At 45.0% G+C, this 122,840-nt stretch overlaps 2 protein-coding genes across 12 annotated transcripts; one reads left to right on the plus strand and one right to left on the minus strand.

Moving 5' to 3' along the window:
* The first annotated feature begins 292 nt into the window (after nt 1-292).
* On the plus strand, nt 293-39,380 carry HABP2 (hyaluronan binding protein 2). Of its 4 annotated transcripts, none has more exons than XM_028826876.2 (13): nt 293-482; nt 17,297-17,333; nt 24,132-24,248; nt 25,730-25,837; nt 26,998-27,114; nt 27,883-28,002; nt 28,496-28,667; nt 30,454-30,551; nt 31,729-31,984; nt 33,063-33,205; nt 33,968-34,102; nt 35,603-35,748; nt 38,009-39,380. In XM_028826876.2, the coding sequence occupies exons 2-13, from the start codon at nt 17,306-17,308 to the stop codon at nt 38,171-38,173; spliced, it is 1,605 nt and encodes a 534-aa protein (XP_028682709.1). In that variant the 5' UTR covers nt 293-482; nt 17,297-17,305; the 3' UTR covers nt 38,174-39,380. The 4 variants fall into 4 exon arrangements, with proteins under 4 accessions (XP_028682709.1, XP_077803667.1, XP_001090138.2 ...); XM_001090138.5 differs by lacking the exon at nt 293-482 and adding an exon at nt 2,871-3,050; XM_077947541.1 differs by lacking the exon at nt 26,998-27,114 and having other exon boundaries at nt 307-482.
* NRAP (nebulin related anchoring protein) lies at nt 38,604-115,409 on the minus strand. 8 transcript variants are annotated; one of them, XM_015148212.3, is made up of 42 exons: nt 115,048-115,409; nt 114,590-114,684; nt 113,915-114,002; nt 108,728-108,832; nt 105,300-105,404; nt 104,213-104,317; nt 103,082-103,186; nt 101,711-101,818; nt 101,311-101,415; nt 97,591-97,695; nt 96,483-96,599; nt 93,291-93,395; nt 91,719-91,826; nt 90,522-90,626; nt 84,428-84,526; nt 83,400-83,504; nt 81,943-82,050; nt 81,595-81,696; nt 79,715-79,912; nt 79,032-79,136; nt 76,133-76,231; nt 74,908-75,012; nt 73,617-73,724; nt 71,955-72,266; nt 70,697-70,801; nt 67,529-67,627; nt 65,786-65,890; nt 64,908-65,015; nt 64,254-64,367; nt 62,308-62,505; nt 60,537-60,641; nt 58,259-58,357; nt 55,962-56,066; nt 55,546-55,653; nt 54,389-54,700; nt 48,065-48,169; nt 47,183-47,281; nt 45,404-45,508; nt 41,970-42,077; nt 40,359-40,670; nt 39,447-39,578; nt 38,604-38,861 (listed from the first exon to the last, which is right to left on the minus strand). In XM_015148212.3, the coding sequence occupies exons 1-42, from the start codon at nt 115,117-115,119 to the stop codon at nt 38,754-38,756; spliced, it is 5,196 nt and encodes a 1,731-aa protein (XP_015003698.3). In that variant the 5' UTR covers nt 115,120-115,409; the 3' UTR covers nt 38,604-38,753. The 8 variants fall into 8 exon arrangements, with proteins under 8 accessions (XP_015003698.3, XP_015003697.3, XP_015003700.3 ...); XM_015148211.3 differs by having other exon boundaries at nt 97,591-97,698; XM_015148214.3 differs by lacking the exon at nt 93,291-93,395 and having other exon boundaries at nt 97,591-97,698.
* Nucleotides 115,410-122,840: the final 7,431 nt, after the last annotated feature.

Genomic DNA, 122,840 nt, shown 5'->3' on the forward strand with positions numbered 1-122,840 from the left:
AAAAAGATTAAGTATATTTTAGAGAATTCTCTCCTTTAAGACCAAGTGTAGAAATTTATTTAATTTCACTTTGTCATGATAACAAAACTTTAGGGAAATAAGAGACAATATGTGGAAGGCCTGCAGTTTATTACAAAAAGAGCAAAATTGTTCCCTTTTGTTTGAAAATAAAGAGAAGATTACATGTCAGGGAAATTAATCTGATTACAAAGATGAACAGCAAACTCACCAGGTCACTTCCTGTTGACACAGGAAGAAAAGCTTCTGGCTTGTTTTCTGGGAATCTCTCCACAAAGTCAGAAGGTCAGTAATTCACACAAGGCAGTGGAGGGGAAGAGAGACGCCTGAGTCTCCTGAGTGATTTCGTGGTTTGGCTTGCCTGAACATTTCCGTTTTTGTTTTTTACCATCTGTACAAACACTGTGAAGACTCCAGCAAAGTCCTCATGTGTGCTGCCTCCTTGGCCCTTGCTCCGGGATCAGGTAACCACCAACAAAATCCTCAGCACTGCACAGATACCCTGTTTAACCACCATGTCACCGTGGCCACCATGTCATCATAGCCACCTCCCATCCTCCCGCCCATGAGGATTTCTATTCCATCACCTTGCTTCACTCTTTTTTGTAGAAATCACTAACGAAAATTGACTGTTTACTTTTTCACTCTCTGCCCATCTCCTCCTCAACCAGTTCACACACCTGCCTCCTTCTCCCCACATCACCAATGCCTGGCTCACAGCACAGCCTCTGTAAGTATTTGATGAATATTAATGGAGTGTTCATGAATAAGTTGACGTGTGCTTAAAATTTCACAAATGCTTTTAGTTTTTCACATCCAGTTTTTCCTTTCACATTGAGTTGGCTATGCTATCTAAGGCATCCTGGTGATAACTTGTCCAACTGTCACGTGAATAAAGTGGTTATTCATTTGTTCATTCCAGCCAACATAAATTTATTGAGTGCCTATCCAGTGCTGGGCACCTATGCCAAGGATTCAGTGGTGATCGAAACAGAGGGCCTGCTCTTCCTGAGGGCCTGCTGTCCTGAGTTTTCAGTCTAATAGCTAAATAAGGAACATAGGAAACAATAGGGACAATGGGGAACAAATATTAATGAAATAGCAATACGGCTGTGACATTACGACCTCGATAAATGCTGTAATGAAGAAATGCATGCAGGGCTTCTGAGGAAGTAATGTTTGGGCTAAAAGATGGAAGATGCATTAACTAGGAGAGTTAACGAAATTAACTTGCTCAAGAGTGAGCAGCGTTCTAGTTAACAGATGTATGGTTGTCATAAGGATTAGGGGAAGGACAGAGTAAGGCTAGAGAAGAACTTTCTAGGAAAAGGGACTACAGCCAGGCGTGGTGGCTCACGCCTGTAATACTAGCACTTTGGGAGCCGGAGGCGGATGGATCACCTGAGGTCAGGAGTTTGAGACCAGCCTGGCCAAGATGGTGAAATCCCATTTCTACTAAAAATACAAAAATCAGCCAGGCGTGGTGGCAGGCACCTGTAGTCCCAGCTACTCAGGAGGCTGAGACAGGAGAATCACTTGAACCTGGGAGGCGGAGGTTGCAGTGAGCCAAGATCATGCCACTGCACTCCAGCCTGGATGACAGAGTGAGACTCTGTCTCAAAATAATAATAATAATAATAAGAAGAAGAAGAAGAAGAAGAAGAAGAAGAAGAAGAAGAAGAAGAAGAAGAAGAAAAAGAAAAAGGGACTACTAACATGGGCATGTATTATGGTGATCAGGTGGATGGGGATGGTGCAGGGGATGGGGTGGGGGGAGTTGATGGCTGCCTAAAATAGAATGGATAAAAGAAAATAAGTTATTTAGGAGGTAAAATGGCAGGACCAGGACTTGGCCAGTCCTTCAAGGCTCGTCTGGTGACTGGGGCATTCTTCCGGGCTCGGACCTGTGAGGCCCTCCCAGGCTGGCAACTTGGCTTTCAGAAGTAGATGCAACCACTGACGCAGTCCTCGTGCCAAACAGGGATAGCAAATGGGGGAAGGACTGGGCAGGGGGCACGGGTGAGCATGTCCTCCGCTGGCAGCGGCATTTCAAAATCTGGATTTATGACTCAGGTCCGGAGGATTCCTGGAACCCAGGCATAGATTACTGTGGGCAGTCAGTTGTTTACAGGAGATCAAGATCATGCCTATTAAGGAGATCAATTGTGTCCACAAGAACCCACACTTAATAGGTAATTGCTGCTTAATAGAACTCTACCTGCAACCAGCATAACTAAATAAGGAACATAGGAAACAATTGTCCCGAAATATGAACACCATGTTTTTTTTCCTCCCCTTGATCAAAGAAAGACTCCAACGAAAGGGGAAAAATAATTAAAAAGTAAAAGCCTTATGTAATGAGGTTTAAAAGAAAACTTTTGAAGGCAACAAGCAACTGTGGGCAACACTTCAAAGGGCCCAGAATCAATGTTTGTCAATAGCAGTTTTGCATCCTTTAATTTATCTCTCACGAATATAAAGTGTGATGTTATTAGGAACCCATCCATGCCTTAATTCTGTTTGCGATTTGATGAACCAGAAGTCTATTAACATTCTGTACAAATCGGCACTGGCAGAGGCCTGTGGCACAGGCTTCACCTGATCTTTTATCCTGAGGCTGGGATGCTAGTTACACTGTCAGGCTTTCTGCACGGAACACCCAGCAGCTGCCGTGTGCACCGTGGAGCCGGGGGCTCTTTATGTCAGCTACTTTCTTTGGAGAGTTTCTCCCCAGAAGAGAAACCACCTCATGACTCAGCCCAGCCCCAAAGTTGCCATTTGTTTAATCAAGATAGTTGGTTTGCAAAACATTAAACATTAAACAGTATTTGATGCCTAGTTAATAATTTGCATCCTCTTCATTTGTTCCTGAATCCTTGGAGACTGACATTTTTCCCCCCTAAAGGCATAGACAACAAAAGAAATTTTATTGAGAGCAAAACACAAGTCCTTAAACTACAAAGATGTTTGCCAGGACGTCTGATCTCCATGTTCTGCTGTTAATGGCTCTGGTGGGAAAGACAGCCTGTGGGGTAAGTGTTCTTTTCTAATAACTGTAGTTGAGAGACTCTGAAGTTTACCAGGAGGACCAAGCTAGGCTGGGAGTGATGAGAAACTTCAGAGTGAAAGGCTGGAGTTGCCAAGTTGGAGATGTTCTAACTACAAGAATCAGTGCAGGTCTGTGGCTTGGTTTCTTTTGAACAGCCACTCCCATGGGAACATGTGTCTGACTTGAGCCACCTTGGAGCAGAGACTTGATGAACGCATTCCAGCAAAGGAGACTGGGGCAAGAAAATGTGCCCCAGGGCATGTGCTGTAACCTGTCGTGGATCTCATAGACCCCTTTGAGAAGCATGGAAAGCTATAAACTCTCTCCCCAGGAAAATATACCTATCTATCGGTGTTGACACACACAGTTTTCCAGCAACTTGGGGCTGACTCTAGGGTAAAAACCAATGCACTATGGCCTTAGAGGGGAAGCCTGGTGACTGCAAACGATCCTGGAAATGGGTCTGCATAAATCGTTTGGATTTGGGGAGAAGCTTTGTGTTTAGTACTTTGTCTCCTTTTTCCCATGACAGCAGCGGATGAGGCAGAGAGGGTGAGCAGGGGCCCAAGGGAGGTTGCAGTGAGCAGGGAAGGGAAGTCCCATCAGAGAGTGTTGAATGGAGGACTCAGGACCTTACGGAGCAGATGACTTGTCAAGATGTTAGTTCCTTCTGCGTGCCGTGGTCCAAGAGTGTCAGATGGATCTCTGCGAGCATGTGAAAGAGGGCCTTGCACAGAAATAGAGTCTCCTGGGCGTTCTGTGCTGGTTGGAGTCTGAGGCATGAATGTAGGCTTTGGGGCCAGGGTTTGAATCTCAGCTTTGCCACATTCTAGCTGTGGAATGTTGGGCAAGGAACATAATCTGTCTGAGCCTCAGTGTTGTCTTCTGCAGATCAAGTGCTAACCTCTCATAGATTTGGGGAGGGCTGCAATTAAACAAGGTCATGTATGTGGCTTGCAAATAAATGTGAGCTCTACTCCCTTAAAATGTCAAGAATGAACACAACTTCTCTATAAAAATCAGGGAGTGCTCCGCCTTATTGGGGAGGGGTGCTAGAAAGCGGGCAGAGGATAAGAACTGAAATAACAGTCATAACCTCTCTGTCTGATTTAGTACCTTTGCATTTTGTTCCCCATTTCACTCCGCAGAGCATTTCCTGAAGGAAGCAGATTAAGTTACAGGTTTTCTGATTAGCATGTTTTTAAAACAATAGCTTCTCCTTTCTTTTCCGTCAACTGTGCTCAGACACCTATCTTAGCTCTGCATTAAGTTGCCAAGTGACTCACTTCTGAAAGGGTTTTCTTTTCAAATCATGACTTGTGTGTGTGTGGTGGCTGCAATTACAAATTGTTGTCAAGCCCCTACATCATTTGATGGCTTGTTGGGTGTCTGAGGCCGAGACACAGCAGAAATGCCACAGGTCTAGAGAAAGGAAGGAGAAATCATTGGAGGCCCACACGGGGCCCAGAGAACATACCAGTCGGAAAGAATTAGATCCTAAACTTTGCAGGCAAGGAGAAACATTGACACAGTCTGTTTGAAGTTCACAAAAGGATAATGGTCCCGAAAAATCCCTTTTTTGCAAACCCTAGTGAATTTTTAGGGTTAGCGATGAAATTATAAGTCAATAATGGATAAAAGAGAAAATATGAGAGTTAGCCTTCAGGCAATGAGCTTAGTCAATTCCAAAGAGAGGATTCGGGGCTTTGGAATGCTTTCTTACCCCAGATGTGTGCCAGACAGGTGGTCGGGAAGGCGGCTTGTGTTCCACAGGCCGGCACACAGACATCGGGGGAGAGTGGCCAAGTCGTTCAGATGCTTTGGAGAGTTTGGGGCATCATGAGGGGTAAAGAAGCCACATAGCCAGCTGGGCTGGGTGGCCTCTCCAGCCCCACACAGCTAAAAGTCATAACTAACTGCTACCGTTTAATGAGGAGTCCTGAGTACTAGCCCTGAACTTTCCATGAATTAGTTCATCTCTGGAAGGACCCCAAGAAATAATTCCTACTATGCTCCCATTTTACAGAAACGAAGCTGGAAAACTGGGCCAGTCCCAAGTCGTATAGCTGATGAGTGGCAGAGCTGAGCTCTAGATTATAGACTGGTTTCCACGTAGACAGTCTCCTGTCTGGGGCCCTGGGTGAGGATGAGATTTCATTGGCTCGTACAGCTTCAGGGGCATGGCTTTTCCTGTAGGGAAAGGAGGCTCTTAGACCAGGCACATGTTTGCTGGGTGAAGCGCAATGGACTCCACGTGTCTCTGAAATTCCAAAGAAAGGCAGCTGCAAGATCTGTGGTCACTATTCATTGGAAAGATGCCCAGGTACTCTCCCGTGAATTCAGATCATGTAGCAAATGAGGACTGTTCTTTGGAATCATCTGTCGTGGAGATTTTTATTCTGATATCCACTAGCCCAAGAGATACGGGTCAAAAATCATTGCTGTGAACTCCAGGGCATCATTCATTGTGCCTTCCTGTTCTAGTCGAGATTTGGTTTTTCTAACCTATCATTTTTGAGCACCTGTCCAGCACAGCCTCATATCATTATCCCTGTCTTATGGATAAGATACAAACCCAGAGATGTTAAACTAACTTTCCGGCCAGGATTGGGGCCAGAACTGTCTGACTCCACGTTCATCACAGGAGGCCTGCTAAACTGTAAATAAGACAAGGACTGTCTTAGAACTCTCTTCTTGCTAGGATTCTTCGAGTGATTTGGGGCCCAGCTGGGCTCAGCCATAATGGAATTTGACCTCTCCAAGCCCAGAAACCAGAGGACAATGCTTGTCAAGCTTGCCTGCTTACTCAGCCCATCCCTAGAAAGGAGGAAAGACAAAGCCTTCTCTCCCCTGCAAAGGAGGTGCTTTCAATTAAAACAATGTTTACATTTCCGGGCTTTTGAAACCCTAGAACTCTAGGATCTTCCCAGGTATAGAGCCACAGAAAAGTCTGCCTAGGTCAGAAGTTGCAAATTGGCAGCTTGAAATACACTTTGCTCACAGCTCAAGCTTAATTTGGTGGGTAGAAGATTGGCTCAAAGAGAATTTTAGTTTTATTTTCATTGCTTGGCCACATTTGAAAATCGGAACACAGAACATTTCCCATAAAGACACAGATTCCCAGCTTTTCTTGAAAATCAGACATTTGAGTAGCACTGGGTTCCCATTCTTGGCTGGCACCATGGAGAGGGCTAGCCACTGCTGCTGTTATTAGAAGTTTGAGGCCAGGCGTGCTAGTTCATGCCTGAATCCCAGCACTTTGGGAGGCCAAGGTGGGAGGATTGCTTGAGGCCAGGAGTTTGAGACTAGCAACATAGCAAGACCCTGTCTCTACCAAAAAAAAAAATTTTTTTAATTAAGTAGGTGTGGTGGTATATGTCTGTAGCCTCAGCTACTTGGGAGGCTGAGGCAGAAGCATCACTTGAGCCCAGGAGGTGGAGACTGCAATGAGGAGAGAAGGTGCCATTGCATCCTCTCTCAGAAAGAAAGAAAGGAAGGAAAGAAGGAAGGAAGGAAGGAAGGAAGGAAGGAAGGAAGGAAGGAAGGAAGGAAGGAAGCTGAGTTTCCCAGAGACTGGTTTTTGCTATGTTCCACAGGCTGGTATCGAACTCCTGACCTTAAATGATCCTCTTGCCTTGGCCTCTCAAAGTGCTGAGATGACAGGTGTGAGACATCATGCCTGGCCCCCATACTATCTAGAAGCCTTTCTCTTGACCAGTGTGCATTGTCTGCCTGGTTCTGCCTTAGTGCACTTCTCTGGCTATTGCTCAGAAATGCTGTGGATATTGACTTATCGAAGCCAGTGTGAGATGGGCAAGTGACCAGGCTCAGCATCTGATTAATTCAAGCATCCACACCTGCATGGGCTCCAGGACCAAACAAGGCCTTGGACAGGAAGATGGGAGCTACTCTTTTCAAAGCCTCCAGAATGCCGGTCTCTTTCGGGCCTAGTAGAGACTGAAGAGGCATTCCTCCCTCTTACTGCCATCTACACAGTCTTAGAGAAAGGGGAGGGACTGAATTTCACTGCAAATGCTCATAGATTTTTTTTTTAACTGATCGGAAGCGCAAGTCCAACTCATTACCTTTAGCAGTGTACACTGGTATTTAGGGAAATCAGGTCGCGGGAAATCACACGCGTATATAGGCACAGGTATATTTATATTTTAAATTCATTAGAGTTTCCTAAATGCAAGAGCAATTCTGCTGTCACAGAGAAACAGCATGGCAGAATATTCGGCAGCCGGGATTTTAAATAAAACATGCTTTTTCTTCATAATTAATATAACAAGGTTTCCTGGCTTAAGACTTGGCAACGATCCCAGGAAAAATGGTGGGGGGAGGGGGTTGGTGCGCCATGCCTGTGACCCGCAAACAAGTTCCAGGAAAAGTTGACGCTGAGTAAGTTCTCCTTAGTCGGCCCTTCCTGCAGGGGTGCACTCTGAGGAAACAAAACGAACTCACTGACAACAGTGGCTAATAATAATCGCAGTAAGAGTAATCACAATAATTAATAGTAGCAGCAACCATTTATGAAGTCTTTACCTATACCAGATGAGGCATGCTTTATGTTTATTATCTCATTTAAGCTTCCCCCAAACCCTATGAGGCAGAGACCAATGTCATTCTCATTTCATAGACAAGAAACTAAGCACAGAGCAGTTAAATCGTCTACCCAAGATGGCACCTCTGGGAGGTTACAGTTCTGGGATTCAAGGTCTGTCCAACTCCAAGTTCTTTGCTCATAAGCACTGTGGTTGAGATCATCATGCCTGGCACCACCCAAAGACAGACAAGACCGTTCCGTGTGGTATCAAAGGTGTCAAAATGGGCAGCAGCCTGAGACTCCAGCTTCCAGAAGGAGACAAAGTCACTCCCACCTGGACGGTCCCTCAGTAGCCCCGAAGCTTTGCTTTCCAACATCACAAGGATCGAGTCTTGCCAGCTAGCAAACCAGTTCATTCAGTGTTTTCAAAACTTCAGTCATGAATGAAGCCATCTTCAGAAATTCTGCCAACGCCCAAATTAGTTTCTTAATACTTTTGTTAAAGACTCACCTTTTCTCTAAATTGATTTAGTTCTAAAGGAAATTGTCATTACTACAAAGAAAACGAAGTGATGTCGTTGAATTCTAGCTGGCTGCTGGTGACATGCTAAAGCTCTGAGCCTGAAGCAGCTTTCTCCTCCTTAGAGGAAAGATCAGCAGGAGGCAGAGGATAGAGACCCAGCAGTCCTTCCCCCTGGTGGGATTGGAAGGACAGTCAACCTGAGAAAAGAAAGACTTTCTCACGCTGTTTCTGTTTTATTCTAATGCTGTTATTTCACGTCCTGGCTAGGCACCACCTCAATCAACTCAGATACCCCCAGTGGCTCACATCTGATGCCTTGAAAAGTGCAGGAGTGAGCACAGCTTCAGCAGAGGTGGCGCTGATGCCCAGCGGGGGAGTTACCTTCCTGAAGCTCTGGGCTATTTGCTGGGGCTGATTGACCAAAAAGGGCAATGTGGGGGCTTGTGCTTATATAAGGCAGGCCCCACCATCAGCTGAGCTTCGGTTTTGTCCACTTGCTTGTCTTAATTTTTTTTTTTTTTTGAGATAAAGTCTCACTCTGTTGCTCAGGCTGGAGTGCAATGGTGCGATCTTGGCTCAATGCAACCTCTGCCTCCCATGTTAAAGCAATTCTCCTGACTCAGCCTCCCAAGTAGCTGGGATTACAGGCACCCTCCACCACGCCCAGCTAATTTTTGTATTCTTGGTAGACACAGGGTTTCACCATCCTGGCCAGGCTGGTCTCAAACTCCTGACCTCAAGTGATCCACCTGCCCTGGCCTCCCAAAGTGCTGGAATTACAGGCGTGAGCCACTGCACCTGGCCTTTGCTTGCCTTTTAAAAAGTCTTCCAAGAGCATTATCAGATGCAGAATTTTTACCCAGGCTCCTTGTCTTGGATGGCCTCACTCCCTAACCTTCAAAGCTCCCCTCCACCACCATCTGTTTGCCCCAAGTCCCTGGGATGAGCCGTTTGTACAGGTATTTCTCACCAAGTCTCACCTGCAGAGTAATCATTGCAAATGCCATTCTCCTCCTGAGCAGCCAAAGCTCCTTGAATAAAACACTGGAATTGGGAGAGGGAAGTCTTACTTTTATAATTGGGGAAACTGAGGCACAGAGAAACTCAACAACTTGCACAGGAGCAGAGATAGGCCCTGAGTCCCCTCAGACAGAAGCTTCACATCCAAGAGAGCTTGGTATAACCAAAATGTGGCCAAGGGCAGAGTCGCCTGGGCACTGGTGGAACACGGGTGTTGTGTTCCCGGCCCACCTCAGACCCATGGACACACAACCTCTGCAGGTGGGCCCCAGGGATCTGTATTTTTATCAAGCTGCCCAGACAATTCTTACGCACATTGAGGTTTAAGAACCAATGTCTTTAAAATGGAAATTCCCCGGATGTACAAATGGGTCTCTTCTCTTTCTGCCCCTTACCCCTGTCTCATCTCTGCCTGCCACTGTCACAGGAAGCTGCAGCTCAGCCCTTAGCTGGGCAGGGTCTGACTGGCCAGCTCTGGGCTTTAGAGCAGGGAAGCTGCACAGAGTCCCTCTGAGCTAGGCACAGGTGACCGGTGTCGGAGCTAGGAGACCCGAGCTTGAGTCCCTCCCCTGCCCCAATGCATCCTTGTCCTTGTCCATGGTGAAGCCACTTCACCATGCTGGGCCTCAGCTTCCTCCTCTGCAGATGAAGGGTCTAAGCCAGTTCCTCTCTACAGTGGCTCCTGGCTCATCACTGTGGTCTGGTGAACAGCTTCACCCAGGTATCCAGGAAGGAAACCATCCACAGGCACTGCTGGCCAGCGCCTTCTCCTTCGGCTTCCACATTTCCCCGTGAGAGTCTTTGCCCCCTTGCCCTGAGCTTCAAGTGAAAGCAAAGCTGCCGTGAACCTGCCAGTCTTGAGACGGCATTGAACAACGTGTGCAAAAGCAAGAAGGGCAAGATTCCTGTGCCTACGAAGGGACGGAGTGGCACCACTTCACACCTATTAGGATGGCTCACTTCATACCTGTTAGGATGGCTATCATTTTCAAGAATGGGGAATAACAAGTGTGGGTGACAATGTGGAGAAATTGGAACTCTTACTGGTAGGTATGTAAAATGGTGTGGCCACTGTGGAAAACAGTATGGCGGTCCCCGACAAAGTTAAACGTAGAACTACTCTAGGACCCAGCAATTCCACATCTAAGCACATATCTAAAAGAACTGAAAGCAGAGACGAACAGAAAGCTGTACACCAATGTTCATAGCAGCATTATTCACAATAGCCAAAAGGTGTAAATGACCCATGTCCATCAAGAGATGAATGCATAAACAACATGTGTTTAGATAGATGGAGACAATGGAATACTATTTAGCTGTAAAAAGGAAGGAAAGTTTGATACATGCTACCTAGAAGACCTTGGAAACATGACGCACAGTGAAATAAAGGCAGTCCCAGAACGACAAATATTGTAGGATACCGCTTCCATGAGATACTTAGAATTGCCAAATGCGCAGACAGAAAATAGGCTAGAGATTAGCAGGGCTGAGGGAGAAGAAGGAGGCATTTCTGTTCAACGAGTACAGTCTATGTTGGGGATGATGAAAAAGTTTGGGGATTAGAGCGTGGTGATGGGTACACAGCATTGTGAATGTAATTAGTATCACTGAATGGTACACTTAAAAATGGTCAAAACGATAAACATGATGTTCTTTATATGTTACCGCAATTTTCAAATAAAAGGACTGAGTGGCTTGGCACAACTGCTCATCTTGGTGTCTTCTAGGATAAAGTTGGTTAGACAGAAAGTCAGGAAGGGGCAGAGAGAGAAGGAGCCCGTGTCTGTGAATCCTACTGATTTATAGTGTAATCTTCTTGGAGGTGGGGAGTGTATACATCTAGTCTATTTTGTCCTATCTTTAATCCAGTGATGATTTCAACTCAGGCTGAAATGACGTCACTTATCTTTGTAGCAGGAGCCAGAGAAGAACAACATGAGGCAGGACTTGGCATGGGCACTGGTGGCCTCTGCCCTCTGCCACCTCCACTACTCGCTCTGGCCTTGAGCTCTTTGCCCAGCAGGGGGACTGGCCCTGCTGAACTATGCACACTTGTCCCTGTCCACCTTCCAGTCCAGCGGTTGCAAGCCTTAACCATGGCCATAGTGTCTCTAGTCTGTCCTCCCCAGCTGCCTTTGGGAGTAACGCAGTCCCTCCCTGGTGGTTGGCAACATGTGGAGTACCACCAGGCATAGGGTAGAACATGCAAGGAGGAAGGGATGGTGTGATTAGAGTCCCAGCCTTTTACCCAGCAAGCAGAAGATTTCTCTGCTCTTAGTTCATTCTGCGCTGAGCCTCTTTCCCTGAAAGACAAATCTGGCCCCATCTCCCCCGTCACTGCCTCCTAATCCCTCTGAGAACATTTTCTACCAATGAATTCCTGGAACGCATCAACTTAGACTTTTAGGCTTTCTGTTTTGTCTTCCAGAAGTTTTGGAATTCTGGAAGGCAGAGGAAGAATCTTAGTTGAAATAATCACTGGATTAAAGATAGGACAAAATAGATTATATGTATGTGCACCCCACAACCAAGGAGATTACACTATAAATCAGTAAGACTCAGAGACATGGGATCCTTCTCTCCCTGCCTTCCTCACTAACCAACCTTAACCTGGGAGGACACCAGACTTTGAGACTCTGGTGGTTTAGGCATTTTAACATTGCTAAGGGCCTGCTCTTAACCTTGAGGTCAGTGTCCTAAGTCAGGGATCCATTGAGAAATCCCAAGTGTGGAGTAGAAGAAACGGTAGTTGGATCTAGAATGGTCTTTCTAAATATACTACAAAGCAGCTACTTTACCATGTGTGGAAGCAGCAGCGTCCACCCTCTAAGAGAAGATGGCTCAGCTGGGACCATGTGCTATTTTGGCCCTGTTGAAACTAGGAATGGATGTGGTGGGAGAAGTGAGCAGTGGCTTACATGCCTTTTGATCTGGGTGGAGATGTTTGTTAAGATGTATTTACCGCAGTAGGAGGCTGGTTGAGGCTCAATCTGACTTTTGTACTTTCTCCAGCTGTCACTCAGGCTGAGTAGGCCCTCTCTGTGGCCTGCCAGGCCTAGGCCAGATTAGACAAGCTTGCTTTTTTTTTTTTTTAAGACAGTCTCACTCTGTCACCCAGGCTGAAGTGCAGTGGCACAATCTCAGCTCACTGCAACCTCCACTTCCCAGGTTCAAGTGATTCTTGTGCCTTAGCCACACGAGTAGCTGGGATTACAGGCGCCTGCCACCGTGCCTGGCTAATTTTTGTATTTTTAGTAGAGATGGGTTTTTGCCATGTTGGCCAAACTGGTCTCTAACTCCTGGCCTCAAGTGATCTGCCCACCTCGGCCTCCCAAAATGTTGGGATTACAGGCATGAGCCACCGCGCCCAGCCCACAGATAGGTCTTTTTATAAAGTGTTCCAAGAACAGTGCCCCTGATTTTGAACCTAGCTCAACACCTGCCTCTCTTAAGGTTAACGAGCTTTTCTGTTTCTTTCTCCTCCAACCTCGCTTTATTACTGTGTACACGTGGCAGCTTCCTGGTCCCTCACGGCAATGGTGACTAAGAGCAAGGACTCTGATGTGAGACCGACGCTCTCCTGTCCTGGCTCCAGCATTTTCTAGTTAAGTTATTGTAGACAACTTAATATCTGAAAACATCAGTTTTCTCACCTCTAAAATGGACCTAATCATAACACCTAAATTATGAAGTATTGTGTGCAACAAACAAGACAAAATGCACGCAAAATATTTAGCACAGCTGATGGCACATTGTCAGCTCTAAAGGAATGTGAACTGACATCACAGTTTTCTGCTTCTTAGTTATCTCTTCCTCCTACTCTTGCATCGATCTTTCTCTTTGGATGTGCAAGTCCCAGGAGTAAGGGTTCTTCTTTCCTTGTCTCTGGGGTAAGAGTTAAGGGAATGATGGAATGAAAGGAGGCAAATACTGTGTCCACCCTTCCCACCTGCCATCATCCAGGTTAGTTTCAGGGATCCGGATACAGGCATAAGTAATCCACTATCAGCCGGGACTTTCCCATATGGTCCCCAAATATCCAGCCCGTGCTGGGGCTACCCGTTTCCACATTGCGCCACGGCCCCTCTCTGTGGGTGGACACTGTGGGTCACAAAATGAGTGACTTGCTTCAGATTCCCGAGACCCCCTGACAGGCAGCCCAAGCCGCACATCAGCTTCAGGCTCCCTGAGAGCCCAGCCCAGGAAGTCTCGGCTTTCTTTTTGTTTGGTTTCCCTCCGAGCGCCAGCTCCTAGGAAGGACACGTCTGCCACCTGCTGGCTGTAGGTAGCATGGCACCCGGCTGTTCCTCAGGCTCCAGCTGGAGCCAGGATGTGCAACGCTGGCCCAGGTGCAGATCCTGGAGGGCCCTTCCATGCTGGACCTTGAGGAAGGATGTCCCTCAAAGTCTTCTGCCCACTTCTTAGGGCATGGCCCATCCTATGCAGTTCAAAGAGAAGAATTTGTAGGGAATCTCCTCAGGACTGGGTGGAGACAGGTCTAGACAGACAGGCCCTGCCCTGAGAAAGGCACAGCAGGGAGAAAGGACCAGGACTAAGGCCCAGATGACTGGAGGTGATGAGGGTGAGATTGAAGGAGGGGTAACCTTTGTCCTTGAGGTCTTAGTGTATTAGTCCATTCTCATGCTGCTAATAAAGACATACCCGAGACTGGGTAATTTATAAAGAAAAAGAGGTTTAATAGACTCACAGTTCCACATGGCTGGGGAGGCCTCACAATCATGGCAGAAGGTAAAAGACACGTCTTACATGGTGGCAGGCAAGACAGTGTGTGCAGGGGAACTGCCCTGTATAAAACCATCAGATCTCATAAGACTTAATTACTATCATGAGAACAGCATGGGAAAAACATGCCCCCATGATTCAATTACCTCCCACGTGGTCCCTCCCATGACACATGGGGATTATGGGAGCTACGGTTCAAGATAAGATTTGGGTGGAGACACAGCCAAACCATATTAGGGTCCCCTCATGGCACCTCTTTGGCACTCACCCCCCAGAGACACCCATCTCTGCCAATCCTTGTTCAAGCACCCTAGGTCCAGGAGCACCCCTAAGGCCTGAGCTGCCCTTCCTCTGCCAGGCCTCCCCAGTACCAACCCCCACCCTCAGCCCCAAAACAGAACACCTGTCCCATCTCACTGCCTGCAGAAACAGGGTGTGGGGGAGGTGGTTAGCCAGGAAGTCATTGGACAGAGGCACAGTCCCAGATAACAAATGGCCTCTCTTCCTTTTTTTGCATTCCTTTCCCCTCACCAACATGTTATTTTGTAATTTTTCAAACCTACAGGAAAGTGGGAAGAATCATGCAATGAATATTCTTCATCCAGATAGATGCCACAATTGTTAAAATGTCATTATAGTTGCTGTGTCTCTCATTCTCCTGTGTGTGTATATAGTTGTTTTCTTTGTCTGTTTGTTTGCTGAATCATTTGCAAGTAAATTGCAGATATCACTCTAAATACTTCACCAAGCGTCTCTCTTTTTTTTTTTTTTTTTTTTTTTTCAGACAGAGTCTCTCTCTGTCACCCAGGCTGGAGTGCAGTGGCACAATCTCAGCTCACTGCAAGCTCCGCCTCCCAGGTTCACGCCATTCTCCTGCCTCAGCTTCCCAAGTAGCTGGGACTACAGGCTCCCACCACCACGCCCGGCTAATTTTTTGTATTTTTAGTGGAGACGGGGTTTTACTGTTAGCCAGGATGGTCTTGATCTCCTGACCTCGTGATCTGCCCACCTCAGCCTCCCAATGTGCTGGGATTACAGGCATGAGCCACCACACCTGGCCACCGTCTCTTAAGAATAAGTACATTTTCCTACAGAACTGCAATGCCATTGTTTACTCTCAAGAAAGTCAACATTGACACAATAATACTGTCTAATATGTCTATATTAAAATTTCCCATTTGTTTCAGTGTCTTGGTCCATTTTGTGTTGCTACGAAGGAATACCTGAGCCTGGGTGACGTATTTTTTTTAAAAAGAGGTTTATTTGGCTTGGATTTCTGAGGGCTGGAAAGTCCAGGATTGGGCAGCTGCTTTTGGAAAGGGCCTCAAGCTGCCTCCACTCATGGCAGAAGGGAAAGGGGAGCCAGTGTGCAGAGATCACATGGCAAGAGGGGAAGCAAGAGGGAGAGGTGGAGGTGCCAGGCTCTTTTTAACAACCAGCTCGCCTAGGAACTAATAGAGTGAAATCTTGCTTACCCTGAGGGAGAACACTAATCCATTCGTAATGGATCCACCCCTATGACCCAACATTGAGGCCCCACCTCCAACACTGGGGATCAAATTTCAGCATGAGGTTTGGAGAGGACAAATATCCAAGTCAGCACAAACCACAGCACTCAATGTCCTTTTTGCCATTGTTTTTAAATCCGGGATCCAATTAAGAGTCACACACTGCATTTCGTTGCCATGTCCTTTACTAAAAATACAGTCTTCCCATCTTTTTTTGTCTTTTATGGTGTTGGCATTTTGCTGGAGGCTAGGCTAGGAGTTTTGTAGAATGTCCTGCAATTTGAACCTCACAATTTGGATCTGTCATGTTCCTCATGAATAAATTCAGGGTAAGCATTTTTGCCAAGAATACTATCTGTTGATATTGTACATCCTCAGTACATCGTATTCGGATGCATTATTCTTTTTATTTTTCTTTCCTAATTTATCATCCACCTACTTCCCAAAATCATGTAACGAAGACTACAGTAAAACAGAAAATTAGAAATTCTGCAGAGGGTAGAAGCAGCGAATATACCAAACTGCCTAGCTTGATGTATCTCATTGATCTCAGCTTTCTGGCAGCCAAGACCCAAAGGGAAAGCTGTCTGGTGGTAGAACTCTCATTTCTTTAAATCAGGGTTCAGCAAACTTTGTTTGTGAAGTGTCAGATAATAAATATTTGGGGTCGTACTTTCTCTCTACAAAAGCAGCCATAAACAAACAGGCATGGTTGTTTTCCAGTAAAACTTTATTTACAAAAACACAACTGCTAGACTTGGTCCAAGAGCCCTTTTTTGCTGACCCCTGATGAAAGTGGAAGAGCGTCCTCCAGGTATTAAATGAGTAAAACTTTCTTTTCCGGGCTGAGTACTGTGTATTAAAGGAGCTCTTTATATCATTATTTATTTATTCAGCAAATCTTTTTGAGGAATGCCACGTGCCAAGCTCTATGCTAGGTATGGGGTAATACATCAACGACAAAACAGATAAAATCCCTGCCTTTCTGGAGGACAGAGTCTGATGTGAGAGACAGGTGACATGAAAATAAATAAATGTAAAGCTATGCACTGCAATAAGGATCATGGAGGGAATGAACAAGTGCAGTGGCAGAACAATGGGGACAGGGAAATGTCATATTGATGGGATATTTCAGGCAAGATGACGTTTAAACTGAGACCTAGCCAAGGTCATGGAGGAGGGCTTCCAGGCAGCAACAATTGCCAAGGCCCTGAGGTGGGAGGAGTTTAGCTTGTGCCATTTTGAAGCCAGGTGTGGCTGAAGCTTAGTAAGGGGCAATGGGAGGGAGGGGTATGGGAGGAGGTTTGTAGATCATGGCAGGTGTTTGCATTCTATTCTAAGAAAAATGGGAAGCCACTGGAGAGTTTTAAGCATCTGTTCATCCCCAAATCCCCAGGAACTGTCACCTGAAGAAATCACCTAGATTTCAGCACGAATTCCAAATCCTACCACAGCTACGTGACCTCCAAGTCCAAAGTTTCTCATCTGTAAACAAGGCTGGTGCAAGCCTCTTCATAGCGCTGTTATAAGGATGAAATGCAGCAATGCGTATCAGGCAGGGAGTAGATGAAACTCACTGCAACTGACGAGCACGCCAGTACCTGGGCAGCCGTGTTCCAAAGCAAGGACAGGGGCAGACAAGCAACACGACCCCCTGCTGTGGAGAAGGACAATGCTTCAGTGCTCAGCGTGCATAGGTGGTGGTGGGGGGGGGCATGTATCTTCAAACAGACCCCATCCCCCTCCCTTCAACCTCCATCCCAGCCACAACCATCAGAAAGCACACAGTGCACCTGCACCCCGTACGGTCTCCCCTGGCTGACACCTGAGGATCACGCCCGGCCGAGCCCCGTCTCAACGCTGATCTGCTGTGTTGTTTTGTTTTTCAGTTCTCCCTGATGTCTTTATTGGAAAGCCTGGACCCAGGTGAGTGCGCTGATCTCCTGGGGGCTTCCCACCAATCCCAGGCTGGTTCTGGGCTGGAGAAAAAGAGGCCTAAGTATGGAAGTGTTGGAGGGACCCCAGGGTTCAACTGGTTCCAGGGTGTCACAGGCACCTTTGAGAACTTGCCCTCAAAATGTGTGCACCCATAATGCTTCACACAATTTTGAATTTCCTGTGGACACCACTGAGCACCAGCTCAAAGTCCCAAGGGAAATACTGCCTACGTAGTTAAAACCCTTGATTTTATAAAGAAACTGAGGCCCAGAGAGGGGACGCAACTTACTCCTGGCCACACAGCGAATTGGAGGCTAAAATGAGGTGAAAGGCCAAGGCAAAGCAAGGGTGAGATGGAACAATGCCTGGCTCCAGGCAGGCCAGCCCTGTGCCACACCCATCCGCTCCACCTCTTTCTGTGGAAGGACGGCCTCCAGGCTGACCTGGCCTGGTGATACCGTCTCACCAGCACCTCTGCCATTGTCCCCTCTGCCCAAATGGTTTGCTTCCTCAGGCTGAACGCGTCTACCACCCCGGCGGGTCCTGTATCTTCACACAGGCTCTCTGTCTCACAGACTCGCTCTCCTATCGTCTCCCTTTCCTGTGTCCTCAGCCTTGTGCCCACAGCGTGCACAGGCTAGGCAGGGCCACCCCTTCCACATCATCCACTCCTGGTCCTTTGGCTCTGGGTTCGAGTGTGCCTTTGCAGCGCTGAGCCCCGGGGGAGAAAATTCTGCTCACCACTCCATCTGGCCAGAGGCCAACATCCCCACTGGTAGAGATACAGGCTGGTCACCCACGGAGCGCCGTAGCCAGGCAGACAACACACAGAGGCTGTGGCCACAGCTGAACCTTGAATCAAGGATTTATTTGGCACAAAGATAGCAGTAACTGGGCCAAATTCAGTTTGACAGTCAATATTCTCCAGCAGCAAACCCCTGGATGGGCAGAAAGATAAGGCCAGGTCTTGGTTCTGTCCCAGGTGCTCAGCGGATATTTGTGGAGTTGAGGAGAAATGTATATGGGTATGGCGTGTGGGGTTTTGAGAAAATCTGTGTCTTTCCCCAACACAAAGGCTATTCAATGACACATAGTTCAGTTCCTCCGAAGGCACGTATTTCAGAGAGTTATCCCCTAGCTGACGGCCACACCACCACCCACGCAAGGAGTCCAGGGAGGAGCTGAGACCAAGGGGCTGGAAGGGTGGCCTCTTCCCCAGCCTTGAGCACAAACTGCCCAGGCACCACGGAAGGGGATCCTTGGGTCTGATTTTCAGGGATACTGGGCTGTAGAAGCTATGGGGTGACACAGTGGAAGAGAAAGAAGTGCAGAAGACTCAAAGGCCCCTGACTTTACTGCCAGCTGCCAGAAGGTTGTAAGATACATCTTCAGTGAGTTCATGACACCCTGGAATTGTGCAGTGAACAACTCGAACAACTGTAAGCAGTGGCCCTACTGAACAGAGACCACGGAAAGGGAGTGGAGTTAGCCTATGTGCCCATAGATTTATAGCTTTAATCAAACAGACTGGGAGCCACAGGGTCAGATTTGATCTGCCAACAGGAAGAACTTTCTCACCATCAGAGTTGTCCAGAAATCTGAATGGACCATTGGTTTCTCAGGAGGTAATGAGTTTCCCATCACTGGAGACTTTTAAAGCACAGGCTGAAAAACCACTTATAGGGAGTGAAGAGTATTGAATTTAGCTCTCAAGAGACTGGGCCCTGCAAGAACTCTGCCAACAGCTTCAGACAGTTTGGTGTATGAATGAACGGACCCCGAAGCAGACTGCTCCTGGGATCCAGAGTCCATCTCGAGGTGTCATAGCCTCCGAGGAATGGGCTGAGATGTAGATGTTGGGCCTTTTTGCAAAGAGGAGATTCAGGTTAAAAACATCCCTGTTCAGTATCTGACTTAACCTTTCAAAAGGGTTGTGCTTTGATGGTATTTGTCAGCTCCCTGCTGCCTCTAGACAATAGTGTGGCGAAGGAGACTCCATGCTCGTGCCCATGGACAAGCTGCTTCTTTGGTTGGTCTCGCTGGAGACAGCGCACGGTGAGGGCCTTGCTGGAGCAGAAGGTGCCCAGTCCACAGTCCCCAATGGGTGGTGGAGGAGGTAGCCAGCAAACAGCACAACTGCCCATCTCCCCAAAGCAGGTGCCACGACAGCCAGCAGGCCTGTGGAAATGCCTCTTCAAAGCTGGCTTGGCTCTGCCCAGCAATGCAGGCTGAGCCCATCCATCAGCTGTCCTACTGCCTGCCAGCGAGAGTCTCTGCTGGGCCTGCCCCGCCAGCCAGATTGGAAGCGTCAAATGCAGGCCGACAGGGCTGGGGTTTGGAGGAGGCCCTCAGAGGAGCCGTCTGTGCCACAGTGATGGATGACGCCAACAGGGGCGACATTCCGGAGAGTTTGATTCCGTTCCACACATCTGGCAAGCTCCTTAACCAGAGCAGCTGCAAAACCCCCATCGCAGGAACTCTGAGCATTTTCTGAGAGACCCTGAACGTGGACAGAGTTAATCCTGGTCAAGGGACCCGGAACATGAGCTTAAGAAGGTTTCCCAATGCATGTTACTTCCTGAAAGCTAAAACCCATGGAGTTTCATGAAACCCAAACCTATAAGAGGTTCCAGGATCATAAAAAGGCAAATAAGACTTGGAGTTAGGTAGACCTGGGTTATGATGTCATCTCCTTGGGCCTTCATTTTTCCTTATCTGCAAAATAGGACCTATGCCATAGGGTTGCTTTAGGGTGAAGTAAGATTGTGGGCAACCACATTTATTTAGTTTAGTGTCTGATACTTAGAAAATACTCAGTACATTATAACCTATTATTAGGATAATTTGGCTTAACTCAGGATACTCTCATGATCCTTCATGATAATTTCTAGAAACAGACTCTGAAAACTAGACAAACCCACAAGAATTTCTTTTTATTCTTGATAGAAAATGCTCGAACACCTGCCCCTTTCTTTCCCAAAGCTCTTCCCTTTTCTGTAGCCTAGAGAAACTTACAAATAATCTATGTTTAAACCTGAACTGTTTTTCTACAATCTACCATGTATGTCAGGCTGCTGTGCCTCTCTCCCCGGGAAAATATGTGGACGAGTTTCTAGATTTCTACAGAGTTCATCAGGTATTTTCTTTGCCAAGTACATTTGACCCATTTCTCACACAGTTTCTTACTGAAATTCCCTATTTGCTCTGCTTTAAGCAGGCACCATCTTTATGGCCAGTAAAGCTGCATGCAGGCCAATCAGAAGGCAGAAAGGCTTGACCACTAAGGGAAAAATAAATCTGTCAATCACATACATTAACTACAGGTAGGGCTTTGTGCTGGGCACTCTGGGGCTAAAAGAGGAATGGAAATGGCCCTTCCTCTTAAGAAACTCTCTAGTTGGAGGAAACAAATAAGATAGACCAAATACCCAAGATAGAGGTGCCATCTGAGATCCAGCTATGACACTTAAAACTCTCCAGCCAACTGGGCCACAGAGGAATGCTCTTGTATCTAAAATTCTCAGCCCATTAGCAATCTAATATCAATCAAGTCCTGTGTGTCAGTTTGTTATTATTGCATAATACACTACCCCAGACTTAGTAGCTTAAACCACTGACCATGTATTTAGGTCACAATTCTTTGGGTTGACAATCTTGGCTGGGTTCAGCTGGGCAGTTCTTCTGGGCTGCGTCAGGCTCAGTTGATCCTGACTGGGCTTGCTCATGTGTCTGCAGAAGCTGGCAGATTGGCTGGCATCTTATCTTGCTGAATATTGACTGGGCTTTCTTATGTGTCTGAGGCCTCAGCTAGGACCACTAGGCCAGCTGTTGTCCACGTGTTCTCATACGCTCTTGCAGAATAGGCCGAACTGTTCACATGGCAGTCACATGGGTCCAGGATCCGGAGAGAGAGAGAGAGTCAAGAGAGAGCAAGACTTCTTGGGGCCCAGGCTCTGAGCTGGCACACCATCCTTCCATCACACATGCTATTGGCCAAAGCATGTCCTAAGGCCAACCCAGAACCAAGGGCAGGGAAACTGACTCAATCTCTTGGTGGGAGAAACTGAAAAGTCACATTGCAAAGGGTATGGGTACAGGGAGGGGTGGATAATCAAGGGCTATTTTTGTCGTCAGATTGGCTCATACCAAGGCAGAGTTTCACTGTGGAACTTGAGGGCACCAGGCCTAGACTTGGTCACTTCTAGCTCCCTCACCTCTTCACTGCTCTTTAATCTCCTTCCTTAGCTGGCTTTCATCCCCTACCCAACCTTGACTGGAGGCTTCCTTGAGGACAAGGCCACATCCTACTCTTATTTGTATAACTCTCCACCATTCCCAATGCCATCCTGCACCTGGCATAACACTTGGTCCATTGTAGGTTCACAAGACAAGTTACTTATGCAGACAATAGGATTAAGTGCCAACATAATGGGAAAGACAAAATAAGGTTTAAGCCTGGAAGTGGAGAAACCCTCCCAGATGATGCTCTGATAAAGCACCTTCAAATCACATGGCAGCCCATCCCAAATGGAAAGGATCTTGGTGACTTTCCTTGCATATCCACTGGCTAGTTGGCTTCTTCCACCCTGGCTATCTGGGGCCACTGAGCTCTGCTGGCTCTATCCATCTCCACTGAGGCCCACTAGAGAATAGGAAGCCTTTCTTAGCAGGAATATGATTCAAAGCCTATGTATTTTATTTCTTCTTTGGCTTCACTGAGAGGTGAGCAGACCTTGTTAATAGGTCTGGATTCAAGTCAAAATCCTCTAACAGACATTTCATTCATCCCTCGTCACCTGGAAAAGTCACACCATACCATCTACATTAGAATCTTCCCCCATTTCTAAATATCTGCAAAAGAAGTAATTCTTAATGGCCTTGTCAAGATTAGCCGATCTGACTGCCAACCTGTGGGAGAGATGGGAGAAATTACAGAAGCAACCTAAAGGACACTTATCTATAAACGCCTGTTGGAAAAACAAAAATAAACTCTCCAAAGAAAAAGAAATAACTAAGCAATGCAATCATCTCATTACCAAACCCCATTGTCTCTCCTAAATGTCAGTTTGAAATCTTTCATGTCAAACTCAGAAAAACATTTTTTTTTCTCACTTTCTCCCTCTCTTTCTCTGCTTTATCACGCTAGATGGAGGAAAACTTTATTTGCTCCAGGAAGACAATGGCCTTATCTTCAACCTGGATCCTCAGCCCTAAAAAGGTGGCCTCCCCTGGGAGCATTTTCATAGTGGGGAAAAGCAGTTCAGGAGAAATAATGAGCAAGCCAAGGGAGTCTTGACTTGACACTGTGATAAATGAGGTGAAACTTTGGCAAGAAACCAGTGTTGGCGTATTCAAAAAAGAAATAAAAAGCTAGTTCCATTTTAATGGGAAATATAAAACAGCCATTGTGCAAAAGTCGATTTTTCAAAAGCCAGAGAGATAAAGACTCTAACAGAATGACTGAGAGACGAGTAAGATAATGTGGTTGATAATCAGGCTTAGGTAAAGTGCCATCCTCCAAGCCATCAGCTGGCTCCGTAGGAGTGCCTTTTCAAGTCAGCTATCTGCATCTGCTCCCGCCTCATTATCATATGCATCTCTGGACAGCTTCCTTGCAGCTTCAACTTGCCGACTTGCCATACTCCCGCCGGCTGGAGAGAGCAAAGTCAACCTGACTTTCTTCAAATCCCAAACTTCCACGGACCTACCAGCCACAGAGCTACCAGGATCTCCCCACAAGGCCCCAGAGAGCAAAGAGCTTGCGTCCAGCTAACCTTACACATACCTGTTTTTTCCCCAATGACCAGTCTAGTGTAAGGTTTACAACCATAGGCAAGATCCATAAACTTTTACAAGGTTATCCGTGGGAAATTCCTAATGGGCAGGCTGGATACTCAATGGGGATGGTGGGACACATTTTCCCAAGGGTAAGTGTGGGAGTATCCGAGGCCATGTAAGGCACCAGTTGAAACAGTTGAGTGCTGCAGTTGAACTAGTGAGATTTAGGGGTTACATGGAGACAAACTGCCATAGTTCATATCCTGCCCTTTAGTAGCTATGTGACCTTGGCCGAGTTACTCAATCTCTGTCAGCCTCAGGTTTCTCAACTCAGAGTGAACAGTACACCTCCTAGATTTTTATGAAAATGAAGTTAGATGGTGCATGTGAAGTGCTTAGCACAGGGCATGGTACATAGTAAAGGCTCAATAAATGTTATCTGTTAAAATGACTCTGTAGATACTGCTTGGGAGTAGTTTGATGCCATGATCAAAAGGAAAATGATGAGTTTTCTTTGATTTCATTCAACTTGGTGACAAATGAAGTCCCATCAAGAAATATTATTCACAGGATAAGCCAACCAGGCACTCAAGTATAGTGTAATCTGACCCCGGGCAGACCCCATGTAAGACCCTGTAGATGTGCTAGGTCCCAGTCCTCTTCCTGCTGTTCAAAGATGAGAAAACCAAGACTCGATAATACAGTTGGCTTATCCAAGGTCAAGGGAGTAGAAAGCTGGGACTTGGCTTCTTCTCTTCACTTCCAATCAGGTGCTCATGACCCTGCTAAATGTCAACACCACCTTGCCTGGTCATAACATCCCCCAAGTGAAAAGATGCAAAGCCTGAGCCCTCCTTTCCACTCCCCTCACTGTGCAGAACTGGAGAGACACATGATTCCTCCTGCAGGACTTTGAATTCTTTGGGGAAAAGGTGTCCAACTAAATAAAATGCTGACCTATTTAAGTAGAATGATTAGGATTTCTTCTGTCCTGTTACCACCGTGCAGACTGGACCCCTGACCAGTATGACTACAGCTACGAGGATTATAATCCGGAAGAGAATACCAGTAGCACACTTACCCACCCTGAGAATCCTGACTGGTACTACACTGAGGACCAAGCCGGTAGGTACCAAATCTCTTTCAGGGACTCTCCTGGGAGAAGGACAGAGGGGAGTGTACATGGAACCACATGCAAGAGCCTCTCTCTCCTCCTCTCTGACCAGCATTGTAAAATAGCTATGGAAGAAATTATGTGGACTGGCTTTTTTTCTGTTAGATTCATATGCTGTGAGGACTGGGGAGGTTCTTAGAGACCATCTCCCCTACCCTCAAATGGCAGATGAGGTAAGTGAGGCTAAGAGAGGAGCTGACTTGGCCAAGGTCATGCAGCAAGTTAATGCAGCATTGTCCGGGTTTCCTGATGCTGTGAATAGCAGCTGTGTTCAAAATCATTCCCATAGCTTAGATTACAGGTCAGACCCTAAGGATGCAGGAAGTCCATGTCAGCCTTGAGCACCAGACTATAGCATGTACACATTCAGCTTTGGGACTTTCCTTCCCTCCTGCCTTTGCCAGGACTTTTCCTTCCCCTTCAACTTTTTCTTTCTCCCTTCACTCTTTAGAAGCTTTCCACAGTTGTTAGATTGTGTGTGTGTGTGCATGTGTGTGTGTATTCACACACACGTGCTCCTACCACACTTGTTTTTATTTTCGTGGCTTCTTAACCCCAGCAATGGGACAGAAAAGAAAATAAGAAGCTGGGTCCAAGCAATGCCATGTGACTAAACGAGGAGAAGGAATGGAAAGCACTTAGCAGCTGGAATAAAAGCTGTGTAACTGTGCAAAGTGGCCTGGAAGGCAGGGCCAAGATACAGGGCATGGGGGAACATCAGAAGGGACCATCAAAACAAGAGCAGGGCCCAGGGATCCTAGTTCCTGAACCAAAGAACAATGTGTGTGAACAGAAGGATAAAGAATTCCCCAAGGGAAGATCCATTCAGACAACCATGAAAGCCACAGGCACAGATGAAATATGACAAAATCTAACTGAACAAGTAGTTGAAGAAAGATGAAGGCCACTGGGTCATTTCCTCCTCGCCGCCAATTCTTCTGTCACCCTCTTGCCTTTGGTCTTCTCTCCTGATGTTCAGAAAGCTTGCGTTTCATTAGGGGTGGGTTTTCTTTCCCCACTCCTGACCTCCACCCCTGGGCACTGGAAGTAGGGGAGGTCTTCAGGCTTGTGAAATACCTTCAGCATCAGAGACAGACCCTGTGGCACTCCCAGCAAGACTGGGAGGAGAAAAACACTGATGAGGGAAAAGGGGAGTTTCTCAATGAGAAAGGCCCCGTCCAAAGCCAGGCCGAGGGGAGACAGTCGTGGTTCCTTCTCGCCTCTCTTCTCACTAACCTGAATCCCTTTCTCTGGTCAGGTGACTGCAATTTTCCTTGCTGTTTAAGGACAATGTATGTTTTCCTGCTTTCCCCAGTTTCTGGTTTGGTAGTTACTCTCTCATTTGGGGCAGGAGACTGAAATTAGATGAAAAAGTGGGGGGCTTCTCACCTGCCATTCCTTACCGGCATTGCCTTCTTGTCATGTGTCTTAGATCCGTGCCAGCCCAACCCCTGTGAACACGGTGGGGACTGCCTCGTTCACGGGAGGACCTTCACCTGCAGCTGCCTGGCCCCTTTCTCTGGGAATAAGTGTCAGAAAGGTGGGTGCATCATCACTAGATCCACTCTTTCCTCTGAGTTAAACAAGAAGTGGTCCTTTCTGTGTGAGAAATCACTGTGTGATGCCATGGAAAAGATTATAACTGCAAATACTGTATCATGCATAGTGGATTCCTCTGCAGGGTCCCAGGTGGCCTCTCACTGGATCCTCACCCCTGCACTGTGAGATGGAACTAGTACATCCATTCTCCAGATGGGAAGATTGAGGGTGAGAAGGGATAAGAGCTGGACTCTAACCAAGATGTATTCCAAACTCAGGACTTCGTGCTTAGAGTGTTTCGTCTAACTGCAGCAGAGCACTGTTGTCCTCAAATGGGAGAGCAGGGAGGATCTCAGGGCACATGAGACCCAACCCAGTCAGAGAAAGGGAACCCAGAGAGTGAGGGCATTTGATCAAGGTCACACAGCTAGCTAAGTGTAGAGCAGAAATTAGAGCCCTCGTGCCTGACTTCTGGACCATGCTCTTTCATTCTGCCATCCTCACTGTATCTGCTGTTAGTGAACTCTTGTGGGCATAACATGAGGCCGTGGAATAAAGCTTCAAGAATAGGACTCCTAGGGGCTAATTGTACCCCTAGAGAAAATCTGGATTCAGGCTGCTCTAGCAACCATCTTACTTGGTGGAGGGCAAAGGGGGTCTTAGGTGTACATATGGCTTTGTGGTTGACTTCTTCCCTTGGTGCCCTCTTCACTTATTCTTTTCATTTTCAATCCTGCAATTTCTTCAATAAATTTTTCAGGATGGTTGAGAATATCGAGTATAAACACAGTGTCTGGGCTTACTCAACTTCTCAGAAAAGTAACAAAACTGTAAAAGGACTCTGAAGTTAGCTAGAAAATGGAGAGACTAAAATTGCAGCTCTGTTTGTTGAAGGTGTAACAATTATCAAAGTTTTTATTAAGATAGAAAAATTAAGACTATGGGCACGGGAAACAACGTGGGAGACAATCCGCCATGACCCCAAAATTAGACAGAAGCCTTGTCCTGGCGTACCCTAGTGTTTCAGGACCACGGACAAGGCTACAAACCCTGTCAGTCACCCCACCCCAAACATCGTATTGTACATGTATCCCTCTAAGGAAAATGTGCCCCAAAGAGTGTCTTATGTTTTGCCCCCACTTCTCTATGGATCTCCTACAGTGCAAAACACATGCAAGGACAACCCATGTGGCCGGGGCCAATGTCTCATTACCCAGAGTCCTCCCTACTACCGCTGTGTCTGCAAACACCCTTACACAGGCCCCAGCTGCTCCCAAGGTAAGTGGTGGAGGCCCCTTCGACGCTAGGCTCTCTGTGCCCTATTTTTTACCTGCACCCTTCTGCAAGGAAGGCCAGATGCACCTCATGTTTTTGTGGCAGGCATCCGAGATGGTCCTTTTCCCTAGGATTTCTAAAGATTAATTATTCCTGGATTGACTCAATTCAGTGGGAGTTGACTGGTCTGTGTCCCTTCCCATCCAAAAAGAATCATCTTGAAACTCACTTCTTCCAGGAAGTAGACCCTGATCTATTCCTGAGGGGGACCAAGTAGGGGAATGAATACATATCGAGTCCCTGCTATGAGGCAGGCATTGTCTCAGGAAACATACGCTCTCTTTTGCATTCTCCAAAAACACCTCAAGGAAGGGTTTTACAGATGAAGAGCCTGAAATGTAGACAGGTGAACTCATTTGCTCATGGCCACTTGGGTATCAGCAGGCAGAGCTCTACCTAGCTCTACCTAGCTCAGACGGGGCCCAGCACTGCTCCAACCATGCTTCTTCGTTTTCTTACTGAGTAACCCATCTACTTAAGTTCACTTAGTCTTGGCCTCCAGCCATATTGCTTCATCCACGTTAGCTCATGTTCTTAAGGCTTCTGTGTACATTTACTAGAGTATCAGTGGATCTGTCTTTCCCCTCTGGTGACCCACCTTTCGTGAAAGGATGGACACCAGTAGAATGCCACCAATGTCTCCTTGTCATCTCAGACGTGGGCTGCAACTCCTTCTGAAGAGCGTTCCTGGCCCCATTCCTTTGTTCACAGTGGTTCCTGTGTGCAGGCCAAACCCCTGCCAGAATAGTGGTACCTGCTCCCGGCATAAGCGGAGATCCAAGTTCACCTGTGCCTGTCCTGACCAGTTCAAGGGGAAATTCTGTGAAATAGGTATGGGTCTCTGCCACCACCTCATCAGGGCCACAAGTGAGGCCTCTGGAACCCTTTTCTCTCTGGGTTTTGTTGCCAGAATGTGGTTCAAATCAAGTTTCCCAAACTCTACTATTGCCTCAGCCTTCTCGCCTAAGGGGATAGGGTGTGTCTGGCTTCTTGTAAAGAAACTAATAAACTGGGGCATAGTGTGGGCAAGTCAAACCACCTGGGCATCCCTAGGCCTTAGCCCACCTTCCATCAGTTCTTGTGTGAGCCAGAATTAAAGAACTAAGCTCCCACACCCTACAACCACTATATTTCATATTTTAAGCAGGATTAGATGTGGGACATTCAACACTTTTTTTTTTTTTTTCTGGAATTTGTGGTGAAATCCCAGGGCGATAAATATGCAGGTCCAGTTCTCTCACCACTTGACATACCCACCAAGCCCTTTTTGGGAGCAGCACGCCAGTGGCTGTTGGTTCTCACATTGCTACCTGCTCTCTCGGAGGTTCTGATGACTGCTATGTTGGCGATGGCTACTCTTACCGAGGGAAAATGAATAGGACAGTCAACCAGCATGCATGCCTTTACTGGAATTCCCACCTCCTCTTGCAGGAGAATTACAACATGTTTATGGAGGATGCTGAAACCCATGGGATTGGGGAGCACAATTTCTGCAGGTAAGTTACCTTATTCATGCTCAGTTGATTTTGGTCACTTATTTTAAAACAGATCACTGAAACTCATCAGCCTCCTTTCTAGGAAGATTTTCTTACTCAGGATAGACGATGTTATGCTGCCATAGTAAACAACTGCCAAATCTCCCTGGCTCAAATACATCAAAGTCTATTTCCGGGTCGGTCACTGTGGTTCATGCCTGTAATCATAGCACAGGCATATGATTTGGAGGCTGAGGCAGGCAGATTGCTTGAGCCCAAGAGTTCGAGACCAGCCTGGACAAAATGGCAAAGCTCCGTCTCTACCAAAAAAAAAAAAAAAAAAAAAATAGCTGAATGTGGTGGTCAGCACCTGCAGCCCCAGCTAATCAGGAGGCTGACATGGGAGGATCATCTGAACCCAGGAGGTTGAGGCTGCAGTGAACCACAGCACTCCAGCCTGGGTGACAAAGTGAGACCCTGTCTCAAAAAAAAAAAAAAAAAGAAAAGAAAAGAAAAAAGTCTATTTCTTACTAATGTTCCAAGTATCATGTGGGTTGGTAGTGGTGATGGTAGGGGATTCAGCTCCACAGGGTTACTCAAATACTCCGGATTGGCAAGAAGAGACTGGGTTTTTCACTACTTCAGCCTAGAAGGGACACATCCTCTCCCCACACATACTTTGTTGGTCAGAAATAATCACATGAGCCCACATAACTTCCAGACAGAGACGGAGAAGAGCAAGTGGAATGTCTGTCGAAGGTGATGGTCTCTAACCCAGAGATGTTCAGGCTTTCCCATGTGAGGGTAATGCCACCACTCTCCCTGGTGGTGATCTAGTTTCCTTCTTCCTTTTCTGCTGCCTCCAGGCCGCTCCATTGTCCTCCTGCCACTACCCTTTGTCTAGCCAAGGCCAATGAGTCAGATGAGTTACAGATTAAGGGGAGGAGGTCTTTGTGTGGTTTTGAACTGGCTTCATAAATAAGGATTTTTTTTTCTTTTTTCTTTACTTTTCTTTTTTTTCTTTTGTCACCCAGGCTAGAGTGTAGTGGCACCATCTCAGCTCACTGCAACCTTTGCCTCCCAGGTTCAAGCGATTCTCCAGCCTCAGCCTCCCAAGCAGCTGGGATTACAGGCACACACCACCAGACCTGGCTAATTTTTGTATTTTTAGTAGAGATGGGGTTCACCATCTTGGCCAGCCTGGTCTTGAACTCCTGACCTCATGATCCACCTGCCTTGGCCTCCCAAAGTGCTAGGATTACAAGCATGAGCCACCGCACTTGGCCATGAAGTTTTTTTTTTGTTTTTGTTTTTTCACAAAACACTAGTACCTTCCACTTTATCTCACCTTGAGCTGTTCCCTTTGTGTAGCTGTCTTTGGGGGTGGCGGGGAGGGGGATCTCTTGGCAGCCTTTCTCAGAGGATTCCCATACACAGAATTCAAAGGCTCAGGCAGAGGAACCCAACTCTCACCATGTTTATGTGATGATTTTACTCTCCTGACGTGGAAAGGTCTTCAACAGGGATCTCATTTCTTTTCCTACGAATAATTTGATACGTCCTGTGGATCTGGCATGAGACTTGGGACTGCTTCCTCGTCCTTGAGATTTTCCTCTGGAAGTCAAGGTTTTGCCAAAAAACTATAAACACCCTTCTGTGCTAAGGTTTTATAACCTGTTGGAGGAATCAAAGAAATGTGGTCCCGGGGGAGCACAAAAGCCTGGCACCTTCTTATGCAAAGGTTCTTTAATAAGATCCAGTGGGTTCACCAAGCCTTGACTCTGAGTTGTTTTGTTTTGTATTTTAGAAACCCAGACGCGGACGAAAAGCCCTGGTGCTTTATCAGAGTTAGCAATGACAAGGTGAAATGGGAATACTGTGATGTCTCAGCCTGCGCAGCCCAAGGTAAAGGTCATGGCTGTTCAGACGCCCACGGGGTGGGGGGATGGAGATTTGTAGGGAGATGTCCCGGGCACCTGGTCCCTCCCTCACCCCATTCTTCCTCCACACTTGCTTTACCAATTCACAGCCCACTGCCAGCCCAACTGCCCAACCGTCTGCACCCACCAGGATGCCAAGCAGGTCTGGATACCTTTGTGGGTTCAGGTCAGGTAGTCCAACCCTAAACTCATGGTTTCTGACTCCAAATCAGTGCCCTCAACAGATATTTACCCATCTCTTGCTGTTTGCCAGCCACTGTGCTGGGCCCTGGGTGTACAATGGTGATCAAACTGGCTGGGCCCCCATAGCCTCTCAGGATACAAAGCATCCAAATTCCAGCCTCACAGTCTTCCTGGCCATCTGCCCTGGCCCCGCTCTGTGCCCACATCTGGAACAATGTGCCCTTTCACCCTGACCAGTGGGATTCCCTCCCTGAGCAGTTTCACATATGCGCCTCTGATCTTATGGTCGCTTCTGTCTATAACGCTCCATCCCATATCTGTTCTTGTGCATATACAACTATTCTTTGAGAACCAACTCAAATATCCCCTTCTCCAGGAAGTCCTCCTTGATTTCTCAAGTAAAATGTTATCTCTGCCTCCTTACAAATCCCAAGGAACTGAACGAGGCACCACCTATACAACATTTACTTCTCTCTCCTTTTGTATCACAGTCATCTGTGCAAATGTTTTATCTCACCTATTCTAGTTCATCTGAATACCCTCCCCTCTACCCTGAAAAAGCCTCCACAATTGTAATTGTGCACTAATAATGAAAGGCACAGTGATCATGCACACTTATAATTGTGGGGCCTTTGTCAATGTAAATACCCAGTGATGGATTTGTATATTTACATAAACATAATGTATGTGTGTACATGTCAATCTTAGGAGTCACATACTTTGAAATGGAAGAAAAAAATCTGCATTGTTAATTCTACAGACTTGCTTTATGTTGCGCAATGTATTCTACAAATATCAACTGTGCACCTACTGTATGCCCACCCTGTGTGCACCGGTGCAGTCTCTCAGCTCTGGACCCCTGCTCAGCTGCTGGGCTCAGAGTCATACCTCTGCCTGAGCCCTGCTGAGGAACTGGAGGGAGGCTGAATGGCACAATTTGTCTTTCTTGTGTCCCACAGACATTGCCTACCCAGAGGAAATCCCCACTGAGCCATCAACCAAGCTTCTGGGGTTTGACTCCTGCGGAAAGACTGAGATAGCAGAGAGGAAGATCAAGAGAATCTATGGAGGCTTTAAGAGCACGGCGGGCAAGCACCCATGGCAGGCGTCCCTCCAGTCCTCGCTGCCTCTGACCGTGTCCATGCCCCAGGGCCACTTCTGTGGAGGGGCGCTGATCCACCCCTGCTGGGTGCTCACTGCTGCCCACTGCACCGAGTAGGTGCTGGCTGGGACAGGGACCAGGGTGGCTTGAGTGCCTGGGGGTGCTCTTCCCTTCCCCTCTGAGCAGCGTCTTGGTAGCTCTGGCAGGATTAGGGGTTCTGATCTGTTCAAGGGCAAAAGAATGGCTCCTGAAAGCCAGAGGGAAAATAGCTACCATATCTGGAATGTTTACCGTGGGCACAGCATTTATTAAATGACATTTAATCCTCAAAGCTGTCTGCTGGAGGACAAGCTGAGGAAGGTCAGGGATTTTTATCTGTTTTATTAATTGTGGGATCTCCAGTGTCTTGAGTGTGCCTTCGTACATAGCAAGTGCTGAGGAAATATTTGTGGAGGAAAAGATTGTTATTCCCTTTTTGTAAGTGAGGATCTTGAACCTTGGGATTCTGCCTTTACCTTGCCTAAAGTCGTATGGAAGGTTAAGTGGACAAGTAAGATGGAAATCCCATTCTATCTACTTCTTTGACTTCTTTTGTCCTGCCCTGAACAGAGGAAAGCATGCTCCTCTGTCTGATGCCATCACCAATGACCCTTCTGAGTCAGGTGTCTTCATCCATGCCTCTTGTGTGCCTTAGAGAGGCAAGTAACTTCTGGGGAGCTGAAGAGTCACCCCCTTCTGAGCTCCCTATGCTCATGGTCAGGGCTGGTCCAACAAAGCCTGGGTTTTGGAAGTGGTCACGAAGGTCTTCCAGTTCACCTTGTAGTAAATGATTTCTCTGAGCTTCTAGGAGGTGCTCCCCAAGAGAGGTCAAGCAGGCAGACATTAGCACCTGCCAATGGATTTTAGAAGACTGGTTCAAGATGGCAATGGCTGTTTCTCTGGAAGGCCTAGGGACAATGGGAGGTCTCCCATGAGAAGTGAGTAAAAGTTATAGCTTACATTTGGAGCTTGCTTGTGTTAATAAAAGCACTTCCCTTACATAATCTTATTTGGATCCCACCACAGCAGAGTCCTGTGAGTGAGACAAGGGTTACAGATGAGGAGGCTGAGTCTGCAGAAGGTCAGATTTGCCAAAGGCCACACAGCTGAGCAGAAGCAGAGCCTTCCTGACCATCTCATTTTCCCTTGCAGCATAAAAACCAGACATCTAAAGGTAGTGCTAGGGGACCAGGACCTGAAGAAAGAAGAATTTCACGAGCAGAGCTTTAGGGTGGAGAAGATATTCAAGTACACCCACTACAATGAAAGAGACGAGATTCCCCACAATGATATTGGCAAGTTCCTCTTTCATGGCTCTCCTGAGGGTCTTGTCCTGGGTGGATTTCTCTATGAACGGAAAGCTGAAGTTTGGTTCTAGTAGGTGCTCTTGATTGTTTTTGGTCCCTGTGGACCCTGTGAAGTCGGGAACGTGTTCCAGAGCTTTTTAGTTTTTGAGGGTATGTGTAAATGTGGATAATGCGCATATGCTCTTAAACTGAGGGCAAGCTATACTAGGAACATTGTGCTATGGAATGGGCTTGGCCTGGAATCCCAGCTTCCCAACTTTCTCACCAGGAGCCAGCTCACCTCCCTGAGCCCTCTTTTCTTTTCTATGAAATGGAAACACTGATGCGCAATCAGGTGACACAATGTGCATGCAGGCATGCCTGGTCCCTAGCCCCTGGCAGGTGCTCCAGTGCAAATGCAATGACATTCCTAGCTACTGGCTGCTCAGTTCTGTACCCCGTTTCCCTTATCGTGAGGATCCCCCCCACCTCTCTCTCCTTCCTCAGTAGCCTTTTTGTCCCTCTAACGGCGTGTTTCTTAAAAAAAAATGGATTAAACGTGATTTCAAAGTCAATTATTATTTCTTGACGTGACTCTCGCCCTGAAGCGCTACTCCTTCCCAGGTGGAAGTTCAAAATATGAAATGACCGTGGAAGAAGCTTGTCAGGCATGGCAGGGTGGTTGGGGCTTTGCTGTGGCCACCTTGAAGCTGGTGCTTCTTTGACAAAGAGGTGACATCACACCCATTTTCTACCTCTCTCTCCACCTAGCATTGCTCAAGTTAAAGCCGGTGGATGGTCACTGTGCTCTGGAATCCAAATACGTGAAGACCGTGTGCTTGCCTGATGGGTCCTTTCCCTCTGGGAGTGAGTGCCACATCTCTGGCTGGGGTGTTACAGAAACAGGTGAGTTGGCCATGCACTCTCCCATGACTTAGGTGAACTACATCAACCAGAGAAGAAAGGCCCAACTCAACTGCCCTTTTGAAGTTGAAATGAGTGTCATATTCAAGATGCATCAACCAAAGAAAGCATCTGCCTCATTGATCAAGATCTGGTTAAATTCCTCCACCTGCAGGGAGCCTTCCCTGATTTTCTCTGATCTCCATATCTGTCCCTGGCCCCTACCCCTAACTACTTGGATTTTACCAAGCATTGACCCTGCATCTATGGAGACCTTTCTCCCTCCCTAGGTAGATTGGAAAGAGGAAAGAGCATGGATTTTTGAGTCAGACAGACTAGCATTCAGTTCTTGACTTTGTCATTTGAACAACTGAGTTTTAGTTTCTTAATAATCATACTTACATCCTAGGTTTGCAAGCATGATCACAGGGGATGACAGAATTCTAAAGAGACATTCATTAAGTCAGCCCCTGGAAGATGGGGGTCAGGCCCCATCCATCTCTGTCTGTCTCACAGTACTTTGGTTGGGGTTCTCCACACAGTAGACATTCTATAAAATTGTGTTAAATCCAGCTGTTGATTTGTCTTTAGGATCTGGTCTCATTTTAAAAAGTAACCAAGGATTACTTTCCTCATAGTACTGGCAAGATTATACCCTCTACTAAAAAAAAAAATCAGAAGAGTATTTCATGTCTTTCCTGAATACTCCAAATATATTACTCTTCCTTCCCAAATCTTGTCCTTAATAATGAATAGCGAGAATTACTTTAAATAAGTCTGCAGAAATTCCACACATCTGAGCACGGTGAAATGTAATATACAACTTTGAGTCTTTTGAGAAAGATGTCTGGCTAATTGGATTTAGGGTCAGCCAGTAAACTCATTTTACAGCCATTTTCATTGTAGTCCATCTGCACTTGTCAACCTCTATTCTGCTCAATATGGTCTGGTCAGCATGGTGATGTCTCAGATGGGAATCTTTTGGAGGCTTAGGTTAGAATTATTTTGCTTTTCATGAACAGGCCTCTAAGATTTTATGTTCAAAGCCAATGAAATGTTTTGATTTATTTCATTTTCTTTACAGGGGAAAATGCCTGCTCTAGGAAGCAGGTAGCCTACTGCACAGGGCACTTCATCCATCCATCCATCCATCCATCCATCCATCCATCCATCCACTAAGAACTGTGCCAGTCCTTTGGTTAGGCCTTGGGGATTTTAAAATGGTTAGGACAGCATCTATTTCCTCCTGAACCTCATGGCCTAGTTGGGGAAAGAGAGGAGGGAATATACTATCTGGTCCATCTGTCATGACCAGCACAGGATTGTAGGTCTGCACTGGCATGTTGAAGGCTAAAGATGAGGCTTTTCTGCTCATCTCCTGGAACAATTCTTCCTTTCTGAGCTGAGAGTTGGTGGGCTTCTCCATGACAGTGTGGTTTCTGCTGGGGTTGGTGCCACCCTGGTCCCCACAGTAGTACTCTTTTCTCTGCTCCTTCCCCACAGGAAAAGGGTCCCGCCAGCTCCTGGATGCCAAAGTCAAGCTGATCTCCAACACTTTGTGCAACTCCCGGCAACTCTATGATCACATGATTGATGACAGTATGATCTGTGCGGGAAACCTTCAGAAACCTGGGCAAGACACCTGCCAGGTCAGAGACTCCAAGTGGTGCTTGTAGAAGGAGAGACTGGCAGGATGTTTCACTAGGCGGAGGCTCCTTAGAGCCCTGGGCTGGGAGCTGGGTTCAGAGGTTCACCTGTGGTAAAGCTAAGACACAGATGAGCTGTGTCTGCCCCCTGGTCCCCTGGTACATCCTCATCCACATCAACTCAGGATGACTCAGCATAATGACCACAGAGGTCACGTTGCCTGCATTGTCTAATTTAACTCTCACAACACAGCGGTGAAGGTGATATCATGATCACCATTTTACAGATGCTTACAGAAGTTATCTTGGCCTGTAGCAATTGGGTGGCCAGTGGCAGGGCTGGGATTTGAACAATACAGTCTGCAGGACATCAAAGGGGTTTGTGGCCTCAGTGTTGGGCAGCATTTCTGAGAATCCCAGTAAACAGGGAACTGTCCAGAAGATCAGTGGCTAGAAGGAGAAAGAAGAAGGCCTAAAGCTAGAGATTTTACAGTACTATTAACTCATCATGAGGACTCATGTGTGTGTCTGTGTGTGTGTGTGTGTGTGTGTGTGTTAGCCCTAGAAAACAAAGTATATCTGTAGCCTAGGGCCTTTTGGAACCCCAAGTTGCTGAGGCTTGTGACTCAAAGACACTGTTGCAGAAGGAGAAGGTGGTAGCTCCATCAACCAATGCTAAAGTGACTTTGGGCCCTGCCCCAAGTCAAAGCCCATTCCTGATAGTACCTTTCTCTTTAGGGATCACATCACACAGGGTCCTTTCTAGAATCCCAGGAACAGCTCCATTTAGAATTTTCTGACTGTTGTCCCCATAAACCTTCTAAGTGTCCTGAAAAACAGCATGCCAACATTCAAATCCCAACTCCTTGAGGGAGCCTCCCTGTACAAAGGAACCCACAATGATTTGTTGGCCTTGAACTCACTTTGGGATGGGACATCTAGGTTCCTCTCTCCAGAGTTTGTGGCTCTCCTGTGACTCTCTGTCTCTTCCCAATGAGCCAAGAATGTTCACATACTCAGAGGAGGGGCAGATGGGTGCAATTTGCCCTAAACTCCTTCCCAGAAGATAGTTAAGAAAAGAGCTCACTCAGGCTGGGCGTGGTGGCTCAAGCTGTAATCCCAGCACTTTGGGAGGCTGAGGCGGGCAGATCACCTGAGGTCAGGAGTTCAAGATCAGCCTAGCCAACATGGTGAACCCCGTCTCTACTGAAAGAAAATACAAAAATTAGGTGAATATGGTGGCACATGCCTGTAGTCCCAGTTACTGGGGCTGAGACAGAAGAATCACTTGGACCCAGGAAACGGAGGTTGCAGTGAGTCAAGAGGGTGCCACTGCACTCCAGCCTGGGCGACAAAACGAGACCCTGTCTCAAAAAAACAAAAACAAACAAAAAACCCTCGTTCAATTCCCTAGCTAATTGAAGGACTTCACTTACAGGCTTTGGAAACAAATAGTTGTGGATTTGAAACCTGTTTCTGTCTCTTACTTTATGACTTTTATCAGTGATGAAAGCAATTCTTCAATCTCGCATGCCTAAGCTATAAAATGGAACAAATCTATCCATAAGATCACAAGGTTGTGGCTAAGTTTAAAAGAGAGAATTCATTTTTTAAAAAACCTGTCAGTTGTAGTGCCTAAGCAGTATTGTTTTCGAGAGCTATCATCTTCAATGTCTTCTTCTCCTCACCATCATCATCCTCGCCACCTTCCATGAGGGTTTAATATGAACCAGGCACTGTTCTATATACTTTACAAATAATTAATCTTCACAAGAACCCTGGGGGATGGGGATCTATTGCTATCTATGGTTTACAGTGTGAGAAACTGAGGCCCAAGGTCACATGCCTGGCAGGTGGTAGGGCCTGGCTTGAAACCCAGGAGATCTAACCCCATAGACCATGCTGAGCACCTAGGCCATGCTGCCTTGGAGTCCCCATCCTCCTCCCCTGTGTGTGCTGAGGGCCCCCAAGAACTCAGTCATAACATCTGCATCACTAAGAGTCGGGAAGTGCAGCCCTGCAGCTCCTCTGTCAAGCCCGCGTGGACTCAGGGATGGAGGGCACTGTTATCTTCTCTTCTCTCCCTTAGAGTCTTGTATCATGTGAGATGTGGCAAGAGCCTTGTCACCGCTTTCCCGAGAAGCCCACGGAGGCTGGCAAGGGACTCCACCCCATCCCTTCCTGACACCCCCTGGAGAGAGGTGGGGGCGTCTCCAAATGTCTCTGATTCACGAGGATGAGCTTATGCCTCTGTTTCCCTTAGGGTGACTCTGGAGGCCCCCTGACTTGTGAGAAGGATGGCACCTACTACGTCTATGGGATAGTGAGCTGGGGCCTGGAGTGTGGGACGAGGCCAGGGGTCTACACCCAAGTTACCAAATTCCTGAATTGGATCAAAGCCACCATCAAAAGTGAAAGTGGCTTCTAAGGTACTGTCTTCTGGACCTCAGAGCCCACTCTCCTTGGCACCCTGACACCAGGAGGCCTCATGGCCAACAACGGGCACCCCCAGAACCTCCAGGGGACCACGCAGTGGACTGTCCCTACTCTAAGCAGAGACAGCTGCCACCCAGCCTGGGCCTTCCCAGACCAACATTTGCACAATATCACCAGGCTTCTGATGGAATCAACACAACATAGTATGTTTGCTTTCCTCAACCAACTGTGCCTTCTAGAAAATCAGTGCTCACAGAGACTGCCTCCACCACAGGCATCTGCAAGTGCAGACTCCAGAATGCCCAGCATCAACGGGAACCACCGTCACATCTTTATTCCTCAGCCCAGACACTCGTGGTACTCAACAGAATCAGCCATCCACGTCTAGGTATCAGAGAGGACCACAAATACGACATTCTCCATTTGCTTTCAGAGTTATTATTTTAATAAAGGCAGATCTGGGATGGGCTGGTGGGCCATTTTTCCAGCTCGCCGAAATCGAAGCCATCTGAAGCATGTCTCTGGTGAGCAAACTTCCTCTCTGGCTTCTCAAGAATCGGGGTGGACACAGCTCACAAAAGCAGGGCCTTCTTCCTCTTGACGTGCAGAATCTCAGTGGCATCTGGGTTCACCTCCCCACTCTGATGATCTCCAGCCTCCACTGCTTCTGCCCTCCGATGCTGACATCAAACATACCCCAAGTTAAAATGAAGCTCTCCCGCCCCCACCCCCGGCCCCGGTTCCCACAGGGCATGCTAAGAAGCCCCGGGAGCATTTAACAGGCTCACCCTCCCCTTCCTTTTCCCCTCTTCTACCCTCCCCGAGAAAAAGGGCCCTCAAGGCAAGAATGAGAAAGAAGCAAAGCCAATCTCTCATTTAGACCTGGCGTCTTTCTTCTGAACAAAGTAGGGTTCAAAATGCAGACTGTCGTATCCAGCGAGTCCCTGACCCTTTCTGCGAATGTAACGAGCAAGCAGTCAGCACAGCCTGGGCTGCCCTGGCCCGGGATTGATGTAGCCCTGGTAGGTTTGCCTCTGCAGAACTAATGGCTGTGACTTCAGAGAAAGCCCTGCAGGAAGTTTAACCTTCGTGTCATCTGCCTGGTCATCTCAGACCCATGAAATTAGGCGCCTTGTTTGAGCTGCATTTCACACTTCTTTAGAGCTAGCTGACCTTTGGCCAAAAATAAACTTTGAAAAGAGACAATGAGTGTGTCTTTCCCCATGGCCTTGCAAGCCAGGGTGGCTGTGCAGCTTGATACTCACGTAAGCTCCCTGGAGACCCAGGCCCCTTGCGTTGGCCAGTTCCGCGGCCCGCCGAGCCATTTCCACTTTGTAGGAGCCAGGAGGGGTCCAGCCAACACCTCTGGTCAGGTTCAAGTCTGATTTATACTTGACCTTGAGGGTAAGAGGGAAGCAAGAGGAATATGTCAGCAGGGTTTGGAGTGGTTTGACCATTAAGTAAAGAAGATTAAAAAGGCAGTCACAATGAGACTATGTTGTCTGTCATCAGTAAAGCCAGAACAAGGGGAAAAATTTTATCATAAGCAGCATCTCCCTGGCACAGGGGCCCCAATGCGCTGTGAGTCCAGCCGGCATGTTGCTGTCTCTTGCATCTTCCCATTCAAGTGACAAAAGTTGCAATTGGGAGTGGGTGGGGCAGTGACACCTGCTCCACATACTCTGTGGCCTTAGGGAGGCCACTTCCCTTCTCTGGGCTTCAGTTTCTTCCCAGGGAAAGTGCAAAGGCTGGGTTAATAGCTACTAAGATCCCTTGGAAACAGTTCAGCATAGCCATCAAGAGCTTGGGCCCTCACAGCACACAAAAAGCGGTTGATATCCTAGGTCTGCCACTTATTTGTTATGGGATCTTGAGTAAGTCACTGAACCTCTCTGAGCCTCAGGTTCCTCATCTGTAAAATGAGGCAGTCCTGGGGTTGGCATGAGTGCCAATGGCACGAGGCTTGGAAAGCATTTGACACAGAGCCTGACCCACAGGAGACGCTCAAGAAGTGGTAGTTACTGTTGTTATTCTTTCTGGCACTAAAGCGTTAAGTGTCTTGGATTCTCTCTCAGCCCAGCCCCCCCAAAAGCTAACATGGAACGTGGCATTATGGCCATCTCTTAGGAAGAGGCACCAGAGGAAGGGCCTCAGGGGAGTGGGTGGAGGTGGCTCACATCACTCTGCAGCTGGTGGGCCTTCTGAGCATGCCTGAGGCCCAGCTGCTCCGGGTCGCAGGTGGGCTGGGGCAGGGGCTGCCTGTAGTGCACGGCGCTGGCCAGCTGCTGGCTCCTCTTGGCCTGAAGGAGGCCGGGCTGGTCTGTGCGGCTGTGAAACTGGGACCGACTCTTGGCAAAGTCCTTCTTGTACTCATTGTCACTCTGGAGCCTGCCAACGTTGAGGAAATGCTTCATCCTTGGGTCATCGTCGATGCTGCGATACCCGATCTGCAGGCCTCGGTCCCGCAGGAAAGCCTCTTTGTACCGGAACTGCAAGTCAGAGGAGCAGAGGCAGGTCATGGGTGCCTACCTCCCCCAGGGCCAGCCTCACATATGGGGCCATCCCAGGGGATTCTCAGCAGGGGGCTCAAGAGTAGGTTAAAGGCACAGGCTTTGGATCCAGGTAGACCTATCTGTGTGGCCATGGGCCAGTTACTGAGTTTCTCCGTGAGCCTCAGTTTCCTCATCTGATAAAATTGGAGAATGATCTCCACCCCGTAGGACGCTGAGAGGATTCAATCAGACAGGGGCTGAGCTTCATGTCTGGCATGAGCTCTGGCCCACTGAGTGGTGGCTACTGGTATTGTCACTGTTATCATTGATACTCCAACAGGAAGAGAACTGTGCCCATTCTCACATAGGCCACTCTGCCTTTGATTCTTTCCAGCTTTCAGGGACCTAGTCCAGTGCTCCTCAAACCATCTACAGTGAAGGCTCAGTCCCAATTTGATTTGCTTTTTACATTTCCAATGCATTAAAGACCCATGTATGGTCCTATTGCATGTGGCTAGTATGTAGTAATACCACTTGTATTTGGTAACACCCAACCTGGCCTTCACCCTGTTCAGTGAGATGAGTCCAGTGATCACACGCTTGGATGCTACAATGTCCTAATTGCTAAAAAAAAATTCAAAAATCACATGCTCTTAATTTCTGTACTTATCAAATTGTGGATCAGCAGGAAACTGTTCCCAAGTGAGACTCCGTCTAGCACTGTGGACACTTGTCTAGTCAATGGTGCCCTCTCTTTCAGAATACCTGCTATGTTCCTGACACCATATATGATTTTGTTTTCATTCCTACATTAATCCAGGAGACAAGATCCCTATTTCATAGATGTAGAAAATTAAGTTCAGAGAATTTGAGCAACTTGCCCAAGACAAACAGCCAATTCCTAAGTGACAGAGCCAGGATTTGAACTTGTCCATCTAGGGCAAAAGCCCTATCTCGTTCTATTCTGCCACGGAGCTTCAGCTAAAAGAAGTCCTTTTATTGCAAATCAACAACCCAAGCACATATTCATGGACCTCTTGGTACTCATCCATCATCTTTTAAGAGTGCCTCTCTAAAAAGAGAGAGAATGGGAATACAGCCCTCCTCGACCACAATTTCTCCCTAAGATGCTAGAAAGTAAAGCCCGTTTTTTTTTTCTTTCATTTAAAATACAGTACGTGTTCAGTTTTGGTGCAGAGATAATCTTGACAGGTCGTGGTGGTTTGCCTTTCAACAGAACTGGGAAAACCAGAGAAAAACCCATCAGTGACTATGGGAGGGAACATGGGGTCTTACATCACTGGCGATCTCCCTGGATGCCCGGGCAGTCTGGAAGGGGATGGCATCCAGCCTGAAGTCGTAACTGCCAGCCCGGGTCTGCTCCCAGGAGTTTCTGTAGACTTTCTAGATGGAAAAACAAAAGCATGAGTAAGCAGGCAGTCACTCCACTGTCTTCCATGTTGCTGGTACTCAGCAGGAATGGTTCCTAACCTTTGTTGGTTCCCAGGACGGCAGAACCTATAAGCCCATGTCCACCTTGGGGACTCCCTAGCACTGGGATTGGTGAGGTTGGCCGTAAAAGACTTCAGCTCTAAGTCCCCAACCCGCCCATTAGGCCCTGCTCTTGTGAGGCTTGTGATCTTCGAGTATGGCTCATTTGCAACATCCCCTTGGTATCAGAAACCCCCAACCCACTCCTTCCTGTCTTTGCATTCACTTTCCGTGCTTCAGGTTTGCAGCTTCTTGAATTCTGGAAGCTGAATTCAAGCTTCCAGAATCCAGTTTCTTCCCACATGCTGAAAGTGCTGTTCCTTGGGCCTTGGCACTCATGTGTTCGTTAGCTCCACTGACATCCGGAGGGGCCTCAGCCTGGCTTTGATGCCATGCCCTGCACCATCACTATGAGGCATGCTGCATCTCATATACACCCCTGGTGCCTGCACGAAGGGAAGAGCCTTCACCTGAATTAAATTTATTGTCAAGAACCTGACCGAGCACCTGACCCATGTGTTTCATATCTTCCTCTTTCATTTTTTCCCTTTTCAAGTTGTTCTCACACGCCCTCTGGGAGTCTGTAATCATATCCTCTTAGTCCTCAGGTAGACCCACATCACCGATAGAGGCATCAAAATCTTCTGTGCCTTCATGTAGCTAATATTTTTTTTTTTCAAGATAAGGGAATGGCTCTATAAAAGGAGGCATCTGGAGATCCCAGTGGAAGGCTGTTCTTTATTCAGCCACAGAGAAGGGAGACAGCAGGAGAGGCGCATCACCAACAGATGACAAAGTGACAGCCCCAGACCGTGTCGGTTGCTCACACGTTCCACGAGCTACAGCAGGTCAGGGGGCCCTTAAGAACCGTCCTTTTGTCTCCTGGAAATGGAGGTCAAGGCTGGTGCTCTGTTCTACGGGAGATTGGGGGGATTAAGCAAAGGAGGAGTGGCAGATGAAAAGCAAAGTGGCCCACCCCATCCCACAACTGGGCCTGGAACTAGAGAGGACCACAAAGTGCTTGGGCCAAGCATGGCGGATCTCATCATTTCTCTGTACTGCAGATCACACCACCTTCACCTCCATCCTCGCCTCTGACTTCCACACTCGATGCCGTAAACTCTGAGCCAAATGTCTACTGTGTTCTAGGCCCTGGAAATGCAGAACCGTTCACTCCTGGGATAATCACCTAACTGAGGAATCACAGAGCCAAAATGATTAGATTTATTGGGTCACCACTGAGTTTAGCAGTTAGGACTGAAAGACATGTAGGAATGTTCAGATGATGACAGACTGATGATCCTCTGTAGCATTCTGCTTTCTGTTTGGGTGGCCCCACAAAGGTTAGAGTAGCAAATAGAGTCAAACCCCGATCACTCTCTCCAAGGGGCACACCATGCCTTCCTAATAAGAACTCCCACACCAGATCTGGGCTGGTTATTGACAGTAAACTTGATGCAACATCAAACTCCAATGTCACCCCACTTTGGTGTCCAATGCACCCCAGCTTCTGAGTCTCTGTAACTCAGGGTCAACTAGAAAGCATGGCCCAGATCGGGGGTCTCCCGAGTGTGTGGGCCCCCTTTCTCTGGGTGACTTCTCCCTGTGTACTATTTGCTTGGTTGTGATCACTTCCTCCCTGAGTTTTTTATTCTGTTGAGGTTTTTGCCTTGCCACTGGGAGTCTTTAGATTCCGTAGGCGCTTTGATTTGGAACCCTGGGCGTTCCTCTTCTTTATCACAGTGGGCACAGTTTTGTCCTCATCCTCACACATTAGAGTCATTTGATTTTTAGTTATTTCGGCTGCCTTACACATCTCAATGGCTTTCTTTGCCCAGGAAGGTCACTTTCCCTCCACATCTTCCTCACAGAGCACTTGATCCAATTGTGCGTATTCTACACGCCCCCGAAGAAGTGCTCTTTCAAAAGAGGTTCATGAGTTATCCATATCCGCATACCCTGGTGGCTAATTTCAGCTCCAGGACGCTGCAGACCGGCGTCCCTTGTGAGAGGGAAGATGCTTCTATCACCAGCCTGGGGTGACTCTCCTCCTGAAGCCGGGCCCCAAATGCACTGGCAGCTTTATCCCACTTTCTACAGCCATGGGTCTCCAATAGTTCCTCAAATGGAGGCCTTGCCTTCCCCCATCCTTGAAGCATTAATGAGATGGATGTTTTGTGCAGGCTCTGCTGAGGGGGAGGTCCTGCTTCCCCAGATGGAGGTCAGCCCACCAGAGCTGCTGTTCTAAAATTATCCCTTGCACATCCTTCAAAAGCATCAAATGGTCATAATAACTCATATTTACAAAGCACCATCGCATTCACTGCATGGGATCCCACAGGGCTTTACAAACGCAACAAACTAATACACACGCTAACTAGAAGGCGCCTCTCGCCAACCCCTGCGAGGCAGCCACCTCTGGGGTGAACGGTAGCAGCTGTTGATCTGCACGGAGCCCCAGGACACAATGGCCAGGCCAGAGAGGGAAGAATGGCCGGACTCTGGGAGGCCCCACGCTGCCCCAGGCCAACACACTCAGCCTGTGTTATTCTGATCTGACAGTGTCTTTTGATTCTGCCGTCTCTCTACCTGTTATCCAAGGATCACAGCTTTGCTGGCCAAGCGGCCGCCTATTCTATTACAACCAGGGGCTTCCAACCCCTGCTAACAACAAGCCCGGGTTTAGGAAACAGTAGCTTGGTTATGCACGCAAAGGGCACATGTCCAAGGGAAACGAGAGCGTTGGAGGCCACAGTCCCATGCACAAAGGAGCGAGCTGCATTCGGATGGGATGGGCTACCATTGCAGCATCTTTCCAAACTGCGGAGTGAGACAGAGCCACTCCATCTCCAGTGACACTACTCTGAATGGCTACAGAGAGGGGTCCAGGAAACAGAAAGAGCAGGTGTCTACACCCGCTAGGACCAGGGGACCACTCCCCTCATGGTTACCCAGCACATCACCGTGGTCTTTGGAGCCATGCCCAAGTCAGAATTTTAGAGCTGGAAAGAACCTCAGTTTAGCTCAGCCCCATTACCATTTTTCAGATTAAAAAAAAAATATATGAAGACCACTGAGGAAAATGACTGAAAGTCATAGAACAGTTTCTCAGTTCAGTGTCCTTTCTGTTCCAAGTCCTCCCTCCTAGAACTTTATAAAAAACAAAAATAAAATCCACATTGGGTACAGATCATTTTACAAAAGTAGGCACACACTCCATGAACCACCAGTTCACTTACATCACTCAGATGCAGCGCATTGAGGCGGGCTCGGGTGAAATCGGGGTGGTCGGGGATCAGGGTGTATCTGTGCAGGGATTCTGCATCTCCGGATCTATACATGCGCTGTGAATAAGATGGGCTCATGGTAAATGGAGAACTGTGTGGGCTGAAACCACAGGGGAAAAGCAACTGACTCCCTTTCCTGCCCCCTCCACCTGAGTGCCCACCGCATAGAACAGAACCCAGTCCTGTCCGTGGACAGTGTCCCTCCAGAACCCACAATTTGATGGAGGATGCCTTTACAGCCAGGGTCAGATGGGGCAGCTGGTTTTAAATAGACTGTTAAAAATATTCATCAAGATCTGCTCCAAATGGGCCACAAACCAACACCATGGTTGGCCATACCTGGGTGTTTTACACAATAGAAGATATGCAGATACTTCAGAGAATCTTTGCAATTGAGCATTGCACATGCTTTTTACTAGTAACAAGATACAGCCTCGGCCGGGCGCGGTGGCTCACACCTATAATCCCAGCACTTTGGGAGGCTGAGGCGGGTGGATCATGAGGTCAGGAGTTCAAGATCAGCATGTTCAACATGGTGAAACCCCGTCTCTACTGAAAACTACAAAAATTAGCCGAGAGTGGTGGCAGGTGCCTGTGGTTCCGGCTATGCGGGAGGCTGAGGCAGAAGAATCGCTTGAACCTGAGAAGTAGAGGTTGCAGTGAGCCACAATCGTGTCACTGCATCTCAGCCTGGGTGACAGGGCGAGACTCTGTCTCAAAAAAAAAAAAAAGATACAGCCTCAATGCCTTTGTTGTTTAACATTAATGGTAATAATTATAATATGCATAGTTAGTAAGTTCTCTTTGTTATAAAACATCTTAATATATGTTCAAGAAATTAGTATTTTCATAGCCCACCTGGATCACAGGAAGGCACAATTTTAAAACTCCAAGATTTATCTGGTTTTTATTTTTAAAGCAGTGATTTAAGAATTACAAACAATTTCAGGAAGTGTTTGAGTCTTATGTATTTTTAAAGGTGAAACTGTAATATTCTGATCAATTCCCAAATTTAACTCAGGCTTTACAAATATGAACCGGTCACTACAGCAGTCGGGCTGTCTGTGAAATAGAGCAGCTCTGTCACTTTGCATGTAGAACTGAATCCCTTAACAATTTCAGGGGAAAAACATTAACCTCCTATTCCTTGACATAAAGACAGGAATGAGGAAATAGGGCTAAATTATACAGAGAGTAAAAGCAGAAAGAAGCTTTAAATACAGCTGTTCCTTTTTTTTTTTTTTTCCTAACTGGGTTATATTAATCTTTTAATTCCACCGCCATCTATCAACAAGCAACATGTATCTGATCGAGTGTTTGGCAAGGGATCATCACTAATACTTGGCATTATTATCATTGTGATTACAAATCAAACCACGACAAGGAGCACTTATCGAGAACTTACTGTGTTCCATGTACTTGCTAAAAGCTTTCTGTGCCTTTATTTAATCCTCATTTAATTCATTTAATCTTATAAAATGGTTGCTATTATTATCCTCCCCGCAACCCCAACCTCCTTTAAATAAAGGAAACAAGGTTAGAAGGGATTCAGTAACTGGCCCAAGAACATCCAGGTAATAGAAAGGTTTGCACGCCCATCTATTCAGATCATCCAGGTAGTAGAAAGGAAGTGTGCACCCCCATCTGTCCAGAGCCTGTGTTCTTAGACCCGGACCACTGAGCAGCAGTGCTACACTGCATGCCCGGGATGAATGACAAGAAGGGACCTACCTCATTGCAGTGTATATAGCTGTTCTTGGCATGAACCAGGTCTGGGGAGTCAACCACTGTGGTGAACTTGATACTGTCTGGTTTTTTACGGTACTTGGTCTATAAGAGAAAGACAAAGATTCTCATGAAACACAGTCAAACATCATGCATTTTTCAGGATGCAGCTTCACTCCACCTTCTCAGTACCTAACATGCCAATCATATTGTTGGAAAACAAGCCTCTTTTCTTGGTAGGTACCTAACAATCAAAAGTATAAAAAGATTCAGCTGCCTCTGTGTAAGGAACATTTTACAGATATTTACTCTCTTGAAGAGAGAGGCCACAAAATCCTATGGCTCCCTACAATAAAGGAATTCAGTAAAGGGCAGTATTCAGCATCAATGTGGCCCTGCTTGGACCCTGTCCAAATACATTCTGTTATTCAGAAACTGAAGAAGGCAGTGTCACCTTCGAGGGAATTCCAGGGCAGGGATCCCCAGGCTGTTAGCATGGTAAGGAGTTCAGTTAATGTAACTATTCCTGGGCAAATTTTAACACTATCAGAAATCAGAAAACCTCTGAACACTGAGTCAACTCAGTAGATGGGTGGCAAATTCCTCCTCCTCTCAATACAAAGAATGGGCCAGTTTAGATGACAATTGTACGTAATGTATTTATTGAGAACTTTCTAATACATCATGCCTTCAGTTCCTCAGCAGTGAATTCATTTGGAGGGAAACCTCATTCTGTCTTGGGATTTGGTTGCACATGGTCCTCCAAAAATACTGGGAGTCCAGTGGCCATGAGGCCCTTTAGGATCTCCACTCCATGAACAGATTCCTTCTTCAAAAGGAAATGCTAGCTTGCCCTTGTCACTTGTGGTGGGGAGAGGTTGATGGTACCTCGCTGATGAGTTCTCCAGCCTTCTTTGCACTCTCTATCTGTGGGGATCTCAGCGCCAGCCACCCTATGCCCTTCATGCCGACCAGGTCTGACTTGTAGCGCAACTGCAGGGAGAAAATCGTGGGCTTTATCAGGAGAGTGCCTAAGACTACCACAGCATTTCAAGAAGATCCTTGATTTGTAATAACATTTGTAATAATGCTTCATCACAACATTTCAACATCTTCACTGGGAGTACATTCTGCATGTTGTCAAGTCAAACCGTTTGAATTTGTACATTCTGCCAGGAATTAATTAATGCATCACATACGAGATACAAGAAGGTCCCACCAGTGAACTGGCAGGATTTAAAGCAGAGAGTAACCACCTATGTGGACGATCGCATAAAGAAAGAGCTGAGATATATAGATATATGCTCATATCTAAGCACTAGCTGGGATTATTTTGTTTCATTCTGCCAGTGAGGCCATTACCTGCCTGCCTAAATAGAAACATTCTGCACACTGTTCAGGCTTTGAACTCTGGGTTCAACCTCCTATGACTGGGAGCAAATCACTTTAACCAAAATGTGACTCAGTTTCTCTCTGTGATACTCAAAGTTCATAACAACCCCTCTGTTCTCATAAAAACACCTGCTAGTACTCAGGGCTAAGAGCCACTCTTTAAGTTAGATTTTTGTTCTTGTGATAATGGTAGTGGAGGGGGAAAGAAGTCAATTATAGCAGGACTTTAAAAACGGAAACAAACTTACATGCCACAAGCTAATAGTGAGTACATCATTTTAACCTCTTCATGCCTCAGTTTACCACCTCCTCCTACTGTTACTCATTATGATTTGTTTATATTCCAAAAATGGGCTAAGCCTTATTTTCTTTCCTCATTTTAAGAGCTCGGAAGGTTAGGCTACAGATTCGGTCCTGGGAGGAAATAATAAATGGTGCTTTAAGACAGTGGGTCTGATTGGTAACCTTCCCAAATGTTGAATCTCATTACTATTCCTTGATCTGCCCCACCATTGCCTACGAGACAGTCGCCTGAATGCTTCTCTTCTTCTCTTCTCTTTATGGAAATTAGGCATTTTTTAAAGGTGGAAAAAGCCTCTCTAAGAAAATCTAAAATTTGGATCTAAACGAAGTTGATGACGTTTCTCTAATTTAGACATAAGCTCTGCTGTAACGCAAAATATCACTCCAGAAATCAGCCTCTCGGCCTTTTTAGTTCTCTTTCATTTCAGGATTCACAGCGTTCCTCACAGCTGGCCTCAAAGAGGGTCCGTTTCTGATCTACTGTCTGCTGGTTAATGCCCCTGTGCAAATTCGACTGTGCCTTCCAACTGGTGAAGGGAGACATCACTCAGGCTCAGGAGCAGGTTTCGAAACCCCATGTCAGTAAGATTGCTTTTTATACCACGATCTTTCAGTCTACACCGGCAAAGCTTTTGCCTTGCACTCTGATAAAGAACAGAGAAAATTGGATAAATTTCTAAGTTGGAGAGAATAATCCTACAGGGCCTCTTCACAGCCGGGCCTTGCTCCTTTCATAAACGAGATGAAGTGGGGAGCGCTCTTTCAACTTGCCTTTTGTTGAGCTGAACAGTACGATCCCAGGTAAGTCAGAAAGCAAGATGCAGGTTCCCCAAAGATCTGACTGTGCCTCCAACTCGCTTATAAATGGATTGTCTATTGATATCTCAGCTCCCAGCCCAGCTTTGACTATTCACGCAGATCCTAAAAACAACACACCTGCCCCAGACTTCATGATAAAAGAGGGGGCAAGGGGAGGGGAGTCAAGAAGAATCTGCTACCCAAAGATGGTTTCGAAGAAGGATTATAAGATAATGAGGGACCTTTCAAAGCTGCACAGCTGAATCTGGCTTCCCCAAATGGCAGCCTCACTTTTTTCCCCTCTTACATGTTAAGGTCTAGAAGCCTTCTTCTGATTCACACATGGGGTTACCCGGCACCCCCATTTTGGAGCACTGTGTTGCAAATGCTCAAGCTGTAGCTTTTAGTCCCCGAGTTCTAATGCAGAAGGAATGATGTAAACCACCACACCTGGCTAATTTTTTTTATTTTCTATTTTTGTAGAGATGGAGTCTCCTTATGTTGCCCAAGCTGTTCTATAACTCCTGGACTCAAGCAATCTTCCTGTCTCAGCTTCCCAAGTGTGGGATTATAGGTGTGAACCACCATGCCCAGCCTAAGGAACAGTTATTCTCATTCACAGAAACATTTTGGTTGTCAAATGATTCTTCAGACTCTCAGCAGAGCCACCAGCTGCTGTACTGTGGGTAAGTCACACCAGTAGTGGTTAAGAGGACAGACACAGAGCACCTGGGTTCAGAATCCAGCCATCTGGGGAAGCCAAAGAGACTGAACCAGGAGTTAAGAGGCAAGAGCTGGAAGCTTCACTGTGCCTTGTCCTAGCTGTACAGTCTTGAGGAAGTCATTTTCCTACCAGCTGTGGCCTTGGGTAAGCTACTTAGATTATTGGTGCCTTATTGCCACGTCCCGTAAAGAGAGGAGTCATACTGGTACCCACCTAGATATTAAATGAGATAGTTTACACAAAATGCTTACGCCAATGTCTAGCCCAGGGTAAGCGTTACATACATTTTAGTTATTGCTGTTGTTGTTATTTCTGAGGGAGAAACTGAGTCCCGAGAGCTTAAGGAGTCTACCTTAGGTCACACAGCTGTAAGCAGAGAGGTTGGGACTGTCTCCGTGACATTTCGAGCACGTGCCTTTCCGGACTCCCAGCAGCCTGGTCTGAGACCATGAAGGGAGCAGGCAACAGCAGACTTGAGAAGCACGGAAGAGGTGATGGAATCAGCACCTGCCTATGATGCACCTTGCCTGGACCAGGCATGCATCTCAGGTGAATTTCTGAGTCAAGCAAGACTGGGCCGGGCTGGTCCAAACTGGGCAAGACACGGGAATGAACCACAGCCATGAGGAGCTCAGCATCTCTGGGTCCCGTCTGGCCCTACCCAAAGCTTTCTTTCTGACCTGGGGAGGGCAAGGTCAGGAGAAGCAGTTGAAGGCTGGGGCTGCTCCCTTGAGAGAACACCTATTTAGCACTTGTTCCCTTTTCTGTGTAATAGAACCACGTGAAACTGGAGTTTTGATAATGGCTGCAATCAAGCTGAAGCCTCAGAACCAGCTGAACATTTCCGGGACTCCTGTTCACAGCTTCTTCGAACCCAGACTCCCTCATTAACCAATTTGCAGCTTAAAAACAACGCGTACAGCATAATATGGTCATTTAAAATTTAAGCAGTAACATCTTAGCATTAAAAAATGTAATACGTACCCTGCCTTTAAAATGTCAGCATAAGATGGTCAACTACAATTTCATGGGAGGGATTCTCCTTTTTAGATTATGCTCTCTCTACTTTCTTTTTTCAGTGTGAAAATGTCCTTTCTTTTCAGAAATAACAGTGATATAAATGGTAGCTTAAGGTAGCGTTTGTTTTTTTCCTTCTTCCTCAGTTAGTAAAATAAAATTTGACATTATGTGGATCTCACCATTTAAAAGCCATTTTTCCCATGAATCCCAAAGTCTAAGATCATGGATCAAATCAAACCTCTTTGCTTTTCTTTTACTTTCTTTTTTTCTTTCTTTTTATTTTTTTGAGACAGGGTCTCTGGTTTTCTGTCACCCAGGCTGAAGTGCAGTAGCACGATCATGGCTCACCACAACCTCTGCCTCCTGGGCTCAAGTCATCCTCCCACTTCAGCCTCCCAAGTAGCTGGGACTACAGGTGTGCACCACCACACCCAGCTAATTTTTTGTAGAGACAGGGTTTCATCACGTTGCCCAGGCTGGTCTCGAACTTCTGAACTCAAGCAATTCACTTGCCCTGGCCTCCCAAAGTGCTGGAATTACAAGTGTGAGCCACCACACCCAGCCCCTCTTTGCTTTTCTGATGGAGAGATGGAGGCCTAGAAAGGGCAGTGACTGCTCATGGACACACAGTGACAGCTGGACTTCCCACACACATCCTCTGACTTCCAGCTCTACCTCTCATACCTCTCCCAGGTGGCCTCCTTACCTTCCTTGGGGGCCTGTTCTGTCCCAGAAGGCTTCTGTTCTCTCAAGAAATAGGCCATTGACAAGAGGGTCCCTTGTTGGGCACCAGAGAGTCATGCTATGAGCTGTTTTGGGGGCCCTCAGGATTGCTTAGGAAATGGAAGAACTTTGTAAGTGGAACTTGGGCTGGCACTTTAGTAACTAAATCCCCCATGTGGGACCCAGATGAATGCACCCTACTCTACACTCTGCTTGATGGCGAATGACATGATATTTCAGTTCCAGCAAACTGTGATTAATAATGCAATGATAATTAAATTCATGAAATCATTACTGCAATTAATAATAATTGATTATGTGTTTAGAATACCCCACTTATTGCTATCTACAATTAATCTAGCAGTAGTCATTGCCCTGAAGGCAACCAGAATTGAGGGGCTTAGCGTAAGGAACGTATTCAAACAGCTAATACTTATTCTAATGCTTCCATGGATCAGGTGTCATCCTAATTGTTTCATATAGACCAGTTCTCCACTGAGAACCAGATTCTCAATGGGGGATAACTTCTTCTCTCAGGGACATTTGTTTGGCAAGATTTAGAGGCATTTGTTGTCACACCGGGGGGGTGGGGTGATATGGGCGCCTAGAGGATAAAGACCACGGATGTTACTGAATATCCTGAAATGCACAGGTCAGGCCCCTAAAACAAACAATTAACCTGCAAAAACGTCAAAGGTGCAGACGTTGAGAAACCCCGACACAGATGGCTGGTTATGTTCTAAAATGAGAGCACATTCTTCCTAGGGATGCTGTGGGCCTAGAGAGAGGATGTGAGGCGCAGTGCCTGCCACACTGCAACGCAGTCCCATTGTCATTATTGTCATGTCCCATGCCATCGTTACCATGTCTGTGGCTTGGAGAAGGCATGAACTTGTCCAAGGTCACCCAGCCAGTAGTGGGGGAGCTATGGTTGGAATCTCAGAAGTCTGACTCCAGAATCTTGCACCATGATGTGGGAGGGGCCAGCACTCTCTACCAGCCCGCCTGGTGCCCCTGCTCAGGTAGCCTCAGGGTCTATGCCCGTGCTGTGAGGACATGACTCTCTGCTCTGAGCTCCCCGCAAGAGAGCACGATGGTTAAGAATGGGTTCTGGAGCCCACTCTCCCTCGGCACTTCCCACATGACCTCATCCCTAAAACAGGAGTAGCAGCTGTCCCCACGTCAGACTGCTTTTGCAAGTTTAAAAGCAAAGGCTAGCAGTCAGTGAGAGTCGGCAGTGGTTACAGTCTTACCATACCATCCTTGCTCCGCAGAGCCCAGCCCTGCTCAGACCCTGTGACTCCATCCCCACTCACTTGGCTTCAAACAGGCCAAGGCTGCTCCTTCACTTCAGCCTCAAACAGGCCAAGGCTGCTCCTACTCAAGTCCTTGGCCTTTGAACTTGCTATTCAGTTTGCCCGGAGTTCCCTATCCCCTTCTATCTTTTCCTTAAGGCTTTTGCTCAAATATCAGCTTTTCAATGAGAGCTACCCTAATGTCCTATTTTAAATGGCACACGCGTACGCGTGTGCACACACAAACACACACACTTATGCCTCCTGCCCCACTTCCCTGCTCTGTATGTCTCCATAGCATGTATAACCATTGACATATTACATATTTCATGCATTTACCATGGCCTATCTCCCTCTAGCATAACAGGAGTTTCATGAGCACAGGAATTTTTTGACTCTTTTGCTAACTGCTGCACTCTTAGGGCTTAGAATGGTGGCTAGTATACAGAATGTGCTCAATAAAGGTTTTTTTTTTTTTTTCTGAGATGAAGTCTTGCTCTGTCACCCAGGCTGAGGTGCAGTGGCACGATCTCGGCTCACAGCAACCTCTGCCTCCTGGGTTCAAGTGATTCTCCTGCCTCAGCCTCCCAAGTAGCTGGGACTACAGGCTCATGCCACCATGCCTGGCTAATTTTTGTATTTTTAATAGAGATGGGGTTTCACCATGTTGGTCAGGCTAGTCTCGAACTCCTGACCTCATGATCCACCTGGCTCGGCCTCCCAAAGTGTTGGGATTACAGGCATGAGCCACCGTGCCTAGCCCTCCATAAAGAGTTGTTGAATGAGTCAACAAATGATTCCAACCTAAATGACATAGACCCAGCAAATCGTCGTTTGGGGAAGGCAGACAGGGGCAGGAGAGCCCAAAAGACTAAGGAAGAAGCAGAGATTGACACCCAGGTTTGGTGAAAGGAGAAAGGCCAGGGGCTGGTTTGCATTTCACAAGGCCACCCCTACCTCACTCTGCAAGGCGTGGGCTTTCTTGGCCCAGGCCATCTTCAGGTCCTCAGGCAGTGCTGTGAACTCGTGACACTGTGTCCTGTAGTCGTGGTTGCTGGCCAGAGCCTGGGCCTTCCTGGCGTGGACCAGGTGCACCATGTCCATGGGCAGATGGAACTGGGCTTGGCTGCTGGTTGCCCCCCTCCTGTACTGAAGCTCGCTCTGCAGCTGGCCCATGCGCCGGCAGTGCTGGATTCGGGGGTCGTCACTTACACTCTGGGGCCCTATGAGTTTCCCTCGCTCCTTCACAAAGTCATGTCTGTAGAGAAACTGCAAGAAAGGGCCGGCCGGTCAAATTCTATCTGTGCATTTTTATTGCAGACTCTAGAAAAATCACTTGTTCTTACACTAGGAGGTGATGATTATAAGAAAAACCACAGTGGGGTTGGCCTGAGAGCGTGCCTTCCTCCCTGGGGGATGGACAATTAAAACATCGCTCCATTCTTCCTATCTAATTAAAATCAGATCCTCAGAACCAAAGGAAGGGCTTCACTCCCCTTACATGTCCTATGGCCAAAAGGAATTTATCAAAAAGGGTGAAAGAGAAACTTGTGCTTTATCCATTTGCACTTGGCAAAACATTAAACCCAAAAGACAGGATCCATTTATTTGAAGTCCACATTTTTCTATGATTTGTTTGTGGGAAAGAGAAAGTCACCTTCATGTCCCAAAGCTATGGATGTTATCAACAGAGTGGCTGAAACACAGCCATCAAATCCTAACACCAATGCGTGAAACTACAGAGAGCCAAGAGGGAGACGTGTTCCGGCTGTACTGCAATTTCTATCAAGAGTTCTCGTTCTGAATCTGGGTGGAGTTAGAAGACAGGCAGTTCGTGCATTACAAGGGGATCGTAGCCTAGATGTTGCAATTAGAAATAAATCATCATATCCTTCCTGCTAGAGACCTTTGCCTGAATTTAGCTTCTGATTAACAGAGCCTTTCTTTTCCCCCTCAGTCAAAGAATCTCATTCATAACTAATATATTCTGCAGGTGACATCCTGTCTCGCATGGTTATAGATTTGCTTTAATTCAGGAAAATCAGCTGTAGACATTGTTTTACACGAAGTTAACAGAAATTAGGTAGGATGGAAGGTCATATCATTCAACTCACATCACTGGCTATATCTCCAGAGGCCCGGGCAGCCTGGAAGGGGAGCGCTTCTATTGTCAGCTTGTAGCCTTGAGCACGAAGATTATGCCAAGACTCTTTGTATTTTGCCTAAAGTGGGAACACGTATAAATCTTTTTTAAAAAATTACATGAATCAACGAGCAGAGGCCACTCCTTTCATTTATAGCATGGTGTTCTAGAATCGATTTCTGTTTTGTGCAGCAAATCTCATTAGTACACACCCTGGGTACACTCACGAACTCACATTTGTGAGAAGGTATATTTAACAAGGGCATCTAAGCTACACATTTTAAAAAGCTTCTGTGAAGGCCAGAAAGGTCAGTGTTGGGTCACTTTACTGATGCAGACATACATGGCTTTGGAGCATGCTTGAACTTAAGCAACAAAACGACTTACGTCACTCAGGTTGGCTGCATTCGTTTTTGCTCGGATGAACTCGGGCAGACCCAGGGTCATTGTATACTGGTGTCTTGCATCCTCTCCAGCTGCTTTATATAGGCGCTGGGCAAAAATAATAATAATAATAATAATAATAATAATAATAATAATAATAATGATGCAAGAGATAAGTGCTGTGCATTTCTGCAGTGCTGGAAGTCCCTCAATGGCAGTTGAGGAAACACGATAGCAAAGAAACATTCATTGTGTCATGGATACATCTCCAGTCTTGGGGAAGATGTTTATTTCAATAAAGACAATCTTTCATGAGTCAAGTCGAGTGATGTAAAAGGAATATGTAAGGAATGGCATGTGCTTTGCTGAATAATAGGCCAATGAAAGAAAAATAAATTTAAGAATACTCCCGAGGTTCTTTATATTGTAGACTTTGTCCTTGAGGACACAACATAAAGGTCATACAAAGACCTGGGGAATTTAGGAGAAGGGAGGTGGAAGGGACGTCTCCAAACCCTTGCCTATACCCTTTACTAAAGCCCCAGGATCCTTTCCGCTGGTGAATCACACCAATGCTGCCCTGGATGGCCTCATCTTGTACAAAAACATCCATTCTTGTGATTAGAAATGGGTCTGTGAGCCGGGCACGGTGTCTGATGCCTATAATCTCAGTACTTTGGGTGGCTGAGGCTGGTGGATCACGAGGTCAGGAGTTCAAGACCAGCCTGGCCAACATGGTGAAACCTCGTCTCTACTAAAAATACAAAACTTAGGGCCGGGCGCAGTGGCTCACACCTGTAATCCCAGCACTTTGGGAGGCCGAGGTGGACGGATCACCTGAGTTCGGGAGTTTGAGACCAGCCTGACCAAGATGGAGAAACCCCATCTGTACTAAAATAGAAAATTAGCCTGGTGTGGTGGCAGGCATCTGTAATCCCAGCTGCTTGGGAGTCTGAGGCAGGAGAATTGCTTGAACCCAAGAGGCAGAGGTTGCAGTGAGCAGAGATCGCGCCACTGCACTCCAACCTGGGTGACAGAGCGAGACTCTGTCTCAAACAAACAAACAAACAAACAAACAAAAATTAGCCAGGCATGGTGGCAGAAGCCTGTAATCCCAGCTACTCAGGAGGCTGAGGCAGGAAAATCGCTTGAACCCGGAAGGCAGAGGTTGCAGCAAGCCGAGATACCACCACTGCACTCCATCCTGGGTGAAAGAGCGAAACTCCGTCTCAAAAAAAAAAAAAAAAAAAAAAAAAGAAAGAAAGAAAGAAAGAAAGAAAGAAAAGAAAAGAAAAAGAAAAAGAAAAAGAAAAAGAGAAAAAGAAATCAGTCTATGGTTGCTGAGTTCGCTAAGGCCAGAGGCCAGGAGAGAAGGCATTGTTATCCCACAGCACAAAGCTCATAAAGTAGGCAGAAAAGATTAAAAAGGAATTTAAAAGTGATACTACCACTCTAAAAGATCATGAATTCCATCCCTTATCCCAAGCTGCCATTTCTTACTTTTCAGTTGGAATAAGTAGGAACTAATAGTGTAAATAACCAAATCTCAGCTGACTTCTAGAAGTTAGAGTCAGAAGGAGAATCTTAAAAACTAAAGATACAGTCAGAAGGAGAATCCTAAAACCTAAAGGTGGTTCAAAATGTAATTCTCTGCCAAGCTCACCTATTTTGAACCTGTAAGAGAGCCACTATGAATAAGTAGAATCAATGAGGCTGGAATGATCATTTTACGGAATGAGATTCCCTCCTTTGCACCTACCCTCTGCTGGATACATGAAAGTGTAAATTGGGTAAATGGTGAGTGAGAAGAGGAGAAGGTAGAGAATTGAGAAGCCTGACAAACATCTTACAATATAACTGTCCTTGGATAACCACAAATCCTCCCACATCAGATTGACAATGTAAAATTGGTTAACCAATATTTGCCTAGACAGAACAAATGAATTATAGACCAGTACTTCTCAGACCTTCATGTGCCAAAGAATCATCTTATGATCCTGTCAAATGACCATTTGGAGTCAGTAGATCTGAGGTTGTGCCTTGCCAGTATGCTCCCAGGGAATGCTAATGTAGCTGGTCTGGGATTGCACTTGGAAAGTGAGACTACAGACGATCCCAGATTCCCAACTGGGCTTTCATTTCCTCTGGAAAATGTTTAGGCTCCATATAATGACATTCTTTTCTTTCCAAACCTCCACATAAACACCCATGCTCTTTCTCACCCCATACACATTCACATGTGTTTTTAACAATCTAGCAATTTTTTAAAAGACCATTCCAAAGCCATCGGGAGATTTTACCTCATTCGTTATCTGGTTGCTGAACTTCGCATGAAGGAGGTTGGGAGTGTCTGTCACAGCTGTGTACTTGAATGAGTGGGGATGCTGCCGATATTTACTCTGAATTCACACATAAGAAGGGAAGAAGACAACTCCGTAAGGGATACAAACCAGAAGCAGAACCAGTTCTTTAAGCATTAGCCATAAAGCCTCATTTTGCAAAGGTTGCAAGTCTATCACTCCAGAATCAGGTTGTCACCTGCCTTTGTGACCGCAAAACTCACTGGGATGAGGAAGCAGGGGGAGGACAGGATGGACTAAATCAGACCCTTCTAAATGGGAAAGGGAGATTTAGTTCTTTGCCATGAATGTGAACTTGACTATTTAAATTTGTGGTTTGTTCCAGATCTTTGCTGGACAGAGACCCAGTGCTCCTCCGCCTTGATGGCATACCACAAACTGCAGCTTAAAAAAAAACAGACATGCTGGGTGTAGTGGCTCATGCCTGTAATCCCAGCACTTTAGGAGGCCAAGGTGGTGGGATCCCCTAAGGTCAGGAGTTCGAGACCGTCCTGGCCAACATGGCGAAACCCTGTCTCTACTAAAAAATACAAAAGTTAGCTGGGCATGGTGGTGCACATCTGTAATTCCAGTTACTTGGGAGGCTGAGGCATGAGAATTACTTGAACCTGGGAGGCGGAGGTTCAGGAGGCGGAGGTTTCAGTGGGCTGAGATCGCACCATTGTACTCCAGCCTGGGTGATAGAGTAAGATTGTCTTTAAATAAACAAACAAACAAACAAACAAATAAATAAATAAATAAACTAACTAACTAAAAAATAAATAAAAATAAATAAAATTTAAAAATAGGTGTGCCTACACCCCACCCTGAGAGACTGGGATTCAGTAAATTAGTCAGTGGGGCCCAGGTCTCCGCATTTCTTAAGGTTTTTTGGTTCTGATGCACCATGGGGTACAGAGACCACTTGCTTTAGAGATTTCACTGGAAAAGCAAAGCATGAGGTTAAATCTAAACTTCCCTAGTAGGCAAAATATAAGCTTATCTGAGTACTCAGGCTGACTGCCGAACACCTTTTACTTCCAGTACTGTCCATTATCCCCTCTTGTCCCTGCATCTACCATGAATAAAAGTCCAGTCACCCTCCCAGGGGTGAGCAAGATTCCCCAGGAAATCAGAAAGCTTAGAATTCTAAGACTTCTGTATTTTTAACAAGAAATTATCACCATTTCAAGCTTGTACATATACAGCTGCCAGAAAAGCACAGTGCTTAGATTAGTGCTAATCCTCACAAAAATTAAAAGAGAGGGGTCTGAGTATACCCATTAGACTAATTAAGAAGTGGAGGCTCAGAGAGGGGTAGGTCACTGGCTTGAGGTCACACAGCAAATCAGTGCTGGCCTGGAATGTCAATCTCTCTCTGTTGGTCTTCAAAGCCTGCTTTGTTTGCACTGTACCACAGGGCCACTCTTCAAAGGGACACAGGGAAAGAATATCTCATGGGCCAGTGAATAATCCTTGTATGTTAATAGAGGAACCGACTCCATATCCTCAAAGCTGTCTTAAACGGCATGCAGTCTGAAGGGAGAATCCAGTAAGAAAAAAAGAAAAAAAGGCCAGCCCAGGGGTTAGGCAGTGAGTCACTGCTGCTAAAAGTTTAACATCCAACTGGCTTTAGTGGTAAGAAACAAACTGATTGGCTGGACGCAGTGGCTTACGCCTGTAATCCCCAAACTTTGGGAGGCCACAATGGGCGGATCACTTGAGGTCAGGAGTTCGAGACCAGCCTGGCTAACATGGTGAAACCCCATCTCTACTAAAAATATAAAAATTAGCCAGGCATGGTGGCACTCACCCAGGAGGCTGAGGCAGGAGAATCGCTTGAACCCAGGAGATGGAGGTTGCAGTGAGCTGAGATCATGCCACTGTACTCCAGCCTGGGTGACAGAGCGAGACTCCATCTCAAAGAAAGAAAGAAAGAAAGAGAGAGAGAGAGAGAGAGAGAGAGAGAGAGAGAGAGAGAGAGAAGGAAGGAAGGGAAGGAAGGAAGGAAGGAAGGAAGGAAGGAAGGAAGGAAGGAAGGAAGGAAGGAAGGAAGGAAGGAAGGAGAGAGAGAGAGAAAGAAAGAAAGAGACAAAGAAAGAAAGAAAGAAAGAAAGAAAGAAAGAAAGAAAGAAAGAAAGAAAGAAAGAAAGAAAAGAAAAGAAAAGAAAGAAACTAACTGATTGTCCCCTGCTGTGGAAATATGCCCTGGACACTCAACACCAGCATCCACAGTTACCTCACTGATGAGTTCCGATGCTTTCTTCCTCCCTTCAATCTCTAACGTGCCTGGAATGACACAGGCAACGCCTCGCATAAAGTTCAGGTCCGACCGGTACAAATTCTAGAAGGAGTAATAAATACAAAGAATCAGAAAAGCCAAGCTCTCTGAACAAGGAAGCAAAGCAAAACCAGAGGTCTCAGGACACAGCATCTGACAGCGTCATAATTAGAACTCAAGGTTGAACCCGTCCCTCCGGATATATTAAACTCAGCCAACACACAAACGCTTCTTGGTAAATGCTCACTAGCGGGGAAGCAATGTAGGTCAGAAGAAAATAATTCTGCTGTCACTTGTCTCAGTGTAGCTGTTCCAGGGAAGCAAGACAGATTTTTATTTTAATGTGGGCTATCAAAAAATAAACACTGAAGCGGATTGTGGTTAGAAAGTCAGTTGTCTTGGGGCAAATGTGGAAATGGTCTAACAGGTCTTCTAAAACAAAATCCAGCAGCAGCGGATGGCATTAATTAATCATGGGTTAAGAAAGAACTAATAAATAAATCCAAAAGAATCTGGCAAAGGCCTGCCTGAGTTCCTGTGGGTGGGGGCCAGTGTGTGTACCTGAGTGATTTGGGCTGACAGTTTAAAGAGTCCCCAGATTCACTCCCCTTCAGCCAGTGAGGTGCCCCCTGGGCGTGCTGCCTTCCAATCGCTATCACAACCAGAGGCTGGGCAAGCGAGGGCTCCGCTCAAGTGACAAACGGGCCCCCGAGATAAGCGTGGCAGCTCCCTCGTTCCTACAGCTGCTCTCAGTTTCCTGACAGTTTATGTCATTCAGTAAATGCTGTACACAGGCATAAAATCCAAACAGACGACAGACACCCAGATCTGAGTGCCGCTCAGATCGCAGGCACTGCCAAACCAGGAAAGAGATTTGATGCGGAGTTTTCCTTTCCTAAGCAGGCCCATTACCTGCAAATTTCATAGCATGGAAACCTAGCAAACTGGGGAATAAGTAGAGAACAGGATGTGGATGCCGGTTGGGGAGAACATTCTGGCTCTCCTTGGGAGTGAGGAAGTCTCCAATGCCTCCTGACCCTCCTGGGCCTGTCTGCTTCAGAAATTGGGCATCAGGAGTGAGAAATGCATGTCAGAGGAGTACAAAGACTCCTCAAAGGCCCCCAGGGAGGGTCTCCAGGGCCCTGATTTCCCTCTCCTCTCCCTGAAGTGCATCAGTCCTGACAGGTTCTGAGTAGCCTCTCCCAACAGATCTTAGCCCTCCTCAGAAGGTGGGTGGCACAGGAATGCATGAAGCACCAAGAGGAATCCTTCCTGCAACTTGAGGCCAGAGGCAATATCATTGGCAAGTCTTAAACATGCACAACCATGAACCTGGAGGGCATCTTTGTCATTCGAACCTCAAGTTCAAATCCCAGCACTCCCTTTCTCACTATAGCTGTGTGATCTTGGGCAAGATATTTAACTTCTCTGCATTTCACTGTAATTTCTCTGTAAAATAAGGATAAACTAATGATATGGGCTGACTGTGAGATAATCCATAAAACAATGCTTAGAGTGCAGCAAAAAATAATAAAGGGTGGTTATGATTAGATTTGCGTAACTGTGCTTAAGGGCTGTGCAGGAACTCTCAGACTGGGTTTCAAAATACGACTTGGGTTTAGGATTTCTCATTTCTAGAGATTTCACTGAGCCAACAGGAGCTTGGAGGTCACTGCCTTGAGGGCCTGAGAGAAGAAGGGCCCCCGAGAAAGAGGCCAGGTCTCCTTACCTCGCTCTGCAATTTGTGAGCTTTCTTGGCACAGCTCAGCCTCAGGTCTTCTGCCAAGGAAGTGTACTGGGGCAGTGGATGTTTGTAGTCCTGGTCGCTGGCCAGGGTCTGAGCCTTCTTGGCATGCACCAGGGCAGCCATGTCCAACGGCAGATGGAACTGCGCCTTTGAGTGTTCAAAGCCTTTCTTGTAATTCACCTAGAGGGGTAGACAGAGCAACAGCGGCTATTTCAAAGCCACTATTTGCAACGGGACCATCAGGGGGGGCAACTGCAATGCAATTGTCCGGAGGTAAGCCCAGGGGAAGTTCTTGGCAGGGACAGTGCTCCTTTCTTGCAGAGACTGGCCTAATAAGCAGGACTTGTCTCTAGGCCCTGACACTTACTACCCCCAGCTCCTGGAGGTCATTGATCTGGATGAAGACAGCCCACGGTTCCCTCATTTGGGGAACATACAAAAGTTCAAGTAACAGTAAATAATGTCAGTGATTCCCTTGCTCAAATTTTAGATCTTTCTATTTTTCAGAGGCAAGAAGATGCATCGCTCCCTGCCCACCATATTTTCTCCCATCATCCACTCAAGTTCAGGCATGAGGGATTCTCCTCTCACACTAGCTAAGGAAGAGCTTCTTCAAAGCATTCAGTGATTTTCCTCATCAACGTGGGAGCCGGGAACAGTGGGGAGATGCTTGGAGAGTCAGTCCTTAGGGATAGGCGTTCCCAAAAACCCAACACACATTCTGGGAGAGGGAGGGGACCCATTCCAAACCATAGGTTCCACTATAGTCCTTGGAGGAGCTGTGTTTAAAGGTCTGGGAAACTCACTCTGGAAATAATCAGATGCAGAATCACCATCTCTTCCTCATCCTCCTTTTTCCTTCCATTGTCTTTCATTGCTCTGGCCACCCCTCCCTGACCTGCTAACCCCACTTCCATTCATTCTGTCCTCACCCCTAGCATAATGCCAAGGACAATTCATATCCAACCTCATATTCTTAGGTCAGCAACTCAGGATGGAAAGGAAAAAAAAGTTATGAATGGGGAAACTGAGGCAGAATACAAAATGGCAGAGAACATGTGAAGTTGTGGAAAGACCATGAGAGGTAGAGCTGGCTCCACGGCTTGGCTCTGCCCCTATCTAGCTGACCTTGGACAAGAGACTGAATCACTCAGAGTTTCTACTTCCCTATGAGAAAATAAGGAAGAATAACAAGATGGAGTTCCTAGAGATAGTCTGACAGTTAACTGAGACACTGTATATAAAAGCACTTAGCCCTCTGTAACATGCTGGATACAGATTTCATCACCAATGTTAGCCAACTCACATATGTGCAAGGAGACAGCGCCTACCACACATTTGCCAGTCTCCAGAGGGTCATAACCCACAATGACAGGGTCATTGCAAACTCAGACGCCTACAGGGGACAGGTCGGTAGCATAAAGGAGTAAAGCAGGAAGTGAAGAGGAGGGTGGCTGCCTGGCCTACTGCACGGATCCCTTCTAAATGGAGCTGTTGGTCAGGAAGCCACTTCAACCAACTGTAGCCTTAAGGAATCCAGGTCCAGCTTCTGGCCGGAGGCCTAACACTTTTATATAAAATTTTCCATTTTTTAAAATTTGCAATTAATCCACTCTGCAGACCAAATGAAACACCTCTGGAGGCCAAACCCAGCCCAGGGTCAAATCCAGACGAGTGGCCAGTGACCACTGGTCAAAATCATAGAATGCCCAGCCCAGAAGGGAACTAAGGGGTCAACCAGTCCGGCACCTCATTTTTACAGAGGAGGAAGCTGTAGCCTGGAGGGACAAGTGATCTAACAATGTCACATAGCAAGTTAGTAACAGAACCAATACCCACATCCAGAAGGACAAATGAGGTTAGGTTGCTGTGCAGTGAGCACTGTCAGGTGGGGGGCCCACAGCCCTGATGCCTCTCCCCCCACTTACATCACTCTGCAGTGAGGTCGCATACACTGAATGTGCAAGGCTGATATCATCTTCCAAGCTCCGGGAACCAAGCATCTGTCCTTTCATTTTCTCAAATGCCTCTTTGTATTTGTACTAAAGGGAAAGAGAGCGGGAGAGAGGAACAGCTCAGGGATAAGGGACACAGAATGGAAGAGGTGGGCAATGGGTGAAATGTTTTGTTCTTTTGACAGTGACTGGGTGAGTTAAAAGAAAATGCGCGGGAGTCGTCAAAAGGGCTATTCTTTCATATGCAAGACTCCCAATGACTAAAGGGCTCGGCTGTGAAATGGCAGGACGCATTAGCACGTGGGCGGCCCCGCGCTGGAGGAAGGTGGGTGCATTGTTAGCCATCTCTTCACGTGGACTCTCTTTATGAACACCTTGGTGAAGGGTGCATTTCATCTGCCCAGGGTCTATGTTTACAGTCCAGCATTTGGCTTTGTATCCCAGGCTGGGGAATTTTTTGTTGCAAGATATGTTCTTTCTCATTGGTCATTCCCTGATTGCCCTGACACAGTCAGTTCAGGGAGGACAGGGAATTATCTACAGGCAAAAGAAGGCAAGGGTTAAGGGCAAAAGGAGTGAAAACCGGTTAGTGTTGAACATTGTCACAGGAATGGGGTGAATGCTTACATCACTTATGATTTCACCAGAAGCCTTTGCTGCTTGGAATGGAAGGGCATCCAACCTCAGTTTATAGCCACCCTCTCGAAGTTTGCTCCAGGATTCCTTATAACGCGTCTGTCGGGAAGATGTGCACAGGGAAATACCTTTAAGCGACCTGGTGGTTTCCTAAACTCTGCCTTACCAAACTGGGAATCTGGTTGGTGGTGGTGGGTCCCCTCCCTCCCTGGCCAGTTGGAATTAGAGATCATGGTGGCTTAGCTAAACCCACATGAGTTGGATCCTGCCTTGTGCCCACCATTGGAGGTGGGCAGGGGATGCAGTTGAGCGGGGACAGGTTGAGGCATAGAGGGGAGGGGAAGCAAAGGCTTTAGAGTCAAACAGACACAGATTTTTCTAAGCAGCAATTTGATTGGAAGAAGGAGGCACGAGATTGCATATGCATAGTGCTTTATGTCAGATAAAGAAAAGTCAGACGTCTCTATCAAAGAACAGAAATGGTGGGCAGGGGAGCTGACAGATTTTGGAGAGGAGGAGTTAAGCCCCAGGTCTTCCCTTGGTATAGCCACTGTATATACTCAGCTATATTCTGATGTTCCCACTTTCCAGCTCCTCCAAACCAATGCTCTTTGAACTAGGCAGAGAATTTTCCCAGATCATTCTTTCAAATGAGCGGGACTCTTCTGCAGGACCAGCTATGTAGTGTGCAGGGCCCAATGCAGATGAAAATGTGGAGTCCCTTGTTCAAAAATGTCACATATTTCAAGGTGGTGATGGCAGAACATGAAACTAGCTCAGGGGCTTCTGAGCACAGGGCATTGTGTGCCTGCCCATGACTAGCCCTGCTCTCCTGTCATTAAAACGCGTGCCTCTTGGGTCAGACTCACCTCACTGATATTCATGGCATTCAGCTTGGCCAGCAGGACTTCAGGGAGGTCAGCAGTTGGCGTGTAATGATGCTTTATGTTTTCTCCTTGTTCCCTGTATAATCTCTGTGGATGGAGGGAGGTTTTGCATGAAACCTAGAGCCCATTCCACGCAGCCACAAGCCAGGTGACGCTCCAAGAGACCAAGCTGCAGTAGCTGCCACCTCCTCATAAAGACACGATCTCGGGCACCCTGCCTCCACCCAGATTTTACAGTTAGCATGGTGGCATGCGTGTCATTTCCAAGCTCTGCTTCCTAGCTCAGAACATGACAAGCTGAAGCATTCCCCTCAGTGAATGCCCCACTCACAGTAAACTGCTAAGATGGGTGTCAAATGAGAAAACGAGGTTTACTTAACACCTAGTAATAATTTGGTGATTAACTATCAGCTATGAGAGGGCATCAAGATACAGAAGGTGAGAAAGAAGATGGCTCTTGTACAGGTGAGGTTTTCTCCTCCCTATCTCAATCCTCCTCCGATCCTCCATCTCAAATATTCTTCCCCTAAGACATGACTCCTGGGTGGGTCTGGGACTCCGTTCTCCCAGAGCTCTGACCCAAGCTTCGGATGTCCTGGTAGTTAATAATGACACACGCAGTTGGCATCGGCCACCAGAGAAAGTTTCCAAACAGGGCTTTTCCATCCCAAATCTTATCAGATGTGTCCAAGTTTCTACGTATCACAGCAGTGCCCCCTAGAGTTGGCTAGGGTAAGGAAGAAACAGGTATTGTTTTTCTTCATACAGAAGTTCTTGTTTGACCATCTGTGTTTCTCAGAAATCAGTTTGATTCTGATGGGCTGATTATGAAGAAGTTATAAATTCCTAAATCCATAAGCTTGTAAATCATCCCATCCCAGATTCTGACAGGCACTCAGGCTGTTTCAGAATGCCTGTCAAATAAAGCGGAGCCAGAATCATTTGCTCAATTGGGAAACAAGGAAGAGAATTTTGAAACCTATACCCTCAAGGTTTGTAAATTTTCCTCATGGAAAGTTGAATGGTTTAAAGGTATTTAAAAGCCAGATTTTCCCTGCACAAAGATCCATGGGTTTCTCTTAGTAGAATCAGCCAAACAGGGTTAATCTACATCATAAAGTGATTTTTTTCAGGACTTCATCGTTCACTTTAGTCTCCAGCCGACCCTGCAACCCTGCACCCCAGCCAACCTTTCCCACAGAGGGAAAAGGGTCAAATCTTGGTTTCACATCCTAAAGGAGTATGGGGAAATGGCTTGAAAGTTAGTCTAATGTATATAAATCAGACCCAAATCATGTTCAAAGTCTCTGGGAAATTCATAGAGCAACAATTGCTGGCCTTGGGTCCTAAAGAGCTCTAAGCACAGCGTCAGGATTCCAATTACCAAGAATTTCACCCAGTTCTGAAAACAACACTTTCAGAGCAAAGGAGAAGGGAAAACGGCCTCACCACGAATAAATTGGTGAGACATGCAAATGGGAAGGAGGGCGAGCATCTTGGGGCAGTGGGGTGGTGGAGCCCCACTTGGCATTCTAAGTGCAGTAACACCCCCATTTGCATCCTAATGAGGAAGCACCCCCACTAAGGGAGCCTCTGCAAAGGACAGGGAGCGCCTTCATCCTTAGGACAACAGAAGGAGAAAACCCAAGAACCCCTCCGCTTCAATCGCAGTGTTGAAAGAAGAGCCCACTCTTAGAGTCATAATGTATATACATTATCACTTACATCCACTGCTTGGGTATAACTAATTCTGGCCTGGACCATCTCCGGAGTGTCTTTAATACTGGTAAACTTCAAAGCATCTGGATGCTGACGGTACTTCTTCTGTTGAGCAGAAAAAGATCAAAGCTGTGAATTTTGTGCTGCTCTTTCATGCCATTTGAAAGAGAAAATCATAGGTTGCTTGAGATTAGAGTGAATTTGTGAACATAATTATTATTCTGCTTCCTCCATCTTTATATCCTAGGTGCCTTCAGGTTAATATTTGTTTCAATTTAAGAATAACCTCATGTCAATTAACATTAAAGTATTTCTACCTGGTGCAAAGAAAACATCTCCAAATTAGATTATACTAGTAAAAGACTGTAGGATACACACTTAGAAAAGGATTCTTTTTATAGGCTTCAAATACTTTGTCGCAGTTGTTTACATATCTTAGTTTGGGTCTTCTAAGCAAGAAAGAGCATTCAGAGCTACATTTATCCATTTAAGCTTTCTATTTTCCTTCCACAAAAAAACACCGGCAGACATTATCGCAGTCAAAACCCTCACATTTAGCAGCCCCCAAGTGTATGCCGTCCAGTCACGTTAGAGCCTAGTTCAGTTAACATAGGAAATAATTCTTCAAAATATTACAGTAACAAGAAAAAGGATGCCATTATTGAAAAGAGTCGTCACATAGTTTGAAGGACACTGAAGCAAAAAAACAAAAAAAAAAAAATCACAAAAATGCTGGCAAAGACCTAGATACCCAATTTTGAAGTATTCTGAAAATCTGTTTAAATTAATTTCTTTTTTAAAAATCAAAGTACTTTTCTAGGAGACTGAAACCATTATGACTTTAATGAGATCACAGAGTTTATGCTTTCCAAAACAGAATAATTGTCTTAAACACACTCTCCTTTATCTGGTTGGATTTTTGTATATTGGGTTGTCTTAAGACGACACAGATCAATAGACAGCTAAATCGAGCTCACCACCTGTTTCTGTAAATAAAGTTTTATTGGAACATGGTCACGCTTATTCACTTACATGTTGCCTACGGCCATTTTCCAGCTAGTTGTGACAGAGGCCATATGACCTACAAAGCCAAAACTGTTTACTATCTGGTCCTTCACAGAAAAGGCTTTCTGACCTCTGCTTTGGAGCGTAGGTGTGCGTGAGAATTTGTGGCTCTTTCAACAGTGCCAGGCATTCTCTCTGGAAGTTAAGGAGGTGGCCCAGGCTGGACGCAGTGGCTCATGCCTGTAATCCCAGCACTTTAGGAGGCTGAGGAGGGTGAATCACCTGAAATCAGGAGTTCAAGACCAGCCTGGGCAACATGGTGAAACCCCGTCTCTACTAAAAATATAAGAATTAGCTGGGTGTGGTGGTGGGCGCCTGTAATCTCAGCTACTCAAGAGGCTGAGGCAGGAGAATCGCTTGAACCCGGGAGGCGGAGGCTGCAGTGAGCCAAGGTCGCTCCACTGCACTCCAGCTTGGTTAACAGAACAAGACTCGTCTCAAAAAAAAAAAAAAAAGAAGAAGAAGAACAAGGTGGCCCAATTCGACACTAACTTGTAAATGTGACAGCCTGACATGAGATGGGGGGGAAAGTTGCTGAAAGATATCTTGCTTTACTTATTAAAGTTTGAGGACTAGCATGCGATAAGCCCATCAAAGAGGATAAGCAAATTTGTTGAGAAAGTATGCACAATGAGGTGACTAACTAACAGCTGTGGGATACATGGTCCCCTGAAGATCCCTTGGCTGCCAGATTTGGACACATGAAGGAAATCATCTTGAAGTCTAAATTATGCAAATATGGTCTTTAGTCTTCATTTCCTTTTGTGAGTGAGCCCAATATTGAGAGTTTGGGATCATGAATCTTCAAACCTAAATGTTTATTCCTACAAGTTCTTCACATTCATCCTCCCAGAGGGCCTCTCCTGAACTAGAATGAACAAATTAGAGCAGTGCTATTCCCATGGAGTTCCCAGGGTCTTCTGAGCCTTGAGTGTTGACCAAGGTCCCTAAAAATCAGGCCAATCAACATAAGGCCACTTTTTGAAGTCAACTCTACAGTGTGCCAGGTAGTGAGAATGACGTTCCATGGGAAAATACTAATGCTGGACGGGTGTGTTTGAAAAACCAACAAGGGTGTCTTTCTATTTTAACTATAGGTTCAGAAAGAAAGCTTTCTCCTCAAAAAAAAAAAAAAAAAAAAAATTCCAGGAGGCTCATTGCCAAAGCTAACATCCTGTGGGACTATGGCCATTATGGTCCCCTTCCCTCCCAGAAAAGTCTAGAAAGACCAGGTTACTCTGAAGACAACTAGGCAAATGCTCACTTGTCTTCTGATCAAGTCTCCCCACAAGCAAACATAAAGAGCATGGGTGTGAATGGTCTGATGGTGTCCAGCCTCCTGGGAGCTTCGTCCTGTGCCGCTCCAACAGGGACAATTCTGCTCCCTGGGGGGCATTCCGCAATATCTTGATCCATTTTTGGTTGCCACAGAGGGCACTACTGGCATCCTTGTAGGACGTCCTGCTAAACATCTTGCAGGGCACAGGATAACCCCACAACAAAGAAAAATCAAAATGTCAATAGCGCCGAGGTTGAAAAACTCAGAAAGAGCTGCTCAATGACACCATCATGAAATATGAAGAAACAACTTTTTGCAAGCAGTGATGCTGTAGGTTCCAGTCAAGGTGGCTATAAGTAGGCAGAACTGAGTAAACTGAAGTGAGACCCTCCCTCTAGAAAGAACCATGTCACATGGTGACCACCACGTGAATATTCAAAAACTGTTGACTCTGTGGCAGAAAGGGAGAGGAAGAAAATGTGCCTAAAGTCACCGAAGGGCTTTTTGGGTGCAATAAATGTATCTTTTCATCATCTCTCCTGTGTTGCTTCATTAAAAAGGTAAGTTGGTGGGTAGCAATTGAGCTCTGTTTGATTGTCATTATTATTCATAATATCATTTGTCACCCACTTTGTTTTTGCCAGGGCCCCTACTGGTGTGTGTTTCGTATGTGGTTTCCCTCTAATTACCAGCCCTAGTCTGGGTTTTGAGGTCTTTCATGTGGCTTTGCCTTTTTCTTTGCCTTTTGAGTGGAAATTATTTTAATTTTATACAGAGACGCCACACGCCTAATGCAGCCAGGCCCGTTACAGGCTGTCAGGAAATCTCACCTCACTAATGAGTTCTCCTGCCTTCTTCGCCTGCTCCACATTTAATGACCCGGTGGCGACCCAGCCCGTGCCTTTCATCCACTTCACATCTGCCCTGTATTGGTTCTGACAAAGGAGAAAGAAAGAAAAAAAAAAAAAGCAGGCCATTGTTGGTGCACAGACATTTAAAGGGCTATTAGTGGCTCCCGACACAGCCTTGGTGCCAGCTGAGTCAAATTAGATGCCACTTTTGTCTTACGCATTTCTGCACAGTCACAGGTAGGGCTCCCAAAAGTCAATTAATTTCCCCTTTAATTGGAGGCATCCCTTGGGACAGTGGCTTTAGGCCCCACCCAACACTACTGGGGGTGGCGCAGGAGGGGCAAAACCAACCTTGCCCCTCATTACGGAAGAGTCTACTCGGAAAGAAGCACGTCCTCATTGTCTGCATTACCAGTTTTCTTGTTTAAAATGACACACGGGGGACAAGAAAATGAGAATTCACAACAGAACCCAGGTGGGCGCTATTTGAGGGAATTTCACAAGACAGCGGAGGCTTCCCACAGTGCCAATTCCTTCCTGGCCACCTCGGTGGGAGGGCAGGGTGTATTTCTTCTCATTTCTTTAGTTTCCATTGAATGAGTAGTTTTAATGGAAAGTCATTTAAATGGACACTTCCCTAAAACTAGCATATCATCATCTATCATGAAACAGCTCTACCAGGAAGGGTGTGTCTACACACACACACACACACACTTCCTGTGTAATAGTCTGACTGCAGCTGACCTGCCTTCTCAGTTCACCCCCATTCTTGTGCAAGAGTCACCTGAAGACAGAAAGCAGAACTGGGAGGCGAGGATCAGGAGGAGGGGGAAAGGGTTATTGAAGATTAGCGACCTACCCATTCCAAAAATGGGAACTACCAAAGTCGGGGTGAGTTATCAGCGACGCTCTCCCCTAGCAGGCCACTGCTAGGAGTGACACAAAGATACTTCCCCCCGGCAATAAAAAGAAACCTGGAAAACATATGTAGGCCAGAATTCCAAGAAGGAAAAAGTAACTCTATGATTTCTTCTGTTTGTTAGTACAGAATCTAAAATCAGCCTAGTTTGAATAAAAGTTAAACCACTAACAAAGTAAAGTGTTGCCACTTAGGGATCCAGAAACAGGTGTCCCATAGCATAAATAGTTGCGTTGAATGGCTTAGGGAAACACTTGCACTAGCACACACACAACACACACATACACACACATGTGCACACACTCACACAGAGCTTACATCACTCTGTAAGCCATAAGCCTTCTTGGCCCATTCCACCTTCATGTCTGTGGGCAAAGCCGTGAAGTGATGTGCCGCCGTCTTGTAGCCTATGTCTGTGGCTAAATGCTGAGCTTTGCGGGCATGCACAAGGTGGACCATGTCCAGGGAGACGTGGCATTGGGATTTGGTGTCCTCGAATCCCTTCTTGTACTCCAGTTCACTCTGCAGCTTGGACATTTGCAGTGAGTGGCTCATTTGCGAATCTCCCTGTACACCTTTTGCCCCAATGAGCTTCCCTCTGGATCTCTCATAATCCTCCTTGTACTTCACCTAAATAGGAACAGAGCAGGGATACGTTAGACTCTCCTAAAGGAATTGTTAGGCTTCAGACTCCATGTATGAGAGCTAAGACAAAGCCATTGGACAGAATCCTATTTGAACTAGAGTCAAATGAAAGTTTGCCTTTTTTGAACATCTGATATATTTTCTTTCATCAGTGAAAGAAAATATTATTACCCATTATTTCCCTGTTCACCTCAGCTGCCAGAAAGCTCAGAGTTATAAATAAAAGTAGCCATGAAATGAAAACCATACAGAATAGCCAAACTACAATTGCTGCTAATGAAAGGAACTCAAATTAAAAGATAACTGGAGTACATATATATTTGGGGAAGTATGAGCGAGGGGCAAAAAGGAGCACATGGTTTGAAAAACAACACTAGGTCGAGAGTGACAAGGACCCGAAGCAAGAATAAATATGAAAAAGTTGTGAAAACTGTCAGAAGGCACCAGTGTGGGGCATGATTTTCAACATTATCATTGCTTCAGTCAGTGGTAGATTCATGTTCTACTCTCAGCTCTGGCAACAACAACAGTATCAATATCTGCCACCCCTTATCGAACCCATGGTAGAACCAAGCACGGGACGAGGCTGTGTAACTGAAGTGCATCCACAGACCAGTGCTGATCTGTAAAACGTTACCGACTAAGAAGAAGATAAAGGGCTTATGTCAGAATGTAAGCCAACCACATCACCAAGCCAGTTGTTTTTGGTTTAGCTGATCTTTTTTGGAAGCAAGACTTTCTCGATGAAGGAAGCAGAGTTTGACTTAAATCCTGGCTCAAGCTCCTTTTCTCACATCCGACTCCTAACAGATTGCATTAGTCTATACAATACTTCATGTACATCAATTCATTCCATTTCCTTGTCATTATTTTGCAATTACCAATTTACCAGCAAGTTAACTGAGATTTTTAAAGCTTAAACAACCTTCCTGAAGTAACAATGCTAATGGATGACAGAGGTGGGATTTTATACAAGGTCTATCTGACACCAGAGCCCTGTATTAACCATTAACAGACCACAATGTGCTTAGAAAGTCATGGAATGTCTCTGGGCATCAATTTATCTGTAAAGTGAGAAATCTGGATTCTTACTCCTGCTACTACTACAAATAGTAAGTCATCACTTACTGAAAATCAATGTGTGGCAAGCAGTTATTAAATAGACAGGCACGGATGTGATTATCTCATTGCAAGGTTAGGGCTATTATCTCCATTTTATAGATAAGAATCCTGAGGTTCAGAGAGATTAAGAACCTGCCCAGACACTCAGAGAATCTCCCAGGTATAAAAACACAGGATTCTGCAGTCTCTTTTACAAGTTGGGGACAGACTCACCTCACTAGCCAGGTCCCTCTTGGCTTTCGCTGCCAGGAAGGTCAAGGAGTCAAGACGTAGCTCAAACCCTTTTGCCTTCTGGTTTTCCCAGCTGCTCTTGTACAGTTTCTAAGGGGATTTAGGAGAGAAGGTGAGGGGGTTTTCATGTGAAAGGGTTCTCATGTGAGAACATTTCTCTAGACTCTAATGACCATTCTAGGAAAGCAATATTGATTATTACATTCTTCTCTGAGAGTCACAGAAATCATGTCATCTGAATACAGCCAGGCCTTCTTCCTGCCTTAAGGCCTCTTAACACATAGGGCTTCAATTAAAAAAAAGCAGAAATTAAACTCCAGAAGCCTTAACAAATACTAGGAGTTTTCGTGGAAGTCTTAAAAACATGCCAAAGGTAGGATAGCATAGCACAACACAGTGACGTTTCTGAGAAGTCTATTCTCCATCTCCGTCCATGCACCCCACCCGGTCAGCAGCAGCTCCAGCTGCACCTCTTTCTCTTTCCTCCCACCTTCCCCCAGCCTCTAGTCCACCTGGGTCTTTTCCTTGCACCTCCCGTTCTCTCTCCTGCTCTTATCTCCAAATTTCAAGATCTTTCTTCTGGAAGGCTCCTTTCCCTTTCTGCATGTGAATCAATTTAACCTCTGCTTCTCCTCCCAATTCTCCTCCCCATCTATTTCTCAGATGAGGAACCCAAAGACCTGGGAGCTAAGCAGGGACAGCGAAGAAAACACCTTCCCCAGAAGATACAGACAGGAGGAAAGTTGGAACTATGGATACTTTCATGACTAACAGCTACCACTGTGCACTTGCCTCTGAGTGCTTGATGTGTAGAGACTCACTAAAACCTCATGACAACCCGATGGGACTAATGTTGGCATCACTTTACCAATGGGACACCTGAGAACGAAGAATTTGCCCAAGGTCACACACCTAGTAAGTGGCAACCAAGGATCAAACCCAGACCATTTGGAGCAAATGTCTGAGCTCTTACTCCCCTCTACCACGATTATGCTGTTTCAACTCTGGCACCTAGAATAACCCCTACATCCAACCCCAGGATACATTCAGTGGCTGGAGTCCTCCACTAGCCCATTCCTGTGAAAGTTGTCCTCCTCTCCCCCTAAAACACTGATCAGGAGCCAGATCTGCTGGGTGAGCTGTTTTTACAACAAACAGATGTATGTAACCTCAGTTGACGCAGACACTATGCCATGGCTGGTGGGCTTGGTTTACCAGGTGGCTATACACAAAGGAGAGCAGAGTTCATGCTGCCCACTCCCTCTCTCTGTACCTCGCTGAGATTTGCAGCATTGGCTCGGGCCCGCAGGAAGAGGGGCTCGTCTTTGCTGATGGTATACTGATGGACAGACTGCTCATTTCCTGCCTTGTAGGCCACCTGTTGAGAGAGAGCACTGAGTCAGGAACAGGTGGCAGGGGCGAGGTGGGCAGGGTGGCATCCCTCATGGTGTCTCTGTCTGGTTGGCACTTCTCTGACTTGCACAGAAAGTCCATTACAAAACCCACCAGATCAGACTCTGAGTGACAGAATACAGTCAAGGAGAGATGATGAGAGAAGGAGAAGCAGTAGGGAGGAGCTGGGAGAAAAATGTGGCAGGGAGCCAACCTGAAAACCCCTCCAAGGTTTCTCTTTTCACACCTTAACTTTGGGATGGTATCAACCTCCGCAAATGTTGGTATTTACACTATCTGTGGCCCTAAAAATACCCCACCACGGGGTTCAGAGTAGTACAGACTCCCCAGGTGGGAAAAATAAGAAGCATACTCTGCCTCCTTCCCCTCCATAATCAACCTTAATCCATTCATGGGTACTGACACCAGGAAAGTGAGCATGCGTGGACATCTCCTCCATGGCAAACTTATCATTCTTCTTTTTCTCTCCTTGCTTCCCCTCCAGCCCCAACTTGAGTTTCCAAACAGTGGCTTTCTGCTGACTCTGAGTTATGCTGATAGTATCCTTTCTGGCAAGTATATCTCACCTGGACCTTTAGGAAGGAACGCTAGGAAGGTCCCAGACAGACTGTGGCAACTATGGTCCTGCTTGGTGTAGAGAACTAATCTGTAAATAATGTGTGTGGTGCTTCTTTGTTCTGGCCCCATAAATAAGCTTATGTGGGTGTGACCTGCTCACACCCCAAACACAAATGTTGTCCTCCTCCAAGATAATTCTCTCCAGGCTCCAGAATTAGAGAGTCTTTGACGAGAGATAGGAGACAGAAGAAAAAGGGAACTAGAGAATACTGGAAGCTGAAAAGGAATAAAGTCAGCCCTGCATCTATCCCTTATAAAATCGGGGGAGATGGTGGTGGATGAAGCAAGGGCCCTGGTGTCCAGTTCCAGAAACGGCCTGGAAGCCTGGGGAAAGCTGGGTCCAGCCTATTTAAAGGGAAGGCTCTTTGGTTTCTGGATCATGCCTGGGCAGCACTTGCTGTTGTCCCTGAAGGATCCCAGGCCCATGACACAGCAGCTTGGTGGAGAAAGGGCAGCCCAGGACTCACCCCACTCTGTAGCTCCTGGCTCTTCTTGGCGTGCTCCATCTGGGAGCTGTTGGTCACGCTGGTGAACTTCAGCTCATCGACCCTCTGCCGGTAGTTTTTCTGTTTCCAAAGGAAAGGGACCCCACAGTATTAGGACTGGGTTACCCCTACCGCCCTACACATGCGCACGCACACACACACACACACACACACACACACACACACACACATACTTTCTGTGGTCCAAGCATTCCCTTGGGAGGAATGTTCTAGTTGATCCTGCAGCTTGAACAGAACCACACAGCCCTGAGATCACCTGATCCACTGAACTTGTTTTAGTTGCTATTACTGAATGGGAAATGTAATTTTCCTCTTCAGTAACCCTGTATTTCACCGTGTGCCCTGGGGAGGTATACATTTTATAAATATAGACCTGACATAGGAGGGTGAGGTGGAGGAAACTTGGACTTTACAATGATGAAGACTGAGGTTCAAATCTTGCCTGTTCATCCTTCCAGCTTCATCACCTCTGGTACATCACTCAATCCAACCTAAGCCACCCTTGCCTGGAGTGTACAATGAGGACAACAGTAGAAGCTACTTCAGTCTAGTGTGGAGCAGAGGCTTCAACACCATGTTTTACGTGTGAGTCAGGTCCCTGGGACAGTGTCAGGACATAGACATTGCCATGGTGTTATCATGATTGTCCAGGAAGCAGAAGCTTTAAGGAAGGAGACACAGAGCCACAGACAGAAGCCTGTGGTCAGGTGGAATTCGCCTTCACAGTTTCTGATTTTCCAGATCATTGAGGTCTTGTCCTCGTAGTGTCCCCATCTCACAGCCACAAATTAATTGGTAAATTTTCAATGTGCTAATTCTGTCCCCCCTCAGGGACTTCTTGTCTTTCCTGAAGATTAGCTCCTCTGGCTTTTCCATTGAAACTGCCAAAGTTGCTGGGAAAGGTGGCCAGTGAGGACAGCGTGTGGAAGCAAAAGCTTCACATGGCAGGGAGATCAGAGATGAGCTCACAGCCTGGTTCTGGCAAAATTCCCCATGCCATCAGCAGGAGGGTTATAGCAACCACCGGAACCCAACATAGTGACTGGAACACTGGAAACTCCAACTTTTCTGCCTTTAGGGGAAAAAAGTTCTAGAGAAAACATTCCAAAGAGACTTCTAATTTTCCTCCCTAGTTCCACTGTGTTGAATGGGAAAACTCCTTCACCACATAACTGAAGGGAGTCATATTGCTCTGCCATTGTTGGAAATTCCTGGTCATCCCAGACTATGCATTGGTCAAATCACAAGTACTTCCTGAGCAGCCAAGAATCTACTCCGTACAGAGCACAGAGGAACATAAAAAGGGTGAAGGAGATGATATCCTCCTGGCCTTGGAGGAGCTTAAGAATTAGCAGGTAATACAGGAAGTGAGATAGAAACTGACATTCCTGAATCTCAAGGACCAACTGGCTACATTCTCTCCCCTCTGCTGCACCCCTGTCCAAGATAGATGGGGCTCTGGTTGCTCCACCTGAACTTTAGTTAGTCTCCAACAAGCTAGGTAATGAAAGCCCTAAAGGGCTATGCTTTTCTCTCTACCTCATTCTACATTCTAAGCCTAAATATGTCTATCTCAGAGGAGGGTGAGTACAGTGGGAATATAAGAGTACATTACAAGATATGCTTTTGAGATGCAATACTGTCTCATGGTCAAGAGCGAGGGCACCAGATCAAACACCCTGGGGACAGATCCCAGCTCTTCTACTTACTAAAAGTATAACTTCAATCCCGCTTTCTTCATCTGTAAAATGGGAATATTAATAGGATAATCATACCATCTAATCACATAGGACTGTGGTGACCTATACGTTAACAGTACGTATATAATACACCCAAAGTGGCGATTCAATAATGATTATCAGTCCATAAATGGCAGGTATTATTATCACCATTATTATCATTTGCAAGAGATATGCCGACTCAGCCTTCTTGGCCCTGAAACAAGAATCCCCTTTGAAGATTCCAAACAAAGTTCCTGAAATAGTGACACTTCCAAATGAAATGTCCTTCAGAAGTCCTCCTCTGCCTGATGCCAGAGCCAGCTTTCTATGGCATAAAGAGAGGCAAGGGCTTAGAGCTGCAGGCACCTGGGAGCGTATCTGATCCAACCTCTTCATTTTTATTTTATTTTGTTTTGTTTTATTTTTTGAGATGGAGTCTCGATCTGTCACCCAGGCTGGAGTGCAGTGGCACAATCTCAGTTCACTGCAACCTCTGCCTCCCAGGTTCAAGCAATTCTCTTGCCTCAGCCTCCTGAGTAACTGGGATTACAGGCACATGCCACCACACCTGGCTAATTTTTTTTGTGTCTTTAGTAGAGACGAGGTTTCACCGTGTTAGCCAGGATGGTCTCCATCTCCTCACCTCGTGATCTGCCCACCTCGGCCTCCTACATTGCTGGGATTACAGGCCAACCTCTTCATTTTTATATGAGGGAAAGAGGATCAGGAAGGTTAAATGACTTGCCTGAAATCTGCAGTGAATTTAAGGCACAGGCATAATGAGAACGTTATCCTCCAAATACTGGACTCTCTGATTCAAAAGGAATCACACGCTGCTCACTTAAGAAATGCTGTTTTCCCAGGTGCTGTATATTACACCTTTCTAAACAAAATTATTCTTTGGATGCAACTGCTACTCAAAGTAAATAGGTAGGCTTCTTTAATGACACCATCTCAGGAAGTTTAAGGCTGTGGAAAGTTAGCTGAGAATGCACTACAGGTGTGAAATGAAGTACTCCCACTTTGAATCACACCCAGAATAAATCTGGGGGTAGAGAAGGGGAATTAGAGGCAAAGATCACCCTGCGTGAGTCAGGGGCTGAGGACTACTGGAGGCCAGAGGCCCAAGTGCAGGTTACCTCGCTAACCAGCTGTCCGGCCTTCTTGGCTTGTTCCAAGTTGAGACTCCCCTCTGTCAGCCACCCAACTCCCTTCATCCATGCCAGGTCGGCCTTGTACTGCAGCTACAAGAGAAAAACCACAAAGCTCTCATTGGGCACATGGATAGAGACAGGACAGAGTTGATGGGAGACTTAGGAAGATCTTGATCCTGCATTTGCCTTCCTGGAAGAACTGCTCCCTGATCCTTTATGATCAGGCAGGTCTCCACTTGGGAGATACAGCCACTGGGCTCACTTTGTAACGAGAGTAGCATGCTCTACCTTAGTGCTGAGACACCGCAACCTTAGCAAAAAGAGTGTTTCTCATATTTGTTGACCAACGGCCTTTCTTTGCCAACCTGCTAAATTTCCAGGATTTATTTATCATTTTCAACATTTTCTTCTCCTTGACTGGTCCCCATCACCAATACATCTTGACTTAAGAATTAGCTGTGAGCCCTGATCCTCCACCCTCCAGTCTCCATTGTGTCAACTATATCTCTACTTCCCCATCTGTCCTTTCTGGCCCCAGTACATTTCCTGCAGTTCTTCCTAGTCTTCCAAGTTTTATGTAAGAGACTCATGCACAGGTTTGGAATCACTCTGAAAGCATGTCCAACTGCAAGAGATGCATGAAGAGAACTGGCAATGTGCAGACTCACCTCGCTCTGGAGCCCATAGGCCTTCTTGGCCCACTGAGTCTTCATATCTTCGGGCAGCACAGTGTATTCATGCAGTTTCTTCCTGTAGTCCAGGTCACTGGCAAGAGCTTGGGCCTTCTTAGCATGTCTGATGTTTACCATATCCATGGGCAGGTGAAACCGGGTCTTACTCTCTTCAAAGCCTTTCTTATACTCAACCTTGAATGTACCAAAACAAGGACTGTTTTGTTAGTTGAAGCTTGCCCTTTGCAGGAGTGATATGAAAATGCAGGAAAGATTTCCAGGCTTTTGGGAGCAGGAGAATCGGCACCCTTCTGTCAGAAAGGCGTGACCCAAGTCTTGGCTCTGAAAGGCAGCACCATGAGGGAGCTGAGGTTCCACACTACTTTGTTTTTGGGAGGACTGTCTCTTGCCAATGCTAAACCTTTTTACCCGGCTGCTCCAGGAGAAAACTCTATTCCCAATTCTCATAGATGCTTTAAGAGAAAGAATAAAGAAGCTTGGGCTGCAGAGCCAGACAAGCCTGAGTTCAAACCTGATCTGCCCTCTAACAGAAGGTGACCTCTGGAAAGTTATGTCACCTCTCTAACGAGTCTAAGGACTCGTTTCCCTCTGGGAGACTGTTGTGATAAGTAAATGAATAATAGCTGAAAGATGCTTAGTACAGGGACTGTCACATAGCAAACACTTGATAAATGTCAGCATGCCAATAACAACGGTGGTTTGGTGGTGACGATGATGGTGGTGATAGCGATGGTGGTGATGGTAGTGATGATGGTGATGATGGCAGCAATGATGGTGATTGATCATTGTGACGATGACAATGGTGATGGTGAAGGTGATGGAGATAGTGGTGATGATGGTGGTGATGATGGGGAAAGACAGTGTGCTATAGTAGGAGGAGTGTGGTGCCACGTAATAACAGTTCTAGGGTCTAATTCACTACCCCTCTACCACTACTGCTGACTACCATATGGCTTTGGGAAAGATACAACCTTTTTGACCCCCAGTTGCTCCAACTGCACATATGAAACATCAATGTATTCTGTCTAAACTGAAGCCAAATTCTCAATGCCTCTTTATGCTTCATGACTATGCACTTCATTTGGCTTGTTCTGTAGACACGTCCAAAATGGCAACCCAGATGCCAACTCTCTTCTATTCAAGCTGTGGCTCTTTAATGACTCATTGGATAATTACATCCAACTGTACCATCACAGCAGTGTAAGTTGGCCTCACAGCTTGGAGCAGGCAATCTTTTGTGTCTTTTTCCCTATTCAGCATCAGCAGGGAAGACTTGATTAGAAACCAGGTCTGTCTCTTCTGGCAGAATTCTCCTTCCCCAAAGCCTTTTGGTAAGTGACATTTACCAAGGTTTCTTTCCAGCCATTACAGTTGTTTACAAGCATCGTCATTCTGATTGGCTGCAGCCTGGGAGTCCCTGGCTCGCTAAATATTTGAATACCATATATGTTGTAACCACAGGACCAGGACAGTGCCACAACAAGCAGGATGCTTTGCTCCATTAGGGAGAAACTTATTATGTGCTGTTCATTCTTATAGCCCCAGGGTCTCACACAGTGTCTTGCCCATAGTAGTCACTTGGCAAACATTTGTGACATGAATAAATGCAACTGAACACCTTTGTACCTTGATCAGCAGATGCTGTCACCCTTAGGGCCACGCTCCTCAATCATTTAAAGAAAAGAATATGCTTTGGCAAAATAAATAAACCAAACTTCTTACACAAGCCAGGAAAGAAAAGAGTTGCAGGTAGAAGTCAATAAAAAGGTAACAGTCCCAGGTGAAGTAGGCCCAGGAAAAACTTTTAAAATAACACAACTGTAAGTGAGGGGTTGGGGGTTAGAAAAAGAGTTTACCTCACTGCTCATCTTAGCAATCTGCAGGGAGTGTAGAAGCCTAGAGTCGGCTGTACCCGTGGCTTTGCCTTTTGTCTTTTCATATTCTTCTTTATATTTAATCTTGAGAGAAAGAAGAAGGTCTACTGTGAGTGAGAGAGAAGCTTTGCCGTCTATGGGGCTCTGGTTTTAACAAGTGCAAGGGGAACAATTCTGAAAAAACACCTCCCAATCTTTCACAAATCCAGAAAAAGATTAAAGTATTGAGATGTTTACAATGTTAAGAGTCATTATTTTTTTCGGCAGGACCACTGACATTTTATTGGAACCATTTCTTATGCATTCTTGAATTAATGAGAGGAAACCTACATTGCTAGCAAGCTCCCCAGAGGCTTTGGCGGCCAGCAGAGACATGGCATCCAGCTTCATCTCAAATCCTTTCCCCTTTGTCTTCTCCCAGCCTTCTTTATACTTAACCTGACAAACAAAACCACAAGTGAATAGGAGTTGCTACCCATATTCCTGCCAAACGTCAAAGATATTTTTTTAAAGCAAAGTTGATTTTTTCCTCTATTTACAGACCAGAGTCTCGGCTGTTGTTATCAAAATGATAACAGTAACTATTAACACAGTTAGTTGATTCCTTCGTTGTAGAGCTGTGCAGGCCAGTGATAATGGAACAGGACAAAGAAAAGACCCATGTATTGCTCCTTGCTCTGTTGTTTTCTGATCATGTGACCTTGGCCAATGACCTCTTAGGGCCTCAGTCTCCTATTTGCAAAGAGAGTATCACAGTCTCTTTCTCAGGATTGCTGTGAGAATAAATTGGATAGAGAATATGTAAAGAGATCTTAAACTGGTGAAGTGTAACATAAATGTGGGGTGTTGACACTGCCCTGGCAATAACAACTACTGTTTATTGGCCTTTTCCTAAATGATTTCTACTCATTAACCGCAAATCTTCACATTAGGCCTGTGAGGCTCAGTGAGATTAAAGAGCTCACCTATGGTTACATAATTTTTAAAAATGGCAGTGCCAACATCTGAACCTAGGTCTCTCCGACACCAAAGCCCATGCCACTAACTGTGCCCCTACAATACCTGCTGGGACTTACGATAATTCCACATATACAGTGCCTGCCCCAGGGTAGAACAGGCACTTAAACAATGTTAGTTCCTTTTCTTTTCTTCTCCTGCCCCCAAAATTCCATCTAGAATGAGAAGCCAAATCATAGCCTACTTGTGACTCCAGGGAGAATCTGATGATGCAGACTGATCTTCTTAAAACTTAAAATTCCATATTGGCTAACACAGTGAAACCCCGTCTCTACTAAAAATACAAAAAATTAGCCAGGAGTGGTGGCGGGCACCTGTAGTCCCAGCTACTTGGGAGGCTGAGGCAAGAGAATGGCGTGAACCTGGGTGGTGAAGCTTGCAGTGAGCCGAGATTGCGCCACTGAACTCCAGCCTGGGTGACAGAGCGAGACTCCGTCTCAAAAAAAAAAAAAACAAAAAACTTAAAATTCCTCCACACAGCAAATCACCAATTCACCAGGGTGATGAGGATGAGGATGTAGGGGTGTGTGTGTGTTCACACATAGATTGTACACATGCTCATATAATGGGACTAAATGGCTATGACCAATTTATCACTAGTAAACTACCACATGCCATGACACAGCAAAATTCAAAGTTACAATTTGATGGATGCCTCTGAAGAGCCTTTCTCAGGGATAGACACTTCCCACTTGCTGGACCATCCCAGTATCTTCGTTTTTCACATCGCTCCATAACCCCTCCACCTTCTCCCCACATTGCTCTCTTACCTCACTGAAGAGTTTGGCATTGGTTTTGGCCTTCACCAGCTGAGGAACATCCTGGGGCAATGTGTAATTCAACTTATTTTTCTCATAGTCAGCACGGTAATTCACCTGTTGGATTTAAAATAAATCTGTAGGGCTTTTATATGGGCAGAAAGAGAACTTTAGGGACCCATAGCTCTTTCCCCCTTAGACCCATAGCTGAGAAGGAGTTTCCAGAAAAGCCATTTTGCCAGGCAGCCTGTACTTTTTGTGAATGTTTTAAATTAATGAACTGAAGGCGTCAAATGAAAAGTAAAGAAACTCAAAGACGCACTCGAAGTTGTGAGTTTGCAAAAGAGTTCCCTATGACTGCTTCACCAACTCCCCTTACACGCACTTGAGAATATTGAACTTTTTAAAAAAACATTTGCTGCAGTGCTGAATATCTTGTTATATGCCGGGTAATTATCAAATGCCTGCCCACAATGACAAAAAGCCATCCTAAATCACACACACAAAAGAGAGCCAACCAGACATGTGACTCCTGTTGGATGAATACGCATCATCCGAGAAGCAGTCTTGACCAGAAATTAAACTTAAACTTTAGATGATTGGTGATACTAAGAATTATTGTTAGATTTTTGATATGATATGTTAAAATTATATAAATATGTTTTTTCTTTTTTACCTTTTAGAGATTCATACTGAAATATTTACAGATTACATTATACAATACTTGAAATTGGCTTCAAAATAATGTGGAAGAGGAGAATTGGACAGGTATATAGATGAAGCAGGGTGGCCATGAATCGATTGCTGTTGAAGATGGGTGACAGGTACATGGGGATTCATTATGCTATGCTCTCTACTTTTGCATGCATTCAATATTTTCCATAATAAAAAGTTTAAAAGAAGTGGGGTCATTTTCTGGCTGTAATAAGACATGTGTCACCATTCATGAAAGTCAAATCCTTGGAGGTCAGATGTCCAGAGGCCTCAAAGCAGCAATTCCAAGACCCCCACGCCCAGCTGGGCAGGGGACAGTTACTTACATGACTCAGCTGCTGGGCATTGATTTTGGCTTGAACAATCTGTGGCGTGTCAGTCACTGAGCTGTACTTCAACTTGTCGATGCTCTGCCTATAATTGGCCTAGGTAAAAACCGGCACAAAAAGATGTCACTTGCTCTTTTCTCGAAGATTTGCTTAGCTCCCTCTCCCAAGCCCAATAAAGTGCAATTCTCAAACGACTATGTTGAAAAAGAGTCAGATATTCCAACTGGATACTGACAGACACTCCAAGCCCACAGATAGAAAAACAGTACCTTGGAGAGTGAGACACCTAACAGGCAACTCATAAAAGAGGTGAACTAAGTGGCCGGTGAACATAGAGAAAGATGCTCAGCCACACTATTAATGAGAGAAAGGCATACCAAAACCACAAGATACCCCTCCACACCACCTGAAGAGCCAAATTAAAACTGCTGATAATACAAAGTGCTGGCTAAGGATGAGGACTTATGAAAACTCTCACAACAGTGCTAGCAGAAGTGCAGATTGGTACAACCACTTTGGAAAACAGTATGGCATTTGGGCACACACATATCCTATGTCCCAGTAATTCTGTGCCTGGGGCTCATTCCCAATGAAAATATATGCCTGAGGTCATTTTATAAATAATTCCAGCCATATATCTACACATAGTATACTTTTCTGTATACATCTTATACTTCACCAAGAAAGAAGTGTCAAAAGAAAAAAAAAAGTAAAATGAAAGAGGAACAAAAAGTCCAACCAAGTTATACATGCATCTTTAAGTGGGAGGCAATGGAGTATCAGTGACTCCTTGTAGGTGGCCCTAACATGTCCCCACCCTATACACCAGCCCCTGCCTGGCCCTCACCTCCACCTTGCCAGAGTCCCCAAGGAAATTGCCCTGAGCTTAGCACTTTCATAGAAGATGTAGGTTCAAAAGAGGAGGAGGCAGAATCACCAGTGCAGTTGGATGCATTGACTACCTGGTTCCCACCTCAAGACATCAAGGACTAGTGAATTCTCCCCTTTGAAAATACAAATTGCCCTTCAAGTATTAAGAATTATTAGCCATTTGCCCACAAGAATATATGCATCCAATCATCTTATTTTTCTCCAAACACACCTGACCAAGATCTGCTGCAGAGGGAATGGAAACTTGGGCAGGGAAGTAAAGGAACAGGTTTGAGGCTAGATAGTAGGTGATAAGGGGTGAGGGGCTAAGGTGAGCTGAGTGAGAGCCCCAGAAACCTATGCAGGTAGAAGTAAAGCTAGGATACAGAAAAGAGGGAGAGGCTGTGGGTAGCAAATAACCTCTTTTACAATTTATTTTTAATTATTATTTTGAGACAGAGTCCCACTATGTCACCTAGGTGGGAGTGCAGTGGCACAATCTCGGCTCACTGCAACCTCCTCCTCCTGGGTTCAGGAGATTCTCGTGCCTCAGCCTCCCTGGTAGCTGGGACTACAGGTGTGCGCTACTATGCCTGGCTAATTTTTGTATTTTTAATAGAGACAGGGTTTCCCCATGTTGGCCAGGCTGGTCTGGAACTCTTGGCCTCAAGGGATCCTCCCGCCTCAGCCTCCCAAAGTGCTGGGATTATAGGCATGAGCCACCACACCTGGCCTTCTTTTAGAATTTAATCAAGGTTATCTGAAATCCAGGTAAAAGAGGAAGAAGTAAACTCATCCCTAACCCTGCTCTCCTTCCCTTAGGCTCACATGGTTCCTTTCATTCATCCACTTGCCCATCCATTTACTTTTTCAACAAACTGTTGCGGGGTTCCTACTCTGCAGAGTGAGCAAACTCAGACGTTCCCTGCCCACACAGATATCTCAAATGGGTCCTCACTCCCAGGATCACAAACTCACCCAGTGCCTCTGGACATCTGAATCTCTGTGCCCACGGGCTCCAGATTGGGCCTGCTTGCCAGCTGAGCTCCCCGGGCTTGGCTCAAAGTGACAGGATCACCACTGAACACCTCATTCGCAGCCTTCATGTCTCTCTTTTCTTGCCCAAGGCCAAAGGCCCCTCCCAGAATCCCACACAGTGTGGCAAATTCTTCAGACCTGGGTTTTGCCTGAGAACAACACCCCTTTTCTGCATCACCACTATCTACTGATATCTCTGCCTGTACCTCACCTATGGCCTTGGCCAGCCTCCTCTGGCAGCTGGCTCTGCCCTCCCCAGGGGCCCACACCTTGGCCACTCTTGTACTGTTCTATCAACTCCTGCCTGTCTAGACTACAGGCTGATGTCTTTGCTTTTCTGTCTTTCTCCTGACTGCTGCTAACTCCTACGGCCACTTCCCTGAGATGACAGCCCACCTCAGGGAGTCTTTGCAGCCCAAAAGTCACAAATGTCTCTAGGAGCCAGATAGACCACTAGCTGGGCACAAGCCCAATGCTTGGCCTTACTGTTGCAGAAGTAAGGAGTCGAGAGGACTATGGCCGAGGGAGGCAGCTGCTGCCCAGCTCTAGAAGATGGTTGTCATGCAACCAATAGGACACACAGAAGCTAGATTTTCCAGTTATTCCAAAGAAACCAGAAATCCATATTATGATGCAAAATCTTGCAATTTTTAAAAGCTAACAAATAGTTCAATATTTTTTAAATCCAGTGACCTGGGCCAGGGGCAATGGCTCATGCCTGTAATCCCAGCACTTTGGGAGGCCTAGGCGGGAGGATCATGAGATAGGGAGTTCAAGACCAGCCTCACCAACATCGTGAAACCCTGTCTCTACTAAAAATATAAAAATTAGCCGGGCGTGGTGGCTTGTGCCTGTAACCCCAGCTACTTGGGAGGCTGAGGCAGGAGAATCGCTTGAACCTGGGAGGCAGAGGTTGCATTGAGCTGAGATCACACCACCACACTGTAGCCTGGGCAATAGAGCAAGACTTCATCTCAAAAAAAAAAAAAAAATCCAGTGACCCAAGAGAAATAGGTCTAATAGCCACTTTGGGCCCACTGGCTACTAACTTGTATACTCCGTGTCTTCCCTGGGTCTTGTACTCATTTCAACCAGCTCATCATAATTATAACTAACACATGATACTTACTATGTACGCAGCACCATTCCAAGTACATCATACATGTTAACTCATTTAATCCTTCCCACCACCCTATGGTTAGGCATTATTATTAGCCCTACCTTACAGTGTGGAAACTGAGGCACAGAGACCAAAAGTGGCTTGCTCCAGGTCACCCAGGCAGTAAGTATCAGAGGTATGATTCAAATCCCAGGAGTCTATGTCGCAAGGTGGCGCTATACCTATACGCTATAAACCTGGTTTGCCAAAACTAGTGTGCTTAGAGCTATTACTTTTATTTTACAGATGGGCAAGGGGTTCCCGTTAGCCAGAGTTAGCATTGTTTAGACAGGGAAATGCATCCCAGAAACAAACAAATGACTTACAAGTGAACTTCTAGAACAGGACCTAGAAATAACAAAGTGCTCCTGACAATGGGCCATGGAGAGTTTTGTTGGATTTGAAGATTAAAAAACATCACTAGGCTTGGTGCGGTGGCTCACACCTGTAATCCCAGCACTTTGGGAGGCCAAGGCGGGCAGATCACCTGAGGTCAGGAGTTTGAGACCAGCCTAACCAACATGAAGAAACCCCGTCTCTACTAAAAATACAAAATTAACCGAGTGTGGTGGCACATGCCTATAATTCCAGCTATTCAGGAGGCTGAGGCAGGAGAATTGTTTGAACCTGGGAGGCAGAGGTTGCTGTGAGCTGAGATTGCACCATTGCACTCCAGCTTGGGCAACAAGAGTGAAACTCCATCTCAAAAAAAAGAATAATAATAATAATTTTGTGCTTTTTAGTTAATGATTCAAGGAGAAAAGTTTTTGCATGTTGAGTTTTGGACATGGGGTGTGTAGAGAAAATTAGGAAATATAAAGTCATTTCAATGTCAACTATTAATTAGATTAGAGTACGGTGACTTCCTAATGCATTAATTCAGAAGGCAAAATTATCATCTCATAATAGAGTCTATTAGAATTCAGAATTATGCATGATAAAATGTCACAAAAACTATGTTTTTAAATGGCATATTCTTTCCTGATAATTCTGCATTAAGTATGTTACTGAGTACAATTACTTTACTCTGTGGGACATAATTAAAAGTCTCCATGATTAATCACATCTTTGCAACATCACAAATGCTTGGCCATTGCTTCAATCTACATTTTGAAGGGTTTCTTTTTCCTTTGCTAAAGATAGAGTCTCATTTTAATTCTATCAATGTTTATAAAATCTATCTAAAGGGAATGCTCTCAAATTAAGAACCCATGCTTGCTTATTTAATTTCATGGCTATTTCACCACCTTTAAGATGACCAGACAGAGAGACCACAATTGTTCTTGTAAATGGATTCCCCAAACTTCCTGATTACTAAAATCCCTGCATTATGGGTGATAAACTCAAATTCACATCAGAACCAGGAAGGTAAGCTAAAGGAGGTACAGCAACAGCGAGCAGCCACCACCCAGTCCCAGCCAATTGCTGCCTTGCAGGATCTGGGGCAGAATGTCTCAGAGTTTTCAAGAAAAGGTGAGCATGTTAGTTTTTGTCTGAACTCAGAAATTCCACATGTTGGTTCAATTAAAACAACAACAACAACAAGAGCAAACCCACTGTGTAGCCAAACAAAGCACTTCTGTAGCATGAATGTGGTTAATGGGCTGCCAGTTTAGAACTTACCTCTAAACTCAATTAATATTTCTAATTCAGTCTGGTTTAAGTTTGCATCAGACTTTCCTGGGTGGGCTTCCAGGTGCCTGGTTTGACTCTGAGTCTTATCTAGATAAATGTAGTAGCAGGTCATGTCATAACGGGAGTACATCTTGCATTCTTTGTGCTACTTATTAGACGTGATATCTGCAATCCTACTGCAAAAGCACATCTTCAAATTTTAATAAGGTGCCCTTGATCTGCAAGTTTCCCAGGTAATGTATACAGCCAAAAAAATAAATAAATAGATAAATAAATGCAGCTTTGGTAGCGGTCAAGTTTAACTTTGTAAAAGGAGTAAGTCAAGTCAATCCAACCAAACTTCCTGAGAAAAAGATAAGCAAAGTTTAGGTCCCTGATCAGTTCCTCTGCTTCCTACCTCCTGTTTTATTACACATTAGAAAAGCCCCTTTCATTCAATAAATATAATTTGCCAATGATTGTGTTTTGATGTCTGGGCACTGGGTTGGACACTGGAGATACCCAACTGAATCCTACTGCCCCAACTCTGAGCGAGAGAGAGAGAGATTCAAAGACTTATCTACCAGTAGCAAAACTTCAATCAACTTCTAAACTTGTACTGATCCCAAAGGAAAGTAAAGGAAAGTAGCACTTGACATTCATAAATACACGCTGAATTATTTGTTCAATTATTGATCGATTGATTGGAGATAACCTTCACTGGCAACCACAATACAACCTTACTTATAAGCCCCCTGAAGTACTTTTTAAGTTAGTAGGTGACGTTTATCTTTTTCTTTGTACTTTTCTGTATTTTCTAAATTTTCTATAATAAACATATAGTAAAATTCTTGTAATCAGAAAACAAGAAATTTAATTGATTGTACACATTTTGCCTGGAACAAGCCAAACCGTAAATAAAATCGCTGCTGTAATAATTAAGGGATACATATACTTTCCCATGTGCTCCTGAGAAAAAATGGAGTCAATATTACCACTTCCTCTCAACTTGTATATATACATTTTATTTTACTTCCTTCAGTCCTTAACATACTACGTGTCAAACCTTTTTTCAAAGAAATAAAAAAGTCATCCTTGCTAAGGAACAAGCATTTGAAATGTGCCCAGCAGACAAAGCTCACTGAATTCTAAGAGGAAAAACTGAACCTCAGGTTATTTTCAAGACAAAACTAGAGTTGTCCCTAGTTCACACTGAAAATCTAAGAGTGTGCAAGCATGCATAAATGAACTTCCTAGTGGAAATTGGAAAAGGATTTCCCTTTCTTCAATCCCTTCACCCTCCTATGAACTGTTATATCATGTTTCTTTCCATCTTGCTGCCTACACATCACTCCTCAGGAAGGAAGTGACAAGTGATGAAGCAGAAAGAGCTGTTGGAAAGGAACTCACATCTTTCAAGGGCACCAGTTTCATCGTTGTTTGATAGGAAGGCGTGAGAGTGGCTGGGTAGTTGTAGTCGACAATATCATGTTTATAATCAGCTTTATAGGCAACCTAAAACGAAGAAAAGAACAAGAATGTAGAAATCAGCTTCTACTTTCTTTTGGCTTTGTTTGAATGCCATAAGAAATATTTTTTAAATACCCAGAAACAAATGAATTCAGTTTCATCACCTTCAAGGAAAATTAAGTTAGTTCATACTTTTGTCTTTAATTAATCTAAACTCCTCTTAATTAATTCAAAATTAGTTAACTTCCATCTGTAGTACATTTATTTTATATTTCTTATTAATTATGAAGCTGTTTGTCATTTTTGTTGAAAAGAAGCATTTGCGGTGCTTCAGTGGCACAATCGGTTAGCGCGCGGTACTTATATGAAAAGAGGCATGTGCACATGGATAGACAATGGAAGAGCTCCTTGGCTAATCCTGAGAAAATAGATGGAAAGGTCAAGAGTCTTTAGAGTATTTAATTTTTTTTTCTAAAGATCAAATTGACATTCTTAAGCAGAGAAAATCCAACATTCGTATGTTTCAATAATGAAATCAGTTTCCTTTAAGTGTCTTTTACCTCCAAGATTTACAACCTAGCATTTGTAAACCTATAAACTGGATTGACAAAGCCAAAGAGAGATTAACAGATTATATGCTACAGGGGAAAACAGGACCTGATCTACCCTGTTATCCCACTACCTTGACCAGTGCCAGGCCACAGCAGGTTTTCAATGAATACAACGATCAAAAAAATGAATGAAGGAACAAACCAGCTTACCAACCAACCAACTCCAAATAAATCACAAAAGCTTTGGAACCCTGGGGAATTTGGAATAAGAATCAAAATTATTCATTTCTCTTTCTCTCTCAGAAATTGCAAGTGTTAACCACACTGGATTCATTATAATAGATTGAAGTACTCTTCAAATTAGAGAAATCTAAGATAAATACTTTGTAGCCTTTGAAAATTTTCAGGAATTTTACCTAGCCTTGGTTGTATCCGCTAACATTTAGAAGCTGTTTTGGGTCAGTCTTCACATAGTCTTTAAAATAGAAGATAGATTTTTTTAAAAGGGAAATTGTAAAAGAATTGGCTGAATTCTTCATGCCCCGCCCCACTCCATCCCTACAGGCCCTTGCATAAAAGGACTCACGTTGCTTGCCAGGCTGCCAACTTTCATTGCATGCAGAGTGCGTCTGTCCATACCAACTCCTTCATAGCGGCCTCTCATGTGGTTCTGGTAGTTTTCTTTATATTTATTCTACATAGAAACACAAAGTTTTCAACCAAAGCATTCCCTTCGCAAGTAGTTGAAGATAAACTACTCATCTTAATGCGTTAAATCCAAAGCATAAATGATTAAATATAAGCCATTTAAATAGTCAGTGTATCACAGAATAAAAAATAAGGCAAACTTTTTTTTTAATAACGTAAATTTCAACCCACAAGAAGTTGGAGTAAGACAGGAAGACAAGGAAACATGGGATCTGATGAGCATAGACAGCACAAAACGGACTTGACTTTCTGTGTTCATTTTTACATTTTTAGCTTTAAATTTACCAGATTTTTCCAATGTGAAAATTTACCATGAGATGGTGGCAGGCGCTGACTATGTGGGCGTCACATGCAAAGCCCCATGCTGAGGCTGGTACAAATCACTGCATGCCATTACCTCCATTTCTAAATATATGAAGGACAAAACCTGAGCTTTGCCAAATTCTGTGATGTAAAAGTTGGTCACTAGTGTGACCATGTGAAATAATAATGTTATGTGCCATGTGCCAAATGCCACTTATCAAATAAAAAGAAGACCAAAACAGGATGACGAGAGGTCATAAATAGGAAATTTGGGGTATTAAAATCACCTAACCTGGGAGGCCATTGCATTTCTAGGTACTACGAGTATTTAAACAGAACACTACTTATGACTATATATCAGACACGATTCTACTTATCTGAGTTAATCTTTACAAGTACTCTATAAGGGGAAGGAACTATTATCATCCCCATTTTAGAGTGGGGCAGAGTGGCTCAGGGAGCTTAAACAACTGCCCAAAATTGGCCACTTTGCTATTAATAACCGTGAAATCAGGTATGTTGGCTCTTAAACCACTACATTTATGCAAAATAAATTCCTCACTGCGCCTTACACAGTCCCTTGCAATTTTAAATTCTACTATTATGTGCAACTAAGCAAAAGTAAAACATACTATCTAGTACAGGTCTTTGATGTCCGTGAAGATACATCTTCAGACCTGCTCTGAGAATCTCCAAATTTGCGAATGCCCCTCTAGTACATATCTGCTCATCTGTAAGACAGGGAAATAACGTCTGGCTCTCCAGGTGACTCTGAGGGTGAAATGAGGTGATGTTAACTCAGAGGCACAAAGTCACACTGAGAGGGGACGTCACATGCTCAGCCAGGCTCCCTCACCAGCATTCATCACTAGGACCCAGGCACTGGGCTGCACACAAGGAAGCAAGGGAACGGAGAGGACAGGTCCTGCCCAGAACACTCAGGGTCAAGATCAGGGATGTGACAGAATTGAACACTATGAGGACCAATCCCAGCAGGCAATCTTAACCAAAACCCAGGCATTTACGCCTAAAAGGCCATGCTTCTCCAAGACACATAGATCCATTCCCATAGACTGCCCCTCTTGGGAGACCTAAAAACTAAGCTCACCAAAAGTGCCCAAACAAAAGCTTAGTGTTAACAACTCACATCACTGGTGAATTTTGAGATCTTGCTCACGTTCCTGAATTGAGGTGTTTCACAGTAGTTGATACTGTGACCTCTACTACTTTCCAGATCCTTCTTATACTCCACCTTGGAAATCAAAACACCAGACACACAATAGAACCAAATCCAAAGTCACTCTTGAAAATGTCCCAGGACTTGACTAGGATATTTTTAGAAAACTTTCAACCCAAGATTTTAACATATCAAGCATAGAATATGCTAAGTTAGCAGGACATAGTTCCCTTGATAAAAACAAATCATAATAAATAGTAAATAATTGGTTTCATTCAGAAAATTAAAAGTATATAGTCGCTTTCAAGAACAAATACTATAAGATTTCATAACTCAGAAAATGGCAAAACTGGTTTTACAACTCAGGTAGGTAGTTACTCTTGAGGGGAAGTGTATTAGGGGGATAAATCATATTTCCTATAATGGAAATGTCTTAGGAGGATGTCTGGTCATGTTCTGTTTCTTGATCTGATTGCTAGTCACACAGATGTGTCCCACTTAAGGAAATCCTTCCCACTATACATTTATGATGTATGCACATCTTTATAGGTATACTTCAGTGCAATTCAACCAGGAAAGTTACTTTACAAGGAGTATAATAAATGAGACCACTCAGATGCAGAGCGTCTTGTAATTTAAAATCAGTTGGCTATTTGAGCTCTCCTGGGTGCCTGGATGTAGGATGTGAGGCTACATTAATAAAATAGACTCCAAGTCACCTCAGGTAATTAGCATGAGGCAGTGAAGGCCAACTACCTGCTTAGATGGCTGGTTTGTCTTACTGACTAAACATAAGGACGTAAAGAAATGGAAGGTTCCCTTGCAACTTCTTTACCAAAGGAAATACCCCTCAGTTTGTTATCATATCTTACAAAACTATATGGTGGGGGTATGTCTAATTCTAATACCATAAATATATTTTTATATTCATCTGTTCAATTACAGTATATTCATATAGAAAAATACCAAAATGGGCCGGGCGCGGTGGCTCACGCCTGTAATCCCAGCACTTTGGGAGGCCGAGATGGGCGGATCACGAGGTCAGGAGATCGAGACCATCCTGGCTAAACCGGTGAAACCCCGTCTCTACTAAAAAATACAAAAATTAGCCGGGTGAGATGGTGGGCGCCTGTAGTCCCAGCTACTCGGGAGGCTGAGGCAGGAGAATGGCGGGAACCCGGGAGGCAGAGCTTGCAGTGAGCTGAGATCCGGCCACAGCACTCCAGCCTGGGCGACAGAGCGAGATTCCGTCTCAAAAAAAAAAAAAAAAGAAAAAAAAGAAAAATACCAAAATGGGAGGTCAAGACCAGCCTGGCCAGGATGGTGAAACCCTGTCTCTACTAAAAATACAATAAGTTAGCTGGGCATGGTGGTGGGCACCTGTAATTCCAGCTACTCTAGAGACTGAGGAAGAAGAATCGCTTGACGTGGGAGGCGGAGGTTGCGGTGAGCCGAGATCGCGCCATTGCACTCCAGCCTGGGCAACAAGAGTGAAACTCCCTCTCAAAAAAAAAAAAAAGGCCAAAATGTTAACGGTGTTATTCCTGGGTGGTAGAAGTGCACTCCCAGTGGTATGGATCCAGTTCTGTCTCTACCACCCAGAATTAGACACTTTACTTTTCCAGGCGTATGACAAAGTGAGAGCCTAATGGTGGAAGAGGTCCTATCTAGATCTAGTGTTCTGTGAGTGACAGCAAAAGGCCAGCAAACTTTTTCTATAGATGACCAGACAGTAAATATTTTAGGTTTGGCAGGCCACATATTCTTTGTCAATTGTTATACTCAACTCTGTCCTTGTAGCTCCAAAGCAGTCACAGATAATCAGAAACAAATGTCATGTGACTGTGTTCCAATAAAACTTTATTTTAAAAAGCAGGCTGTGGGCTGGATTTGTCACTGAGGCTGTAGTGTGATGACCTCTGGTCTAGAGCATGAGAATCATCTGGAACATTTGTTTAAAATGCAGATTCCAAAGCCTCAGCAGCCATCTATCACTTCAAAGTATCTGAGGCTTCTGATGAGGCTTAGGAAAATATCACTCCTGGTGACTCGGAGCAGCCCCAAGTTAGAGGACCACGGGTTAGCTAACAGGTTAGGGTAAAGGACTGGCTTTTAGAGGTTAGAGACGGAAAGTATTTTTGGATATTTGCATATCTGTTTGTGAGTTGCAGATAACTTGTCACGTGAGTGCTTTGAATCGCCATAATTGTTCCCGTCGCCAGAGGCTGCCAAGTCAAATGCCTTCAAGAGTCCAGATAAGAAATGCAAATGAGGGAAAATGCCATGAAGGACACACTAGGGCGTGAGAAAGATATGAAGATCTAGAGGGGATATTTCCTTGCCAAACAGTCCTCACAATAAAAACGTCTTAAACTGTGGGCAAGCCAAACCAAACACATCCCTCTGGCAGCCAGCGTAGCGTGTAAGGTAAGGGAAATTCACACGGAACACACAGCTTCTCGGAACTCAGACTTCAATAATAAGAGAATGAGAGGGGTTTGACGTTTGAAACACTCTTTCAGATGTTTGATTTGTTTTAAAAGATGGATCCTCCAGTATTCTTTCTGGCAACTAGAAGCCCGTTGCCTGGCACTTTTGAATATTGACAGCCCTGCGAGGATCTAGGCAGTAACTTCTGACCCATCAGAGAAAGATGTAATTGGTTTGATTCTAGGCTCTCTTATAAATTGCATTTTACCACATATCTGTTCTTGGAAACCGGTAACCAACGGGCAGAATAGGTGGTGTCATCATTTTCTTTTGAAATGGAGTTTCACTTTTGTTGCCCAGGCTGGAGTGTAATGGCACGATCTCAGCTCACTGCGACCTCCGCCTCCCAAGTTCAAGCAATTCTCCTGCCTCAACCTCCTTAGTAGCTGGGATTACAGTCATGCACCACCACACCCAGCTAATTTGAGCTAATTTTGTATTTTTAGTAGAGACGGGGTTTCTCCATGTTGGTCAGGCTGATCTCGAACTCCCGACCTCAGGTGATCTGCCTGCCTCTGCCTCCCAAAGTGCTGGGATTACAGGCATTAGTTACCACACCTGGCCGGTGTCACACTTTTAGCCAGAGCTTTTTATTATAGGGTCACTTCATTCACTGACTGTAGGAGATAAAAAAGGTGATGCTCATGCGTGTGGCTCTTCCCCCACACTCACCTCACTCACGAGTTTGTTTACGCTCTGAGCCCGTTTGAGAACCAAGTTGTCTTGAGCTGGAAGCGAGTGATAATGTGCGGCACCTTTCATCTTATTGAAGTCCTGCCTATATTTTATCTGAAATAAAAACACACAAAACGGGGCTGGAGTTGATGTTTCCATGCTCTGGGAGAGGAATTACTCCAAAGTTATCCTGGACTTAATGTCAACATTTACTTAATACAATTTTCTGAAGGAAAAAAAATATTCACGTGGCCTTTTCTCTTCATTAAATCTATAAACTACTTTGTCCTTTTTTGTTATTAAAATTTTCCTGGCCCTTTTCACACTTTTTACACTTTATACTCTAATTCTGCATGGAAAAAATAAATAAAGTCTTAAAATAATCATAAGAAAAGTTGTCAGTCCAAACCCATTCTGCCCTTGATTTAAACATCATTTCCCTGCTAACGAGGGGCAGAGTAATGTCTTTTAACTTCCTTCCTCAGGGAAAGATGGTGCTGTTATGGGTCAATGGGTAATAGGTGAATAGTTCTTTGGTAAAGGAAAGGAAAGAGAGTGAAGGAAAAGGAAAGAAAAAGAAAATGGTAAGGGGTGTGAAATGAATGCTAGGTTCTGATGAGACCAAGTTACAGTTAGCATGTTAAGATCTGCAGTGAGCATGTCACTTTTCCAAGTTTAATTATAGCCTGCCTTTCAAGGACTGCCAGCAGGCTAACATTCTGCCAATAAAAATCATTTCATCACCGGGTTACACCCAGTTTGATAATCATATGACTTATTTTAATCAATTCTTCCCCTAAATTACTCAATTTCTAATTGGGCCATTTGGCAAAACTCTCCTAACACCCCACTCTGGCTGGCCAGCCTCTGTACTTGCTTTAAATGGTCTCAAGCGAGCTATACTGGTTGTCCATGTGCATCTCCTTGGAAGCAGACAAATGGGGCCAAAGCAATCTTCATAAATTTGGATGGGAGTTGAGGGCTAACATTCTACTTTGGCTCAGCTGTAATAAATGTATCTGTGTGGAGGTTTCAGTAAGCACAGCCTTCAAAGTCTCACTTCTCTGCCTCTGTGGCTCTGCGGTCACAGCTACATGGTACTTACGTCACTAGCGAGTTCGTGGGCTTTCTTGGCATTCTGATATGCTGGAGTGATCATAGCCGGGAAGCTGCCCTTTCCCCTGTGCTCCTCGTACTCCTCCAGGTAACCCTGCTGGGTGGGTCAAAAACTTCAGTGAGTAATGCTTTCCTCCCCAGATGTGCGGAGTTCAGCAATGGCCACTCACAGAGCCTATTATCACAGAGGTTCATCCACCTTGGGTTCCAGTGATGTCCATGTGATGGTTTAAACATTCCTTTTAAGATGGCAGACCCTGGAGTCAGGCCCACTTACTGGTACCCAGCACACAGTCAGCACTAAATAATGGCAACTGATATAATGATGATCATCATTATTTCCACTGGATAAATCAGACACTCTACCACTCTCCCAGGCCTACATGTTATGGAATATTCATTTTTTAACCGACAACCAGGGATGTCCTTTGTCTTCCAGCAGGTCTCAAACACTACCTTACTCATGCCCAGTGGCAGATCTATGTAGAGACCTCCGCCGGTGGTACTGTCTCCCCCGGTGGTACTGTCTCCCCTGGTGGTACTGTGGTACTGCATCCCCCGGCGGTACTGTCTCCCCCAGTGGTACTGTCTCCCCGGGTGGTACTGTCTCCCCCGGTGGTACTGTCTCCCTCGGCGGTACTGCATCCCCCAGCAGTACTGTCTCCCCCGGCGGTACTGTCTCCCCCGGTGGTACTGCCTCCCCCTGTGCTACTGCCTCCCCTGGTGGTACCGTCTCCCCCAGTGGTACTGTATCCCCCAGTAGTACTGTCTCCTCCAGTGGTACTGTCTCCCCCGGTGGTACTGTCTCCCCCGGTGGTACTGTCTCCCCCGGTGGTACTGCCTCCCCTGGTGCTACTGTCTCCCCCGGTGGTACCGTCTCCCCCAGTGGTACTGTCTCCTTCAGTGGTACTGTCTCCCGGAGTGGTACTGTCCCCCACAGTGGGTGGTACTGTCTCCCCCAGTGGTACTGTCTCCCCCAGTGGTACTGTCTCCCTCGGCGGTACTGCATCCCCCAGCAGTACTGTCTCCCCCGGCGGTACTGTCTCCCCCGGTGGTACTGCCTCCCCCTGTGCTACTGCCTCCCCTGGTGGTACCGTCTCCCCCAGTGGTACTGTATCCCCCAGTAGTACTGTCTCCTCCAGTGGTACTGTCTCCCCCGGTGGTACTGTCTCCCCCCGGTGGTACTGTCTCCCCCGGTGGTACTGCCTCCCCTGGTGCTACTGTCTCCCCCGGTGGTACCGTCTCCCCCAGTGGTACTGTCTCCTCCAGTGGTACTGTCTCCCCGAGTGGTACTGTCCCCCACAGTGGGTGGTACTGTCTCCCCCGGTGGTACTGTCTCCTCCAGTGGTACTGCCTTCCCCAGTAGTATGTATCATGTAACCAGAAAAGGAGTATTATATAATTTTTGTAATTTGGGAGGAAAAACTTCGAATTACCATAAGATTATCTGAAATGGGACTAACTGTATATTTCAGACTAAGGATTACAATCTTTGTCTTAATCCTTTCTTTTTTCTTCCCCACACCAACCATCCACTCCCAGAAAGGAAAACCTTCTCTTTCATGACACTGTCATCACATGACGGATAACCCCTCCCTGGCAGCCAGAGGTACTTTAAGACCCAGCTTAGAGACAACCTTCTCCTCGTAGAAGTCCCTTAGTCCTCCCTCACCCCTGGACCTGCCCCAGGCAGAGTCCTCTGTGTTTTCACTGTACTTTTCGCACAAATCTGGAACAGCCCATATGGTGCCCCCCTTAGGCTCATGACTCCATCTCTCTGTGGCCTCCTCCAGGCCAGGGGCCTGCCCAGCTCCAGCACCAGGGCTTGGACTGTGGCACACACATTTTCTAAAATAAAATAGTTGGGTCAGATTAGAAAATCCAGGCTCCCCGTTATCCAACAATGAAAACCATTTAGCCTGAGTTCTCCTTTTTGCCTGGCTGCCAGAATATTCTGGCCAAATATAATAAGTAATACGTTTTTTTTTAAAGGTTCTCAAATTCTTTGGTAATATGCTCTATGGCTTTGCCCATTCTGCTCTATAGTTCTGTGTTTGTAACTTTACTCCAGTTTCTCGCTCTGTCTGTGTGTGTGTGTGTGTGTGTGTGTATGTATATGTATATATGTATGTTTAAGTGTATATATATGTATATGTATATATGTATGTTGTAAGTGTTAATCTTTTTTCAAGACACCTAATCCTGTTGATTACATGGTATAATCCTTTTAACAAGTCTAGTTACTTGTTAAAAAGAAGAATGAATTGGTTGGCATTTAAGGCACTACAGATATTTATAGTTATCTGCCTGCTGGCTTCTCTCTTGCTCCCTCCTCCTCATGCCCTGGCGAGTCATGCTAAATCACAACAGTGAAATGCCATACTAGACTGAGTCCTCTCAACAGCTGCTGACAGTGCTATCAAACAACACCCATTTTGATTCTTGCATTTGTTATTTTCAGGACTGAAAACTTCAATCAAAGCGTCCTACTAATCAAGAACCAGCTATGATACTAAAAAGTTACATTCCATCTGTACCTACAGTCATGTCTAGGTACACATATGAAATGATACATGTGTCTTATAGCTACTGGTAGATAGGATTGGCCAAATACAGGACAAAATATTTTTTACCAAATATAGAAGCCAGATATTTTTTTAAAAGCTGATTTTTAAAAGTTGTCCTGAGCTTTCCAAACAATATATTTAAAATACGAAATGAGTAAAAACATTTTTCAGTGGTTTAAAGCACTAAAAGACCATTTAATTAACTTAGAGAATTTGATTAAATGGCCTTTTAAATTCAAAACCAAGCATTTCTGCTCTGGCAGACATTTTCAAAGGAGTCCCAACCAACCTTCAAACACATCCTAAGACTCATATGAGCATATGCCTAACTACGGCAATGTGTTTTTCTAAAGAACAGAAACAAATTCATTGTGGTCTTCTAAATCATATATGTTGTAGAGAGTGTACTTACTGCCAAATAATTCAAACAACTGTCCAATTATGAAAAAAAATCACTTGAACCCATAGAATGTATTCTTCCAATACACACTCATGTTCTTCCAATGTTCTTTACTTGCAACTGTGAACAATAATGCTTCCTTTCTACCCTACAACACCTGGCTAGTACCAGAAAAGACAGAGGGATGTGCAAAGAATAATTAGCTTGTGATTATCTTCTTAATCTTTTTTTTTTACTCCCTGTCAAGGAGTTCATCTGAGAAGTGAAATTGGAAAAAGGGTTTGCATTCTCTGGCATACTGATTTATCTACCAATCTAGATAACAAATTCACTTTCTAAGAAAATGAGCCCCATTACTCAGTGAAATGCTCAATATTTTTCAAGATGCATTTTGATCTCTATGTTGCTTATGATAGAGACCAGCTAAGCTTAGCTGATCTTAGTCCTTGGGACTGTTCTTCAATGGACAGATAAGAATGCTTTCTTCTTGGCCAAGCCACCATATTGGTATAAGTCATTTGTTTATTTAAAAAAAAGTGCCTCAATCTGTTTTCCTAAGTGGGTCAACTTGAGCCCTGTACAACTGTTTGTCCGCTACTTTCCATCTTGGAAAATCTACCTTTCATAAATAAGGTAAATTAAATGACAGCCCCACCCCTGATTAAATGGTCATAGCTATATCACAACCTAGAAGGGGCCAAACATGGAAAAGAGCAGGGCAGGAGATCATTTTATCACATACCTGGCCATATTGGTCTGCACATTCCCTTGTCAACATGCCCTCAGCTCCAACGGCTGGACCAGCCATTCCCCTCATTTCTTTTTGATATTGTTGATGGTACCTCACCTGTTTGAAGGCAAAGGACAAACTTGGTGAATTTGACTCCCATACACAGGAGCCAAAAGAGTAAAAGTGAATGTCTTAATGGAATATTCTTTTTCTGCTTGGATCTAGGGAGTAGGTATGTCTCAGACATAAAAGTGCCAGGTCATTGTCATGGTAAAATTGACTTAAAACTGTGAAAGAAAACTACTCCCTGGCTTCAGGGTAAATGCAAAAGTCGACAGGAGGTTGGACTCCCCAGACCCAGGTTCACATTCCTTTTTCTCCCTAACATGACCACATTGTCAAGGAAACTTACATCACTTGCCAGCTCATTGGCTCTTTTGGCTATCTGATAGGCGGGTGTGATCATCGCAGGGAAACTGCCTTTCCCTCTTTGTTCTTCATAGTCCTCTGTGTATCTCACCTGAAATGGGGAAAAAAAAATGTGAATCACATGCCCCAATCCCACTGTTTATCAGATGATCTTAGTGAGATGCTCTGCTAAGGGTTCCATGACATCCTGCCCATCTCCTGTCATAGCTCATATGGCATATAATGGCTTACTGTTTGATGGGCCATGTGCATCTTATTCACCTTCTTATTCCCAGTACCCAGCACCGTGCCTGGCACATGGAGACACCCAATGTGGAATTCAAAACGTGCTTGCTAAGCACCTGGTGCAGGCCAGGCACTGGGCCTGGGCAGAGGAATAAGTCTTCAGCCCTCAAGGAGTTGTCAGCCATGTTTGGGAGACACAAAAGTCTTCTCAACCCCAGATCGAGGCTAAGGCAAGAGGAAACCACGTATTAAGCAGAAGCTGGATTTCTGCTTCAATATCCCATTCAGAACAACACTAAGTTCTTGATTTTATTATGCTATGGAACATCTGGGTTATGTAAATGCAAGTGGTAAAAGTTGTTTAGAAATTATGTTCTCTGATTTGTAGTGGCAAGAGAGATTTCTCTCAGATTACTCAGATACATCCAATTTGGTGTTAATCCAATCTAAAGTTTTCTCTTTAAAGAAGTGTTTTTGCGAGGTCTCTGCTAACTGACTTATCAAACCCAACCATCCTTGACCTCAGGAATTTCTTCTTGTGTACCCATGCAGGACTAGAATGTCTGCTACATTCTCCCTCCCTCCACCTCCAAGCAAGGAAAGAAAGAGGGATCTTACGTGCAAACCACTGCATCTTGGCCTCCCTCATTTCTCATTCTCTTTTCTAAATTTAATTTAAGTTCCAGAATATATGTGCAGGATGTGCAGGTTTGTTACATAGGTAAATGTGTGCCATGGTGGTTTGCTGTACCTATCAGCTCATCACCTAGGTATTAAGCCCGGCATGCATTAGCTATTTATCCTGATGCTCTCCCTCCCGCCAGCTCCCCACCATGGGACCTAGTGTGTGTTGTTCCCCTCCCTGTGTCCATGTGTTCTCATTGCTCAGCTCCCACTTATAAGTGAGAACATGGGGTGTTTGGTTTTCTGTTCTTGTATTGGTCTGCTGAGGATCATGGCCCCCAGCTCCATCCATGTCCTTGCAAAGGACATGATCTTGTTCCTTTTTATCATTCTATTATAAAGATACATGCACGTGTATGTTCACTGCAGCACTATTCACAAGAGCAAAGACGAGGAATCAACCCAAATGCCCATCAGTGATGGACTGGCCTCCCTCCTTTCTTACATCACTTTGAAGCTGTGCCACAGCCTTGCTCCGTAGCAGCTCAGGAGTATCCGCCACCGTGGAGAACCTGGAGATGCGTTCATCATGCCCTCTCTTATATTCCACCTGATGAGAAGACAGTAGAGTCAAGGGTGCACCCACCTCACAGCCTCTGCAATGACCTCTCCCTGTGGCTCTCCTAAAGCTGCACCATCAGGCTACACTCAACGCAAACCTGTGGCAAGTCTTCTGTGGCTTGTTTCATGGGCTCCTCCTCAAAAAGTATCTATGCCAATGTGCTAAGTCCAGGAGTGTGCCAGGGATTGCCACACTCCAACAAATATTAACTTGCTTAATCTCCATAACAATCACATTTGGCAGGACCAATGTTTTTCTCACTTTACAAATGAGAAGCCAAGGAAGAGAGAAATTAAGTAATTTGTCTATGGTCACTTAGCACTAAGGGATAGAGCCAGGATTCAAATTTCAGCATTCTGGCTCCAAAATCTGAGCTTTTAACAAATAAACTTTGCTACTCTTCCGGTGGACCTGACACCCAGTTAAAAATTAGTGTCTTCGGCTGGGCGCAGTGGCTCACGCCTGTAATCCCAGCACTTTGGGAGGCTGAGGCAGGTAGATCACAAGGTCACCATTGTTGCCCTGGCCAACATGGTGAAACCCCATTGCTACTAAAAATACAAAAATTAGCTGGGTGTGGTGGTGGGCACCTGTAGTCCACCTACTCAGGAGACTGAGGCAGGAGAATCACTTGAACCCAGGAGGCGGAGGTTGCAGTGAGCCGAGATTGTGCCACTGCACTACAGCTGGCGACAGAGCAAGACGCCTTCTCACAAAAAATAAAAATAAAAAATATAAAAATAAAAAATGTCTTCAATGCTAAAGCAAACTCAAGAAATCATGTGGTCCAGGCTTTGGGTGAATTACACAGTCTTCTCTGTATTTTACAGATATGGTCCAATCACCGAGAACAGTTGACAGGGAAAAGGCAAGAACACAGTTTTCTCTGTAATATGACACCTGTGGTACCTACCTCCCCAAAGCACTCTTTTATTGTTTTTTCCCTAAACCATGGGGGTTCTTTAACAACAAAAATTAGCATAATCAATGGTGAAAAGGCACCCAGACACTCACTTGGCTGGCCAACTGGTTGGCTTTCTTGGCCCTTTGATAAGCAGGTGTGATCATGGCTGGAAAGCTCCCCTTGCCCCTGGGCTGCTCATAGTCTTCTGTATATTCCTGTTGGTCAGAACCAATGTCAGCATGAGAACTGAGATGATATTGAATGACAGCTAAGAAAACTGCAATAAAACCAATGAAACTAGATTTATAAAGTGCTTCGGAAATATTTCAATCACCTGTAATAAATTTAAATATGGCTTATAATTGGCAATTTGAATAAAACCATCAGCACTGAAGAACTCATATTTCCCATGTCAAAGGGGCTCCTCTTCAATGTTCATATCAAAATATGGGGACCTAGCACAACTCAAGGGCTGCCCTTTGACTCTAAGGCCTGTAGGTAACACAGCCATTAATTAATAGGTGGGTGACTTTCCTGTAACTCGTCTGCTAGCAAGAGTCCTACAGTATTGGAAGTAAAATGTCTCTGATTTTTCCCTTCTGACTTTCTGAATATCTCTGATGATTAGTTTTCCTAATGAGACTTAACACCTTAGCATTTGTGTTTCTAGCGTTTTCTTTCCATTTTCTAAAGGAAAAGTCATGAGGACTAACAGTGTTTTCCAAAGTAGATTCTTCAAAGGGTAAGTGTACCTAGAGGTAACTAGGAGGGATCTAGTTACCTAGAGTGTAACCTGTGCAAATGGTTGAGGATTTCCACAATTCAGGCTAAAATTGTCTTCCCTATGTGAAAGCCTGCTAAGATCTCTTATGATTCTGGAGGTCAGTACTTTAAAATGGGCCATCAGGGATGATTCCTTCTGGAGGTTCTAGAGGATAATCTATTTCTCTGCCTTTTCCAGCTTCTAGAGGCCCCCACATTTCTAGTTCCTGCCCCACATGGCTTTGGCCTCTGCTTCTGTCACTGCATCACCTTTCCTCTGACTCTGACCCTCCTGGTTCCAGAGATTAGGACATGGGTGTCTTTGGGGATGATAGCATCATTCTGTCTACCACAATTGTAAAAGTCAAGGAACAGTCAAACTAATTGCTAAGTAATTGCTAAACCAATTCCTAAAGCAATTTCTAGGGTGCTTACCTCACCAAGAGACTTTCGAGCCTCAACCATCCTTACAATTTCGGGGTCTGGCAGAGCTCCTGGGCACCAAGCATTCCCTTCCCTATATCCAGTCCAATAGGCTCTCTACAAAGGAAGCACACGAAGGGATATAAACACATGTCCCAGACTCCCAGTAACACTTACATACATTGTCAAAAGAAGATATTCTTAAACATTATAAACTCCTATTGGTAAATCCTGGGTCTTAGCTAACTGAAATGTTCATTTATTTCAGGCTAGAAAATGACCTAAGTTTCTAAATAATTGAACTTTCTGAAAACCACTATGTCACAGGAAAATTTGGAATATAACAGCATTTTCTTGCACACCATTGCATCAGGATTGGGTGAGGAGGAGGGGAAATCACTGCGATCAGGTAATCTGAGATTAATCAACATTTTTCAGACAAATGTCAAAAACCTACTACCTGTTACTTGACAACTGACAATGGAAAGAAAAGAAAAAAAAAAAGGAAAGGCAAAGTTTCTCTTTTAAGATACTCATGACCTACCACCTTGGGAGATAAAACTAACATGAAACAAATAGCAATTAGAAAACAGTTATGGTTTAAGTGTATTGTCTGAGTGATAAGTACAATAAGAATCTTTAAAAAGCAGTCTGTAAGAGATGGGTCCCATTTGGAGCAGGAAGATAGAATTTGAGCTGTACCTCCAGGGCTGAGGGCAATTAGCAGAGGCCAAGGGAGAAAAAATGGCATCCACTCTAGAAGGTCAGTTCCATGAGGGCAGGGATTTTTGTGTTTGGTTCACTAATGCATCCCAAAAGCTTGGAACAGTATGTAGCAACTCATAGACTCAATAATTATTTGTTGAATAAATTCCAGGAATGTGGGCTGCCATGAATAAAAGCATGAAGGCAGTGATGGGCTCAGTACTTAGGACCATAAGGAGCTGGGTTTGACTGGACCCGAGGGAAAGAGATGGGGAGCCAGGTGGGCTGGAGGGGGGCAAGTTGGACAGGTTGGGTAGAGCCAGCCTTTGGAGATCTGGAAAGACAGATTATTCATATGTGAAATTACACTCAACCTGACTAGCAATCAGGGACATCTAAATTGAAACAAGACGCAGATTGTCCAAACACTTATCTGACAATACCAAGTGCTGGTTAGAATGTGGGGAAACAGGCATTCTCACAAACTGCCTTTGGGAATATAAAATGTACAGCTATTTTAGAATGCAATTTGAGCCCCAATTAAAATTTAAAAGGGACATACCCTTTGATCTAGCAACTTTGTTTTTTCATTAGCTAGTCTAGAAAAAAACTCATTTGTGTACAAAAGAGGTCTTGAACAAGAGTGTTCATTGCAACTTTGCAATAGAAAAATTTTTTTTGAATAATCCTGTAATCCTGTCTATCAATAGGATAGTATAGTATTGTACATCCATTCTTTTTTTGTTGTTGTTGAGACAGAGGCTTGCTCTGTCACCCAGGACGGAGTGTAGTGGCACTATCTCAGCTTACTGCAACCTCTGCCTCCCAGGTTCAAGCAATTCTCCTGCCACAGCCTCCTGAGTAGCTGGGATTACAGGCACATACCACCATGTCTGGCTAATTTTTGTATTTTTAGTAGAGACGAGGTTTTGCCATGTTGGCCAGGCTGGTCTCGAACTCCTGACCTCAGGTGATCCACCCACCTCGGCCTCCCAAAGTTCTGGGATTACAGGCGTGAGCCATAGCACCCGGCCTTGTACATCCATTTTTAATGGTGCACCTATGATCCACCCATTCACGATGGCTTAAAAGGATGCTGATATAGAAATATTTCCAAGATATTTGTTGAGTGAAAACTACTTCACAACAATGCATATTGTTTCATGAAAAAAGTATACATTTAATATACTGTAAACAAAAAATAAAATGCTAAGCCCCCTACCCATCAGAACAGACCCCTCCTCTCAGCCAAGGACATTCCAAAGTTAACCTGCAAAACTGGTTTAGGCCATGATGGGAAGGGGGAGGTCAAACATGTCTCATTATACCCACCTCCCTTTTGGAATTCAGGAAAAGCCTACGGACCAGTATTAACACCAACACAGACTTTAAGTCTGATAAGAAATATTTACAATCTATTCTCTCTGAAACCTGCTACTTGGAGGCTTCATCTGCATGATAAAACTTTGGTCTCCACAATCCCTTATTGTAATCCAGACATTTCTTTCTATTGATTTCAGGTTTTTAGTTAATAACTCTTTCAACCAACTGCCAATCAGAAAACTTCAAATCTACCTACAACCTGAAAGCCCCCACTTCGAGTTACCCTGCCTTTCCAGATGGAACCAATGTACACCTCACATGTACTGATTGATGTCTCATGTCTCCCTAAAATGTATAAAAGCAAGCTGTACTCTGACCACCTCTGGCACAGGCTGTCAGGACCTCCTGAGGCTGTGTCGTGGGCGTATCCTTAACCTTGGCAAAATAAACTTTCTACATGGATTGAGACCTGTCTCAGATACTTTTGGTTTATATAACATATATACGTATATAATTTTCAATAACAAATAATACTAGCTGATATTTATTGTGCCTACCACTGTTCCAAGATCTTTTGATCATCACAATATCATTATGTTAGGAAGTGTTTGAAGTTCACCTTACAGATGAGAAAGTTGAAGTAAAGAACGGTTAAATAACTCATTCAAGATCCTTCAATAAATGGTAGTAAACATGTCCAAAAGTAAACTCTAGAAAGACAGATATAGATAGTTTTATTTGCAAATCAAGAGAGAAAAGTCTGGAAGGATGCTACCCACAAGGTTGATGAAAGCGGGTACTTCTACAGAGAAAACTGGAATTGGAGGTGGTGGATAAAGGGTTACCTTTGTACTGTTTGGATCTTTTTTTTTTTACAGTGAGAATAATGCAAATTCTTATGCATATATTATGTGTGTAAATAAAATAAATGGCTAAGGAATTCTGAAATGATGAGTCTGTCAACAGACAGGGGAGGTGGGAAGAGTAAGTCAGGGATACCCGGGAAGGGTGGAGAGAAGCTGCAGAGAGGACAGCCCGGACGAGGGAAAGAAGCCATCTTGGGAAGCCTCGTAAAGGTCCAGGCAGGAAATGACGTGATGAGAACTGGGAGAGTGGAGAGAAAGGGGTGGAGCTGAGTAAGTGTTGGAGGAAGAAAGGGTAGTCTTCGTTTCAAACCTGGGTGATAGAAATATCGTGGCTGGAAGGGGAAGACAGTGAACCTGGCCTGGGGCAGATAGAGTTCAGGTGATGTTAGGACACGCTGATTGAGGTCTTCCATAGACAGTAGGAATGACAAACCGGATGAAAGGAAACCTACTTGATTTTCTCTAGAAGTAATAATAATAATACATTCAATTGACATAGTATGTCATTCTTTCTTTTTCCAAACCCACTTACCACTTTTCTCTCACCTCATTTGCCAGGGGCTGCCTGTTAGGTGCACCTTCCTTATCCTTGGATTTCATGTCCCAGTGAAAAACTGATTTAAACTGTTCACCGTCTTCTTGGTCATGGATCTGCACAAGGAAGATGTCGTCAGTGATGTTTCCATCAGAAAAGAGAAAAAAAATAGACAAACAATTCCTAGCTAAAATTGGGGGATTTTGCTCAGTCTCAACTGCAAAGCACTGAGCTACAAGGCACACTGCGCTGTCAGTCTCCCTGTGGTTTCATCTGCACCACCAACCAGGTGGCACATATAGAACACCTGCTGTGTGCAAAGCTCTTTGGAGCAGTGCAATTAAAGTGACCGAGACAAAGTCTTTATAAACCTACCACACAATGCAAATTAGAGTAACCTGAGAAAACACTGGGCATTAGAGTAGTGGTTCTTAATTTTAGTCGTGTAATCATCACCCAGGGAGCTTGTTAAAATGCTGGCTCCGCAATTTCGTGTGTCTCACAATTTTACCTGTAACACCCTGATTTGTAATAAACCTTGAGTTAATTTTTACGTATAGATAACTGTCAAGGTTCATTTTTTTCTGTATAAATACCCAATTACTACAGTACTGTTTATTGAAAAATCATTCTTGCTATGGTAAATTGCAGTGATGCCTTTCTCGTAATTCAAGTGACCATATACATGCAGCCCTATTTCTGGACCTTGTATTGGAGTCCACTGGTCTATTTCTCTCTTCTTGTGCCAATTCTATGCTGAGTTAATAGAGTAAGTCTGCTTTTATAGAGTAAGTCTTGAAATCTGGTGAGTCCTTCAATTTTGTTCTTTGGTTTCTTGGCTATTTTTGAAGCTTTGTGTTTTTATATTCGTTTCAGAATCAGTCTGTCCATTTCCACAGAAAAACACCAGGATTTTGAATGGGATTGCCTTGAATGTATAGATTAATTGGGGGAAACTGACCTCTCAGTAACATCTTCATAACCTTGAGATAGACAAAGATTTCTTAAATGTAAAAAGAACTAACTATAAAAGAAAAAAAATCAGAAGGTCTTAGGTCCAAACTAAGATATCAAAATTTATTAGGTAGGAGGCGGGGCCCAGAAATCTGCAATTTTGGCCAGGCGCAGTACCTCACGCCTGTAATCCCAGCACTTTGTGAGGCCGAGGCAGGCAGATCACTTGAGGCCAGGAGTTCGAGACCTGCTTAGCCAACACAGTGAAACCCCATCCCTACTAAAAATAGAAAAAATTAGCTGAGCATGGTGCTGCACGCCTGTAGTCCCAACTACTCAGGAGGCTGAGATATGAGAATCACTTGAACCCAGGAGGCGGAGGTTGCAGTGAGCCGACATCATGCCACTACACTACAGCCTGGGCAAAAAAAATGAGATCCTGAAAAAAAAAAAAAAAGAAAGAAAGAAAGAAAGAAAGAAATCTGCAATTTTTACAAGCTGAAGTTTAAATTCTTAATTTTAAACATAATGAGAAAACAAGCTCAGAGAAAAGTTTAAACCCAAAGAATTCTTGTTCCCTATCGAGGGCATCTTCTGACATTGACTCTCCACGGTTCCTACTGCTTAATGCTACTTGATGTGTATATTTTAAATATATACATTGAGAGATCTTTACATGCTTTTTCCTTGTATTTTTAAGAAACAAATGAACGTTACATAAACTTAAAGTGGGCTTTTTTTGTTTGTTTGTTTGTTTGTTTACCTACAAATAACACTACCAATATTTTGGGCCAGTTAATTATTTGTTGTGGAGGACTGCCTCAAGCATGGCAAGATGTTTAGCAGCATCCTAGGTCTCTACCCACCAGATGCAATAATACCCCACCAACACCAGTCGCGACAATCAGTATGTCCCCAGACAGTAACAAATGTCCCCCAGGTAGGGGTTGGGGGAAACTGCCCTCCTTGAGAACAATGTACTTTAGTAATCAGAAACACATGGCCAAAATAGATATTCTGCCCACTTCTAGAAAGTTATATTTGCTGTCCTCCTTCCCCAGTGCAAATCTACCACTGGGGAGGGTTTGCCTCCTCCAGGGACCTTTCTTGAGGTTCATGATTACATCGAGGAAATAGAGGAAAAAATGCCATAAATCTGACCAGTGGGGTAAGGAAGCATGAAGGGCTAAATTTCATCCTCTGAATAGAAAAAAAGCCTAGATGTTTTATTTTTCTAAAAATTCCATTCACACCTACCAAAGAGGAAATTCTATCTTTGCAAATATTTATTTTCCAAAGGGTGACATTTAGGAACAAAACACTGCAAATCAGCTCTGAATGCCAGCTTAAAATCTTTGCTTTTCTCCTTCATCACCATCACTGAAAACTCTCTTTCCTTTTTTGATTTTAGCACTTGCACAATGAATTTGTTTTTTATTCAATTGTCAAAGTCTCTCAGAGATCACAAGGAGGTGAAAGGTAATTCATAGCACACCCTCGGGCAGTTGTAAGAGCTGGGCCCTGTAAGGGACATGGCTGTCCATTTTACTTTGTCCCTGGTGGGCAAGAAGGAGAAAGTGATCTCAGTAGACAACACACACATATACACACACACACCCCATATACACATATAAACATACATACGTACATAAACACCATACACACATATATACATACATACATACATAAACACCATACACACATATATACACTCACTATATACACATATATACATACCACATACACCTATACATATCCCACATGCATACACATATACATACATACACATATATACATACACACCAAATACATGCATACAATACACATGAACATGTGCACACACATACACATGCACACACATCACATACACATGCACACACATCACATACACACATATAGATGTGTGCGCACACACATTCATACCTACATACACACATATACACACTCCCCAGATGCACACACACATATATATACACACATATACACTGTCACATAGACACAAACAAATACACACACGCAGGCCTCCTGGGAAGCTCACATCACTGTCTGTGGCTGGAAATAAAACCAGCAACAATCCTAGCCTTGCTCCATGTCGGGCCTGTCATACACAGTTAAAATAAAGTGAGTCCACTCCCACTTCAAAAAAAGGAAAATAGTGTGCAACCTGTTGTGTGATTATAAGGTGGAGACATGCCCGCTGTGGCTCAGTTAGAGGGAAAATACAGACATTATGGATCTTTCTGTAGACAGTGTAATAAATGCAAACAGTATTCTGATGTAAAGTACATCTCCTCATACTTTATTTGTCAAATCCTCGCTACACAACTGCAGAAACATCTGGATATTTGAAAACATGAACAAGTGCTTTTGTCTTCTGGAGAGTTTGCCACCCTCTGGGTATATATGAAAGTGAGCCACTAACAAATATTCTAAAGTTAAACAGATCTGGATTTGTGCCCAACCAGCTGGGTAAACTAGGCAGGTTATTTAACCTCTCTGAGCCTCAGTTTCCTCAACTATAACACGATAATATTACAGAAGGCTCTTGTCAAGAACACATGAGATAATATAAATAACTTATCAGAGTGTTTAGCACTCTGTTTAAGTAAGAGCTATATTCAATATTTACTATAATTTCATGTAGCTGCCCTCAGACACCAAGAGATGAAAACAAAGTCCTAAAAGAATTAGGCTTCTCAGTAACCTAGGATTGCTTGTGAATTCTTAAGACTTGTGAATCCCTAGGAAGCAATGATATCTGAGCAACAATTTGAGCCTCCATTTCCTCATCGTAAAATGGGATGATAGTAGTATCAACTTCATTGGGTTGCAATGTATGTTAAATGAATTAAGTGCTTCCACAGTAAATGCTATATAAGCTTGTTAAATAAAAGAAATAATAAACTCACAATTAGTTCTAAGCATTTAGTGAAAATAAGGTATCTTGGCAGCATGTGTACAGAGCCACACAGCAAGACCACTACCTCTATCTCATATACAGTTTCTTGGGAGGAGGACAGTTGGGCAAGGAAGGGAGTCAGTATGAGGTGGAGCAACATTAGGAAGGGAATCTTGGGTAAAGAGGGATTACTAGAGAACCTTTCACCTCATGGGTAATTTTCTAATTTTAGAAAGCCACTAAAACTTCATCCCACAGAGCAACTTCGTGTGGGCATGGGTTATAGAAGCTCAATGATTCATCATTTTAATAGGTGCAAGAGTTACGCCGATAGCTGGTTATTTGACAAAACTCCACTATTAGATTTTCAAGAGGTTGGATTTGGCAGTGTGGCCTCCATGTTTACCTCCCCATCTCAACTCCACACCTCCTAAACTAAACTTCCTTTCCAAAGGAAAACATCTTTGACCTATTCCCACCCCAAGGGGAAAACAGGCTGTCAATAATCCTAAGTAATGACTGAATTCAGAGAGACTTGCGTGTGAAACTAAAGGTTTTGATTTTACGTGCCAGAATATCACAGGGAAAAGTCAAGATCCTTGTAATATGTTCCAACTATGTAAACATTGTTTTATGTAGTAAGCATCTAGTGTGTGCAGAGCCTACTCTACGAACTGTCATCATTTTATGAAACAGCCTTGAGCTGGTCAAGACACAAAGATTATACTGAAATCAAGGACCTCAATTATTCTATCTACATTATCCTGTATATTGGCCCCTAAAATTGTGGGAGAACAAACAGTCACATTTGTTACTCAAATGCACTTTACATGTGTATGTGGAGGAAATGGGCAGCTTCACATGCAGACAGAGACACTTAAAAACTTTACACGTGCCTAAGCATTGTTAATGGATATATAATATTTGCACATATTTGTGGAGTACATGTAATATTTCGTTACGTATTAGAATGTATAATGATCAAGTCAGGGTATTTAGGGTGTTTCGCCTCAAGTATTATTTCTATTCCAGCTATTTTGAATTATATGATACTTTGTTGTTAATTGTGGTCACCCTACTCTGCCATAGGACATCACAACATATTCCTTCTTTTATTTATTTAATTTTCTAAGAAATAAAGACAGGGTCTCACTATGTTGCCCAGGCCAATCTCTAACTCCTAAGCTCAAACCACTTGCCTGCTTTGGCCTCCCAAAGTCTTGGGATTACAGGTGTGAGCCACCGTGCCTGGCTAGAACATATTCCTTCTATCTAATTGTATGTTTCTACCCAGTAACCAACCATTCTCCATACCCTCCGTCCCACTGAAAATTAAATAACTTACCCCACTGATGGCTTCTGGGAATGTCCTCACATTTAGATTTAATGGAGTGTGATAGACACTGGTGAAAGTGTTGTTCTTAGGGTTATGGCTACAACAAATAGGTAAAAATCAAAATTAGAAATGTACTTTATCCAAATGATTGAGGGACTATTCTTAAGATTATTTTTAAATAATAATAGTTATTTTTTTAAAAAATCAATAAATATAAAACTTAAAAATTAAGTTCATGATTTTCCAGGCAATGCATCTTCCAGAAAAAAAAAGCAAATCAAATAAAATCAACATATACAACTGAAAGCCTAAATTTAACTGGAAATGATCACTTGAAAACTTCCTAAAGAAAGTAAAAAAGGATTCTGAAATTATTTAAAAGAAAATACTTCAAAGCTCTAGATGCATATTTATGGCCATTATATTTTTCTGCACAATATTTAATCATTTGACATGAGGTTATAGTGGTTATATTTGATCTTTTACTTGGAAGAAATTTGAGATTTTGTGTCCATTGCATAAAATCCCACCTTAGGTCTCTTTAATGACAGGATACAAGTGAACACTTTGGGGAAGATATTTCTTGTATTTAACCCCGGGGTATGTGATTTGAACATTTAGTTGGCTCCTTGTTGAAAAACAAATAAAACTCAAGAGGTGGTGGTGAGGGCATCAAACACTTACGCGTGACAGTACGGCTTTTTCTGGTGACTCACAAAGTTATTAACAGACAGCATCATCTTGCAAACTTCACAGTGAAAACAGGCTTTATGCCATATCTAGAAATCATACAGAGAAGATTTAGCAATTACCTTTTCTCCCCCAGACTCAAGGTACTTATATATTTTAGGGTACAAAAATGAACTTCGAGGATAAAATGGTGATTTAAAAAAATTAAAAACCACACACTCAGCTATAACAACACTCACAGTTAAATAAATGGATAACTTTTTCTTTTCGAGACAACATAGAAGAAATAGAAATGGGTAGAACTAAATAAAGGTGGGAAAATACAACTTTTTCTTGTGGTTCAAAAAAATTTAACTGAAAATTAAATTTCCATATTTACCTATGCCCATATGTGAGAAGGTCAATTTCCTGTGTTTGTTATTATTCACAAAAGCCAAGAAACGTCTACTGACCTGATCTATACAGCTGATCTTCTCAGCAGGATAAACCCCATACCCACACCTAGAGCAAGCCTGCACATTCATCTCGAAGCCGGAAGGGAGAAGACAAAGATAGGCAACAGGCAAGAAATGCAAGGAGAACCCCCAGTCTAGTTCAAGCCTTCAAAATCCGACGTCTCTAAAATTCCTGTGGGCGCCTCGATCGTTCAGAGTCCAACTTCCACTTTCCTTTGCTGACCTTCTAGTTTGAAGTCAGCAGTTGGATGGTTTTTAAAGCTGCCACTTACTCAAGGGGCTATTTTGGCCACTCACTCAGCACGCATGCGTCTGGGAAATAAGGTGGAAGTATTTCTAGCTGACATGCTTCTCTAAATAGAAAAATGAACTCACAACAGCATCATGTTTATGTGGATAACCAAATCCTGGTGTATGATCAGGCAGCATGGAGTGGTTTAGCACTAGCTGTGATCATGACCCAAGAAAAGAACCTAAAGGAAGATGCCACACCGTCATCCAACGATCAAATTAGAAAAGCTTGCTCTATGCATCCTATGACTAAAGCAGAAAGGCCAGCTCCCAAAAATATAGAAAATAAAATAGGATTGATTCACTCCTTTAAATGGATAAATATCACACTTGAGTTTTAACTTTACCTATCCAAAGTGTTTACAACAGTGAAACTAAACACTTAATAAGGTATCAATTTGTGTTTAGCTTCTACTGGAATGCGAAACTAAAAACAAATGAGAACTCTTGGTGTTTTGACCTCTGTATTTTATTCTAGAATGTTCCAAGAAGGCCTTTGTGCTTGGTCCCCCGCCTCACAGGCCTTAAAAGGGGTAACATGAAGACAGAATCTCTCTTCCTGGCTTTGGGAAGCCTCTCATTGCCTTCAGTCTCTGCTGAAATGTCACCTGATCACCTTATAGAAATACCTGATACAAAGTGGTACCTCACCTGTTCCCACTCCTATCTCATTATCTTCTATTACTCTTAGCCTGCTTGATGGTCTTCATGTCGGTATCACAACTGGACATATTACATGTTAATGTTTCTACTTTTAAAAATCGTGTCTCTCCCATCAAAATATGAATCCTATCTAAACAGGATCCTTGGTCCTTTTTGCCACTTCTATATCCCCCATGCCTAGAACAAGGCCTGGCAATAAAAGGTGCTTCATAAGGATTTATTGGATTAATGAAATAAATTTAATACTCACACCAAAATGCCTATAGAGGTCAGGTATGAAGTCGTAGGTAATGGTAGGAACTTTTCCAAACAGATGAGCACTCATCCCATCTGAAGCAGGCAACTGCTCCTCAGTCCCAGCCAACTGTCATCATGAAAGAATCAACATCCCACATTGCCAAATAATCTGATTTTTCCAGAATATTTTCCAAATATTCTGAGCACATCGGAAGTCTGCATTTACACATGAAATTTCTCTTTTTGTATATAAAACAATATAACAGAGTCATGGGCAGAATTTGGCCAGCAGGTTATCAATTTGTGACCTTGGCCCTAAATGCTCTAAGGTTAGGCTGGTGTCCCCAGGTAGGGTGGAGTGAGATCAGTAGTATTTTGGGTTGTGTTGAGATAGCCAGGGGGTAGGAAGAAGCTCTAAAGCCAATGAAGAAGAGTAGGGTTCAAGTTCACATGAGTATAAGGGGAAGGCCGAGTCTCAGGTTTTCCCACATGGGGCTAGAGGCTCTCTCAGCATGGGAAGGGGACTCAAAGCAGGGACTCCAGGCTCAGCAAAGACTCCCACACTGAAACGTGATCAGGCAGGAGGGCTGCCACCAGCCTGAGCAAATGAGAACAGCAACAGGCACAGCACAAAGACCTGCAGGGTTCCCTGGTTGTTATGCTCTGCACCAGGCTTCTGGGGTGGGGTGGAAGCTCCAATAATCACTGAGAATGAACCGTACCCCAGTCCAGAGGGCTGAAGAATCGGGGGGATTTCATTTTAAAAAGAAGCTTGCAACATTCCTTCTCTGCCTAACCTTGTGATTGCAATCTGTAGCCGTTACGACGGGTTGGTCACATTTGTGAACACAAGAATTACAAAATGCAAGATGCTAAAGTGGATTTGTACCATCACTTCTGATTTATTAGACATTAGAAATTGCTAGGAGAAACAAACCCATAGAACTAGAAATGGGACAGTTTAAGGAACTAGAACTAAACACTCGTTTCTGGGGCAAGTCAAACACAACCTTCACTGCGTAGTCGGGCCTTGGTCGGTTCACACCATCCTTCTCATGTTATGTATAGCCCCTCCCACTCCTTGGCCTAAGCCCCTCCCTCGACTCAGGGATTACAGCAGGCCATCCAAGCCAAGCCAGTGAGCACACCACGTTCCTTTGGCCTTAGGAGTTGGTTCAGACAACATCAGTGTTAGCCTGGGTTGTCCAGAAAACAGAACCTGTGTCAAAGACTTATATGCAAGGACTTTATTCAGAAGTATAATCCAGGGAGCAGGAGTTAGAAGGCAGGAAATGCAGGGCAGGGAACAGTCAGTATCAGGGTTGTTCTCGAGGGGGCCACCAGCTGGTATAAAGTGCATTGAATGGCTTGACCATCTTTCAAGGGGCCATATAAACAACCACTTCTCAGGAACATCTACTAGACGAACGGAAGGGCCCTGTCTCCCATTGGTGAAAGGTTTGTGCCATTGGCTGTTAATGTCCATGCTGTGTATGTACACAGGGAGTCCCATGGAATCTCACACCTCACTATCAACAGGAAAACACCAAGGGCAGCAGAAGGCCAAAGACACTGTTGGTTGTGCCCACGTGAAGATGGCCAGAGCCCTCACAGAGATAGTGGCCACTACCGAAGCTGAGCCGGCTCAAGTAGGCAAAGGCCCTATGGAAGGTGAGTCTGAGTGAATCTAAAGCAGCCCTTCCCGGTGTCTGATGCACTGTGCTCTCAGCCTAGCTCTGGACTTGGGCTTGGTGCCGGTGAGCTGGAGCCAGATCTTGCAGAGCCCTGTGGAGCCTTGATCTGGGAGCTTTGGCCCACACCACCCCACATTGCTCTGGCTTTTTTTAAGTCTTGACTCATAGGGAGCTTTTTGTTTCACATTAATGACTTTTATGTTCAGTATGTGGGCAAGTGGTTTCCTATTGAAAGTTAAATGTAGTCCTCCTTATTTACCTCTTTTCAATTTCATCCTGTTGATGGTGGTCGCCTTGCTTTAGCCAGTTGAGGTCTTTTTGGACTTGGATTGAGTCATCCAGGATATGAGGTAATCCTGTCTAACTCTGCACCATTTCCAGGGCCCTCCAGGGCTGTGCATATGAACAGGTTTTGAAACTACAGAGAGATGATAAGAGATGTGAAATCAAGGGACAGCTGCTGACCCTTCATTCTGTCACTGTCACTCAGATTAGACGGAAGGTGTTCCTCCCATGCTGGGGGTCTGTTCCTGTTTTAATTTTGTTTTCCCTCTCAGCAAGGACTTGGGCACAGGGAAGTTATTTGGGAGGTGGTCCCATGAGGCAGGAGTGAGGGTTTAAGGCAAATGAGCCAGGGAAAAGAGAAGAGTCAATAAAGAGCATATTCTAAACTAGATATTATACCACTGTTAGCACAGTCTTGCTGGGGACACTCTGAAGATTTGTGTAGAATGTGCCTCAGAATGATGTCACTGAAAGATGGTGGGCTGGGACACATCCACTCAACTCATCCCCCATTGGTTGAGGGCAACTGTCAGGGTCATTAACTCCCCTATACCTTTAGAGGAGACCTCTTTGCCCAAGCTTAATGGACTTAGGCAGCTTGAAGAAAGCCTAGAGGCAGGGAAGTGGAGGGTCACTGCTGCGGGGGTGTAAGGAGGGACTGGTGACATGCATGGAGATAACACCGGTGAGCAGAGGGGATGTGATACCAGGTACCCCCAGAGTGGGTCACTCAAGGAAACTGGCAGTGGACGGGGTAGGAGAAAGTGCTTATATGAGATGCACCATGAACTCTTACTGTCCTGCTCTTTCAGGCTGATGGTGTCAACTCTGTTCCATCTGTCCACTCCCCTGCACTGTACAGTGCTGCGTCGACACACTTGGGGTGGAGAATTCAGAAAGCAGGGTCTTGTCTCGAGCTCTCATGCTTTCCCAGGTCAGACCTGCCCTTGCTCACCACCCTCACCCCTATCCTTGGGGGCTTCCAAGTGTCCTGGGAGAAGTTATTGGGGGTATTCTCCTGGGGTAAAGTCCCACGGGTCCTGGCTGATGGGGGGTCAGTGAGCTCAGACTGAAGTTCTTCTGTGCAGTCATTAAGGCCTGAGCACTAGATGGTGGTAACCTTAATTAGGCAAGGAGCTCTTACCACCCTAGGGAAACCTAAACATTGGTGAGGTTACCTAATGCCCAAACTTCACTCTGAGAGGTTGAGCAAGTGATCTGTTGGTTTATAGAAACTGTACTGCATCCAGGAAAATTAGAGAAATTCTACATCTCCTCAAACCTAAATCTGGCTTGAAACCACTCTTTGGTTTAAAGTTATATATTAGTCAGGGTTATTCAGAGGGACAGAGCCAATAGGGGATATACACGTGTGTGTGTATATACATATAAGATTATTAGGGAGAATTGGTTCACACGATGACAAGGCAAAGTCCCATGACTGGCTGCAAGCTGGGAAAAGGGAAAAGCCAGTAGTTTGGCTCAGTTCAAGTCTGAAAGCCCCAAAACCAGGGAAGCTGATAGTGCAGCCCTCAGTCTGAGCCCTTGGGAGGTTGCTGGTGCAAGTCCCAGAGTCCAAGGGCTGAAGAACCTGGAGTCTGATGTCCAAGGGCGGGAGAAGAAGCCTAGTGTCCTGAAAGGCATGGAAAGAGAGAAAGAGGGAGAAGACTTAGCAGACAAGCTTATCCCCTTTCTTCCACCTGCTTTGCTCTAGCCAAGCTGGCAGCCCATTGGATGGTACCCACCCACATTGAGGGTGGGCCTTCCTCTCCCAGACCATCAACTCCTCTGGCAGCACTCTCCCTGAGACTCCTCTGAGTCTCCTCTGGCAGCACCGTCACAGACACATCCAGGAACAATGCTTCATCAGCCATCTAGGCATCCGTCAATTCAATCAAGTTGATACCTAATGTTACCCATCACAGTCGTTGTTTGCTTTGAAGATGGGATTGTGTCATTTGGTGTAAGATAGGGGCCCACAAACTTTTTCTGTAAAAAGTCAGGCTGTAAGTATTTTAGGCTTTGCAGGCCATATATAGCCAATCTCTGTTGCATCGTCTTTTTCTTATTCTTCTTTTCTTTTTTTACGACCCTTTAAAAATGTAAACACCATTCTTAGCTTGTGTGCTGTACAAAAACAGACCACAGGTGGCCTGCAGGTGGTAGTTTGCAACCCCTGGTCTGAGGGGCTGCTCACAGGACATCAGGAGCAACCATGTTTGATGTTCTCTTGGGGAGAGGGAGCAGAGAGGAAGGCAGAGGAAAAAATTAGGAATCAGTTCAGCCCTATATGGCCTGGGCTTTGATTGCAGTAGAATCTTATTCAGGTGTGAATAATAATATTCAACTGCTGGGGTTACCTTTTCCTGGGCCAGGAAACAACGATACACCCTGTGGGTGGGGTGGAAGTTCCCCTCTGCATCAGGAAATGGATGGTCACACTGCCGAAGGCCACAGAATCAGAAATGAGGCAGCGCTTGGTTGGTATCCATCTGGGTCCACTCAGGAGAGAGAAACCACACAGTAAGCTGAATGAACACAGGCATCCCTCAGTATCCATGAGGGTATTGGTTCCAGGGCCCCTGAGGATACCAAAATCCATGCGTGCTCAAGTTCCTTATATAAAATGGCATAGTATTTGTATATAACCTACGTGTAATCTCCCATATGCATTAAATCATCTCTACATTATTTAAAGTACCTAATACAATGTAAACACTATGTAAGTAGCTGTTACCCTGTATTTTTTATTTATATCATTTGTATTATTGTATTGTTATTTTTTGCTTGTTTGTTTTTTTAAGTATATTTGATCTGCTGTTGGTGGAATGCTCAGATGCAGAACCTGGGGATATGGAGGATCAACTGTATAACAAATTACAAACTGTAACAGTGAGTTGGAATATCAACAGTTTGGCTAGTAAGAAGTAAAGAGAACTCTGAAAACTGTGGCAATAGCAGATATCCTTGCAAATAACGTATGTGTGCCATAACAAAGTGCCACAGGCTTGGTGGCTTAAACAACAGAAATTTATTTTCTCACAGTTCCAGGGGCTAGAAATCCAAGATCATGGTATCAGCAGGGTTGATTTCTTCAGAGACCTCTCTCTGCTTGTAGATGGCCACCTTCTCCCTGTATCCTCCCATGGTCTTCCCTCTGTATCTGTGTCCTGACTGCAACCAGTCAGACTGGTCAGGGGCTAAGTCTTCACGTGCATAGGGTGTAACTGAGTAACCAATGGGAAACCTCTAGAGGGTACTTTAAACCCCAGAAGATTTTGTAACCAGTGCTCTTGAGCCACTTGCTCCACCCGGTTCCCACTCTGTGGAGTATACTTTCATTTCAATAAATCTGCGCTTTCGTTGATTCATTCTTTCATTCCTTTGTTTATGCATTTTGTGCAATTCTTTGTTCAAAACACCAAGACCCTGGAAAACTCCTAGTCAAGACCCCCTAGTGGTAACAGAGGCACTCTCTACAAAACCACCTGAAGCAGGTGCCAGGGGAAGCTGATGGCTGCTGGGTGTTCTGGCCACCAGCTATACTCCAAGAACCAGGTGCTGAGAAGTCATGCCCTCTGAAGGAGCACACCAGACACATGAGAACCAGGAAGCAAAACTCTTTCCATCCTATAATGAATCTGCAGCACCATTTACCCACCAAGCTTTGGGTAAAGGCCACAGGCAAGGGAAAACTACTGAAAGGGCCCAGTTCAATTTTCACAGAGCAGACAAAAAGGGTGAATTTGAAGTTGCGAGGCAATCATTCAGTAACAGGTGCAACATGAATTCCTTCTTCCAGGGAAGAAAGGAATTCCTCTTGGGCCCTGAGCTTCCTATTCTCTCCACCTGGCAGAAGCCTGCTGGGACCTCAGCAGGGGCCAGGGTTTGGGTTTGGGCTTTGGCTGGTGAGAATGGCATTTCTGTTAATCTTGCAATGTCCTTCATGGAGTCCTGTATAAAGTCATAGCCTGGCCTCACCTGTCCAGTGGAGAACTGGAGAAGCAATCACTGGTGCCACCCCTCAGGGGTGCTCTGCCCAGCAGGGTATGGATGGGGAATTCACCAGCAACCAGAGGGGAGGGCTGGAGGGAAGATTCAGAGGGGCTGGCCCAAGAGCACCTATGAGCCCCTTTGGAAACCATCCCAATGGGGGAGGCTGGGGGACTTTTCTGGAATAAGGGGGAAGGCACATGCTACAATCATGTGAATATAGAAAGGAAACATAAAACAATGGCATGACCCAAGGCTGGAGAGACAAACGAGGTACATTTAGAAGAAAACATCATTTGGATCCAAAGTGTCAGTACAATTATTACAGACGGAAAAGTTCAAAATGGTTTCTTCCCTTCTGTATTTCCTTCTTGTTGATACTGTGATAATCCAGCTTTAGAGCAATAACTTTGGAATTTCTCGTGCCAGCCTACAATAAGTATCAGGGGAACCCGCCCCCAATATTTCACCATAGGTTCTTTGTATTTTCCCTGTGTTGGCCAGTCTGAGAAATAAAGAGAAAGAGTACAAAGAGAGGAATTTTACAGCTGGGTCGCTGGGGGTGACATCACATATCGGTGGGACTGTGATGCCCACCTGAGCTGCAAAACCAGCAAGTTTTTATTA

The sequence above is a fragment of the Macaca mulatta genome, chromosome 9 (genome assembly GCF_049350105.2).
Source record: "Macaca mulatta isolate MMU2019108-1 chromosome 9, T2T-MMU8v2.0, whole genome shotgun sequence".
Taxonomy (NCBI): Eukaryota; Metazoa; Chordata; class Mammalia; order Primates; family Cercopithecidae; genus Macaca; species Macaca mulatta.

Coding starts and splice junctions, on each gene's coding strand:
- HABP2 (XM_001090138.5), top strand. CDS start 2,982: ATGTTTGCCAGGACGTCTGATCTCCATGTTCTGCTGTTAATGGCTCTG. Junction 3,051..17,296: donor TGGGAAAGACAGCCTGTGGG/GTAAGTGTTCTT, acceptor TTTGTTTTTCAG/TTCTCCCTGATGTCTTTATT. Junction 24,249..25,729: donor CTACACTGAGGACCAAGCCG/GTAGGTACCAAA, acceptor CATGTGTCTTAG/ATCCGTGCCAGCCCAACCCC.
- NRAP (XM_015148211.3), bottom strand. CDS start 115,119: ATGAATGTGCAGGCTTGCTCTAGGTGTGGGTATGGGGTTTATCCTGCT. Junction 76,232..79,031: donor CCGGACAGCTGGTTAGCGAG/GTAACCTGCACT, acceptor CTTTGGAAACAG/AAAAACTACCGGCAGAGGGT. Junction 47,282..48,064: donor CTGGAGAACTCATCAGCGAG/GTACCATCAACC, acceptor TTTCTCTTATAG/ACCAAGTACCGTAAAAAACC.